General features: G+C 53.2%; 5 protein-coding genes across 13 annotated transcripts; 4 read left to right on the top strand and 1 right to left on the bottom strand.

Annotated features, from left to right (window-relative positions):
• Positions 1-7,385: 7,385 nt before the first annotated feature.
• SYT8 (synaptotagmin 8) lies at positions 7,386-13,734 on the bottom strand. Its single transcript, XM_032112736.1, has 9 exons — positions 13,547-13,734; positions 11,926-12,048; positions 11,404-11,561; positions 11,163-11,258; positions 10,762-10,929; positions 10,360-10,527; positions 10,047-10,164; positions 9,523-9,656; positions 7,386-9,434 (listed from the first exon to the last, which is right to left on the bottom strand). Exons 2-9 carry the CDS (start codon positions 12,029-12,031, stop codon positions 9,201-9,203), a joined length of 1,182 nt encoding a protein of 393 aa, XP_031968627.1. The 5' UTR covers positions 12,032-12,048; positions 13,547-13,734; the 3' UTR covers positions 7,386-9,200.
• Positions 12,760-23,379, top strand: LOC116445764 (cytosolic 5'-nucleotidase 1A-like). 3 transcript variants are annotated; one of them, XM_032112739.1, is made up of 9 exons: positions 12,760-12,846; positions 15,667-16,085; positions 17,413-17,471; positions 18,141-18,308; positions 18,679-18,808; positions 19,322-19,444; positions 20,524-20,702; positions 21,237-21,578; positions 23,113-23,379. In XM_032112739.1, the coding sequence occupies exons 3-8, from the start codon at positions 17,427-17,429 to the stop codon at positions 21,537-21,539; spliced, it is 948 nt and encodes a 315-aa protein (XP_031968630.1). In that variant the 5' UTR covers positions 12,760-12,846; positions 15,667-16,085; positions 17,413-17,426; the 3' UTR covers positions 21,540-21,578; positions 23,113-23,379. The 3 variants fall into 3 exon arrangements, with proteins under 3 accessions (XP_031968630.1, XP_031968628.1, XP_031968629.1); XM_032112737.1 differs by lacking the exon at positions 23,113-23,379 and having other exon boundaries at positions 21,237-21,993; XM_032112738.1 differs by lacking the exons at positions 15,667-16,085; positions 23,113-23,379 and having other exon boundaries at positions 21,237-21,993.
• Positions 23,380-31,663: 8,284 nt separating this feature from the next.
• On the top strand, positions 31,664-46,993 carry CTSD (cathepsin D). Its single transcript, XM_032111044.1, has 9 exons — positions 31,664-32,014; positions 32,457-32,613; positions 34,945-35,068; positions 36,697-36,815; positions 40,378-40,577; positions 41,724-41,846; positions 42,998-43,142; positions 44,088-44,186; positions 44,844-46,993. The coding sequence occupies exons 1-9, from the start codon at positions 31,953-31,955 to the stop codon at positions 45,003-45,005; spliced, it is 1,191 nt and encodes a 396-aa protein (XP_031966935.1). The 5' UTR covers positions 31,664-31,952; the 3' UTR covers positions 45,006-46,993.
• Positions 46,994-51,304: 4,311 nt separating this feature from the next.
• On the top strand, positions 51,305-62,705 carry IFITM10 (interferon induced transmembrane protein 10). Of its 2 annotated transcripts, none has more exons than XM_032111046.1 (3): positions 51,305-51,917; positions 52,953-53,367; positions 61,815-62,705. In XM_032111046.1, the coding sequence occupies exons 1-3, from the start codon at positions 51,808-51,810 to the stop codon at positions 61,962-61,964; spliced, it is 675 nt and encodes a 224-aa protein (XP_031966937.1). In that variant the 5' UTR covers positions 51,305-51,807; the 3' UTR covers positions 61,965-62,705. The 2 variants fall into 2 exon arrangements, with proteins under 2 accessions (XP_031966937.1, XP_031966938.1); XM_032111047.1 differs by having other exon boundaries at positions 51,917-51,985.
• Positions 62,706-71,678: 8,973 nt separating this feature from the next.
• DUSP8 (dual specificity phosphatase 8) lies at positions 71,679-118,092 on the top strand. 6 transcript variants are annotated; one of them, XM_032111241.1, is made up of 7 exons: positions 71,679-71,731; positions 85,951-86,356; positions 92,631-92,769; positions 109,216-109,382; positions 110,597-110,756; positions 110,934-111,057; positions 111,466-118,092. In XM_032111241.1, the coding sequence occupies exons 2-7, from the start codon at positions 86,126-86,128 to the stop codon at positions 112,568-112,570; spliced, it is 1,926 nt and encodes a 641-aa protein (XP_031967132.1). In that variant the 5' UTR covers positions 71,679-71,731; positions 85,951-86,125; the 3' UTR covers positions 112,571-118,092. The 6 variants fall into 6 exon arrangements, with proteins under 6 accessions (XP_031967132.1, XP_031967133.1, XP_031967135.1 ...); XM_032111242.1 differs by lacking the exon at positions 71,679-71,731 and adding an exon at positions 71,887-71,947; XM_032111244.1 differs by lacking the exon at positions 71,679-71,731 and adding an exon at positions 72,129-72,201.
• Positions 118,093-120,870: the final 2,778 nt, after the last annotated feature.

Below are 120,870 nucleotides of genomic sequence, written 5' to 3'. Positions count from 1 at the left end.
TCAAATATCCACTGCCGACAGCATATGCAAGAGCAATCCCATAATAAGCCGTCCAGCACTAGCTTTTTTAACCTCACTTATTTCCCTCACACAGGAAATATTTTCAGCTCTTCCCTGTGCGAAATATTTTAACACAACTCCGTTTTTTTGAAAAACAATCTGTGGAGCTGCTGCAGGCAGCCCCAAGCTTCAAATCCAGCCAGGGGCTGGGGAAAGGCAGCAGAGCATGGGGTAGCAGCCCCACGCTGACAGCAAGAAGGGTAATCCCCTCTGTGGGATGACCCAGACCCATATCTCCATGGATCTGAAGGAGAAGCAGGTGGAAACGTAGCTGGAAATATTCCCCAGCCCTGATCACAGCACATGTAGTGTGTGTGTGTAGGGGATCCCATGGAGACAGGGACCCAAACAGCTCCTGCTCTCCTCCCCCAGGCCAGGCGCTCCCTCCTCTTCCAGCTGGGATTTTTTAGGCTGATTCAGACATGGCCCTGACAATATTTTCCAGGCGACTCCCAGACATTATATAGATAGTGGCAAATCCCTTGCTGCAGGCTTCCTGTTTTACCACCCTCAGCACCACGCAAGTAGTGCTGCAGATGCTGCTGAAGGAAGAGCAAGTCCTTGGGATGGGAATGGTGTCTTGCAGGGGTTTGCCATGGTAGCACATGGAGGAGGGGAAACCATTAGTGTGGGCAAGGCTGGGTCCACTTGGGATTTGTCCCTTTGAAATGCTGCAGCTACACATTCTGGCCTCTGCTGGCCCATCAGTCCTCCAGAGAGCAGCTCAGTTCTTGGTGGAGGAATCAAAACTGGGGCAGTTCTCCATTCAAAATTCCCCACAGCCAGGGAGTTTCCTTCAGCAATGTGAGGTGAAGGTATTCTGAACCTCCTGGAGCCCAGCAAAAGAGATCTGCTCAGAATTCAAGGATATGGTTTTCACCTTGTGACAGGAAAGTGTTGGCCTGATATGTTGGAAAAAAGAAGTTCAAAGAAAGAAGTCCCATGAACAAAATACTGGCCAACAGAGGTGTTTGTAGGATATGGGAGGAGTGGATGGTGAGGTGTGGTAATAGGATGAGCAGGTCGAGCCTCCAAGTCTGCAGAAGGCTTTCCATGGAGCTGCCTTGCACAGGGGTTAAGCTGTAGGGCAACTCTCCCAGAAAAAGAAAGAGGCCCCAGACCTAAATGCCACAAGGAAGAAACCCAGTGAGCACAAGGAAGAACGGAAAAACAAATCCATGTCAAAGTTAGAAGCTATGGTTAACATTAAGAAAGACGGAAGTTTCCAAAGGAATTACGTAAATGTTTGAGTGATGAAGGAACAAATTTCTTGCAGAAAAGCTCAAGGAAGGCATAAGGAAGCTCCAGTACATTCTTCAGAGAGGTGTTTGGCTCTGTGAATATTAGGTGTAAGTGAGGGTATTCCACAGGAGCCAGAATGGAAGCACTGTTCATACTTGGATACTTTCCTATGGAGCATCTGACCTTGTTCCCTTCCCTCATTTCCTGCCACTTGGGCTAGAGGAATGCATCATGGGTGTGGGCCACCATTCCCAAAGCACTTCCACCATCCTGCGAGGTCAGACAGAGGGAAGACCTGTCACAGACAGGAGGTTCTGCACAATGTTTTAGAGACTCAGGTGTGGCTCTTTTGGACCAGGCTTTTCCACAGAATCACCACGTGTTGGAAGGATGAGGCTGATGAAGATGTCCCTCATGGCACTCTCCTACACCTTTACACCTTGCCTCCTCTTCAACATCCCACAAGTGTCAAGTGGACAGGCACTATGGAGTGACATGACACCAGATGACACTATGTCTTATTTCCAAGGATGACACTGTTAGCAAAACACAAGCCTTCTGCTCAGCAGCAATTGTAATCATGGTAAAAGTTCGGGCAATATCACTGGGGAAACCTGTGTCTGACTGCCCTTTGCTTTCCCAAAATCACATTGGACCAAAGCAAAGCACACGGCTCCCATGCTGCCCAGGACATACCTGCTCTCTCCAATGTATCCCCAAAAGAGCTCTCCATGCTCTTCTTCTGCTGACAGCAGCCTCTAGGAGCTCTCCAAAGGAAGGCCATCACTTTCACATCTTGTGCCAGTGCTGTCCTACACCCCACAGCAACAGTCTGCCATGAAATGGGGTTAAGGTTTTTGGGTTTTCCTATTCAGGGCTGCTGCCAACCAACACACCCACCCTGTCCATGTAGCTCCATGCTATCTTCCTTGGCAGGGAGTGCTTTGGGCACAGGATGTTCATGCCCTCAGGCTCCAAACCCACCAGCAGGTCCTGACAACACTCCTCAATGTTCAGCAGATACCTCACGAATGCATAAGCTGACAGCAACTTTGTGCTGTGTTTGACCATCAGCTACACAATGATGCAAGTAGAACCCCAGGAGAAGCCATCCCAGCAGTGGATGAGGACACAATTCCCTTTCTCCAGTGAGACCTCGATGCACTCATCAGTGTCCCAGAAGCAGGGCTGCCCCATTCCATGACAATCCCCATGGAGCCTTGAGGCGTGTGCGGAACCCTCCCCGTGGCAGATGTAGGGGATGACACTCAGGCTGCCATCACTGGGCAGGCAGCTCATGTCAGTGAAGATGTCACTGATGAAGCTGTCACTGATGAAGCTCTCAGTGCTGTTCATGCACAGCCCCTGCCCACTGCCAATGTTCCCCAGCAGGATGCAGTCAGTCATCTGAGTGATGACGGGGCCTGTGAAGGGGCAACACACAGGTTTCTGACCAGTGGGCTCCTCGGGATGTGGCTTTTTCTCCCAGTTCTCCCTGAGGGATTTCTTGGAGCTGGCGTGTGGTGCAGGGGACTGGAATAGGGCTCAGAGCCCCACAACAGCAGCAAAAGAGGGACAAGTGACTGGAGAGCTCAGCCTTAAAGGGGAGTGTGCTAGAGAAGGCAGGGGAGGAGCAGGGGTGGGACTGGATCTGTGGGCCTGCATCAGGGACCCCATGTTGTGGACTGCCCCTCTGCTCTCAGCCTCTTCCATCTGCCAAAGAGTATAAAGGACTGGTGAGACCGTGAAAACTCATCTCTCCAGCTGCACGAGCAAGGTGCTAAGAGTGACCAGGGTATCTTGCCACATTGCAGGACTATGGACACCACATCCCCACCCTTCTCTTCATGCATTTCACTTTTATACTCACCAGGTTTGGACAAGTGCCCATAGGAACAGAATAGCTTCCCATGGACACACATAAGTACTCACACATGGCTGCTTTCCATATAAACACTGGCCTTGAAGAGAAACAAGGCATTTTAATGATCCCTTCCACTCCAAAGGGGCACTCTTTGGTGTGGGCTTCTGGAAGAGTTTGCAACTCACTGAAAGCTGGAGCCTGGAGGAAGCGTGGCATTTCAAAATGAAGACACAAAGGGGTGAAGAGAGGCTTCAGGGAGAAGGCAAAAATCAGAAAACTCCTCTGGATGAAGCCCCTTCAGACCATGGTAGTACACAGGGGCTTCAGTCTCCAGTGATGGAGAGTCTGTGTTCATAAGCCAGGGTTAGGATCACTCAGTTCCCAGCTCAGCCCTGGGCACAAACCTCTCAGGAGCTTTTCTCACTTCTGCCCAGGGCCAGAAGCCTGGATTCTTCCACAGCGTGGCCCTTTCTCCACGACCCCAGGCTGAGCTGGCAGCCCGCTGGAAAGTGAACGCCTCTGACCAGCACTAGCCTGTGCCCAGGCCTTCAGCATTTAATGTGTCCAGGAGGTGATCCCTCTGGAATTTCCACCCAGCTTGCCCCTGGATAGTATTACCGAAGTGACCCAACACCTGATCACAATCCTTCATGTATATGCACATCCTCAAAGCCTGGTTAAGACCAGGGTATGACCCAGAACGTGTCTGGAGAACAAGCTGAGACCTCTGTGTGCTCAAATGAGTATGGTTGAAACATGTCTTTGCTCTCAAAAGGTCTTTCATGTTCTCTGTGCCAAGACAAAGCATCAGCAAGAACATGGTGTTAGTTTAAAAAAAAACCAAACTGATAAATCACAAAGCTCTTCTCTCCCCAAGATTAGCAATTGCTCTACAAACCAGTAGCCATGCAAGGAACGATTCGCCAGAATTTATCCAAGCACACTGGCTTTTTTAAAATGCTGTGTGACCCCAGACACCTCATTTTACAAAAAAAAGCTGTCAACTGCAAAGACCCTTTGCAGCCTCACCTACCTGCACACATTGAGAAAACCTTGGGAGAAGACAGCTGCAAGGAGATGGGCCTCTGGAGGTGCTTCTCAATCAGGTTTGGCAAGGGAGGGGATGAGTTCAGAGTAGGAGAGGGCTGCACCAGGAAAACTCAACACCCAACCCCACTGAGCATCTCTCAAGAACATCCCCAAAGCCAATTAATTCACAGGGTATCTGAGACATGAATTTTCTTTTATGAAGGCAGACCTGAGTTTAGCACATGTGCAAAAGCTGGGGGTGGTGTGGGATGAGTGCATCCAAAGCAGAGAAACCTTCAGCAAAGGCCTTTGCAGATATGAACACATCCTTTGTCACATCCAGGGTGAACACCAAAGCTAAGTGTTTTAACTGGACTGTCTTAAGTGACAACCTTCATGCCAAGGTTCAGGCTTCTATGTCTAAACTGCTCTGACTCATATGTAAAAGTTAAGATGAAAATGCTCTCTGTCCAGGGCAAAACCAGATGCCAGATGGGCTGGTTCACACGTGAGACAGCCACCTCCTTCACAGGCACGGGGCTCTTCACCAGCTCTTTCTTCCAAGGGGGCAATGCTTCTCATACTAAGTCAACAATGACTGATTCACAGCTCAAAGTGCCCATTTCCCACAGAGAGCTTTTTGGGCTCAGACAAGGACATCTGCAATGTCTGTGTTCACAAGCAGGGTCATGAAACACTTGTTTGCAAACCCACCATCTTTCCAGATACTGCTCACAGAACGTAAAATACAATGTGGGTTGGGTTTTTTGCAGGTCAAGGCCCCTTTTCTGCTCAGTTAAACACCTCTTCCTAACTGACTCTGTGCCTGCTTCTGCTCAATTTGAGTGGCAATAAGTGCCTGCAGGGGTTTCATCACCTCTCTGTGAAGTCAGAAAAGCTGGTTGAGAAATTCCCATCTTGTTGACATGCAACAAGTGATCACTGATGACATTCACCCAGAATGCCAAACTGCTTTGGGGAGCACTTTTTGCCCAGCAGCACGAAAGCTATGAAATCCTCAAGCTGCTTCTCCTTTGGCTCCATCCTGCCTAGACCTGAAATATGGAGAAATGGAAAGTCTGTTTTTTCCAGGTCTGCCCACAAAGTTCAAATTGGAACTTTGGGAAGCACCTCCGGGCACCCATTATTATTCCAGCTTCTCAGACTGGACTGTTTGGGGCTTTTACCCCACCCTTCCTGCCCATGGCAGGGCAAGGTGCATTGAGATGTAAAGTCCTCCAAAAAATATTTCTGTATCTAGAAGCAAAACAAGCCCAACCTGGGGCAGGAACAGTCCCAGATACAAGAGCCCCAGCAGCAGTCGGTGCATGGGAAAGGGGCTGGGAAAAGGGAGCAGGAAAAAGGGGGAGAAAAGGGTAGGAAAAAGGGGATAGAGAAAGGGAATTAGGGATTAGGATCCAGGAGCTGGAGCTTTTAAAAAATAAACCCATGCATGACAAAAGTACACATTTTGCTCATAAAATTGCAAGGCATAAAGATGCTAGCTAAGGAATATTTATAAAGCAGGCATGCTTGCTCCAAGTGAGAAGAGCTTAGATGCTCTTCAGCTCTCAAAAACTCTAAGACTAGCCAAAAAATCTGTGGCTGGAGGACCGCCAGCCCATACCCAGGCCGAACGATGACAGCCCGTAAGCATTTTTGTCTCACTGCAGACGACTGGTGACAAGCACATATGAGGCTCAGCCTTCTCCTTGTGCAGCTCTCCCATTTGATTTCCTTGAGTGCAGGGACAAATACCAAAAAAAATAACTGAATGAGGGAATAATTCACTTTGAGGGGGACTTCCGGAGGTCAGAAGTCTTGGATCTGGATGTAAATAATTGAAATTATAAATCTTAATAACAAACAAACACCTCAATTTTCAATGCTTCTTGTCTCTTTTAACAGACCTCTACTTGGCCCAAGCCCTGCTTTTTGCCTTGCCACTGGGCTGCAAAGCCGGTAATTAAATGCAGAGAGACAAACTCCCCATCCACCACCTGGGCACCTTGGATGGCTTTGGATACCTGCTTTTGCCCCCCTTAACCCACCAGCAAAACCCGCTTTGCCTCTGTGATGCAGGATCAGGCAAAGGCTGGCTCCTGCCTCCTGGAAAAAGCCACTTGGACACCTCCAGCATTGCCACATGGCTAGCAACTGGGCCTGCAGCTATGGGAACGGGCTCACACAGTGCTGCTGCCTTCTCTCCCTCTCGCACACGGGCTCCATCTCCAGAAGAAGAAGCCTTGGCTGGTGAGGCTCTAACGGAGGCCACAGACCAGATGACACAGAGACGCAGCTCAGAGCACGTACTGCCCTGCCCTCTAGATGCAGACACGGGAATCCAGCACAGACACAAGCTGAGGAGTTGGTTTTCCCCCTCCTTTACTTCTCGTTGCATCTTCCACCCTCCAAGTGCAGGAGGAGCATTGGTGAGGCAGAAGGTGCTCAGACATCTGGCTTTGATGGATGAGGGACAGCCACCCCCGCCAAGGCCACAGGGAGGTGAAAAGGAGATGGCTTGCACACAAGACAGGGCTGTCTGCCTTCCTGCAAACAGGCTCCCGAGCAGGCTGTGTTCATTTGGGGTGAAATAAGGCATGAAATGAAGCCCAGATCCACCAGCCCTGCTTCAAACAGCTGCCAGCAGATACTAAGAGGATCCTGCCAGAGGAAGAGAGTGCTCAAAGCCATGCTGTAAGCACACACGGCTTACTGAGAAGGAGAAATGATGACGGAGGGAAAAAAGCAGCCTTGGCGGTGCATTAAAAACTGGAGCTGGGTGGAGAACATCCCCACCTGCTCGCCTCTCCCTCCTGAACAAACAGCTCGGTTTGCTGAGTTTTACTGCACAAAGGCTCACTCCAGGTTGCCCAGAGCCAGTCCAGCCGGGTGCTCACTCCCACATCCCCTGGCCTTTCCCCTAAAAGCACCACGGGCTTCCCTCTCCAGCTCTGCTCACCCAGCACTGTGTGGGTGATCCAGGCACTGAGCAGGGCCAAACCTGGAGAGAGAAGGGGCAGGCGCTGGTATGGGGGGGTAACATTTCTCAGGGAGGGGCTGTCTCTGCACCTCCTTCAACTGCACCTGTTTTGGGAGTAATATGCACATACTTTTATGCCCAGCCCCATAAATTATGCAGTGAACCTCAAGGCTATGACTTCAAAAAAGGAAAAAGCACACACACACAGAAAATTAAGAAATGCCTGTTCCAAACACCTCCAACAGCCCTTCTCGATGCTGCATGGCCCTAAATCACCACAACAGCATCACCAAAACCCAACCTGGCAATAGATTTGGAACCCTAAACCCAATCCAGAGATGTTCCCTTCTGCACAGCCTGTTTTAGGCTGATTCTAAGGTTGAGACTGAAGGCTGAGGCTTTAAAACATCCCTTTACAAGTCTTTCTCAGGTGACTGATTTCCTCCTCCATCTCATTAGCGGCTGCCAGCAGATGCTGTTTCCCCAGCAGAAGCCACACTTCGCTTGTTACAGTCATCTCAAAACCACCCTGTCATTTCTCCCCTCCTCATGGCCACAACGAAGCCTGGAGAATATTTATCAAGAGGCAGACACAGCAGCAGCTTTTTACGGTTAAGCTCAGGTCATTAATCTCTATTGAGACTTTTCATAATCTTCCTCAGCTTCATGTTTGTTTAACTCTTGGATAGTCGCTCTGTGGAGCTCTGGGTAATCACAGATTAATTGCTTTTTAATATTAATAGCTTTCCATTAATGTGCCAGGCTCTCTCCCCTCCAGAGCCCAGGCAATAGCTATTAGCACTGTGCCTGCAGCTCTCTGTGGTGAAAAGGACTTTGTCTTTGGGGCCAAAATTCTACAGTATGAGCCGAGACCTTGCGTTCTGTGGCTGCTTTGTAGCAGAAGTATTTTAGAGCAGAAGCAATTCCCTCCTCCTCTAGCCCAATGCCAGGAGCTTCCTCCTGCAGATGGCTCAGAGAAGCTGTTCTGGAGCCACCCCAAACTGCAGCGTACTCAGGGGCATGTAGGGGCACCACTCCAATGCCCTCATCTTTCTAGGAGTGATCTTTACTTACGTAGCCCCACACCAAGGCCCCACAAAGCAGGGTGGGACAGGACACGTGGCCACAAAAACCTCCCAGATCAAACATGAAACCTGCTCAGAAGTGATGTGAGGGCTGCAAGCCAGCCTTTACCACGGTGGTGTGATCACAGTGTGAAAGCAAGAGCCTCAGCCCCTCTACCCTGGCAGGACCTCCACGTGCCAGAGGTGCAAAGCTTGCTGTGCCACTCCGGTAGGACCATGTGAGGTGAATGGAACTGACACTGTGCATCTTCATCTGTGTGGTCCATGGGCATGGTCACTGGTGAGTCCCAGAGCTTGAGTCATCTCAGTGTGCACAAATCATCATGGGCTGAGAACAGGCTAAGTGTGAAGCCACATTGCTTCCCATTTAGCCTCTAGCCAGGACACAGAGTACACTTTGCAGAGGCACTAAAGAGCTACTCCTGTGTCTCCCACACCTTCCTCATCCACCTGTATTCCTTTTGTCAAGCCTCTTACATGCTTCAATACCTTGGTCTTGTTTAAAAGCCTTCACAGGACACATAAAGCCTTTCCAAGAACACACTTCTTGCCAAGTTATTCACAACCAAAGAAACTTCCTACCCATGCCACCGGCACGTTAACCCTCTGCTTTATAAATACCAATGGACGCTGGTTTTGGATGAGCCTGAAGCTCTGTGTATTTGCCCCCCAGCCCACGAGCAGTTGGGATGAGCTGGCTCCTGCGCCCATGCCATTCCCTCTAGTACCCTCTCCTCCATGTCCAGCCTTGCCCTGTCCCAGATGTTACACAGGGCATGAGCTGCACCAGCAGCCAGATCATCTCTTGGCCAGAAGCAGTCCCGGTCCCCTCTCTGCTGACAATGAGCCGGGACCAACATGTCTAGAACTTGCGAGCAGAAGCCACTCACTCCTCCACAAGCCCACCATCCTGCTCTCTGGGTGGAGGAGACCCCCACTATCTGGAGTGCAGGGGCAGCTTGAGGTGGGACTTCAGTTCCAGGGCTTTGTCGACCACCTCTGGGGGCTGCAGGATGTGCCACTGGGCGAGGGGCCGGCGTGGGTTGGACAGCATGTCGGACCAGTGCCGCAGCTGGTTGCCCGTGGCTCGGCAGCCCAGGAAGAGTTTGCCAATGGGCTCATTCTTGGTCACTTTGTCATGATCCCAGACGGAGATGACCACATCCACATTCTAGGGGGGACATAAGAAAGAGGGTCAGTGGGAAGGGGGTTGTTGCATTCTGGACCTGCTCAGCCCTGGGCACTTCAGGGAAACCCACCTGGATCTGACTGAAAGGCACCTCAAAAACAAACACCTCATTGAAGTAGGGGCTTAAGGTGTTTTTCTTCACACTTGTCTTTTTTTTCTTCCATTTCTTCCTGTTCAGTATGAGATGCACCTTGACAAAAGGATCTGAAGAGAGAGAGGACACACCTGGCACAAATGACAGTTTTTGACTGAAGAACTCAGCCACAAAACAGCTTTCCTGAGCCATTCCCAAGGAGATCAGTGCACCCCACTTGTCACTCATGGTGAGACAGCCACCTCAGAGCTCACCTCCTCCTGCCAAGCTCCCTGTACGATCCAGCCATGACATCTCCTCCTGGGAGATACCTCCAGCACTGCCCAAAGCTGGAGTATCTGTGCTGAGGGAGGCTGGGAGTCAGCCAAGGGCTGGGTATGGTGGTGGCAGCAGGAAGCAGGTCTTAGCACCAAGAGCTTTCAAGGCTTTGCAGCTCTTGGTGCCACCACTGGGGCCTGGGCAGGAGTAGGAAAGTCTGAGCACAAGCAACCCCAACAGACCTGAGAGTCCATGAGAATCCATCCGCTTCAGTTGCTTGGCTTCCAGGATCAGCACCGTCAGCTTGCCAGTGCTGGGGACGTAGCGCAGTGAGAAGCAGATCTCACCCAGATGCTCCTCCTGAGATGGAGAGATGCCAGCAATTAGTACCAGGCAGGAGTCAGCTCACCTGAGGCTGGAGCACCAGGCTGGCCCCAGATTTCCTGAGCCTCCCCCACTCTCATGCTTGCCCCTAAGGGCTTGCTTCTTGGGGTGGTGGCAAGCCAAGCAATAGCACATCCCTCCCAGCAGAGCTTCACACCCACTAGGACCAACCTCCACTTTACTGGCCACCGCCAGGTCACTCCACTGCTCGATGACATGCTGCAGGTCGATGCTGGCCAGGGGCAGCCTGACCTCACCAATGATGTCATGCTTGGCAAAGCGGTTGAAGTCATAGATCTGCATCACCAGTGTGGATTCAGACACCTCAGCCTGGGGTACCTGCAGGGAAGGACCCAAAAGCCCAGACTCACTACTCAGTGGGAGCCCTGCCTCATGGGATGGAGTGGCAGATACAACAACAGGTACGTTGTACAAACTGTACATACTCTCTCACATTTTCCAATCCTGGTTGTACAGGCATCTCCCTGTCTGGAGAGGTTTTTGCTCAGGGAGCACTGTCTATGCAATACTCTTGATGGGAGCAAAAAAACATCATTGGCTATAGTTTTGTACCTGGAAAGTGAAGCTCTCATTGAAGATGGGGTTCAGAGTCTTGCGGTAAACCTTGGTCTCATATCTCTTTTTCACATCAGACGTTAGGTAGACGATCACATATGGATCAGATGTGCCTCCGCTGTCCATGGCCTTCAGCTCAACTGCCTGCTTCACACCAACTTTCAGCTGGAGAGGAGTGAGGCACAAGGTCACCGGGTGGAGGAGGATGGGCTCAGGCAGCTGGGGGCTCAGTGGGAAGTGAGTGCAACAGTGAGGAACGCCTTTACACCAAGCAGGCATGAGAGCTGGTGGGCTGCACGCAGGTGGGAGAGGGTATGCCCACCTCAGTGGGCAGCCAAGAGGGACCACACAAGAGCACAGCTGTTTCCCTGCTGTGCCATGGCCATGAGCATCCCCACCTCCTGTTTGCGGAAGTTGTACTCCAGGGAGTACTGCAGCTTTCCTCGCCACTTCTGCTCTACTCCCCGCTCCAGGTCCTCCATCTCAGGCTGGACCTGCGGCAGAGAGCAACACTACCCTCAGGATGCACTCAGCCATGTCCCTGCCATGCCGTGCTCCCACCAACCCTGGGGCTGGGCAGTGCAGCAGCAAACCTATCAGGGAGGAGGGAGGTGGGATTGAGGGGAAGGCAGGACGCACAAGGCTGGTTGTGGTGGAGTTGCTGACGGCACACAAGCCGATTCTCTCCTTCTTCTTGTGCTTCTTCTTGCTACAACAGCACTTGACAATGCAGATGAGGAAGAGAAGGAAGAGAACGGCCCCTGCTACAGCCACGGTGATGAGCGCCCATTTGGGTACTGGTGCGATGTTCAGGGAGCAGAGTTGGATAGAAGAGTTAAAACCAAGCAAATCATTTAGAGCACATTTAAACCCCTTCCTGGTGCTTCAGCATTAAGGAGTTGTACTTTCAAAATTGCTCCTAGAATTCTGGACAGACCCCATGCAGGGAGACTGAGGCTGAAGACCATTCCCCAAATAGGTAGCAAAGATACCCTCTGCTCCTGAAGCAGCATGGTACCACTCTGCAGTATTCCCACCCTGATGGAGCCCACTAGAAAATGGAATTTGAAGGGAGGGTGAAGTGAATACACAGCCTCAGAGTCCAGCAGCTCCATCAGATAATGCTGCCTGAGAGAGCAGGGCAAGAGACGCTGTACTCACATGGGATCCAGCTAAGCCAGCTGTCCAGGGAGCCCGGCCAAGCCGTGGTGGTGATGCTGGTGTGTGGGGAGGCCGTAGTCCTGCCTTTCCTGGCTGCCACTGCCATGGCTAATCTGGGGTGACCTGGGAACACAGGTAAAATTAACAGGGTGGAGATTTCCTTTAGGGTAGCATGTCTGCTGACCGTGGCCCCAGGCTTTAATGAGAGCAAACACAATTAAAATATAGAGCCCAGGGTAAGCGATTAGAGCTTGGCCACATTGACAATGAGATGTGAAATGGAGCGGGAGGGAGCCACTGGCAGGGAGGGCTCCACGCCAGCAGGCCCCTCCCATACAGCCTTCTCCTTCATATCCTTGCAAATCTGCTTACTGAAAGGGGAAAGACTGGCGTGGTCGAGGGTGTTTTGAACAGAGGAATCACCTGTCTGCAGGGGACAAAACCAAGAGCTGTTGTGTGCTGGCTCCTCCCTTGGCCAAGCAGCTTGAGCTGAAGAGTTTGCTCAGCTCCAGGAAACCCCCATCATCAGCTAAAACCCCTTTTTGGCTATTTTCCCTCTTGTCGCAGGGCTGAGGAACAGGAAGGTTTGCTCCTGGGCTTGCAGCAGGGCTGGTGCCCTCGTTGCCGGTGGCAGTGCTGCCTCAGGCTGGGGTCACAGCGGCTCGGAAACTTTCCGTGAGCCTGGCCTGAGCACATGGCAACGCTGACACAGCCTAAGGGAGGGCTTCAAATTTAAAGCAGGATGCTTTTACAGCATTGCTTTCCCCATGGCAAGGCTCTTATTCTAGCATGAACGCTTCCTCATAGCCAAATTCCTTTCGCGTCAGCCGGGGAGGTGTGCCCGGAGCCGTGCTGCGCGGTGAGCGGGTCTGCAGCCACCACGGCACGGCTGGCACCCAGCCCCGGTGCCCGGGCTGCCAGGTATGTGCCTTTGCTGCCCCAGCCTCCTGCTCCGCGTCCCAGGGGGTCCCTGCTCAAGCAGCCAACTCCGCCTCGCTCTGCCTGCGCTCTGCCCACGCTCTGCCCATCCCAAGGTGCTCCTTGCATGGGGATCTTCCCGGGGAGGAGGAAACCACGTCTGCACTTCCCCTGGCTGAGCCCGCGAAGCCAGCAAGAACCCTTTCTTTTTCCAGCAGTGTGCTTTGCTGCATGTGGGCATAGGGCTGGAGCCATCCCTGCGGCGGCATGGCTGGAACAATGCGGTGCAGGTTAAATGACTTATCCAGGGCCACCTGGGATGTCTGTGTCATTGGACACCTGAAGCTCAGGTATTTAAGAGGTGCCAGGCTGCAGCTTTGGAGTGAAGGGTGGACAGGACAGTACAGGCGAGCAGGCACCCATTCAACACAGAATTAAGGGTGTCAGTACCTTTTGCTTGTGTCACATTAGTTTAACACTGACCCTGGTTTAAAAAAACTCTTTATCCCAACCCTGAAGAATGAACCGAGCCACCGTTTTGGGAACGATGGGGACAGCCCTGCTGCGGTGCAGGACAGGAGGCATAGTCTCAGTGGGCAGTCTGCAGGGAGCATTGAGCATCCATGCTCCTGGAAAAGGGGCAGGGAGAACTCTGATTCTTGCTCCCACCCTGTGCTGACTGGATTCCCGAATCCCGACTTACCGACAAGTATCCTTCCCAGTGTCAGTCTCCCTTCCCTGCTGTGCAGGCTCCAGTCAAGCCACCACGTGTGGCAGGGGCATGTTGTGGGCTGAGATGGGACCCACCGGGCACGGAGCTGAGAGTGCAGACGGGATGGTGGCTGCACTGCACAGCCGAAACAGGAAAGTCTGCTTTGCCAGCCCAGGAACCGGGTGGCCCCAGCAGCTCCGCCGGCCCCACCTCGCTGCTGACCCAAGCGGTGCTCATGCAGGCGAAAAGCCAGCGGGGAACTCCCTGCTGGACCAGGAAGCAAAACTTGCCCTCCTACCTGCAAGAAGCTGGAGGGCATTGCTGCCCAGCTCCGTGCACTGGGAAATTCACTTCTCCAAGTTATCCCTGCAGCGATACTGGGCTGGACTGTGTGGCTGCAGGCACTTAGCACAAGGGAATGGACACTTGCAAGGGGATGGGTGCATGACTGCATCCATCACTGGCGAGCTCTGCACTTGGGGAGCCCAGCTCCTTGGCCCACAGGGCATGCACTGTGTGAGGGCCTGTGAAATGTGTGTGTGGATGAATGGGAATGCCCTGCTCCAACCCAGCAGGGAGGACAGACAGGACAAGACAATACTGCTTGAGTGGTTTCATCCTCCAGCACCAAGAAAAGCGCCAGGCACACAGCCAGGAGCAATTTCACAGGCTTCCACTGCATTAAATTTATGCTTGTAAACTTCTTCCCTTGCTGCCAGTTCAGCAAAGTCTGCCCCAAACCTGCCTTATCACCACGTAAATTTGGGGTGGTGTCAGAAGCAGGGAACAATGCTGCAAAACTGCCAGTGCCTAATGGCTGACGTAGTCATGGGAGGAGATGCTGTGGAAATCAGACCTGTCCCAGCTCTGGGCCACCAGTCCTTCCAGATTTTCACATGGCCACCAAGGCATTGCCACAGTGGGTGCCTAGCCATGGGAGAGGGGCTAGGGCTGCCCCTCAGCCACCCAAAACACAGCCCCACTCTCAAGGGCCTTGCACTCCTGCTACTCAGAGAAGCACCATCTCCAGGAGCAGGAGAGGCAGGAATGATGCTGCAGGAATGATGCTGCAGTAAACCTCCAAGGGAACTTTTTGCTCTAAACTGGAACTCCCAAAGGATGCATGGGAGAAACACATTATGGGGATGGGGGAATAGGGAATACTAAAATTCCAGGGAATTTTAATTCCAGAGAAAGGGTGTCTGCATATGCACACTAAAAGCTGAGCACATAAGTAGCCTTTTCAATGGGTGTTTGCTAGAGACAGCTAAAAGAGAAGAGATTTAGATCTTAGGAAGAAATTCTTTATTCAGAGGGTAATGACACACTGGAACAGGTTGCCCAGAGAAGTTGTGGCCCCATCCCTGGAAGAGCTGAAGGCCAGGTTGGATGGGGCCCTGAACAAGCTGATCTGGTGCATGGCATCCCTGCCCATGGTGGAAGGGGTTGGAACTAGATGATCTTTAAGGACCCTTCCAACTAAAACCATTCTATGATTCTATGATCTCAGTGAGACCAAGCTGCACAGGACTCTATGGGCCTCCCTTATTTTGGGAGGAGATGTGGTGATCCTGGTGACAGCCTGGTGTCATGTAGGGGGACAACTGCTTGGCCTTAGTGGAGGTGAGCTTGGTCTCCTCTGGCAAGAGCCAGGCTGGGCAGGCTGCAGCAGTGGACCACTTCCAGTAGTGGGGAAAGGGAAAAGCTGCAGGATGATGTTCTGTGTCAGCCCCCCTCCTGTCATCCTCTCCCCCTGTCATAGGTTAGACCAAACCACTACACCCCCCCACACCCCTGACGGTCGCACTCTTGGAGAGAAAAGGGGTGCTGAAATATGCCAAGACCATGAGCCCCACAGGGCTGAGTGCCACACAGCCTACCCAGAAAAGTAAAATCCTAACCCCAAAATCAACCTTGCTCAGGACAGCGTGTGAGAGATGGCTTTCAGAAAAGAAGGGGAAAGAGACCCAAAGCCATTACGGTAAAATTGCAAATGCGCTGCACCCAGCCACGCTCTGCACCTGCCTTTGCTCCCCGAATCCCTGCACATGCTGCGAGTCACTCTGGACCGGGTACCCTTATTTTTTCCGGTCAAAAATACAACCATTCAGGGGCTGGGAACTGAGAGGACGAGAGGCATGCTATAAACACTCCGGCTGCAGAAATAAGACATCGCGGGAGCGCTTGTGGACAGTGATCAGCCACTGAGCACAAGCTCCCAGGGAGCTCCGGATGCACGAACAGCGCCGAGTCCCCTCGCCAAGGTGACCGCGGCGGTGTCCCAAGCCAGGGCCAGGCGACCATAATCCTGTGTAATGCACGCTGGGAAATGCAGTCTGGCCCGGGCACGACGCCAACCAGCTGGCTGCCTACAAATCCCAGCACGCCGGGAAGCAGAGCTGCGCCCCATCCCGGCTCCTGCCTGCTTCCTGCAGCGCGGGCAGGGGGAAATATAAACAGCGGCGCCTTGGGCAGAGTTGGGATGCTGCCGCTGGACAGGCTGTGACGGGAAGCAGAGGCAGCGCTCGGGGTGAGTTTGGGCTTTTCTCTCCAGCAGAACCCTGTCTGTGGGCAGGGGGTAACATATGCTCCCTGCTAAGCAGCCGTAGGAAGAGCTGCGGGGACCGGCAGCACCCGGCTGGAATGTTTTCCTGCGGTCTCGCAGCGAGACGCGTGCCTGTGCAGATCCGTGTGTCTGTATGCGAACAGCACTGCGGGTTATTGGGCAGGGGGATGGGAGGGAGAACTCGGGCTTGGTTTGCAGCGCTCGGAAGAGCGAAGCAGAAATTAGAGGTGCATTCTCCGACCAGGAAGGGCTGCTCAGCTCCTTTGCCTCCTTGCATTTAATTTTGACTTTCAGAAAATACTTGGCTGAGATGCTGGCAGAAGAAAGCTTCTGTCCGCTCAGCTGGGCGGGTGTTTGCCACTCTCTGCCCTGCTCTCTGGGAGGAGACCCCTTCCCAGCATGGGCCATGGGGTGGAGGAAGCAGAGGGATGCTCAGCATCTCCTGGCTTTCCAGGCACCCCTGGCTGGGAGAGTAGCTCTGCTGCAGGACTTTCCACTCCTCGGGCAGTCGGGGAGTGCACATGCAAGCACTGAGCCCCCCATGGCAAGGCTGTGGCTCTCAGGGCTGGCCAAGTGTGCTGCCTACTGGCCCAGGCACCACTTTGCTGTCCCTGACAATAAACATTAATTAAATAAAACTGGGGCAAAAGACAGGTCTCTGTGGAGACCCTGACTTGTCCTTTACACTGCATGTTGGTTTTGAGCTCTGCTTGCACAGCCCCCCAGCACAGCAATCAGGTAGGGCTCACAGGGCTGTGGAGGGGCAGACCAGTGCCATCGCGGGGGTCTCACCCTGTATCCAAGCCCTCACCACACATCTCTACTTACTCTGGCCTTTTACAGCTGCAAATGAGCTGCTGATGCAGTGAACTCCTTCATTTGTAGATACAAATTCACCATTCAAGCAAATGTAGCAAAAAAGGCAACAAGGATGTGAACTAGAAACCTACCTCTAAGATCTAACCTATTTTGGCTTTTAAAGACAGCCTTAGTTTGCATGGAAAAGAGCTCCACAACAACTTTCAGCAGTTCCACACAGAGAAAAATACTCTGAGAAAAACAAAAGTAAAAATAAAGCAGTGATCTGTGTTTGAAAAGCCACTTTTCCATCACATTTAATTGGAACTATTAGAACAGTTTTTCTCGGAGCAAAGCTGCTGTCAGCAGAAATAGGTTCATTTGGGCTGCTGTACTTGGCGTGTAGGATGTTTCCTGTCTCCTTTCCACTCTTCTCCTCTCTAGATTGACTATATTATAATCTGTCAGTTTAATTTTATATTTTCTCTTAAAGGCTGAGATTTGAAGATGGCAAAGCCGGAAAGCACAGTCATAAACACCGATGTAAAACAGGTAAAAGGCTGTTCATTACAAAACACACATCCTGTATTTCCAAACCAGGTTTTGAAATGCCACTGCAGGAGAGAACACACCACAGCCCAGAACTGTGGTGGCCTGAATTGCTCATGCCTGGGTTTCAGCAGAAGTGGCCTGTTCCAGGGCTGCTGGGCACCTGGTCCCAGTGAGGTCCATGTGATTTCCCAGTTGCATGGACAGGGCAGGTACATTTGCTCACACTTAAATTTTGGAGCAGCCAGGGAGAAAGCAGCAGCTTCTCTACACACAGAGAGACTTTATCTGACTGTCCAGAACAGACACAAACGAAGGGTAAAACAACCAGTACGTCCAGAGAAACCCAGCAGTACCCAGCTCAGCACGAACAGATGATTGTGGCTGTGCTGTGCCCACAAACAACAAAATTATGAAGCAATCCCCTCTGTGTGGGCTGTCCTTGGAGCATGTGGCACTTATCAGACAGGTTAGGGTTTCACACTGCCAGCCCCATCCTTGGTGGCCTGAAAATGAAGACTGGGTGTGGTACCTCTGGCATCAGGAACTGTGACACGGGGTGATACCTCCAGCACCCAACCCCACCACTCTGGTTGGTGCCCCCTGCTCACCCCACCTCCATGAGCTCCTTCTCTAATGTCCCCTGACTCCTCTTTCCTCCCTGTCCTGCAGAAGGATCCCAGCACAGCACTGGTCATTGCTGTGACCACCAGAGCCATTTTCAATCTGGAGGAGGAGCACAAGCTCTACCTGGAGAAGGGCAAGGAGGAGTACACAAGGCACCAGCAGGCCAACCAGGACAAGCCCCTGCCACCAGGCACAGCGTTTGCCTTCATCCAGGTGAGTACCACACCTGGCTAGGGGCACATGCAGACACTCACAGCATGGGGTGAAAGTTCCGCTTTCCCAGCTCTAAGTCTCAACTTCAGTCACAGGGTGCAGTTAGGCCTTTCCTGATCTCTTGGCCTCATTGCAGGGCATCGAGACCTGTGCTCCTGACCAGACTATCTCCCCCCTGGTGAGGTATCCTGCTCTCTGCCCTCCTGATGATGGCTTTTGCAGGATGGTTGCTCTGTCTGTCTCTCCATAACATGCCAGCAGTGCCATAGCTGACAGATGCAGCACAAACCACTAACCTTAACTACAAAAGAGCTCCTGCAAAGCCACTACAGTCATGCCTCTTTAAAAGAGTCCCATCTTCTCCTCACAGGCAGTGCAGTATGTGAACAAGAAGATCCTGGAGAACAACCCAGCAGAGAGGGACCTCTTTGACATCCTGGTGCTCTCCAACAACAGCCCAGAGAGCGGCACGCGCATCATCAACAGCGCCAAGCACTATGGTAAGGGGGACCCATCCCTGGTGATGCCTGATTCCCCTGGGAGGCTGCAGAGCAGATCAGGCACCCCAGTGGATCATCAGTGGCAAGCAGAGAGCCAGGGGATACAAGGGGAAGGGGGGAAGGGGTTCTCCTGGAGCCCAGCTCCCTTCAGCCACGTCCTTCAGACCAGGAAGTCTGGCAGCATTTTGCAACGGCCCAGGCATCTTCAGGCAGCTACTGAAAATAAAAACAGTTCTTTGAAAAAAACACCCTAAATCCCAGAGTGCTGTCATGAGGAATGCTCATTTAAGGGAGGGATGGAGGGAATATTTAACTGCACTCTGCAGTTTTATAGGAGCAACAACAGATCAAGAAGATGCAGCAAGGACACAGGCAGGTTCCCCATACACCAGTGGAAAATGCATTGCTCTGAGCTCTTGCTCTCGCAAAGCGCACCAAGACCCCCGGAGGGTGTCAGGGGCTGTGAGGAGGATATTGCTCCATAAGACTTCACTCACATCCCTTGTCCTGAAGGCCTGGAGATCTCCAAGTTCTGCTTCGTCAGTGATGAGGACTCCACACAGTACCTGAAGTCCCACGGCGTCAAGCTGTTCCTCTCAGCTGACAGGACAGATGTCTGCAATGCCCTCCGGAGAGGTGAGTTCTCCCCTCCATCCCACGTCCCCAAACCCACCACACTTTTTCCAAGCAGCTCAGTACCAAGAGACAGCACCAGAACCTGTGATTTCACAGGGACAAGGGGTAAACGCCACATTGATTACTAGTACAATCCTGAACAGTTCAGTCTCCTCTTCTGTCCTTACCAGTAGCCTGCAAACACACCAGGGTTGCTCAGATGCCCTCACACGTCACTGAGTGCATTATGCATCATTCTGGACGTAGCTCTGCCATGGGCTGGTCATTCCCTGCCTGGCATTTAAGCATTTCTAACCAAAGATGCAATTCCATTCATCAATGAGAGTTTATCAGTGATTCCCAGGACTTTGTGATGATGCCACAGAGATTTGCTGTCTTGGTACATGCAGAGTTACTGTGTGTTCAGTGATAGATATAAGCACATGCCTGACCTCAGTTGGAGGGAGTGCAGTCTCCCCATCTTGTCTAATGGGGTTAATCACCTTCTTATTAATTTACTTGGGTATGAGCACATCAGCTGGCCACCGTCCTTCAAGGTCAGGAGCAAGCCATCTGCAGTCTGGACTTTCCTTCACTACACAGCACATTCCTGGAACCTCCTTGAGAGAATCATTGCCCTGACAAGTGTCTCCCATCTGGGAGCCTGGGTCCACATATGAGGGTGGGCAGGGAACAGCTTGTAGGAAGAGACTGTAATTAAGCCAATTACCGCAATCAATGGAGATGCCAGCCTATATTATTCACACCACAGAGTGCTAAATCTGGGCATTAAAGATTGAGGCTTGGCAGGGTGAGCAGGCACCAGGAGGAGGGCTGCTCATGCCTTGACAACCACCCACCATCTCTTACCACACCTCAGTATCTCCCCAGACCTCGGTTTCCAATCAGCAGCACTTTCTCAGGGGATGACAAAGCCGTGGAAAGGCTGGGCTGATTCCCCCAGAAAGCTCCCTGGCTTGGAGGCCCTGGCATGGCGATGTGGGACAGGGCCACAGCGGATGTGTAGGGAGCAGCTGGCCATGCATGAGCTGCCCCAGGGAGGGGTGTCCCTCCTGACCCCACCTTGCTCTGTCTCACAGGGGTCTCAGCAGCGCTCGTCTTCCAGCAGGAGGTGCAGGCCCCCAGCACTCCACTGCGCTTGGTGTTTGATGGGGATGCCGTGCTCTTCTCTGACGAGACGGACCAGATCTTCCAGGAGCAGGGGCTGGAGGGGGCACTGCAGTACGAGCGGGCGATGGAGGCCATCCCCATAGGAGATGTGAGCATGCCACCTTGCTTTCATGGGCACCCACAGGCTCTGCAATCTCTCCCGTTAGGGCTTTGCCATGAGCGGTCAAAAAAGCACAAATCCTTGCAGATTCCCTATGCATCCACTACTCAGTCCCTGGTGTGGGCCTGATTTGGAGTCTCACTGGAAATGGAACTGCTATCTCCTGTAAGTGACCATCAGCTCCTAAATATCTAGGATTGTAGTTACTCCCAACATCACCTTTTGTAGGCTGTGACCTCTTGCTGTCTAAGTTCCTGCAGGACTCAGACCCAGAGGCACTGCTTGCTGGGATATACCTTGCTGGTCACTTTGGGATTAGGATGAGCACCTTAAGGCTCACCTTCCTCCCAGGGACCCCAGTGCACAGCACCAGTCCCAGCACTGCCCAGTCCTGCAGCCCACAGGCATTGTGTGTTCTGCACAGCCCTGACAAACCATGGAAGAAGAACAAGTGGCTTGTACAGGCAGAGTAGGTGTTTCCTTATTTCCCACACACTCCCAACTGTCTTGCTGTGCTTCTAGGGTCCCCTGAAGGCTTTTGCCATGCACCTTGGGAAGATGCGTAAGAAGTTCGGCCAGGAAAAATCCCCCATCCGCACCTACCTGGTGACAGCCCGCAGCGGCCGGGACATGGGCATCCGGGCCATCAAGACACTTCGGGAATGGGGTCTGCCCATCGACGAGGCTTTCTTCATGGATGGGGCTCCCAAGGGCCCCATCCTCGCCCAGATCCAGCCTCACATTTTCTTTGATGATGGACTTCATAACATTCAAGGGGCTCAAAATGTGGGGGTACCCTCTGCCTGGGTCCCCTCCTGCTGTTGATGGGCTGCAGGCCGGCAGTCCTCCCTCCCAGCAGCACAGGTAAAACTTCTGGTGGAGAAAGAAAGACCTCCTAACATGCAGCAAGCAAATCTCAGGGAAAGGGGATGAGAGCATGGACTCCCATGCAAAGCTTGATGTGTATTTCTGCTCCTGATAAGAGGTCCTCTGCATCTTAGGATACAGCCAAAAGACAGCTGCTCTGGGACAGAAGGACACCTTTGCTGTGACACTGAGGACTACAGCTATGCCATGTAGGACCTGGGGACTTTCTCAAAGAAATAAGTGAAGCTAATGCCACCCACACAAGCTGAAGGAAGCAAGAAAAAAATGCTAGTTTTGGCTGTGCTCAGACAGTCTCCAAGATGGAGCAGCACAAGAAGGACATCAGCCTGTTGAGCCAAGTCCAGGGGAGGGCAACCAAGATGATTAAAGGGATGGAGCAACTCTCCTGTGAGGAGGGGCTGAGAGAATTGTCATTGTTCAGCCTGGACAAGAGAAGGGTTCAGGGTGACCTAACTGCAGCCTTCCAGGACCTGAAGGGAGCCTACAGGAAAGATGAAGAGGGACGGTTTACAAGAGCATGTAGTGACAGGACAAGGGAGAATGGCTTCCAACTGAATGAAGGCAGGTTTAGATCAGATATTTGGAAGAAATTCTTTACTGTGAGGGTGATGAGGCACTGGAATAGATTGCGCAGGGAAGCTGTGGATGCCCCATCCCTGGGAGTGTTAAATCAGGTTGGATGGAGCTCTGAGTAACCTGGTCTAATGAAAGGTGTCCCTGCTCACACCAGGGTGGCTGGAACTGGATGATCTTTAAGGTCTCTTCCAACCCAAACCATTTTATGATTCTATGATTTATTCCCAAGATCTCTGTCTAAAGGGAGCACTCAAGACCCTGCCTCACCAGACACACTCAGCCTGGTTTCCTGAGGAGACTGATGTGCTAGTGAGTGCTTCAGGTAGCTCCAGCCAAACTCAGAAGAGGGAGAAAGACTTCAAAACTGTAAAGGACCTACAAACCTTTTAGAAGGTTTGAAGAAAGCCAGCCCAAGCTATTCCTCCTCATAAAACAGATTATAGCACAAGACAGCTTTCTTTAGGCATGCACACTGCTCACAGAGTGCTTTTGGGAGACAGACCTGTAGCACACTCAGCTCCTGGAGCCGCAAGGCAGGGACAAGGCTACAACCCAGCACTGAGGTCCGTCCAGGAGATGGAACAGCTCTAATGTCCCACCAGGAGAGGGCACTGGAGATGGGCTGTCTGCAGCGCAAGCCATGGAGGGGCCGGGGCTGCAGACAGCACTGCAGGGGCTGGGGCAGGACTGGGTGCTGCGGCCAACCTTAAATGGATCTCCAGGCCCATGGGTGGAGGGCATGGGTGGGGGTCTCAGGAACAACTGCTCCTTGCACATGGGGTATGTGGGTGTGCTAGGTTCCCTGCCTGACATCACACCCCCCCCCCCGCCCCCCGTACAGGGATGCCTTTCCTTTGGCAGTTTGGACTCCGTTCCTAATTTTCCTGGGGACCAAGCAACTCGCAAGTTTCATTTGCAGGTTTTCTTTCCCCAGGGCTGGATGGGAGTTGCCACTAGAGGCCACTGTGCTGCCTGGGGACATGGCACCTCAAATCCCTGCCCACTGTCCAGAAACGCCTCATAAAAAAACTGGCCGCACAGGCGGCAGCAGGATTATGGACAAGGAGATAAAGATGATGCTGGCTTCATTTTTTAAATCTCAGTGTAATAAGAAAATAATTATTTTTAAAGGCTTCACAAGTGTTGCTCTCACCAAAGCTTTTTTCCCCACAATAAATAAATAACCGAGTATCCCAGTGTGCGTGCTTGTTCCTCATGCCTGTGTCTAGCAGTGTGGGAGGAAGGGTGGGATAACTCAGTGCTCCTTTACACACATTCATTTATTTATCAGGTGTTAGACATGTTCATCAAAATGGCTTAAATACACAAGAAATCTTCAGTGGGCTTTGGATTAGGCCCCTGAATGTCATCTTGTATCTGTGTCCCCAAGCTCACTCCTGCTACCTTGGGCATGGGGACTCTGCACATCTTGCCTCAGCAAGGGGAGCTGCTGGCCCTGCCATGCCACTGGCAGAGGTCCTGTCCCTGCCATCGTGGCAACCATGTGGGTCCAAACTCGAGGCTGCTAGGGCAGGACAGGGATGCCCATGTGCACAGATATGATAGGAATCCACCTCCAAGGAAGCAAAGCCTGGCAGGGTCTTGGCACCAGCAGTCTGGCCCCTGGCCCTTTTGCTCAGTACAGATGCTGAAATTAGATGTTTTGAGGTAGCAACATCAACAACATCAGCCACTCATCATTCACTAATAATGCTAAGCAGCCGTCAGCTGAACAAACATTAATTACAGGATGCTCCAAACATGCCCAGTAAGCAGGTGCAGACATTCATCCCACTTTCATGCAGGTCAGATACCACCGGGCTCAGCAGTATGATCCAAGTGCCCACCCACAGCCCTGCCCACCAGGCACAGCCCCCTGCTTCTGTGGCAACTGGTGCTGGGGACATGGACCCAGTGCTGGGGGTGACCATGCTCCTGGGTATCCACCACTCCAACCCATTTCATTTGCTGATGCCTGGACAGGGCCAGCAAGAGCTTGGTCACCGCCTTGGGCGAGAGGAAATCAGCTGAGTCAAGAGTGGTGGGGACAGGCCCATGTGAGCTGCTGCAGCGCGTGGGATGCTGAGGCAGGAGGAAAGCGCCACATGCCTTCCTCCAGCACTGTCAGCACAATGGGGGATGACAGGGCAAAACATGCCCAAAATGGGAAAAAAGGAAGGAAACTCCGAGCTTGTGGGGTTGCATCATATAGGGCCAAGTACAGCTGCTTGAGGCCATGGTTCAAGCTTGTAGCATCAAAACTGCCCTTATTGCCCTGCTCCAATGATGTGCCATCAAAAACCGCCCTTTTCTGTCCTGCTCCAAAGATGGAGCATCAAAAACACCCTCTGTCAAGGACTGCTGCAGCTTCATGCCCTGCTGCAAGGACAAACTTGCTGTTTCTGTCTTAGAGGCCTCTGTAATAAGTTCATTAATGCTTGGGATGCTCCTCAGGTTTTGGCTTTCTGAGGCATCTTAAGCTCCCTCCTTGAAGGGATTGCTGATGCGCCAGGCTCTCATGCTGCTGCTGCAGCCTGAAGAGGGTTTAGCTGTTGGGGCTGGTCATGGCATGGTTCTCTGACACCCGTTTCAGGTTTTGCTGGCCAGGGCAAGGCAGGAGCAGGCCACACTGCCATGTCACCACCACAGATAGGCTCCCTTTGAAGCCTGCTGAGTTTTGCACCTTTCCACTCCAGGAAAAGAAGTGCAAAGGGGTGCAAAGGGGGCTCTGAGGACCTGCACTTGATTCTGACCATTGCTTTCCAACAACCCCCCGTGACCCCAGCCAAAGCTGCCTGGTGTCTGGGTTCCCCTCTGAGACACCCTCCTGGTCCAGAGAAGGAGGTGGGTCCCTGCTCTGCTCAGCCACAGGCAGGCCAGCTCCCTCCTCTGCAGGGCCCAGTTCTGCTAGCAATGCCAAACAAGTAGCCCTTGTTTCGGGGTGGGGCGCGTGACCCCAGGGATCAGAGGCTGCAGCTGGTTGGCCCTGAGGAGTTGTGCGAGACCTTTGCCCAGGACCATGCCCTTAATCCCCAACTCACTGCACCAGTCAATTTAGGCTTGCAATGCTAAAAACAAAACAGCTCAGTGCTAAGCAAGAGAAAGGGTTTTATGAAATGGTGGTACTGCAGGGAGGGAAGATTGGCAGGTATTTATCTGCTAATAGAGATCTGCAGTGGCAGTGTCCGAGCTGTTCAGCTTCATTGACTCCTGGCTGCAGCGGGAGAGGATGCTGGAGGCTGCAGGACCTGGGCGCAGCTGCAGTGTCTGCCAAGGATGCTCCCACACCTCCCTAACCTACAAGCACCTTTGGTCACGAGCACTGAGCAAGGCATCTTTACATTTTTGACCATAACCCTAAGTCACCCTGGTGGCAGTGTACCTTGAGAAACACTCTGGAGTTCTCAGCCAGAGAAGCCGAGATGCCACGTCCCACGCTACAAAAAATTATTAACAGGCTGTTCTGCATGTAGAACGTCAGAGGGAGGGTGTGTGAAGCCACAGACTGTTTGCCAGTGTGCTTAAAACTGGTTTCAAGAGCTTAACCCCAGGCAGTCACACTGAAAATAGTGGCTGTGGTAGCAAGTGAAGATGGAGCTTAGCAGAAAGGTGACAATAAACTAGAATTCAGAGCCTTTGTGGAAATAGTGACACAGCAGAAACTGCCCTAGGAGGTCCAGGTTGACTCACCAAATCACCAGTGAGAGCTGGTTGCTCCCACTCCAAGAAAACACATTGCAACTTTTAAGCTGATCCTTGGGTTGCAATGGGGTGTTGACCCTCATCTTTCTGAGTCCATACTCCTCTCAGGATCAGAAGTCTCAATTGCTTCAGTGTTTTGTCACATGCAGGAGACATGATTGCATAAATGATGGTCCTCTTAGGGCAGTTTCTGCTGGAAACTAAAGGAAATAATTAAATGACATCTAGTGCTGGCAAAGAAAATTAAATGGATGGTGTGCTTGGATGTGGCTGGAGGCACTTCTCTGCATCATGATGGAAACCCCACCAGCATGCCAATACCCCCCCCATCTGAAGCCAGGCTCACGTGGGGGACAGCAGCAGGAATTGCCCAAGATGATGACAAGGTGAGTTGGGTCCCTGTATTCCCCATCACATCCTGGCGTGGGTGGGGATGAATCAATACCATCATTGCCACTTAGCACCCCATCCCATCAGCCGCAGGTCACGCTGCCTGCTGCCAGTGTCTGCCAGGATTGTTGTTGCCTGTCCCTGGCAATTTCAGCCTGCTGCAAAATAACTCAGGTGAGGCAAACAACACGAGATCCCTGCCCCGAGGAGCAGACAGGACCAGCAGCCAGGGAGGGGTAGGTGCCCTCCTCCCCAAGGTGGTTGCCAGGTGTGTCACCAGCCGTGGGGGAGGATGAGCCAGGGGATGATGAAGAACATCCAATGCCGAACAGGGTCAGGAGCGGGCAGGTGGTGTGGGGGCGGCAAGCATTTGGGCAGGGCCATGGAGTGCGTGGGACACAGGGACAGGAGATGTCGAGCTTGGCAGCAGCCCACTGAGGCAAGGTAGTGTGTAAGTAAACCCTAGTGAAGACACCAGAGCATCTTAAAGACCATAAGTATATTTGACTTACAAAAGCCTTTCTGTTTGGTTTTTTTTTTTTTTAATAGCTAGGGAAAAGATGGAAGAGCAAGATGTGATGGAGAAGTCCATTGGGGTGAAAACACTCCATGTTCAAAGGCTGCTGCAAATGGCCCTGATGAGGATGGAGCCATGCTCAGGTCTCCTGCGTGTTATGACATCCACTTGTGTCACGCAGCCACTAGTGAGCCACCCTCACCCGCCACCAGGATCACAGTTTGCAGCATAAAGGACACCAAGGGAAAAAATACCACCTAGCCTTGGCCTTTTGCAGCTCCACTTAGCATTTCCCCAAGGTCACTGCAGCCCATGATGTCAGGCAGAACATGTTTAAGACAGCTGCAGGCCAGCTCTGCCTCCAAACCAGCCTCACCCAGCCAGCATGAATGGACTGGGGATTCCCACCACCCATGATGCCGAGGACATCTTCCCCAGTGCCTACAGAGCTGGGACAGGATGGCCAGGGCCTGCATGAATCACTTTGTTGTGCTTAGTGCAACCCCCCCTCTGCTCCCAGGTTTCCCACCACCCAGAGCTGCTACTAAACTACCTTTTTGGCTTGTTTTTGTGGGTGTTACCCTGAAAAAGGGTGTAGTTTGGGATGTGCCGGTGCCACTGCAAAACACACCCTCACCTTGTAAATTGTACATCAGTTTAGGAAACGGTGTAGGGAGTGGGCGAGATCCTGGCACCATGCCGGGAAAAAGTTACCACTGCTTCACTTGGGATCTCAGGGAGGGTGAATCAGGCTCCACTAATGAGCTGCATCCAGCACCTTCACACCGGCACCAGCACCAGCGGAGGCAGGGTGTTTGAAACCAGACTTGCCCAGGCTTGTGCACCTGTAGTGTAGGCTCTGCTCAGCTCAGATGGAAGAATAATTTTCTCTTTTAGCAATGAGCTTCAAAATCAGAAATGCATTTTTTCTGAATTTTAAGATGTCCTCTAAAAATCCCACCCACAGCTGGGCAAAATAATAATTTGCATCTCTGAGCTGAAGCTTTCCTTGCCCTGTAGGTCATTGCAGTTCACGACACTGCTACCACTGTGATAAATAAATTTAGGAGAAAACGTTGAGGAAGGGGTGAAGGCAAACACACAGCCATGTGTAAGGACAAAGAGGCCACTGTAGCAACCCTGGCAGAGGGCTGCCAAACTGCAAATGGGAGACCTGCTAGAGCCCCCCTAAAAAAAGGCATTTGAAACTGAACATGAGCCAGTGTGCCCAGGTGGCCAAGGAGACCAATGTCATCCTGGCCTGTATCAAAAATAGTGTGGCCAGCAGGGCTTGGGCAGCGTTTGTCCCTCTGTACTGGGCACTGGTGAGGCCACACCTCAAGTGCTGTGTCCAGTTCTGGGCCCCTCTCTGCAAGAAAGTCATTGAGGTGCTGGAGAATGTCCAGAGAATGCAACAGAGCTGGGAAAGGGTCTGGAGCACAAGTCCTATGAGGAGCAGCTGAAGGAAATGGGGGTGTTTAGCCTGGACAAAAGGAGGCTCAGGGGAGACCTCATCGCTCTCTACAACTGTGTAAAACGGGACTGTAGTGAGGTGGGGGCTTCTTTTCCCAGGTAACAGATGACAGGATGAGAGAAAATGGCCTCAAGTTGTGCCAGGCAAGCTCTGGACTGGATATTGGAAACATTTATTCCCTGCAAAGCTGATCAGGCATTGGAACAGACTGCACAGGAAAAGGGTGGAATCGCCATCGCTGAAGGCATTTAAAAGTCATGCAAATGTGGCACTTAGGGACATGGCTTAGTGGGGGACTTGGCAGTGTTAATGGTTGGACTCATGATCTTACAGGTCTTTTCCAACCTAAAGGATTCTATGTTTATAAACTAAGATGCATCAGATCCCTGCTTGTGTGGCAAAAGGGCAGGTGGGACACCCTGGTGTCACTTGCAGAGGAGACCCCAATCTCCCAGAGCTGGAGCTGGGGTGCTCTTCCCAACTGTAGCTAGTGAAGCTGAGTCATTTGACCCCACCTTGGGAATCCTCTCAAGCAGGCACCGAGGTTGCGAAAGCATTGCCAGGCCCCAGGGGCATGTCACCCCACACCCACAGCTGCGGCTGCAGGGGACAATGCTCTGGTTCACCCCTTTGAGCCACGGGGGATGCAGGGGGCTAGGGAGACAGACCAGCAAGAAAAGGGGTTCATCCACTGTGACAAAAACAGGAGTGAGGAGGGATAGGTCCTCCAGTGTGTCTCACATGTTCTCTAGATGCCTCAGCCACAGCACTCCCTGTTTGCTCCACAAACAAGGAAAAATGTGTAAAAAACCCTGAGCCCAGGCTCGTGCCACTCTATCTTTTTAAGATAATATGGTGCAACTCTCATGGTCCAAGCCTATAAATACCCAGACATGCTCCCAGCTCCTGGTTAAACATACCCACTGTACCTCTCAAGGCTTTAACATCAGGGCAAACATTCCACAGAGGTGCTAAGGGAGCCTGAATGCAGAAATCCTGGCTCCTTGCTGGAGCCACTGGCCCCCCAGCATGCAGGCACTGGCATGTCAGCTCTAAAACCACTGGTGCCAAGGGATAGAGACGGATTAAAAACTCTTGGGATAAGACCCCCAGTCCCTTCCCATCCTGCAGGCACCCAGGAGAGGACCAGCATTGTAACATTCCCTGACACAGCCCCATTCTTCCTTTTTCCCAATAAACCATTGGGAACATGGGACATGTAAGTCATTTAGAACAGCCTTCTAAAAGCAGCAACCTTCTTGCACTGGTATGAGAGCAGTCTCAGATGAGGACACAAGCCTTGCTGCCATGAAGCTCAAGCAAAGGCTCATTCATAACAGCAAAGCTTGTTTGCCTTTAATCCCTTGGAATCAAAAAAACCCAGACACAGCCTGGGTCCAGAGTTCTTTACTCTGCTGAAGCACTTTGGTGTGCACTGTGTGATGGTACGTGACTAGCATGGCATGCTGTCCTCACCAGCCTATCCCTGCACACTGGAGCCCACTCCATAGCCACGGAATTCTGGCAGAGACTGGCCAGACTGGAAATGCTCAAGGAGGAGCTGCCTTAGGTGCCCCAGCCTGGGGCCCAAGGTGCAGGTTGCCTAGCCAGCTACAGTTTCCCAGCCACTTCAAAGAGAAGGGAGGAGGGCTGGTGTTTCACTTGCTCTGCCACAGGCTCCAGGAAAGCCTATAAGGGATGTAGTGGAGGCCTGGGCCTGGCGTCAGGACTGTCCTTTCTGTCTGCAAAGCACATTTGCAAAGGGGTTTAGAGCCCTTGGGGAGGGTGGGTTTGCTTGGATGGGGCCATGGTCAGGTTGGTTTATGTCTGACCCACTCCTGCCTGTGGACACCCAGGGGGACGAGAGGAGGAGACCCGCAAGATGGAGCCTGCAACAGCAGCAGCAGCAGCAGCGATGCTTCTGGGGTCAGGCTACCGGTGCTGGGGACCTGCTATGCCTTGGGCCCTTGCCCGAATGAGCCACGCAGGGTTTTTGCTGAGTCACACCAGTGCCTCAGGGCCAGGAGGGCAACGAGTTTTGCTGACTCATGGTCAGTGGCATTCAGCTTGACCACACACCCGCAGGGGCAGGAGGGAAGCAGATGCCGGCCAAAATAACGGGACCCACCAGATTCAACCAATGCCTCCGGCCATCGCTCCAGGAAACCTCATCCCAGTGGCAGCCAGGTCCCACAGGGAGGCAGCAGGTTTCCTGAAGCCCACCGGCTTGGCTGAGGCTTGGCAATTTGGAGAGCTCATGGGACAAGATACAGCCCAGGGCAGAAATGCCCCCTAAAAATACTCGGCATGGATCACAACTGGGGGGATGGCATGCATGGACACAGGGCAGCAGGATCATATGTGAGGCCATGGGAGGAGAGAAGAGGCTTAGGGACACAGTGTGGGAAGGTGATGGCGCAAGTGAGGTGCCAGTGACATGACCCAGCAATTTTCCAGAAGTTGCATGAACATGAATGTGACAGGAGAGGGACAGGAATCCCACTGCAAAGCTATGCAAAGTCCCCCACTCCAGCAGTGCCCAGCTCATCCCACAGGTTGCTGCTTTCCCATCCCTGTAACTGGGCACAAGCAGGAACAGATAACGAGCTCTCCCTAGCCCTCAGGACTTGGAAGGGAAAATGTCTGTAAATCCAATTTAATCTTTATTGTTCTTCCAGCAGGTCTCGTGGCTTTGTAAGAGCTTGGCTGGGGCAAACTGGGCAGAGATTAGCTGTGGCCGCTCCCTCCTGAGTTGGTGGGGTGATACCTCTGAGCCCTGTTATTTCACCCCGGTGGTGGCAAAGAGCCCACCCCAGTAGTCCTCGATGCTCAGTCTGCATTTTGAGGGGCAGAACACGGGGCATGCTGGTGGCCGGTGCCCCCCCGGGCTCTGCCCTGCACCAGCATCGTTCTCGATGGCTGCAGGTGGCCTAGTACCACCTCAGTGCATTTTGAAGGGTGGCAGATGTGGTTTGGCATCCCCCGCCCCCACCGCACCTCCCAAAAGAGCAGTGGCCTAGCATATGCCCATCTTCCCCAGAAACGCCCAGCTCGGAGGGATGAGTCCCCCAAACTGGAGGTGTCCTGGGGCCAGGGAGAAACACAGGGCTGGGGAGCTGCCACGGCCCCCCTGGGCGGGGGTGCACAATGAAACCCCCGTGGTGACAGAGGGTGGGCGGCCGAGGTCCGTGAGCAGCCGAGCCCTGCGAGGAACTCGGGGTCGGCTGCCTGGGGCTGTGCGTGTGTCCCCCCTCTTCCCCCCCACTCCACTCCCCTGGGAGGAAAAAAAAGCCAGAAAACCCGGAAAGAGCAAAAAAAACCATCCAGCAGAAGGAAGTTAAAGGCAGTCCAGAAGAAGCACGCACGGCCGGGCAGGCATCTCGTGACGGATTTCACAGTGTTTATTCCCCTTTCCCGAGGGCTGAGTCACGGCCCGAGGCGCCGGGGGTCAGCCCGGGGGGGCCGTGAGGCGGCGCCCCCGGCCCGGCGCCCGCTCCCCGCCCCGGCCCGCCCTCACGTGACGCCGCCGGTTGCAATTTTAGACCGTCAGCTGACTCCAGAAATCCGTGGAGAGGGGCCGCTCTGCCTACAAAAACAGGGACGGAAAGCGGGAGCTGCGTCGCGGCCTGTCGGCTTCGGGACCTCCAGCCTCTGACCCCTCGCCGCCGCCGCCACCAGTGCCATCGCCGCCATGGGGCCCCGCGGCCTCCTCCTGCTGCTCGCCCTGGCCGGGTCCTGCGCCGCCCTCGTCAGGTGAGACGAGGGGGTTCCTCAGGGGCTGCTGAGCCCCCCGGGTTGGGGGAGACGTGGGACATGCACCCCCGGTGCTGCTGCAGCGGTGGCCTCTGAGCTCCTCTCACAGCCCTCCATACGGGGCGGCTCCCCCTCCATCAAAGCAAGGAGGGGGCTCCCCTACCGCCCCCCCATCCTGCCCATTAAGGGGCCTCACCCCAGCTTCCCTTACATCTGATGACCTCTAGCAGCCCCCCGGCCTTTCCCCCTATCCTCCGGCTTTGGGAAAAACACTGAACGCAGCACGGCGAGGGGGATCTAGCGTAGGGTACTGGCAGGAGCCCAAACCTCACCCACCTCGTATTGGCGCGTCCCCTGTTTTGAGCCCTGCTGCCCCCCTTCCCTAGGGATCCCTCCCCTACATATCCCCTCTAACAGGTGTGTGTTTGCCGTCCCCACACAGGATCCCCCTGACCAAGTTCCCCTCCATGCGGCGGATCCTGAGTGAGGCGGGCAGTGAGATCCCAGATATGAACTCCATCACCCAGGCGATCAAGTTCAAGCTGGGCTTTGCCGAGGAGGGTGGGCCCACTCCGGAGATTTTGAAGAACTACATGGATGTGAGTAACAATCCCCCCTTCAAACCACCCCCCCCACTGCAGCGGACCCCAGCACAGTGTTGGGCAAGTGGCTGTCACTTGTGGGGGTACCCATCCCAGGGGGTGGTGAGACATGCCAGCCTGCCACCAACCAGGAAGGCAAAGGAGGGAGAGATGTTGATCCTGTAGGACAGATTCGTGCACCCCCATGGCCTAGTGAGTGCATGCCAAAAGGTGCTTCCCATCATTACTAAACTAAAAATACTAATTCTAGTAATTATAACAACAACAACAACCAACCCGCTGCTACCCAAGCAGGAGCTTTTCAGTTTGTGACCTATTTCCTTTCCCCTTTGTCACTAATTAACAATCATAAATAGGGGCCTTATTATAGCTATATTATAATAATCTATATTATTATAATCTATAATAGGGGCCTCACTTACAACTCTTCCTAGCATCTTCTGGCCATTTGGACTCTACTTTTCGCAAGACAGGGGCATAAAAATCATGCTCCACTCCTTGAGGTGTTGGGTCATAAATGAGTGAGCACAGGATAGGGGAAGAAAGCTCAGACTGGGTACTAGCTTACAATGGGACTGGGAATGCAGGACTCTTCCTCTCTCTATCCTTTGTCTTCTGCGCTGCCTTGGAAAAAGCCACCCCATACCTCCACTTTCTTCTCAGCAACTTAGGGAGCAAAGGAACCTGTGTGGTGGCGGAAACAGAAGCCAGATAAAGGACATGAAGTTTGCCCTTGCCCTGCTGCCAGACATGTGTGGAGTTTGCTATTTCAGGGTTCTTCACTGGGCAGTGTCGGATGTGAGCGTTAGCTGGCAGAACGAAGCTGGGCCCGGATATTTCGGCATTAATTCAGGATATATTCCCCCTGCTGTCCTTCCCCAGGGCCTCTTGTCACCCAACCAGCACCGTCCTCTCCTGGGAAGGGCCACCGGTGTTTCAGTTGGCAGTGTTGAAAGCCAGGGCAAGCAGTTGTGTCACGGTGTTGTCTCTTGCAACCACAGCTCAGACTGCTGCTCAGGGCAGCACTGTTTTCCCTTGTCACAGGGCCACCAACCCAACCTGTGGTGGCAGATAAGGGACCACTGCGTCCCTCCCGGCCTGGCTGAAAATGCTTTTGCTGCCAAAGGAATTCTTGGGACAAGCCCTATTAGCCTGCCTCGTATGCTTCCTACCAGCCCTTGGGACCCTTCATGGGTCTATGTATGTGACAAATGGAACCCCTGTACTGGGGGTTAATTTTCAAGCCCCAGCAATAATTACAGAACGACTGGAAGCAAGTGCTGCCTCCCCATTATGGCTAATTGCAATGGATTGTTAATTACTCAGCGAGCAAGCCTTGCAAACTAAGCGCACAGGAGGTGAACAGCTTTGATAATCCTGTTTTCTTCCCTGCTCCCCACCCCCCCGCTTAATTAAGAACACAGGGGGTTTGGAAAGGCTACTGGCTGACATCCCTTGCTAGCAGCCTTCTCTCCAGGACCCTGAACCAGCTGCTCACCAGGCAGGACACAGCTCCCTGCCTGTTTGGGAGGACTGGGGAAAAATGAGTCCATGCAGCACCTGCCTAGCATTCTCCATTCATCCTCTTCTCTGTGGAGAGAGGGATACTTTGCCAACAACTCAGCCATTCAGGTTTCTTCCAGTCCCAGCAGAAATATAGTCTCAGAGCAGAGGGGTATCCATCTGTGCTATAGGGATTTCTCCCAGTCTTTCACCCTGCAGGCCTAAATCCACCTCTGGTGGTGCTGCTGATGCTCTTTACTCTCACCACTCCCCCAGTCTTCCAGCTCTCTGAGCATTTGTTTATTCCTCCCCACTGCCAGAGCTCACCAGCAAGCACCAAAACCCCCAGCAGCTGTACCTCCACCTGCAGTGGGCAGTGCTGCTGCTCACTGCAACCCACAGTTTCTCTGCGAAACCACGAGCAAAGCAGCTTCCCAGCCAGTTTCAGCTTTTCAATAACGCAGTTGTTTTGCTTGGCCTCCTTCCATCGTTTCTTCTCATCCTTGTAGAGAACTGCATGTTAGCCTGCAGACCTTCCCCTTTCTCTTCCCTGTCTCCCTGCCCCAAATGTCCTCCCCCGCACACACCCATCCCACTTGTCCTCGATTTATCCTTTTCACACCCGCTGTAATGAGTTGTGAACACTGAAGGGGAACCTCCCTTCCAGAGGACAAAGGCTGGGAACCTATCGGTGCCAAAAACAAGAGGAGGGCAATGTCTAGATAAGAAGCTGATCCTCTATTCACCTTTAAGAGATTTTTTGATCTTTAATCCCTGCTTTTGGCCAGCTGCCTCTGCTCATGGCTTCCTTCTTCTCCTTTGCAGGCCCAGTATTATGGTCCTATCGGCATTGGGACACCCCCCCAGAATTTCACTGTGATCTTTGACACTGGCTCCTCCAACCTCTGGGTGCCATCCGTGCACTGTTCCATGTTGGACATCGCCTGCAGTAAGTGTCATGGGTGCCAGACACCACTCAACAGCTTCTCCTTCCCTGCAAAATGCAGAGCCTTGCATTGCAAGAGGAGAAACTGAGGCAGCAGCATGAAAGGACTTGCCAGAGGCTGATGGGCTTTTTAGGGTCAGAGCTAGAAATACAATCCCAGCTTCCTGCACCCATCTTTAATTAGTCCTTTCCTAGATTTTTTCTTTTCCAAGTCACTCCCATACAGGGCCAAATCTTTTCCAACAGCTTCAGCCCTACAGCAGGGGAGCAGCATCATCAGTTGTGGTTTTTTTCCCCAATAGATTATAGACCCCAATTATAGACCAATGCTGCTGTTACCCCATTGCGCAAGGCTGACTTTTTTTAAGTCAGCCTCTTGCCAGATCTGATACAAACTGTCCTAGTTTCTGGTTTATTGCTGCACAGAGCATGTGTGTGCATGTTTATGGAGTTATAGTTAACGAGAGCCAGGTAGGCATAATGAAATGAGAATGTCTTAGGGACTACAATTTTTTTTTTATTCTGTGGCGTTCCTATGCAATAAACCTCCACAGCTGAAGATGTCAAACCTGGCTGTGGCAAAATGCTATTTAAAAGCCACTGGTTGTGCTGCTTAAGCAAAGTGAAGAAACCTGTGGAGTCAACAAATGCAACCATGAAAGGCATTCCACAGTGCTTGTTGGGAGTAGAGTGGAAGTTTGGACTTCTTGTAGACAGACCTTCTTTTTGCATATGTGAAATGAGATTTAGGACACCAGCAGGGTGGTGAGGTCCAGACCTGGTATGCCTAGGGGGTTCCTGTTTGTAGCAGGGAGCTGGTTTCTCAAGGCAGTGCCTTGAGAGGTGCTGGGACCAAAGGGCTCATTTTATGAATATGCAAAGAGCTTAACCTCCTGCCAGACTGGAATCCAAACTGGAACCCAGACAGCCTAGCTGGGAAACTCCTTGTGTAGTGCTGTTGCTTTGTGTAGGGCTCGGCTGGTTCATCCTCAGCTGCTGTCTGCACCACTCAGCAACCAGCCATGGGATTGCACTGGCCAGCTCATGACTTGGGAGGAGTCTGTGAAGGAGGAATCTGCCTGGCCATAAAACCAGGGGTAGCCTACAGCGCCAACCCATCCAAGGGGAAAAGCAGCTTAGACTAGGGGAAAGCCATTCTCCTCTGCAAATAAAGGAATACTTTGAATTCTTTCTGTACTAAAAACGATGTATGAAAAATTTCCAGCTACTCCTAGTAAAAGAAACAGATAAGTCTATGAGGTGAAAACGTTCATGCCCAGAGCAGCCTATATTTAAAGCCACCCTGGTTCTCCATGGCCTGGGGAGGAATACATTTTGCTCTGCTGACTAGCACACCACACCAGCCATATAACCTCTAGGCTTTTAATACCCAGTGGCCAAATCGGATTTAACAGCCTGAATTGGATCTGCCCACCTGATTCCCCAGACACTGGAAGTGCTTTGTTAAGCAGTCTAGGCTTGGCAAGCACTGGATTCAGGCCCACCTTCACATCATTGAGCATCCCTTTGTCCAGATAAGCTGGCTGGTGTGGGGTTAGGTATTGGGGAACCGTAGGTATAAAGGAGTGCTAATGTTGTGTGTCCCTTTGTGTCCCCCTTCCCGGCTGCAGTTCTGCACCACAAGTATGACTCCTCTAAATCCAGCAGCTATGTGAAGAACGGCACCAAGTTTGCCATCCGCTATGGGACAGGGAGCCTTTCTGGGTTCCTGAGCCGAGACACAGTCACGGTGAGTTACAGCTGCCCCTGCCCCGTGCTGCCCCAGACTGCTTTCAGTAGAGTGCTCGGAGCTGTTAGATTTCAATGGGTCTCCTTTCTTGAGTGTCCTGCTCGGACAGAACATCCTTCAGTGCTGTGTTTCCAAGTCCTTTGAAATTACATGGTGATGATGACTCTTAAGGTAACAATAACCATGGCAGGCTGAGAAGGGAGAAGGTATTCATCTGCAGGTCAGCAGGCTGGGAGTGGGGACTGGTCATATGGTGCCCTTGTAAACATGGTCTCTGGCCATCCCTCCCACCCTTTTCCTGGTGACCCCAAAAACTTACCAGCCCAAGCACATGCCAACACCACTCACAGACTGCTGGTGGTGCCCAGCTTGTTTTTGGCCAATATCCACACACTAGTGGATGCCCACATGGGCAGCTGCCCAAACACAGACCCATCCTGGTCTCGCGTCAAGAACTCGTGCTTATGCTTGTAAAGGCTGGGTAACACCGTGGGGGGAGGTTCCCCAGCAGTGTTCAGGGTGCAGCATGAGTTAGCTGGGTGGTGGTTGCTTCACAGTTTGCTTTTCAGCAAGCAAAGGCTGAGCTTTCTGTCCTGTGAAGGACGAGTGCCTTTCATGACTTCCTCCCAGGTACAGATGCTTGGGAGAGTTTGCCAGCTGCCAAACGTCAGGGGTGCATGTGCTCTCAGATTACTCGCTCTCCTGGCAGGGATAAGAGCATATGTTTGCTTTGCAGGGGGGAAGAAACAAAGCAAAAGTTTTGAATAAGCACATAAATCTGGAGATTTGGAGGTTTCTGTTTAGGTTCAGCTGAAGAGTATTGGCTTACCAATTTCATCAGAATCAAAAATATCCAAGAAAAGCTTAAAAGTGTATGACTCTTGCAAGATGCACTCTTTAGCCCATCCTTACAGCATGAAGATTTCAGGCTAGCCTGGAAGCATCAGCTATTGCCTCTATGCTGCATCCAAAGATGGCAAACAGCAAACTTCATTGTCCTTGGGAAGTGTGGGCTTAATGCAAGGGCTGAAATGAGTCAGAAAGAAAATTGCAGTTTTTTCTCTTTTTTTGGTTTGTAATTGTCACCATAGTGCCTGTTTGCTAATTAGCTCTTCACTTCCCGGCAGCTCAGAGGAAGGATTTTGTGCCTCGGTTTGTTTGGGAAGTGGGGATGGCTTTTGGCAGACAGCACAGCTTGTAGCATTTGGTTTCTGTCCGCACAGAAGCAAGAGAAAACTCTTGCATGGAGCTGAGCAGTGTCCCTCTTGTAGTAGGCAGGAGCAGGCGTGACTCTGAGGGTCGGGGAACTTCAGAGGACATGTTGTTCATCAGAGGATGTGTCCTGGACACCAGGACACATCCTCTGATGCACAACATGTCATGGCAAGCTCCCAGTCAGGTGTAGTCTTTAAAGACATTGAAATAACCTTCAGGGCAACCCTCTTGGTTCCAGCCATTCTGGTGGGTGGAAGCAGGCACAGCAACCTCTGGCAGCACTGACATCTGACCAAAAGATGCTTGTTGGCAGGTAGTCCTGAGTCCCTCAGCCCTGAATGTTTTTTCGAGAGGGTGATGAGCTCATGTCAAACATGCTCTCTCGTTCTGTGGAGGAGCGATGCCCTGTAGCACCGCACTCCGCAGTGCTGCTTGCTCTCCAAAGAGCGGGTTCAGCCAGCCCTCTGCTGCTCAGGCATCTCATCCCTTTATCACAGCCCAACCTTCGGATGTCCTTCAAGGACAGCAGAGGAAACTTAGCTGGCCGTGGGGCACAAAGTCTCTCCCATGACTGCAGTGCAGATACACTGCACAGGAGATGACTTTCCTTGCCTCTCCCTTGTGCCTCTGTACCCCAAGCCCTGATGGCAAGCTGTGCTACAGAGGCCCTCACCTCTTGGCCTGCCTTTGCCTTCCAGTGCTTAACTCCTGGCTGAGGCCACTAACAAGGTAGCTAGGCGAGCTGCGGAGCGCCGACACCCATCTGCAAAGTGCTGGAGGGTGGCCACCACACGGCCATCCACTGGTCATGATTTTTGGTTGCTCAGTGTCTGGACACGAGCCAGCCAAGGGACAGAGACAAAGGATCTGTCACCTGGCAGGAGCACTCTGCTAAAGATGGTCTTGGGTTTCAGCCCTGCTGAGGACCAAGTGCAGGCAGGGTCTGCTGAAAATCCATGACTGGGCAGAAATCTGCCTCCCCCTTGGGATGTGCAAGCAGAGCAATATTCAAACAAACCTGACACTCAGTGTTATCAGTCCACTGCATTTTACTTTTCTTTAAGTAGCAGCTTCATTGAACTTTCTGGGCTGCTGAGGACCAGTGGTGCTGAGGGGTGGCTTTTGTAAACCTGGAGTGTACAACTGGGGCAGGCGCTGGCGAGCGGATGCATTGCCATGTGCTCCTTCCCCCCACATCCTGTCCTGTGGCTTTTAGCTTTCGCAAGGCTCGATCGCCCTTTCCTAGTGCAATCCTCCAATACCATTAAAGGCAGCACTGCTGTCCCAGCCTTGCACTGTCTAACCCTAGGGGGATATTAGTAATTTGCAGGGATCGTTATCTGCCATCAGGTAGGAGAGGCCAGCTTGTCAGTCCAGCCTGGCTCACTACAGGGCTGCTAGCTGCAGGCTGAGAGGCTGAAATTGTCCTAGCATGGATGCTAAAATTGCCTGTGGTCAGTCAGAAGCTCACAAGCCCTCTGAACTGCTAGAGCCAGAAGCTAGCAGGTGCATCCTGCTCCCCATCAGCAGAGCTATCCTCCTTTATCTGATCATTTTCTTTCTGGGGATCTGCTCTCCCAAGGCGTTTCAGCTTTCTAGTGGGGAATGCCAATCCTTCTCATGGCTGGCAAGGGAGGTGACCTTTGAATTCTCAGTACTCTGCTTGCTATTTTTGTGCTTCAGGCTCAACCTCGCTTTCTTGGCTGGGTCTGCTCCCCTTTCACGGGAGGTCTCTGCAGGCTGGTGGCTCTTCCGAGAGATTCAGCAATATCCCAGGGATGTTTCTTATCTAGGGGAGATCACAGGGGTTTGTGGGCAGAGGTGAGAGGGATTTGTGCTCCCAACTGAGGATGGTGCAGCACCCAAGGAGGTAGGATACACAGATGACTTAGAAGATGTCCAGAGTGGGGAAGGGGATTAAAGGCACAGTGCAAGAGCTTTTCAGACTAGGAGGAAACGGTGAAGTAGGTTATAGGGGAGGAGATGTAGGAAGGACAAATGGATATGGGTCCTCTGTGCAAAGAGGAGAGGCTGCAGAACAGCAAGGACACTGCAAAAGGCTTGAAGGATTCTCCGGCCCTTAGAAGTATGCTGGACTTTGCAGGGACTCAGGAGGTTCCACTGAGCCAGAGTTGCCAGTCTCAAACACTCCCCTGACAAGAGCGGCAACAGGGTATCTGGTTTCTGCAGCTGCCTACAAATGCAATAGTGAAAGCAGGCAGGAGTGTGGCAGCACACTGAGGGACGTGCTACAGCCTGTGTTCGATGAGGTTCTGTTACCACCCAGGTCCCCTGAGCCAGTTTTCCTTACAATCTGCTTTTCCCTTCCCTCCCTATCTCCCCACAGCTTGGTGATTTGAAAATCCCGGATCAGACCTTTGGGGAGGCCACAAAGCAGCCAGGCATGACATTCATCGCTGCCAAGTTTGATGGCATCCTGGGCCTGGCATATCCAAGGATCTCTGTGGAGCAAGTTGAGCCTTTCTTCGATAACATCATGAAACAGCGGCTGGTCAGCAAAAATGTATTCTCTTTCTACCTAAACAGGTAGTGTTGGGTTTGGTGGCACACGTCTGGTTGTGAGGGCAAGCCCAGTGGGCTTTTCTCTGTTTCCCAGTAGCACCTCTTGTCATCTGCTGTTTTACACTCTGGACAGCACTTCCCAGTTGGGGAAGTCTCAGCAAGTTCTGCCTTGCAGGAGCAGCCAGGCCAAAATCTCTTAAGTTTGTTGCTCTGAAGTAAGGAGAAGGGAAGTAGAAATGCAGCTCTTTTACTGATAAAAAGCTGGGTGGATCTGTGACCAGATTTCTTAACTGATGAATAGACAGAGGATGTTTCTAGAGGAAAGAGGAGTAAAAATAAATAGGGCTGTGATCATGAGATTGCTGCTAGTGCAGTCCCCTTTAGAGAGGTAAACAGCCCCAGTCTGCTGCCAAAATCCATAAGCCATGTGGTCACTACCGTGTTGCCTCCCAGGCAAGGGTGCCCCCCATCAGTCATCGCTAATGAGGAGTCTAATGCTCTCTCACCACCCTGGGAAATCCTCCTCTGCAGCTGCCAGCACCTTCCCACCCACTGCTGCTCCCCACAGGACACCCCATCACTTTTCTGGCACTGCAGCAGCCACTCTGAACTACTTCAGCCCAAAAAGTAGCATGCTAAGAGTAGGGAGGGCAGAGAGGGCTGCTGCTGGCCATTCAAGCACCAGCCCTCCCCCATCACCATATTTCTTCCCATCTGCTCAGCAGTGAGCTCTTACCTGATGGTAACCTTGAGGATTCACTCCAAGGCTGCTGGTTGGCAGAGTTGAGTGCAGATAACCTAACCCTGCATCAGCTGTGTCCAGCCCTGCACAGACACTTTTTACAGGCTCATTTAGGAAGTCCTTGTGTCGGTGCTCAGTTCCCCTTTGCCATCCCCCTTCTCTGCCACAAGTTTCTTCAGGTTTTTTGAGAAAGTACCAGGTGGAAAGCTGCAGGATGCTTTGGCTGGGGCCATTTCCCCATCCCAGCCTATCTCACAGTATCTGCCCTTCTAGTGACATAACATAGCACAACGTAAGTCTGTTTCCAATACTGTTAATGCTATGCTTCACCCCCCAAGCACCCCAGCAAGTATTTTGGGGGCACTTGAAGCAGGTTGTTCTTGCCCTGCCCTTGATGTTCGTTCACAGGTTTGGGTATTGTTTTTCAGAGACCCCTCTGGTGTCCCTGGTGGTGAGCTGCTCCTGGGAGGGACCGACCCCAAGTACTACAAGGACGAACTGACCTGGTATAATGTCACACGCAAAGCCTACTGGCAGATCCACATGGACGCGTAAGTTCCCCATCCACCTGACTGCATGCGTGCGGTCACATGTGCAGACAGCGTATGCCTGAGGCTGGGCTGAGACCCTCCTCGGAAAGGAATCATCTCTACAACACATCCACACCAAAAATAGCAGATTAAAATCCCACCCTAGCGCTGGGTTGTTTGTTGCTGGAAGGAGACGAAAGGCAGAAGCCATAGGGAGATATCCTGCAAAATCCTTTCCTCTTGTTTATGGCTTGACCCTTGAAAATGCCTACTGCATCCTTGCGAAGCGGGGGAAAAATGCCAGTGTGTCCTCCTTGCAGGCAGGGCGAGCCCCACAGATTAAATCCCAGCTTTGCTCAGTTCTCAGCAAGGTCTGAGCTGCATGACTCTCCTGCACACAGCTCCAGAGGAGCAGGATGAGGCCTCAGGAAGCCAGCCCTTGACTGAAGGGCACGGCACAGCAATCAGCACACATTGTTGGAGGCAGAGGGGAGGAGAGCAGGCTGAGCTGACGGCCGCCAGCCCCGCGGTCTATTCTGAGCTTTCCCACGTGATGGGAACTTAAAAGTGGCCTGTGATCAGAGTGTGTCCTTTTCCTGGGAATTGCATCCCTCCCCAGCGCAGCGTTTTAGTTCTCATTTTCCCCCAGTCCTGCAGCATCGGCAGAGTATGGCAGACCCTTGGCTAGAAGGCTTTGTCTGTCTGCACTGCTGTGAAATGTGATGCAGGTGAGGAAGCCAAGCAGCCCCTGGCTTGCCTTTTCTCTGTACAGGAGCCCTTCCCTTGCCCATGGCTGTCTCACCACCCCTTTAACCCTTCCTTCTTCTGCAGTAGCACAGGCCATACAAGTCCATAATTCATTGCCCTTCCCTCTCTCCTATGTCCATTGGCTGCGGCGCTAGCTCTGTGTGCAGGTAGCAGGCAGGGTACGCAGGCAGCATGCAGGCTCTCTGCAGAAATGCAGTTACACTTTAAGGCACCTGCTCAGTCATGAGCAGATGAGAGGGAGCCAGGGCGGCTGTGCACTGACTTCGTGCTGCATCAGTGTTTCTGAGCATCTGTCCTTTCTGGGTGTCTGTCACAGCCCTCCCTTGCCTGCCTGCGTACTGCTTCCTGCAGCCTTCACTGGGAGGCCTCTAAGGGTTGTCTAATGTCTGAGCATCTCTCCCCAGGGTGGATGTTGCCAACGGGGCGAGCGTGTGTCAGGGGGGCTGCGAGGCCATCGTGGACACGGGAACCTCACTCATCACAGGCCCCACCAAAGAGGTGAAGAAGATACAGGAAGCCATTGGTGCAAAACCACTCATAAAAGGCGAGGTGAGGCCGGGCTGGAAATGTGGGAGTCTGTGCCCATCACAGTATCAATGCTTACACCCTACTTTGTACCCAGATGCTTGTTGAGACCTACTCTTCTGCTCCCTCTGATCTTTGTTCCCACCCTGTGCTCCTGGAAAAGCCACTGGCACAGCAGGGACCCCTTCATCTTCTGACCCTGGGTAGCATTCACCACTCTGCTCATGCTTGGTAGAAAGCCCAGGTCCCATTTTGGGAAGCTTTGAGTCACCTCTGCCACCCATCTCTGGGAGGTGGAAGAGAAGGGATCTGAGTTGCAGCTGAGGCCAAGGATTCACATTAATGTGAGTCCAGAGACACTTTGATAAAAGTTTATTTCATGCAAATGGCAACCCTTTCCTGCCAAGTTTTCAACCATCAAAGCTAATCTCACAAGGCTCTCTCTTCTCCCTAAAATTGTGGAAGAATATGGATTATAAAGACCCTGTAGAAAAAAATGCCCTGCTCTGAAAGCCCTCCCAGATCAGAGCCATGAGCACTTGTAGGGCTCTGCAGTGTCAGAGCCCCCCAGCTGCAGCAACAGTTGGCTTAGACCTGCCAGCATCCCCAAGACTTGCCACTGTTCACACAACTGGCTTTGTTCATTACACGGTGAATCCCTGTGTACTGAGCCCCAGCTGCCTCTCCTTTGGTAAAAACCGCCAGCCATGCCACATCAGCTGTGGCATCCTGGGACTCAGCAGAGCCAGAAGCTGAATCCAACATCTTTGGCTCCATGCCTATCCATAAAGCCCTTCTTGCCCCTCAGCTTGGAGCCCTAGGCAGGCAGCAGCCTACCCCAGCTCAAGCTTCTCTTGCACCCTGAGATGAGCTGGTTTTGGGGAAAACCACAGCAAAGATGTGATTGTGCTCAAGGAAGACTGAGAGTGTGGGAGGTCCAATCTAAAGCCTTTACTGTTGCAATTTCAGTACATGATCCCCTGTGAAAAAGTGCCAGCACTGCCTAACGTCACAATGACACTAGGAGGGAAGGCCTTCCAGCTCACAGGAGAGCAGTATGTCCTCAAGGTATGTCCAGCCAGATTTTTCCAGCCTTACGCTTCTTCCCCAAGGCCTGGCTTTTGCTTCCACTGCTCCAAAACACAAGAGCAGCCGAAGCAATGCTGGAGCTGGTGCTTGGGAAGAAGTCTGAAGGGTTGGGGTGTCAGGGTGGTGGGCACTTCAGGTGGATCCAGGTAACCTCATTGAAGTCTCACAGGAGTGAGACCTTCTACATAATGCTTGTGAGGGATAGCAGAATGGTTGAGGAAGGGGAGGCAAGCTGTTGCATCACTTTCTACAAACATTTAGCTCTTTCCTGCTGCATTGTGGTGCCTTGAGACCAGCCTTATTATAGCAGAGACCACCAGCCTGTCATTTAAGCCATCAGAATCAGCTTGCAGGGACCATCTTGTGCAGACCTTCACCAATGGCTTTAATCCAGAGCTGTGTGGACTGGGAGGTTTATGGTCATGTGCAGCTTTGCTTGATGCTTTAGTGCTTAAGGGAGGGGGAGCTGGGTTTGGAGCCATAGAAGCAGTGAGTTGGGAGTCACCTTTGCAATTTGTGGATCTCAGTCTGGGAGAGGCTGAAGCAAAGGCAGCCTTGCAGGTGTTCTTGCCAAGCCTGCAAGGTTGAGGGAAGGGAACGACCTGCTTAGATTGAAGCTCTCACTCTTCTTTCTAGGTTGTTTCAGGATCAGAGACAGTATGCCTAAGTGGCTTTTCAGGCCTGGACATCCCACCCCCCGGGGGCCCTCTCTGGATCCTGGGAGATGTCTTTATTGGACCCTACTACAGCGTCTTTGACCGTGATAACAACCGTGTTGGCTTTGCCCCAAGTGTCTAAACACCTGACCCCCACTGCCTCTGCCACACACGCACTTACACACACGGGAGCCATAGACAAAGGTTACCAGTATTAGAAACCCAGTGAGTGGAAAGGAGAAAAAAAAAAAAAAAAAGGAAAAAGAAATGGAACTAGATTTAAAATTACATGGAAAATAGTCATTAGTGCCCTGCTAGCTACTTTTTCCACTCTGTTGAGTGGTGCTGGGAGGTCTCTAGCTGACAACTCCAGCTGGAGTAGTCCCTTGCTTTACTGCTAGTTCTTCCAGTAGTTCTTTTTCAGAATGATTCTCAGAGCTGAACAAGGTCCTCTCACATCTCCCAGCACTGATGTCCTTCCTGGGGGGGGGGGGGGGGGGGGGGGGGGCAGCTCAAGCCAGCCCCTGGCACGTCTGTTCCTGCAGAGAGGCTGTGCTACTGCTCTTGGGTTTGGATTTCTGTGTTGGGAGAGAGGGACAAGGGAAGGCTGTCTTGCACATTAGTTCTTACTGCTTTTTCACTCATGAAGTGGGGGAGTGGATGGCAGGGAAGAATCTGTCTTTTTGACCCCTACTTGGCAGGTAAGGCAGTGACCAGTAGGTCATTTCTCAAGGAGTTTGTCATGGTTTGGTCCTAGGAGAGCATGTCCTGGGCTGGAGCAATGGGGAAGCACAGTAGTGTGCCCAGGGGATGAGTTTCAGAGCCTGAGGGCTCTGGTGGTTTGTTTTGTTTAGTGATGGCACTAGTGAGAGAGCTGGGAGGCATGACATCCACGTGCCTGACATAACGGGACAAGGGTTTGTAGGGGGGCTCTAGCCAGTGGGACTTTTCAGTCAGTATGAATATTAAGGGGGTCAAGATAGGTTATAATAGAGGTTACTTGAATTCAGGGCCATGAAGGTGCAGCCTGCTGCTGAGCAAAGTCATGTGGCACAAGTTCTCTCGAGTTTAGTGACCTTCTCCCAGGTTCCCCAAACAGCAAATCTTCCCAGCTTCATCCACAGCCAGTCAGTTGAGAATAATGTTTCCTAAAGCAACTAAGTGATCTACAAGCTGAAATCATACTGATAAAATCCATGTTTGTCAGCCTCATAAGACCTTTTGGAAACATGATTCACAGCATTTTGAGCTGCCCAAAACTCAAGAGACAATTGGCAGAGCCAGCAAACCTCCTGGGCAGGAGGATGGCATGGCAGCTGCTGGATTTGCATTCACTTTCCCTGCTGCCCTGTCCCAAAATCCAGCTGCCTTTAACACCCTCTGTACCTGCTTTCCACTTTACTAACGCTGGTGAGTTCTGTTCGTGTCCAGCTGTGTTGCAGACAGAGTGAGGCACAGTCCTGCTTCGGAGAGGTTGTAGCTGATTTAGCTGTGCACACAGATCCTCCCAGAGAGCCGGGATCTGTGCATGCGGAGCCTTGGTGTCTTGCTGGGCTGGCACTGGTAGGCAAACACTGGTGGAGCTGGGTGGATGATAAAATGAGTTTTAAGCAGTGCTGGAAAGCCAAAGAGAGCCTGCCAAGAATCCCAGCCCCTGTGCTGGGAGTAAGACTCTCTTCACTTTCCCAGTGTGCTGGATCAGGTCCTGAAGTTACGGGAGTGGCAGCAGATAAGGAGCAAAGCTGAGAGTGGCGAAAGGATAAGATAAGCAGCAGCCATGACCCCAGACCAGGCTAAACAGATGGCAAAATCCTGGCTACCCAAAATTCACTGATAATCCTGCCAGCAGTAGCAATGGGGCCAAGAAATTTTCTGAGAAAGGTCTTTGGGCAGTGAGTGAATAAGACAGTTTTGCCCCATGAAATAAATTTGGCATTGTAACCATGCTTCACCTTGGAGGGGTGTGGCATGGACAGGGGGACAGGCATAGGCACACATGACACACATGCATCGTCCCCTACAGCCCCAGATGTGACAAATGCTGCTCCCAAAGCTTGCTTCTGCCTGCTCATAATCTTCACCTAGAACTCTGCATCTGGACACCAAAGGACATCTGTTGTAGACTGGCCAGAGAACAGTAGCATGTTACCAAAAAAAAAAGTAATCTTCATTAGCTACTCCAAAATCAGCAAATATTCAGCACCTCTCCAGAGATCTTCAGTTTCACACCAGTTAAGTGCTCAGAGCTCCTGCAAGTTCTGCTGCATCGCTTCCCAGCCGCAGGATTTCTTCAGCAGGGCGTCACAGAGTCAGCCTCTTGGGTACCTGCTGAAACAGACCTGATGTGAGGGGGAAGCTTGACACGGACCTGGCAGTGGGTTTTGAATAGCATCAGATTTAAGAGGGATGTGCAGCACAGCCCCAGACAGAGCCCTTGGGCCATGGCTGTGCTGGGCGTCCGCTGCCTCCCGCCGCGTGCGTGGTCCCTGCACAGTAACTCCAGGTGGGCTGATGTGTGTCAGCAGGCAGGAGGCGGCTGCCTGGGGAAAGAGCACAGCCCAGAGTGATGCCCTGAGCAACACGCTTTAGGATAAGCTGGAGGACCAGTTCACTGCAGTCTTCCCTGAATGGGTCTCCTCCCCTTGTTCTTTTATTTGCATTTTTAAACCCATGTCTAATCATGTGACTGGTTCTTTAAAATTATTTTGCTGTCAGAATTAATTGTCTCTTCATATAAAATTGAAAAGAAAATACAGTATTTTCCCCTTTAATTCTGAGAGTGGTCTTTCTTTTTGCAGTTTGAGATACCAAACTCTTTGTCAGCATCCAGAGACTGTCTCCCTGATCTATTGTCTCTGGACAACTGGTTGCCCACTTGTGTGGATTCGTGTGTTTCAGAAGGGCTCCTCCCCTTCTCTCTGATAAGGAAACATGCTAGGAGCCTGTTGGATTTGTCTTTTGCAATGGATTAAAACGCAAGGTGACATGACAGTGCCATCTGCCTGACCCAGCACCACTGGGGCAGCGAGCACTCCCAGCATCCCTGCTAGCCTACAGCCTTCTCCTGGGACCACACCTCCCCAGTGGAGTATTGCCAAGGGTAGTCCATTAACAGGGAACTCAGGCTGTCCCCTGGTCCTCTGGACCAGTTAGAACAAGCTCCTGTTTAAGGTTAGAACAAGTTCCTGCTTAGGCTTTGGAGTGGTCCTGAAGCAGCCAAGTGGAACTTCAGCTTCTAAGTTTGGCCTAAAATCCACTAAGGTGTGATGTCTGGGGAAGTCCCGGAGCCCAGTGATGAACATGGTGTGAGGTTTTTTCAGTAATGTAGGAAAAATCCGTCCCTCTTGCTTAGCTGTGTAATTTTTAGTCCTAGCACTGCTGTATGAGAGCTGGAGACTCTGAAGCAGAATGAAGGCCCCATGTGCCAGGTGGAAGATAAGAGCTAATCCCTACTTTGAAAAAAGCATCATCTACATAAGCAAGATGGATGCAGCCAAGTCCCATCCCATCTTCTGAGCGCAGATCTAAGCACAGAGAGAGCTTAGCTGATTTCCCTACTGGCATGTCCTGAGTTTCTGTTCCCCCCAGATGCCTAAATTCCCCAATCAGCTGTTCTCCTATGTTAAAGAGATGGATTTAACCCAAAAGGGCTGGCTGGATCCTGAAAACCAATCATGCAGCCCACTGTTCCTCAATAGCCCAAGGGGAGAAAAGTCATTTGCTGCCAAATACTTATTGACAGGAATATGAGGGCCCTGTTTCTGCTGGGGGGATTCTGCCTAAGTCTTCAGTCATGCCTTGTGTACTGAATGTTACATCCCAGTGGGAACAATCACAGGCTTGATCTTGGCCAAGAGCTAGAGAAGCCAAGAGCCAGAATTGCCCACCCCTTCTTTTCCAGCAGGGAGCAAAGCACGCCCGTGCCCCAGGAGTAGCCTGAATGCAGCCCCACACTATCTTGCCCAGAAAGTCCTCAGGTTTACTTCAGCCTCCCTGTTTACTGCACCATCTCTGCAGAACTCCATGCACATGACAATTTGGGATCTCACTCTTCATTAAATGTCTCCATTGATGCAAAGAACATAAAATTTTTCATCACATCCCCTTAAGTAGTAGGGTGCTTGGCTCTGACCCCCAGGGCTGTCTTCATGGGCCTGATCCTTCTCCAAGTAATTCTGCTTAGGGCTTTACCAAAAGCCCGTTAACACAAGGACCTGCCCAAGGAGAGGGAGGATGAGACCCCTCGTTTATGGAAATGACTTGCTCATCTGGTTGGCTCAGCAATTTGTTCATTTGGGAAACTATTTTTACTCACCATGAATGACTAAGCACATCGTTTTGGGGGCTGATGGCTTTTCCTTTTTCCGCTCTTTCTTGGATTTATTTATTTTTAGGTTTCTTTGGGAGGGAAGAGAAGCGGAATGCAGAATGAAAGCTCAGAGAACAGAAGACAGAGATCAAGAGAGAGTGGGAAGATTGGATTTACCCCTCTGAGTCTCAGGCTGCCTTACTGCTTATGGAACTTAGCAACCTACTGAGGAATTTTATAGGGGTAATAGGAAAGGAGCATTCAGGAGGCTGTGGACTTTTTCCTTCAGAAATAAAAAAAAATCAGGGTCAGGTTCTGCTAGTGGTTTTCTGAAGAGCTTGAGTAGGATTTGAGACGGAAGATTTTCTCACAGGTCTTACAGCGCTTGATTATGCTACAGCCCACATGTCTCTAACGTGATTACGGGAGATTGGCTTTGGGGCAGGAAACATCCTTCTGTTCTGTTTGTCCCGTGCTTACCACAAGGGGAAGCCAGCCTTGATGCCAAAGTAATGCCGGTGATTATTCATACTCACCCCACCTTTTATTTGAAAGGAAAGTAGTCCTAGACCGTATGGTTGAGGGCGTGCATGCATGACCTTTGAAGATCCCCAGAAAGTTGGAGGAGAGTTAAAATAATGCAGAATATTGAGGGGTTTTATTCCTTGCATCATTTTTATGTCAGTTCCCTGGGGGAAGGGTCACATGAATGGTTTTTGAACCAGTGATGCTGCATGTATGCCACTGTGGTCTACATAATAAACCTCTCACCACTCACACTTAATGTCGAGGAAGATGATGAATCACTCCCCCAAAGACCAAAAAGTGCTCCACAAACTGTAGGGATGACCTAGTACCTGGAGAAGAGGAAAAGCAGCCATTCAACCTCCCTGACCTTTCAGTCCTTTTCATACCAGGGAACATGACTGTCTCTGTTGATCTCACATTCCCCTACACCACTCTGCTGCCTCCTCTTGCCTTCTTGAAACCCCCTCTGACCTTTTTTCTCTGCTCACCCTCTATCCCTGCCTTAAGAAGAGGAGCAGCCCTACCCACACAACTTTCCCCAGACAAACGAACAGCAGGCTCATCAGTAGCTCCAGTCTGCATCGATGGGGTTTCATTGTTCCTCCTGAGCCTGCAGGGAGGATACTCTGCACAGTTGAGTTTGTCCAAGCCCTCCAGAAAAGCTGACGACAGCTGGCCATGGCTCTGCCTCTCCTGCAAACCTCTTAATCCCACAGGAGTATCAGTCTCACCCTAGCACTGCCTCTGTTTCTTAGCAGCTTCTTGGAGAGAGACCTGGGTCTCATCACAGGCTGTAGCACTAATAAAACCTCCTTTACTTTGGCAGGACCCAACGCCACTCCAGCAGCAATAAATCCTGAACCAGAAGGCAATTTGTCCTTTTTTAGCCAATGCAGGCACCTGCAGAAGGATTAAACTGGTCTCATGGAAACTGTACCCCCTCCAGCCTCAGAGACCTGTGGATGTGCAAGAAGTTCCCCCACATCACACCAGCCCAGGGGGATGAACACGGCATGGGTGCCCCTACACTGGAGCCAAACCTGCCTGTGAAGAGCTGAGTGAATTACATCCTTATTTCTTAGCTCAGCACTTTGCGGGTAGGCTTAAGGCATTTCCAGAGGATTTCCCTTCTCTTGCAGTTTCTGCTCACACAAACTTTTGTTTTACCCACCGTATTTCCACTGCCCTGGGGATTTCTCTGCTACCCTTCCCCAGCGCCACAGCTGAACTGCCTGCTGCAACAAGGCCACCTGCGCCAGGCTATGTCACTGCGGGGGGACATGGAGTGTCCTTCTGTCCTCACCCTCCCTGTGCCACAGCTGCATCCTCCTGAATGACCTGCAGGCTGTCCCTGCACGGCACCAGCTGCTCTCCATCATCACGTCCCTGGGGGGACGCTACTGCAGCACCCTAGGACTGGGATTCCATGCAGCTTCCAGAGTGTTAACAATGGGAGGCAGCAAGCACATCCCTGATCCTGTGCTAAGCCTGGGCACGGCCAAATCCTCCCGGGCTTGACCAGCCTTCGTGACACCCTCACCCCCCTCCCCCAAAGCAGCCACATGCCGTGAATCCTGCTGCCGGAGTGCTCCCACCCCTGCCTGCACTGGGATTTGCTCCGTGCCAGCAGGATCTGTTACCTCATACACAGGATTTATCCCCTTTCCATTCATCCCCTCAAGATCAGAACCCGTTTTTCCCCACAGCACTGCATCACCACCACCTCCCCTTGTTAATTCCGGTTCCCCAGGCACTCCTGACACACTTGTTTTAGTTTTTCACCCAGGTCCATAGGAGTGAACCCGCAAACAAGGCTGCAGCGAGTCCCCGCTGCAAAGGTCTCTGTGGGTGATAATGGGGAGAACAGGGCCGAGCATCCCCTTCTGATGCTCGGGGAAGCCGCTGGGTCGGGGCCCAGGAGATGCCCTTCTCCAGCGGGGCGCTACCAGGATGCTCCAAGCAGGAGGTGACGTCCCAGTGGGGGGGACACGAGGAGAAAGGCTGAGACACGGAGGAGCTCTCCTGCGTGAAGCATGTTCGGGGGGAGAGAGGGGGCTGCAGGCTGACCTTCCCATCCCCTAACTCCGTCCCTGCCCACCCCTAGTCCATGGGTGCCCCCCTCCCCGCCCTCCCCTCCTCCTTCAACTCCAGCGCCGAGGAAGCCGAGCCGGAGGCAGTGCTGAGCCGGATATGCAGCGACTCCCCGCATCCCTCCTTGTGAGTATCCCTCGCTTCTCCTGATGCCTTCGGAGGAGACCGATGGACAGACGGACGGGCAGCCAGAGATGGACTAGTCTCTCCTATTTGCAAAGCTAGGGTGGAGGGGAACTTCTTCCAATATCCCCTTTCCCATCATCTGTCTTCATCCTCTCTTCCCCTCCTCCTCTTCCTCCTCCTCTCCAGCCACGATATCCTAAAAAAAGAAAAAAAAAAAAAAAAAAAAAGAGGGCGGGGGAGGGGGGTATGGGAAACCTGCTGGCAGGTGGAAGGGACCGGGAAATGGAATCACATCTGGAATCCCGCAGAGACTAGGACTCAGGAAAAGAAAAATCCCCCCCCAAATACCCACTCCACTAAGGAAGGAGGGAGGGAGGGAGGGCGGAGGGGCGGGCTGCTCTGCCGCACCGGGAGACCCGCTCCGTCCGCAGCCGAGCCACCGGCTCCCATCCCGGCATGGGACAGAAAGGAGAAGGCCCCGACAGACCGACAGACAGAGGCGGGCGGGCAGGGCTGCGGGGGGCTGCAGCGCGGCCGGCTGGCAACTCCCTCGCAGCCCCCCGGCGCCTCCCAAGTGTTTCTTTCTGCTTTTATTTGTCTCCTTTTAAAAAAAAAAAAAAATATTATTTCCCCCGTGGTGAGTGGAACGCGGGTCACGCAGGCCAGCGGGCAGCGGCGGGGGGAGGCCGTGGCAGAGGGGGAGGGATGCTGCCCGCCCTGCCCGCGCCTCTGCCCCCGCCGCGGGGCCGGGGCCGGCGGCAGCTCCGCGCCGAGGCGGCGGCGTCGTGGTCCCCGGGTGTAGCGGTGCTCCCTCCTCCCCCTCCTGCCTGCCCTACTCTCCTCCCTCTCTCCTCTGCCCACTCCCTCACTCCTCTCCCCGCTCTCTCCTCTGTCTCCCGGTCCCTCTCTTTCTCTCCTGCCTTCCCCCCACGTCTCCCCTTGTCTGCTCCTTGCCCCCTTTCTCTTCTCCCCCTGCCCCCAGCCTTTCCATCCCCTCACCCCCATTTTTCACGGGGGGGCTTTTCGCTTTGCCAGGGCAGAGCGCGGTGACGCCGCGGCAGCCACCACGGAGAGGACACAGGACCCCCCCTTGGGCCCGCCATGCCCCTTTGAGGGGGTGGCCTGGACCCCGAGACCCCCTCAAGGCCCCCCGCAGGGCTGCTTCGCCTGCATCGCCAAGCCCCCAGCTCTCCGGCAAGCTTCGCCCGTCCTGTCTCCTTCTTCTGCCGTTTATCTCATGGAGAGCAAGAGCTGCAAAGGGGACAGTCTGCGGCCAGCGGTCCCGTGCAAGCACTCGGTGGAGAAGAAGACGATGACCAACCCCACCACTGTCATCGAAATCTATCCTGACACCACCGAGGTGAACGACTACTATCTCTGGTCTATCTTCAACTTTGTATACCTCAACTTCTGCTGCCTCGGCTTCATCGCCTTGGCCTATTCACTGAAAGTGAGTACTGAGCACGAGGCACGGGGTAAGGGGCGACCGGGCAGGGGGGAAGCGTTTGGGGATTGTGCCTGATGTGAAACACATCTTTGCCACCCAAATGAGAGGTTGCAGACAATGGGGATGGGGACGGGAAGAGCTGAGGAGCCTGGGATGTTACTTCAGGTGGGGAAGAGGTGCTCTCACTTGCTCCAGGTACCCTCAGAGGCTCCTCTGTACCGTGGCGGCAGGGTGACAAGCAGGCAACACAGGGCTGGCTTGGCTCGTGCTGCACCTGCAGGCACGCCGGCACTAGGTCCCTTATTCAGGATCCTGGCTGGTAGAGATCATCAGGAGAGGACCCAGCAGCACTGGATGGTCAGGCAGGAACAGTAAGAAGCAGCCAGCCAGGATCAGCCATCAGCTGGCAAGTTGCAGGGGGTAAGAAGCTTACAAAGTGCAGGGCAATCCTGCCTGTTTCTTTCTTGCCCTCTCGCTAATTAAAACACCAGAGCTCGTGGCCAGCTTCCCCCACCCCAAGCCCTATAAATCCCAAAACAAGTCCTGGAGACCTGCCAGCATCATGGGAATGGTGAGGAGGTGGAAGAGAGTGTGGGGGGCTTCCCACAGTGTCGGGGCTGGAGGGATAGAGAGCTGTGTTGTTGGAGAGAGTGATGGCGTGGAGCACAGCCCATGATGGGAATGGGACCAGGTTATTATTCCTGATAGCTGCAGGGGAGAGCAGCCCGGCAGGGATGGTGCTTGGCAAACAGGCAGCCCCTTGGCAGCTGCCAGGAGAGAGGGGCCTGGGCTGCCCTCCCCTTCCCTGCCTGCCAGATGCAAAACTAACTGAATGGATGTGCAGAGAGCCTGGGGCGGCTGGGTGGCCCGGAGAGGAGCTGGCTGATTTGTTTTGGCAGGCAGCATTTAGAGGAAGGCCAGGGTGCAGACGGACTTCGTCACAGAAGCAGATCAATTAAACCCATACAGCTCCTGTGAGCTGGACTGTGAGCACCCAGCACCACAAGAAGGCTGCTTCCAACGCTGTCAGGGTCTCCATCAGAAAGGCTCAGGGACAAGTCTGTGGCCCTGTGTCCTGGGCTCACCCAGCACTGGCCCTGTGGTGCCTGCCTCAGTTTCTCGTTCCCCAAGATGGGAGGCGAGCTCTCATCCATTGCCTGTGCAGGAGGCTCTGCTGCTGCCTGAGTGAGGCACTTAATAACTTAAATCATCCTGGGGCAAAGCATCACCATGAGTAAAGGGCAAATCCAGTCAGCAGCAGCCTTACATGAGTGGGGGGAGCAAGTCCCTTAGCACCCCCCACACCTTGATCCAGCAAGGGAAGAAAAAACTGGCTTCCTCCTTATTTTTAAGCCTTTCCTGTCTGTATTTGCCTTTAACGATTGACGTCTTTCCTGTGGAAGAGACTACCATGACTGTCTGGGTACATGTGGTCCCTTGCTGCTGCAGCAGTGGGGGGAGGACAGCCTGAGGACAGGGCTGACCCATCCCCAGGCGACAGGATAGAGTAGTGTCTGCTACCTGCAAAGTTTTTAGAGGCTGAACCCTTCACTATCCTTGACATGGGGTGGAAGGAAGGGCAAAGCCCAGAAGTAACCCAGGGCCTTGCACCACAATAGAGGCGTAGGCTCGGCATCTGTCTGCAAAGATCTAGAGGACACAAACTCAAGCATGAAAAGAAGAGGCAGTAGTGAGGGAAGGCAAATGGGCAAATTTGCTCCAAATCGGAGAAAGGAGAATAGAAGATGGCTGTCAAAAACAAGCCTTGGCTTTCAGGCTGAGAAGGCGGTAGCTGATGGGATGTAACCGCGGTACCCAAACAGAGGTAGCACTGAGCGGGTAGAAATAACTCTGCTCTGGTTTTGGAGCTCCCCAGTGGCTGTGACTCTGTGGCAAGGGGAAAATAGAAACAAAATGTCCCTCAGAGGCAGAGGACAAAGCTAGCAAGTGGCTGAAGGGATGCGGAGTGCTGTCATGAGCTGTTGTTGGGGTGGGTGGTGAGAGGCAATGCAGATGCTGGGGCAATAGCAGGTCTGTCCTGGGGAAGACTGGGATGTTCAGAAAGGCAGCTGTGTTCCTTACCCACATTACTGCAGGGATCTTCCCAACACCCCAGCCAGGCTGGGTGTTATGGTTATTTCTCCAGAAGCATGTTTTCTTCTCTTTTACCATCAATAATGTTTTTCCCAGAAGTTCAGAGAAAACAGGAGCAAGAAATGCCCTAAGGACAGATACCCCTTTAAACAGACTTCTCTTGTTTCTCTGCAATTAAATGTAAAGACATTTGAGCAGTAGGCACTTAAGTCTGGCCTTTCTAGCATGTCTGTGCTCTGAAGGGACTGACTAAGGTTCTATGTACATGGGAGAGGAGTGAAGCTGCACCTTCCCCTCCCTGAGCCTCTTCTGGGACCCCTCACAGCAGAGCCCTCAGCCACACAGGTTTCCTCAAGGGCCATCAGTGCACTGATGCCGTTAAGTTAAGCTGGGTTACAGCTTTTACACTTCCTTTGAATAACTGAAACATCCAGCAACTTCAAGAATTATAATTTTCATTATCAGAAATAGCATTTTCAATTCCCTGTCATAAAGGTCACTTGCATCTGACAGATTCATACTGTTAATAAAGCAGTATCTCCTTTGTGTCCCAAGTCCATGAGATGTGTCAGTATATATCTTAGCACACCCTAGCATTTTCTCTGGTTTCAGCAGCATAATGCCCACACTGGAAGACAGATATACCCTTGGTGCACTTGAATATTACTGTAAAGCTGTCTCCTTCCTCATGCCCTATTTTATTGGTTTCAGTCACATCTGGGAAAACAGGCATGTCTGCCTGGCCTTTTGCATGCTAGCTACAGCCTTCTAGATTTCTTTCTGCAGGGAAATGCTATTTCATGGTGACAACCATTTACTAAAAAATGCCAAAATCCCCCACCCCAGCACCAAAGAATTTGTGAAGAAAGAAACACATGAAGTCAGGTGAGGGCAGAAACTGACATACAAGGCAGGTTCTGTGTGTGACAGATGTCACAGCCAAGCACTCTGAGCAGGACCATGCCAGCACGCCTCATCTTTATTTACCTCCATAGCAGGCCAGATCCTCAGCAAACACAGCTTGCTGGGCTGCAATGGGGTCACACAACTCATGTATCCCTCCAGGGGTCTTTTCTAACATCTCAGGCTTCTCAAGGTCAGTCTCCCGGAGTGCAAGCAAGGCATTCGCATCTAATTGTGTGTGCTGGATGCTGGGGGAGAAGAGATCAACAGCAGGAACAGAGAAGTTAGAAAACCTGAAGTAACCCTAACCCCAGCCCAGCACAGATAAAAGTATCACTCCAACAGCAACACTTTGGATTCAGTTGGTTTTGATCAGAAGCAAATGTTGTGGTCTGATATTCAGCAGCTCCCTCCCTTCCCCTTTCCCAGCTCCAGGTGGTAATGAATGATGCATCAGTGCCTGGTGGCAGGAGATCTCACTTCAGTCGTTCAGAGGTTCGTCTCTGGAGACTGTCGGGGTGAGCCAAGTCCTTCTGTGTACCCATTGTGCCATGAGGCAGTAGATCAGAGGAGCTGGGATCTCAGATGAGCCGCAGTACGGATGCCTCGCTGTGGCTCTATAGACATGAAGATGCCAAGGAGCCTTGCTGGCTTTTTAAGCCTCACCAGCAGCCCACAGCATTGCTTGCAGAGTTTTCTTGCCCCTTGAGGTCATGGAAGTATGCCAAGTTCTCTTGCCCACTCTCTGCCCAGCCCTTAGCACACAGCTGTGGGCACGACTGCCTTCCCCTCTTGCCACTTGTTGATCTTCCTTGTTTTGAGTTGAAGCGGACCAGAACAAATCCACAGCTATTTATTAACCCTGAGAAGCTGCCACACCCGAGCTCTCAGGCAGGCTCTCACCCTGCTTTTCAGAAGGAGCAATGGTTTATGGAGGTGGGTGAAATGCAGGGGTGACAGTCCCGTGACGCCAGTGCCGGTGTGGTGGAGGCACGTGGGCTGGAGAGCTCTTGAGCAATCCACAGAGCAAATAAATCCAAGGATCGCCTCCAGAGCTCCTTCTGTGCAGGGACATGGAGCTCTGCATAGAAATGGGTTTACTGACAACCAGCTGTGGACTTCCAGCCTTGCCTTAAAAACAGCCTCATTAGACTCGTTATCAACAAACCATTCGTCTCTTTCTGCAAGCTGAGGCAGCACTTTTTACTAGAGCAGCAAGTTTGATGCTCCCAAAAATGAGAGGGGCTGATCCTCAGGGCAGAGAGAGGGGAGGTGACTGCTGGGGAAGGCAGTGGGGTGGTAGGAGCCAAGGGGAGCACGTGGAGAGGAAGCAGAAAAAAACCAAGGAAACAAAGGACAGGGATGAGAGGGAGGAGCGAAAGAACCCTTGGGCACTGGCACGCTGGAGGCAGAGGACAGTGAGATGGAGATACTGGAAGACAAGGTGAGCAGCAGGGAGGTGACAGGCAAGTAGGGATGGTTGGATAGAAAGGCCATACCTTTCCTTTTGCTGATGGGAAAGGAGAGGAGAAAGGTTTCCATGTTAGAGAACAAAAGCTGGCTGTGTTTCATGTAAGGACAGGCATGGAAGAAGAAAGAAATTGTGTAAGTTGCCAGCCTGGATCAGAGGTGAGCTCTGCCTTGTCCAGGAGGGAAACTCCAAGGTGGCCACCACGCAGTGCTTGGAGGTGCCCAGGGAAACCCCAGTCAGCAGATGTAGTTATCCTCACACCCATCATCTCAGTGCAAAGCAGGGCCAAAAATCCCCATCTAGTGTTAGGCAAGGTAAGAAGGGTCAAAGTGATGAGAAGAGCCTGTGACTAAGAAAACACCACACCTGGGTCTGGGATGGGGGTTCAGCCTTGTGACCTTGAGGACCTGTCCCTCACCATGATTAATCTCTCTGGCCATGGAAGGAATCAGCTTCCAGGGCTCCCAGAAGCTCGTGCACCAGCTGCCAGCACATTATGATGACAGTGGCCACAGGAGCATGAAGATAGGAAAAGCTGAAGCTGGGCTATAAGGAAGACACCAGCGTCTCCTTAAGGACAAAGCAGGGAAGGAGCTGAAACACTTCCCTGCTCTCCAGGAGAGCTCCTCCACAGCCTGGCTCAGTTGCCACAGCAGGACATTAAAGGGAGACATTTGGAAGCATCTGGGGGTGCAAGGCCATGCAGGAGGAGGCGAGGCTGCCCTGGAGAGATGTGGGAGGCTGGAGCTGTGAGTGGTTTGTAAGGAGAAACTCCTTTTCATTGCACTTTTGTGCCACAGGGGCCCTTGCATTTGTCTGGCACTTAGAGGCTCCATTTCAATATAAACGATTATGGGCAATCAGGGATGATTTTCATGAGGCTGACCACTGAAGCCACAGGGGTTGGCAGGAGTGTGTGGGTGGAAGCAGCTGGAGGTGCAGGGAGAGGAGGCAGCTGGATGTCCTTTGGTAGGAGTCAAAGGCAGCCATCGCACCATTGTTTGGACCCAAACAACAGGAAAGAGAAGAGATGGAAGGAACAAAAAAAAAGGAACTGTGAGGGAATGGTGTCACTGGGGAGAGGGCAGCCCCAGGCACCCCTCACCACAGATGCAGCACGACAGGAGCAAGGCCAAAGGGAGAGCCATGGGAAAGTCAAGGAGAGGCGCTGCTGAAGTGTGTCGTGGGAAAGGGCTAAAGCACTGGTCACGAGTGTGAGTTGGTGTCAGATGGGAGATGCTACTGGGAGAGGCTGCTAGGAGCACTGGAGAAGGCTGAGCATGGAAATTAGGGTTGTAGAGCACCCCAGGGACAGGAGGAACAGGAGGTGAGGAGCAGGAGGGAGCTCCTGGGGCCAAGAGGAACTGGCCTCACAAAGGTAAAGCGGCTTGGCTGTGGGAGGGTTGCAGAGCTCGGTGTGCTGGCTGTGCAGGTCTGCTGGAGAAACCTCTGTCTGCCTGGCAAACACTGGCAGCAAACGCCAGCTTGCTTATGGCAAAGAGCACTGAGTTGCAGTGGAGGAAGGGGCAAAAGGCATTTGCTCCATGTAGGTTTTGCCTGAAGCAGCCCCACCGCTGGGAAGAGGGAAGTGTGTAAGAGCTTCAAAGAGTCTGCTGGGAGCAGCAATCGGGATTTCTGGCCTGAATCCAGCCCCTCTGGGGCTTCTCACCAGTGCGTGAGGAGGTGCCAAATGCCTGGTGCTGCTGAGCCCAGGGGTTTTGGGAGGATGTTAAAACTTACTGAATAATTTCAAATGTGAGTCATGCCAGACATTCAGCTGACACAGAAAGGCATGTGGGCTCCCGTGCTGCTGGCTTGCTGCCTTCCCAGAGATCATCTCCTCTGCTGAGAGCTCCAGCCAACCGTGCCCCAAAGACACATGCAGTTTGTGACTGTCCCTTCTTCTCAATCCCAGAAGGATGGTGAGCTAAGCACTCCACAGCAGAGCAATGGGTAGATGGCCCCAGCTCCAGCTGCAAGCTCCCACGAGTAGGGCACATCAAGAGGCTGAGACCTGGCACCGTTTGATTTAATACAAGTATGAAAAAAAGGCTCATTCTTGCCTATGTGCCTGCCAGCACCAGATCCTGTGGGCCTCATGCCAACAGCAGCTTCCCTACCCACAGTTCAGAAGATCAGGGGTTGCTTGTGCAGAGAGGTCCTCATTGGTGTGATGGAGAAGAGCAGTGCTGCTTGAGGGTCTGAGATGCAGTTTTGGATGCCCCATGAACCAGCATGACTCAGTGGGAATGAGGGGTTCAGCAACCCTTCCCCATGTCCAGCAAGTTGCAGAAGGCTTTCAGGACAGTCCCGTGGGTAAGTGCTGCAGGAGGAGGAGAGAAAAGTCCGTAAGATGTGGTCTGAATCCGTCGCAGAGTCTTTTTGGAAAGCTCCTGATCGATAAAAGCCTTTTAATATTCCTCGGTCTGACTCTGGTGCAGGTTTTTGCAGCTTGCCACCAGCATCCGGTGTCTGGCCGGCAGTGCCCGGCGGGGCTCTCACTGCTGGCAGCAGGGCAGGCAAAGGACTCGCAGCCCTGCTCCCCACAGCCCCCACCCAAGAGCAGGCAGTGGGGCAGGCCCTGCCACACCCTGAGCACCCCGCTTGGATACAGGAAATGGATGAGAGTCAAGTGTCCTGGTGCTTTGGTCCCACATCCTTGTGGCTCCAGCTGCCCGAGTCTGCTGAGTGCTGGCTGAAGGGGCAGCCTGGGGACAGGGACATATCCCTGCTAGGAAGCAATGGAGTCTGACCCCTCCTCTGCTGGGATCAAACTGCAGAGCTGCTGCTGGTGGACAGTGCCATCAGCTGCCTGGCTGTGCCATCGCTGCCTGCCTGGCTGTGCTGTCACTGCCCGGCTGTGCCATTCACTGCCTCATTGTGCCATCTCTGCCTGCTTGCAGCATCCTTGCCTGGCTGTACCATCTGCTGCCTTGCAATGCCATCGTTGCCTTACAGTGCCATGTGCTGCCTGGCTATGCCTTCTGCTGCCTGGCAGTGCCATCCACTGCCTGGTAATGCCACATGGTGCCTGGTAGTGCCATTGCTGCCTGGCAGTGTCATCTGCTGCCTTGCAGTGCCATCTGCTGCCTGGTAATGCTGTCGCTAGTACGTCGGTAATGCCTGCTAGTGGCATTGCTGCCTGGCAGTGCCATGCACTGCCTGGCAGCCCGGAGGAGGTAGGGACAGGCCAGTGACATGGATGTGCACAATCATCGCCCACTGCAGAGCTGTCCCAAGGAAAGCCCATAAAAGTCCCAGCCTGCAGCATAATGAAGGGAGCAGACCGTGCTGTCAGAATAGAAAACTGCCTGTGGCAGGGATGCTACACAATCCGCATAAGACCTGCAAAAGGAAAGGAACTCATTAACCCAGGACTACTTAATATGCTGGAGGCTCGTGCGCAGCCCGGGAGCTGCAGTAGCGTGCCATGCCAGGTTTCACCCACTCAGCCCCTCAGTGCAGGCGGAGGCACGGGGATGCACACCGAAACTGCAGCCAGCCTTCTCCCTTTTGGGCTGGCTGAGCCTGCAGGGCCTGCAGGGCCAGGGGGCCGTGACACGGTGGGAAGTGTGCTTTAGTGCCCATGTGCCTGGGGTGCACAATGGCATCGCAGTTCCTTTGTGCACCCTCAGGCTCCAAATGGCACTGCCCCACTCCGGGGACCATGGGGCCCTGGTTTGCCTGGTTGGTAACAACAATGGGTCACTCTTTCAGGTCTTCTCTGCTTCCAGGAATTTCCAGCCCACAGGTATTACAGTGCTTGGTTTCACAAGCTCAACCCATAGCAGAGATGGGGTGCAAACCTCACCTCAAGGTGTTTTATGGCACCTGACGTGCTCAAATACAAAGAGGCCCAGCCCAGCCCTCATCTGCTGTACAGGTAACCACATACAGCTGCACTGGGTTTTGTAGCTGCTGCTTGAGACAAGTTATGTCTTTCATATGTGTTGCAATTACTTTATTTATCTTTTTGTCTCAGGTCCGGGATAAGAAACTCCTCAATGACTTAAATGGAGCAGTTGAAGATGCCAAGACAGCCCGGCTTTTTAACATCACCAGCTCAGCCCTTGCCACCTTCTGTATCATCCTTATCTTCATCTTCTTGCGATACCCTCTCACTGACTACTGAGTGAGGCCAACAGCAGCTGCTGCCGCCAAAATGCCTCTACGCCAGAAGTGTCTGCAGTTTCTTGTAGCAAGGACACACAAAACAAACCAACCACTACACCCTGATTGCCAAAAAAAAAAAAGTTGATTAAATACATAAATAAAAGTTAAATTAGTTTATCAGCCCAGCTGAGCATACCCTTCTTGCCCTGAAATGGTATGTGAAGAGCTGAAGGAAAGGGTCTCACTCTTACACATGTACAGGAAGAAAAATAGACCAAGAAATATTTATTTTATTTATTTTATGGCCAACAAGCTGTGTGAAAAGAGCGTGCAAAGCCCAGAGCTACGCACACTTGGTGGCAGGCAGCTGAGCTCTGGGGAGCAGGGGAGTCCTGTGGAGCTGGAGACACATACAGTGATGGATGGGGATCATGGCAGGGCTGGCTCACAACATATCAGGTGTGTTCAGACCGCCCCACCACCCCCAGCTTGTGGGGGGTTTCTTTTCCTTTTCTTCTCTTGAATTTCATCTACTGGTTCAGACAACTTCCAACCCCTGGAGAGCTGAAGGTGTTAGGAAGTTCATGCTGGGGAGCTCCAAAGCCTCCAGAGAAGCCCCAAAGTGTTAAAGGGCAGGTTTCTCCTTGGGATCTCCCAGCAGTGCTGAGAAGGAAGGCACATTCTGGAGAACTCGCCTAAGCCACCTAAGTGGAGTGCTACTGTATTTCTGTAAACAGTCAATAAAAAGATACCTCTGATACGTGATGCTGCCGGGCTAATTCCTTCCTTAGCAGGGCTGAGCTCCTGGTCTCTATGGGCTGGCAAGAGAAAATGCTAATGTCACCAGCAACTGCTTGGGAGAGATTTAAAGCAGGAGTGAGGGATGCTGCTGCAGGTCAGGGCCGCATGCAGCTGTGAAGGAGAGTGCAGACCCAGATTTAAGAGCAGAGACCTTGGTGACTTCCTTGATGGAAGATCTATGGCAAGCAGGCAAAGGCAGCCGAGCGGGCAGGGCCCCCCTCCCCTGCTAGGACCAACGTTGAAGAGAGAAATAAATCGCTGCAGTCTGAACTTGCTGCTACTGCAGCACTTCCCAGGGTCATTACGAAGAGCCAGATTTCGGAGACGACGTGCATTTGCCACTGAAATAGGCAGGAGCTCAGAGCCCTGCCCGATAGCTGCCTGCGGCTGCCTGTTGTGCTGCAAATCAACACACCCTGACTTGAAAACACCCATAAATTAATGGCAAGACCAGAACTAAAATACAGCCTATCAGCCCCTCTGACCCTTCATCTCCTCTCATGTGCCACAGCTGCCTCATCTTTTTCCAGCTGTAAGATGACCTCATGCCAAGGGGCACCAATCACTGCAGACCAGCCATGGAGCCAGGAGAAGGCACCAGGATCCACCTTTGCACCCACCCTGAAAGCAAAGGTGAAGCAAGAGATGGGGAATGCAGACAGGCTGTCATGGGACACTTCATCATCTGCTGAGTGCATGGTTAAATCAGCAGGCTATGCTCAGTGAGGGATGTGCCATAGTGAGATGTGGAGACTGATCATGAAGATGCTTTCCTGAAAGCATCATGAGACGTCACCTCCTTCCTGCTCAGGTCTCCACACCTTCATCCCGTCCTGGGTTTCATTTATAGAGGGAGCTATGGGCAGGAAGACCTGCAGTCCTCCCTGCTCCTCACTCACTGGATGCATTTCCATACCAGACCAGATCAGGGATCTGTTTTGCAGCGAAGTTTCAGTTGGCAGTGCAATGTATGGTGCCCTGAAAGTATCTCAGCCATGAACTGCTCTGTGATCACTCATCCAGAGGTCTATACTCTTCCCAGCCTCTCTTGGTTGCTTCTTGCTCCCTTCCCTGAAGCAAGACCGGAGTGGTCATGGCCATCCTAACATATGTAAGGGCTACAGCCAGTCCTCATCCCAGGCTGAGGAAGGAGGTGGCCTGTCATGATGGCAATGCCCCCAAAGAGGGTAGAGCCAAAATGACTCACATTGCAGCCACCCTGAACTGGCGCCTGGTAATTGGAGCAAATTATATCCTGCTGGGACAGTGCTACCCTAGGCAAGACCCAGACCAACCATCCCCAGGTCCTCCATGGTTAGGAGAGGCACAGAGATGAGGCTGTATCCCCTTTTCCCGCCCCTTGTACCTGCACCAAGCTCACGTTGGCTGTGTCCAAGGTCTTGGCTTGGTATCCTTCCCCATCAAACCTCTCAAGCTTTGCAGACCGAACACAAGTGGAGCTGGATGGGCTCGGGGGATATCTCAGACAGGGTTACCATGTGTGCAGTTCCAGGGGTTCCAGGCTGCAGGCATAGATACCTGAGGGACCAATGGCATCTCTTGCAATAATGAGTGCATTCCTATGAACTGGGACTCCTGTGAGCCATGTTGCAAGTGCTTTTGCACTGAGACACCACCCCCAGCTCCAGTAAATCTTGCAGGAACAATGCCACCGTCCCCATCTCCTGTGCTAGGCAGGAGAGAGCCACCCTGCTTGGCATGCAGGCATGGGGCTGCTCAGATAAAGGCAGAGCTGACACAAAACTGGAAGTGACCCAAAGCCAGCCTTTTCTACACTTAACAAGTGTGACAAATGAGTTATCATCATCCCTTCCCCTGACGGACCATCTTATCTGCAGGAAAATGGATGCTGGTTTAATAAACCAGGGGGAATATTGAACTGACTCGGCAGCATCTTTTGCATGTATAACCCATCAGGGATGGAGAGGGAGGGCTATTATTAGTAGCCATCATATTTATTGTTTGTTACCCACGCTGTAGGAGGTGAAGTCGCTGTGCTGCAGCAGGCTGGAGGTGCACCCAGACCTGCCACAGACAAGAACAGGGTAGCAAGAGGATGCAGAAACCCTGTGCCTGAAGGATGGAACGACGGACCCCAGCATATGATCAGCTCCACCACAGCCCTTGCCTCAACTCCACCTGCAGCTCTGGGCTGTCGGGCAGCAAAGCTCCTGTGCTCTCCCCTCGTCTCTCTGTGTCTCCCCTTCATTTTAATGGAGTTCCTCCAAGACCACAGGAGGAAAGCACCCCCAAAATGCAGGAAAAAATGGGAACCCGTAGATTTCCAAGCTTGTTTAGGAGAAAAAAAAAAAAAATCATTTATTCATGCATGGGTCTTCCAAGTGCAGCAGCATCAAGGTATTCAGCATCCATTTTTCATCTTGTCAGTGTCAGGGAACCCCAGCTTGAGACAGCAAAACTACATCCCCATATACTGTCAGGCAAGTACATCCCAGATTGCACCAACTGTGGTGTTAAGGGAAAGAAAGAACTTTTTTCATTTTGAGGGAACAAAGGAAAGAAAAGCAGCAGCCAAATCCGACAGGTCCTCTAATTACTTTTTTTTTTTTTTTTTTTAATTTTGCAAGAAAATTCTGGAAGTTCAGGTTTTGCCAAGGCTGACACCCGCCGCGGCAGAAGGCAGGCTTTCAAGAGTTGCTTCTCTGCCTTTTCACTTCTGCCACTCACAACGTCGCGCCGCGCTCTCCAAATCGCACTTTTTTTTGGCTGCGAAGCCGCAGCCTCTGTTGCACTCCGCGGCGGGAAGGAAAACTGTGAGGAGGGGGTGGAAGAGAGGAACAGCCGAACGCAGCTTGAGAAGCATCTTTTGAGATGGGGAAGAACTGACGGTCACGTTGCCATTTAAAGATTTAATTGTATTCCTTCGGGAAACTGGGCCTGACAGCTTGATGAGGATTGCTTTTTCCTTTTTGTTTAGCTCGTGGGGAGCGACTGTTCCCTGTTAGGCGACATTGTGCAATTGTGCCTAAAACACCTGTGCTGTTTTTGTGCCCCTGGTAGCTGAAAGGCGTTTGGGGTGAGCCTGGGGAAAGGCCACCGAGGCTGCTGAGGGACACCCTCGTCCGGGGAGGCGATGCTGCGGGACGGCGCTCGTCCAGCCCCGCGATGAAATGGCTGCGGGGGGACCCTGAAGGCAGCGCCAGCACACAGGAGGAGGTCACGGCGGCAGAGAGCGGGGTGTCCGAGCCGAGCTGGAGCTGCCAGGCTGCGGGAGGCAGGCAGAGGGCCCTCTCTCACCGCTCCACCGCAGCCGGCAGCGCACCGCCCATCTCCGCGGCCTCTGGGCGGGCCGGGAGCTCCGGGCGCTTTGCCCCTAGCAAGGGGCGCACGTCCGTCCACGCTTCTCCGGGACTCGCGGCCCCAAGCCCCAGCACCGGGGAGCTGCGAGCCCCTGCAAGCGCTGGCCTGTGCAAGAAGCAGTCGTGAGGTGAGGGTGGCTCCTAAAACCAGCCAGGAGCGGGTCCCCAGACCTCTGTGCCAGCCGGGACATGTGTGTCAGGCGAGGGCCCGAGCACCGGTAGACATTTACCTTCCACGCTGGCAGGGAAAGGTGGCTGGGAGCCAGGCAGTGCGTGTGAGCCAACCCTGCTGTGCTTACGCCAAGTCTCAGTGCCCACCCGAGCCTCTGCCCCCGCTGCCACGCACGGCTCGGGGATGGCAGCTCTGCACAAATGCCACCAAGCCAGTTTGCAGACAGCCGCACATCGAGTCCTAGCTGGGGTGAACTGGTTTGGGTTTGGCTGGTAAACATGACCCCGCAATTCTCCTTTATCTATGGGCTGTAATACATGTGAGATGAAACTCATTCAGGTAAAGACCTCCCAGCCCAGTGTCACATCTGCTGGTTCCCCTTCCTGGGATGAGCTGCCAGATGTGCAGGCAGAGCATGGTGAGTCAGACCTGGAGCAGCCCTCAGCCTGGATACCCAAATTAACAGTCGAGAGAGATGCAAATGGCAACCTCTGTTCTGCTGTGGGGTGTGTAACCCTCCAACAAAAGCCGGCTATGCTGTAGCATCACAGCCCTGCTTCCCAGGCACTCCATGGCCAGGAGGCAGAGTCACGCTGGCAGCAAGTAGCAACTCTCACCTCCCTTCCCAGCCATGTGCTGATGTCCTAGGTGACGTTACCAAAGCCCTTTCATCTCTGTTTTCCCCTCCAACACTGTCTCATGGGTTGATGGCTTCTCAGAGGAGGAGCTGCAGCCTTGCTTAGAGCCACCACGGTCTGGGACATTGGCACTGTGGGTGTCCTGTGACGAGTACAATTGCAGCAGTGCCCAGATATGGTCGGCAAACACAGGGGAAGAGCAGGGCACTGACGGAGCTGCCTCTTCCCTCCTCTCCATCCCCTCATCCGTGTGCAGGTTGGACAGTGAAGAGTGCCTGGCTCTGCAGGCAGACCACGGCGGTGCGCAGCCCTGCCGGGGGGAGGAGGGAGAGGCACAGATGGCAGCAGATGCTCTCATCACTGAAAATGATTGAAGCAAAACAAAAAAACCCCTAGCAACTGGTGAGCAGCCTAACAAAAACCAGCACAAGGGTACAGAGAAAGGGTCTGGACCTGACAGACCCTTGCATGGAGCCTAGCTCTGTGCTGCCTTCTGGCCCAGAGTAATGCTTTTCCCATCTCCAGTTCACATACAGGGAAGAAAGACCATGCCTTGTCCCAGAGCACTGGGCAGTGATTATTTTTTAAGACTTGTATATACTAAAATGAAACAATCTGGTTTCTCTCCCATTCCCCTGTCCCTATCCTCTCTCTTGTCCCTTTCCCTCTGCCTTCAGAGGAGTGAATATGACCCCAGAGGGTTTCCAGGCACATCTAAGCCCCTCGTCTACCCTCACTACCCATGGCAAGCCTTAGTGTGGGCCAACATGGCACTCCATTTCAGCACTGGGGGCGAAGGAGCAGGAATGCTTCATGCACCTGTAGCTTGGCTCCATGTAGCTTGGCTGCTGCTTCCAGCCGTGGCTCCTCCATCACTATAGCTTCATGCCAGTGCAAAGGTCCTGCTCCTCCACCCCTCCCATCCCCTGACTTTGACCCATGGTGCCAGCACTCAGCAGCCATGCCCCGCGTTTGGCACATCTCCATGCTCCTGCCCAGCTTTCCTCCAGTACATCCTGGCCGGAGGGAATCACAGGGAATTTATTCAGTATACTATGGTTTACTTTTCCTTTTCCCCTTTGGCAGGAGCGCCTCATGGCACAGTCAGAGCTACAGAATGAATGCTTCTGCAGCATGTGCTGAGCTGAATGGCACAGCACGCAGCCCTCCAGCCTGCTCCTTCTGCGGTTAATTGCACAGTAGCTGCTCCTGTGACGTGCATGCACAGCTCTGCCACGCTGCACACAGGCCGGTACTCCTATCGGGAAAATGGAGACAGATCCAGGGCAGCCCCCGTGTAAGAAACACACCTGCCTGGTGATGCTGCAAGTGCCTTTTGCCTGCTCAAGCATGTCAGCTCTCCTCACTGAGTGACACCATTTTGGGCTTTCAGGAAGAAGGTGGTGTGCACAGGGATTTGTGCTGGGCTCCATCCCAGCAGTGAGGTGGGAGAGCTGGGGAGCACATGGGCAGCTGCCAAAGAGGGGAGCGATGCCCTTCTTAAAGCTGATGCAGAGTTCATCCCAGTCAATACATTTCATTACAGAACAGGGCGATATGAAGCCTGACAAGCCCCTTTCTCCAGCATCATGTTGTGCTCCGCTCCAGAACATCACAGCAAGGGTGACAGGCACACACGTGGTGGAACCAACCAAGCCTGGAAGAAGCAGAGCCATGTCAGGCCAAGGGTTGACTCTGGCCTCAGCTGTGAGCACAGTTTTGAGGTGCCAATACCCCCTGCAGTGGGAACACAGTGTCCTGTGCTACAGCCAGCCCTGCTGATTGAGGGCGATGGGATGCTGGCTCAGCCAGTGGTGCAAGGAACTGCATCTAAATAACCAGGAGAGGTTAAAAAATGTATTTTTTGGCCATTTAAAGAAATTGCGGGTTGACAAAAGTCTCTCCTTTTTGATGGGTAAGAAAGTTGGTTTGGCAGCAATTCCTTTTTCCTAGTTTTAGTTTCCTTTATGATCAGGTTCCAATTTTAATCCCTGCAGGATGCATGCAGGAGGCTCTGCTGCACTCTTCTGCACTTGGCCTGCCATGGCAATTAGGGAAGCTGGAAAACGTTTTAGCAAGAACTATTACGTGTACAAGCGCAACTTGCATTTGAAACATATAGCTGGGATGCAATCCATCTTGGGATGTGCCTGAAATCTGTGAAAGAGGAAAAACCAGAGTGGGGTGAATTATTTTTTAAGTGCTTTAGCTGAAACAAGGCACTTTCCTTTAGCCATAAGCAACTTGCTGTGTAATTTTTGCTCAGCTCGTGATGGTTGTGATGGAGAGGGGGGTGTGATGGCCCTGGGGCTGAGACAATAGATTCACATCTGGTAGATGGAGCTTAGAGACGAGGCTGCTTTGTTCTGCCTGCCTGACCATTACAGCATTGCCCTGGCTCTCCCAGCTTGATTTCCCCTGGGGAAAATAGGGGTAATAGGGATGACCCGAGCTGCCCAGAGCTGACCAGGTGTGCTCACAGCACTGCCCTCGCTCAGGCTGGCTGCCCACTTCCATGTAGCTGCAGGTCCACACCCAAATGCCAGAATATCAGGTTGAGCAGGATTGGGATCTGAATAGGGTTAGCTCCCAGCTTTGGGAGGCAGGTGAGGTTTTGCAAGCCTCCATCACCGCCTGGTCCCGGCCCCTGTGATCCCGGGAGCAGTTCACCAGCAGTGAATCATTTGTTTTGGTTTCTCCCCACCAGGCGCTTGGCTGCAGCCCCTGCACAGAAGCAGTGGGCATGGGAGAGATGCAGGGTTCGTGGGCCAGAGCCTCTCCTGCGGCTGCGAGAACCCGTGTCCCAGTGGTCCCCAGCCCCGCTGGAGCAGCTCCTCCTGTTTGCTGCCAACAGGGATTTTGTGTGGGTCAAACCTCCTGTGTCCTCATCATCCAGGGAGGCAGCCAGGGGCGTCCATGGATTAGCTGAGGAGAGATTGCCAGGGATGAAGGCTCAAGAGGGAGCTCAGCTTGGTCTCTTGCTGGAATGAACAGTCCAAGGTAGTCCCTCAGGACACTCCATCCTCTGCCTCACCTTATTACCTCCCCATCCCTTGCCCTGCTGCAAGCTCGATATCCTTCTCCCATCTGCTTCCCACTCTCCTCTTTGTGCCACGCCACTGGACAGACAGGGAGCAATATTCCCAACAGCTGATCTGGGATGCTCATCTGTGATGTCCCAGGTCCATTATTGGAAACATTGATTTTAACTGGAGCTTGGGAAAAAACTGTTTAAATCCTCTTCCTTCAGCAGGCTTTGCGAGCTCGTGGCTCTCTGCCTAGATAACAGCTTTTATGAGGAAGCTTTGGGATTTTCAGACTCATTCCTTTCCCCCTCTTTTTTCCTATTTTACCCCTGAAAAGGCGTGTTGGGTAGGGGAGGAAACAGTCTGAAGCTGAGGCAAGAGAAGTCTTTCTGAGGTTTTCCCCATTTGGGTGCTTTGTATGGCCACAAGGAGGAGCTGGGCAGGAAAACCAGCAGGAAAGGCTTCGTTCCAGCCATGCCGGTCATGCTGCTGCTCCAGTTCCCACCAGCACCAAGTGTTCCCATACCGCTAAAGAAGCGAGTGCCCGTGCTACCCCAGCATCTCGCCACTGATTATGATAACTGGGCCGAAACCCATGAGTTTAGGTTGAATATCCCTGTTTTTGTAAAAGTTTCCCTGCTGACAGCTTTGGGTGAGCTGATTTTCTGCGGTAGGAGGAGGGCATGAACTCAGCATTGCTTATGCAATGGGGAGAGTGAGACTTTTTAGCATCCCAGGGTTTTATACCTCTGGTGCTTTATGAGAAATGACATTTCTGGGAAAGATTTTGCCGCCAGTTACTGTGGGAGCTTGACGTTCTTCTTGAGCAAGCTGCCGGCCGCGGGCCTGGAGACATGAGAGTTAATTTTAAAACATCCGGCATCCGTATCGGCAGGGAGGAAGGTTCCCTTCATTTCCTAAGCACCAGCAAAACCTAAGCTTCTAAATCCTAATCCCTCTCTAAGCTGGAGCTGCCAGGCCAGGGCCAAGGGCAGAGAAAAACCCCTGCCGTGTAACAGGCCAGTTGCCCAGTTCTTTGGTGGACCCGCAGCAGGATGGGAGTGAGCCCACTCCATCCATCCAGGAGCCCACCTGTGGGTCAGGCTCCTCCTGAGCTCCCAGCTTTTTGGTCAAACGTTGCCATGCCACCCTCCGAGACCGTGCTGCCCCTATGCCTCTCCTTCTCCTCAGAGACAAGGAGTCCGTGGGGCGCCCCGCAGGTCCCCGCTGCTCCAGGCTCAGCAGGCAGGGCGCTGACAGGAGGCAGGGGTGGCCCCAGCTGCGGGAGAGCTCCCGGCTCAACCTTGCAACGCCAGGCAGCCCGGGAACCATCCATGACCCAAAAACACACGGCAGCGCGTTTTCTGCCAGGAGCAGCGCGGCTCCGAAGGTGTCCTCAGGAGGCTCACCCCAGGAAGGGCCTGGCGGCTCGGGCCGCTCTCCCCGCGGGCACCCGGGCCCGGCAGCTGCGCCCGCTCCCTCCGCGCCGCTCCGCGCCCGCGGGGCTGACGTCACCCTGCCCTGCGCCGCCCGCGCTGATTGGCTGCGGGTGACGTCAACGCTGTCTATTTTTTTTCCCCCCTTTTTTTTTTTTTCCCTTTCCCCCCTCACCCCCCCGCCCGCTCCCGAGGCATGACCTCATCGCCGGCGCATTCCCGGCGGCGCGCGGAGCGGCGCGGAGCAGCGCGGAGCAGCGCGGAGCGGGCCCCCCCCCGCCCGCCGCGGCATGCGGGCCCTGCGGCGCCGGCAGCGGCCGCGCCAGCGGACAGCCCGCGGAGCGGGGCGGCCGCCCGCGCCCGCCGCGCCGGGTCAGTGCGCGTCCCCCCGCGTCCCCCCGCGTCCCCCCGCGTCCGCGCCGTGTCCGCGCGGGACGGGGCCGTGCGCCCCCGGGGAGGCGGGGAGGGGGGTGCGGGGGGCGGTGCGGGGCGCCCGCGTGTGGGGAGCGGAGCCGGCATCGCGCCCTGAGGCGGCGGACAGCGCGGCAGCATGTGCCGGTGTATGTGCGTGTCTGTGTGTGCGCCTAGGTACAGCGCTGCGCGGGTGTCATGGGGGCTGGAAGGACTCTGGTGCGAGGGACAATAATGTGTGTGAAGTGCTGGGGCTGGGGAGGGAGCAGCCCCACGGCGGGGATTGGGGAAAGAAAGGGGGAGGGGGGGGGGGGGGCTGGCGCTCCGCGGCCGCGCATGTCGGGGATGCTGCGCTTGTTTTCGGGGCGGGGGGGTGGTGGAAATCCCACCCTGCCTTCGCCGTGTGCGGTTGCCGAGCGGCCGTGGTGCAGGTGAGGAGGGGGCTTGGGAAGCTCCGGGGAATACCCGCTGTCCTGCCGGGCCGGGGGTGGCGGGTGGAGGGGTTTTCTGGCGGGACTGAGGGCTGGTGTTTGAGGAACCGGTGTTAACAGAGCTGTGGTTTTTCTGATGATGAAAGAGGTTGGAGTGTCGCCCTGTGTCCTTGGCGTTTAAACGAAGCCGGCATGTGTTCAGCAGCGGGGGTTTTCATGCAACACTTCACTGCTGCGGCTCCAAAGGCGCTGCTCGCGATTAATGAGTTAAGCTGCTCGTTTAAAATAATCCTCTCCACCTCCTCTAATGTGCCTGGACCGATTGATCACCCCCCACGCACCCTCAATCATTATACAGTGATAAATGTTGCTTTCTGTGCTGAGCGTTGCTTGTTTTTAAAGATTCCTGGTTATTTCCCTTATTGATAAATAAGTTCCTTCTCCTTCCTGCTCCCCCCTCCCTTTTCTCCTCCCCCAGAATTAAATTCCTGAGCAACAGCAAAAGCTGATGTCAGTGCTTCAGCTTGCATTGGGGGAGCTCTGTGCACAGGTCAGTAATTTGCGGTTTCGTTAGAAGGAAGAATGCGGTGCAGTGCTGTTCTGATAGGGATATTTGGATTTTTCTGGGCATGGATGCGTTTATCCCTCGTATTGCGGTAGTTATCGGCGGCTCCCTGGTGGGAGCTGGGTGCTGCATAAGCATATGTAGGAGAGACCATCCCTGTCCCAAGCAGCTGGCGATGACGAATGCATTGGGAATGGTTGCCAGAAGTTCCATCTCCCTCTGATTTGGGGTAATAAGGCAGACCCCTCTCCTGCAGGAAAGGGTCGGGATATCCAAGCAGCCCGAACAGGTAGCGCTGAGGATTGTGCCTGGCAGTGCAGGGGCCATGATAACCTTGAGAGCAGCTTGCCTGTGGAGCGGTGTTTGACGTTGGCGTGCATTGTCTCATCCTCCTGCGCTGAGGCAAAGGCTTGGGCTCGGCTGTGGAGAGCTTTGTTTTCGGAAGGACTCGATGCATGGGAATTGGTGCTTTTGGGTTTGGCCTTGCCTCTGTGTGCCTCTGCTTGCACTGTCGGAGGGCGGCCGTACCAGGAGGACTCTTTCTGCAGTAGAGGTTTGTTGGGGTTCGGGTCTGCATGGGGGTTTCTGCACTTGCTTTGATTTTGGTTGTAACAGCTCCCAAAACAAAATAAGCTTTGGCACCAAGAAAATCCTCCTGGCCATAGTGTATTTGGGATTTTAAAACACCCTCAAGGACTTTGCAGGTGTCTTGTCCCCAGTTTTGCCTGGCACAGCCACAGTGGCAGAGCCTGGATGTGTAGGATTGTCCAAATGGCTGGGACAAGAGTGGACGGGTGAGAGTGTGAGCAGCACTGGGATGCCCAGATGCCTCTTTGCAGTGGCAGTAGGCAGAAATTCCTGCCCTTTTGGCCCATTGACAACGCAATTGAGAGGCTCAAACCTGAGGCTGGAGGGTTTCCAAGCTGAGATGACAGCAGCTCACACCAGAAGTCTTCTAACACAACAGATTGTCCTCCCGTGGTTTTCACTTGTCCCTGCTTAGACATAAGGTAAGGAAAACCTGAATCTACCATTGTTTAAAATCTAGCCTCAGCTAAGCTTGGGAGAGCTGAGCAAAGTGGCCAGAGTCCTTAGGAGCATTCACTGGGGACTCTGCCTGGAGATTATTCTTGCAAATACTGCACCGTGTTTGTCTGCAGAGTGTGTTTTTGCTGGGTGCTAGGCACCTCGCTGAGAAAGCCACGCAGCCTCTGCAGAGTTCATATTCACCTAAAATTAAATGTAACATCACTTTTACTATGAAAACACCCCTGAGGGCTGGGTAGGACTAAGCAGTAGTGTCTGTCCCATGCTTCCAAATTGGATCTTAAGAGGTGGGAGAAAACTCACTTCTCTCCTGTGCAACCCTGTCCTTCCCCAGGAAATCTCCAAAGGCTGGAAAACCGTTGTGGCTCTGGATTTCTGAAGTGACTTCTCTTGGCATGAATATGAGTGAGTCCCCATTCCATCCCTACCCCTTGCCTCTGCACCAGCTGCTATAATCTACATGAGGGATAGGGATTTTTCCTCTTTGGATTTGCTTCCTTGCCTTTGAACAAGGCTGTTCTTTGGGATAAGAGGTTAATTTCTCTGGTGCGCAGCTTGGCTCCCAAAGCCCTGGGCACAGTCAGGTGCAGAGCACGTTCACACTATCACGAGTGGAAGGAAGAAAAGGAGGTGCTCCAGCATTTGGCAGCCCTGATTTGTGGCGCAGGCTCATAGGATGCTGCCATCGTACTGAAACAGTGCCAGCAAACTGAACCTGGTAGAGAAGGAGGCGATGAAGAGAAGGAGCTTGTGGGTGCTGACCCCTCTCTCCCAGGACCTCTCTCTCCCTGGACAGCCAAGATGCTGCACTGGAAGAGTCTGTAGATCTTTTTGCCCTCTGACACGTGTTTAATGGCAGTGTTAAGGGGGAGATGGTTGCAGAAATTCCCAGGTGCTCATGGTCTCTGGGTCTCACTGCACTCTTTTCCTTGCTGCTATGCAGAGAAACTCCTGCAGCCAGACTGGCAATGCAGTCATCCTGAGGAAAGCTTTGACACTCCTTTGCATCCCCATGCCCTCTGGGTTTTAAAACCTGTTTTTCAAGCTTTACATTTCTTCTCTGAAGAGACACCTGTCCCGCCTGATGCCAGTGGGAAGGAGGCACCTGACGTAATTATGGCAGGCTCGGGGAAGGGAGGTGAGTGGCCTGGGAGCATTCATCAGATAAGAAGCTAAACAAGCTCTCTGCTCAAGATTTTCTCAGGCTTACTCAGGAGTCCTGGGTGTACTTCTGTGTGCAGGATTATAACACAGCCAGGGGAGTGTGAGGGAGGGTATAAACTGACCGTGCCAAGATGCTGTGTGCTACTGGTGTCAGGGGCTGCTGTCAAAGTCAGGCAGAGCTTGTGGTGTGCTTAGCTGTAGTGCAGGTTCCTGCAGGAAGAGTGGGTGGTGTAGTGCACCCCAGCAATGGCTTTGCCTGCTCATCTGATGGAGGGGGAGGCCATGACATGTCTCATCCCCGTGGGACAGCTGTTTTGCCAGAAGTGGGCCAGCAGCTGAGACCATGGTGGAACATACCAAGCTCTGGTCATGGTCTGTGCCTTGGCCACCCTGTCTCCTCTTTATCATGAGTTCATGGAGAGGAAAAAATCCTTTTTTTCTTCCAAGAGATGTTTTTTAGACTTTCCATTCCAAACCTTTGGGTCCATGCTGTCCAAGAGGCTCATTTGGTTCTCAACCATCTTCACTCTCCAAGGAGAGTAAGAGTAAAGGGTGGGCCACTCTGGGGGGCTGTGCACCACACAGAACCCTGCTCAAACTATGCTGCAGACTGCCATGGCTCCTGTAGCATGGCTGGCTCAATTTCTCTGCTATTGGGTTCTTCGTCTAAGGTTTTCTAGACCCAGTTGGACAAGATTATCTAGGTTGGTGTGCAGGAGGCTTCTTCTTTTGCTTTGCCCAGGGCTTCTAAGGGGTTGGTTTTGCTGCTTTGGATCTTCAGTTTCCCAAAGTGACAGGTATTGTTTGCATGGTGTCTTGGAAGGATCAGCATTTCAGAAGATAGGTGAAGTGCTAGCCCAGGCTGGGTTCAGAGGAGAACCTGGAGGTGCTCACTGGAAGCTGGTCCAGTACAGAGTCTCCTGTTGTAAACAAGGAGCAATAACAGGACAGAAATGTGGGGACTGTGTGCATTAAGCTGAAGCTTACTTAAGAGTCTCTCAGGAACCTATCTGGGACTGGAAATCCTTCTTTGATTCCCTCTTTTCTTCATGCTCCTCTTACGCCTTTTTCCATGTTGTTTATTGTGTGTGGAAAGCACTCCTGGTTCCCCGATGTGTGCATGTATGCCTTGCCTGCCTTCACTGTATTTTCTTTAAATAAAGCCTTCTCTTGGGGCAGAGACCTTGTGTTCTTCAGGAATTTCTCCAGAGTCCTTCAAGGTCCTCTAGCAGTTTGCAGAAGAGGCTCTCTGTGTAGGGTTTCTGCATGCTGAGTTATGGGGAGCATTATTTCTGAGTCCACTGGTGACTGGGAACAAGTCATTTGGCAACCAGAATGGCAAGACAACCTGTTCTGGTGTTGATGCTCATTCTCCTTTAAGGGAGAGAGGGGTTGGACCAGCTGAACTGCTGAGGTCCCTTTAAACCTAAATTGTTGCATGACTAGTCCATAAATACCCACCGTCCTGCTTCTCCCAGGCTTTTGTAGGATACCTGTTATTAGGCAGTGCTGGTGAGGGGACATGAATGAGGTGGACCACTGCTTTGATCCTGTATGAAGATTCCAGTGACAGCATGACCCTGGCATTCTCTCCTCTACCACGTCCTCCAGCCCTGCTAATGATGCAGTGCGTCTTTCCAGGCTGTCTCTGTCAGCCCACATTCCTCATCCGGCACGGAGGTGCGCAGTGTGCCCGCATCCTGGCTTTTCAGCTCGCCTCTTTTCGGCTTTTTAATAGGGGATTTAGTTCTCCGAGGAGCTCTGCTGTCTACAGCTAGCACATGCTAATTCAGCTGATGCAGCAGAAGCTTGGGGAGAAATTTCAGTCTGTTAGGGCACTGCAGGTTTTTTGCATCGAGCAAGTCAAGCCCTCTCCAAACGCTAAACCTGTGCCTGCATAAATCACATGTCTCCCATTGAAATCCAGACCCTCCAGACAAAGAGGGTCCATCCGTCTCTGGGGTGTGCTGCTGAAAAGAAGCAACCAAGAAGTATCTACAACATCTGATTGTTTTTGCGTTGCCTCTAACAACCCTTATTTCCAAGCTTGCGATGGCAGCCTGGTCCTCCTTGAGCCGTGGCTTGAGTGGAGTTATTCATGCCATCTTCATCTGCCTTGGCCGGCAGCCCTGCGTGGGGAGCGGACGGGCGCAGCCAGAGCCTCGCTTGGCACTTGAGGCTGTTGAGGGCTGGTGCAGAGAGGGTGCCAGCACTGCTGACTGGAGCTAGCCCATGAAAAGCCATGTTAACCACGTTGCTGCTGTCAGGGACCTCGTAGAGGTGTCCCCAGCAGCTGTGCTGGCTCAGCAGGGCTGACAGCCAAGCAAGCCTGGAGCTGTCCTTAACACCTTACCTGCTGCTCACTTCAGGTTCAGCTCTTCTGGTGGAAAGTCAGAAGGATGCAGCAGGGCAGGAAGGTGACCCAGGGGGATGAGCCTCCAGCCAAAACTGAGCCAGGGCCCTCTGAATTGCTCTGTGGAGTGGTGAAGAGACAAAATGCCTCCCACACATCAAGGGAAGTTGACTGCTGCAAAAAAACCCGAATGCAAATCTCTGACTGGGCAGAATCTCCCCAGACACATCCTTTTGTAAAGCACTCTCATTGTACCATTAAAAATAGATCGGTGCGTTCTCCGCTTGCTTGCTGAATGCTGATGCCTGTTAATTCTGTGTCATCCTCGCAATCCCTTCTGCTTTGAGCTCGGCTGCCTCTTTGTCTGGCACCTGAGCAAGGTTCATTCAGCAGTACCTGCTGCAAAGATAAGAGTGAGCTCTGTTGGAGTCCAGCAGGACAGGTGGGAAGGTGAGGGTAACTAAACTGGTCTTAGCTGGGGGTCAGCTAGCCCAAAAGGGGCAAGGTTTGGTGTGATTACCCCAGCTTTCACTTGCAGGGTCAGAAGCAGGGCTTCTGTGTGAGAATGAGACCTGCTGGCGTGGAGATGAGTTGGAGGATGCTTAAGCTCTGGGTGGATATCATGATATATCTCTGGGGTTTTTTTTTGAAACTGGGGTTAAAGTACACATATGTCATGTTTAACATCTGCCTGGAGTTGGTGAGGGCAATATTGCCGCCTGTTTCCTCAAGCAAATGAGTCCATGTAGTTTGCCACTCACAATAGCAGTGATAGAATGGATTCAGAGAGAAGACCCATGTTACAAAGTGCTGCAATACCCAGCTCTCAGTCAGGAGGCCAGGCTGCAGGATTTCATATATGAGGAGCTGTGGCATCTGACCAGCAAGCCTTGGCTTGACAGGGTGGTAAGGATGGAGGAAGACATGCAAACCACTTTGCTTGACCCCTGTGTCACCTCAGATTAAGAACAAAACCAGCTGGTAATGAATCATGGCCCCCAAGGGAAAAGGAGAAGAGTGGGGCAGGAGCATCAGCTTGGGCTTTCCCTGTCTTGTGTGTTTTTTCTAGATAAAGGTAATCCTCCGAAACTCGGAGCTGGTGCCTCCTCGTTGGGGCTGTGGTAGGAAGTAGAACCTGATCTGACACGTGCTAATTCATCCCAAACCCGTGAGCAATTTGGCTATTGTGTGCATATAGGAAGTTCGGCAGGTCTTGAACCGAGTCAGAAAAGTCTTGTAAAATGTGTTTGCTGCCCTGGGGAATGTCCCATCCCATGGAATATCAGCATAGCCCCTTGCCATCTGCATTAAATTCTGGAGCTCTTAGGGAGATTCAGTTTTGTGGGAATAGGGTAGCATAACTGTGGACATTGGCTTCTGCTGGCTGGAAACCTGTGCTGGGATCTGCACCTCAGTTTGCTCTGGTACTCATCAGAAACTGCAGACAACCTGGCTGAAGGCAACAACATCATTATTCTTCATTGAGTCGGGGGTTCTATTTGTCATTTGAATATGGGGGCCTAATGACACTGCACTGGGCAGTAGCCACTGTCATTAGTCACTGCACTGTGCAGTGACTGCCCCTGTGTGTGCTGAGTGCTCACTTTGGCCTCACCTGCAACTGTCCCCGGCACTCTGCTGAGATGGACAAGTTCCTGTCACTGGGGATTGTGCTTAAGAAGTGAAATGCTATATTTATCTGCAGCTTTGAAGAACCGCAGCTTAATCCTGTGCTTTCTTTCACTTGGTGTGTAGGTGTTGTGGGAAAATAGGACCCAGGTCCTGGAGACCCTTTCTCCAGGAGACTGCAAATGCACCCAGCAGGTATTTATGGTGTTTGTTTTCCTAGGATGAGAGAGCCAGACCAGCCCTGCAGAAGTATCTGACTGCATACCTTTCTGGGCTGCCTGTCTGCTCTTGTTGTAAAAAGGCAAAGAAGCACCTTGTGCCCAGGATAAACCTGCTGGGCTCGTGGGGTCATGCAGCAAATGGTGGGGATACCAGGCAGTGGGCAACAAGGGCTCTTGAAGATCAACAGGACTAGGTTTCCCTTCTCCAGCATGACATGTCCTCTGTGATGTGTGCCAAGCTGCTCAAAGCAGAAGGTGCTTTTAGCTCTGGGGTGAGAGTGCGGCCAGCTCTTGGCTTGGCAGGGTGAGAATGGAAATGGGATAGCTTTGGTATTAGAAAACTGCATGCTTGGGAGCAATATCCTCGACATGGGCAAAGGCAGTGATTAAATGGCTGGCTGGTCATGGATAACCTTTGGTCTTGGCTTTTGTAGGCTTTAAAATGAAAGCTTGTGTTTATACTAAAGGGGAAAACCATATAAATCATGTTAAAAGGACAAGTCTAAGAGGAAGAGATACTGCCTTTGTCTTCTAGACTCCAGCTAAATTCCTTTCCCTGCTGTCCCCATTGGCTTTTCCTGACTGGATCTCCAGATTGACCACCATGACTGCAGTCAGAAATTTTTCTGGGAGTGGCCAGTTTATAAATCGTTAACTGCACTTTTTTGGTGGAAACAGGCTAGGAGGCAATTGCATTTGCAGTCATAACCCATCCAAAGCTGCTGGCACAGTATCAGGTGTTGGGAGAGGATGAGGGTCCCCTTTGCTTGGCTTAACTGCAACCAAGAGAGCCAGTCTGCCTTGTGGGGTGAGGGTGCATGGGAAAGACTCTCTTGTAGCTGGGTACAACTTGTCCCCTTTCCTTTTGTCCCTGAGCTGTCCCATGCCACCAGCCACGTACCCAAGGCTGAGCACCCCCATGCCAGTGCTGCCACGTGGCTCCACGCCACGTCCCTTGTCCGGTGTGAATGCGCCATCTGGCACTTTGCTGAAGGACATCCTGGCCCTTCAGCCACGTCCTCTGGTGGAAAACACCTTCTGGATCACAGGATGCAGGTGCAGAGGGCAATGGGAGATGTGGGGAGGCAAGTGGGTGCTGTTTGGTTGCGTGCAGCTCCTTGCAGGGCTCTCTGGCATGCTGCTTCCAGCCTACATTAATTGAAAGGAGGCTGCGGCATAGAAAGGAGGAGAAAAAAAAAATTAAAGAAATCATGAGATCAGCAAGCTTGAAACCCTGGCAAAAGTGCAGTGGCTGCCTCCGGGTGATGTCCTGTGGGAAAAAGGGAATGCTGCCCTTTCCCTCCTTCCTGAAGTGCTCCATCTGTGGAGGGGCATGCGCAGGAGCTCTTGTCCTAGGAGGAATGTGCCTGGGGTGTGCAGGGAGCCAAGATGAGGTTGTAAGATCAGTGTGGATGAGGCTGTGGGGGAGTCCTCTGTCTGCCATGTGGGTGTCAGGGGTTAGAACAGGGCAGTGGATCTCAGCTTGGCTTAACTGACACCCGGAAAGTCGTTGCCATCTCCCCTACATCTTCATACTGCTGGGGCTTGGGAGATGTCATTCCTCCCCATCTTTGAGATTCACTAGGGAAAGGTGGACAAGTAGATTTTATGTCTGAGTTTGTGGATGTGGTTAGTGGTGTTTCCCAGCCTCCTTTTAAGGAGCAAAGGAAAAAAAAGAAACCACTCCATTTTTCCATCATCAAGCAGAGAAATCTTTTGTGCTGCCTCTTAAAGGGACCTCGAGTAACTGCTGAGAAATCATCATCAGTTACATCACCTCCAAAACGGCTGCTGCAGGCACCTGACAGCTTTGTCCCACTGTTACTCTGGGGAATCATTATGCTCCAAATTCCTCGTCCTTGGAGAAAGCCTGCACGGCTCGCTGGGAGGGAGGAGCCGCTGCGCAGTTTATGATGCCGTGAGTGGCAGAACGGGATCAGGAAGATGGGCTGAGGTTTCCAGCAGATGGGAGCACAGAGCAGGGGACACATCCTGGAGTTTCCTAACCTCATCCCATTGGTGAAGCTGGGTTCGTCAACCCGTGCAGGACCTGAGCATCTTTCTGGGAATGAGCTGAAGGCACTGCAGCAGCATTGCCTCGGGCAGGAGAGCTGCCGTTGCCTGGCAGCTGCGGGTTTCCAGGGAAACCAGAGGTGCTAACTTGTTAATGAGCCCCGCATCCCTGATTGCTGCTGCAAAATAATAATAATTAGTAATGGTCCTATGATTTAGGAATCCCTCAAACAGCATGAGCCAGCCATGGGGAGTTTGCTAAGTGCTGAAGCACTTGAAAGAAATGAGGGGATGAGGAAGGAAAAAGGGCGTGGGGCTTGGAAAAACTGCTGCGTTTTGCATCTTAGGAAGTGTCTGGGGACCTGGGGTCTGGTGGGCTTCTGCCAGCATCCCAGCAGTAAGCCTGGGGCTGGTGGCAGGGCTGACCTGGATGGATGGAGGAGCCCTGGCCAGGCAACATTTCAGTGTGGGGCTCACAAGGCACAGATATTTCCCCCAGCCCCCAGGGCTGCAAGGGGGAAAGCCAAATCACTTAGGCTAGTGCCACTGAGTCCCTGGTGGAGACAGCAGTTCTTCAGGAATGGCTGGGGACAAATAAACAAATGTTTCTCTGTGGTGCTCTTATCCCTCGGTAAACTCAAGGTGGAGATGCCACCAGAAGAGTGTGCTCCGGGGATGAGCATCACAGGGAGCGTGCTGTAGCTCCAGTCTCACTGGTGTGACAAAAATGTGTTCCTGCAGCAAGGCTGGTCTGCCTGTGGCAGTGGGGGAGCAGCCCCTCGACGGGGCTGCCTATGGGACGGTAGAGCTCTCCAGGACACAACACTAGCTTGGTGCAAGGACTGGACATGCTGGTTAGTGAGGTTTGGAGTTGCTGTAGAAACCTGCTGTCCTTCCAGCTGATGTCTCCAGTAAAAGAGAAACCAGATCTGCGCCCTTCTCATATCACATCTCTCAGCTGGGGGCCTTGTGCAAGACGAGCAATTGAGGGAGCTGGCTTCCATCTGGGTGATCTGCGTTGGGCCAGCACAGGCATGAGTTCCTGTGGTCTCTCATGCCACATGGATAGACTCAGGTTGAGGTGCGTTCTGGGTTTTCTTGCTCTCTTGCCTGGCCTGCCCAGAGGAAGGTCACAGCCAGGCTGAGCACTTGCCCTTAGCCTGGCTTGCTGTGTGCATCCCTGCCATGCTTGTGACTCCTGTGGCCAGCTCCCCTCACCTACACACGTTCATGGCGGTGACACCGGGGACAGAGTCCCACTGAGTGGGCAGTTGCCCAGCCCTGTGCTAGTCTCTGACCATCTCTCCATCCCTTGGCTGCAGTGTGGCCTCTCCTGCTGGCTGTCCCCATTCAGCTAAGCCATGTGCCCATCTCCTCATTACAGGCACTCCAGGGAGAGGTGGGATTAAAGGATTATGATAATGTTCTTCAGGAACACTCAAGAAGATTAAGATGGCTTTAATAAACTGGTAAGAGAGGAACACAGCTATGTTTCTGAAACCCTAATTTAGGTTCCAGGTTAACCTTTTCCCCTGGTCTCTTCTCACCATGGTGAGAAGATCTCTTACTTTAGCAGTGCTCCATGGCTAAGCCTCTTCCTTCAGTTTTCCTTCTGACCCATCTGAGCAGAAGCAGAAAGACATCCTCCCTCCTTCTCTGGTCTTCCCAGCTACGGGACATTACAGCTTGTTCTTCTCTGAGACCATCTCACACACAGCCTGCGAGGTACTGTGAAGGTCTCATAGCCTCTGCTGGTACCTGGGGATTAACTCACCACCCCTCAGTCTGGCTTCAAAATGTCCTGTGGTTGCTGTCAGAGAAGTTGCTTGTCTGCCTTTGACCTGGCAGAACATACACAGAGAAGTCCCTGTGTCTTGGTTCTAATGCCAAGGTTACAGCTCCCCGTGGCCACACTGGGCTGGCCAACTCCATCCCCTGTAAAGGAAAGAGGGGTAGGACGGACTTACCTTGCCCTGCCTTCCCCCACATCTTTTGGGTGGACCTGGGAGTGGGACCTGTTTGATGTGTCACATGTGTCTACAGAGGTTTATCTGGTGTTCTGCAGCAGGGGGGTTATTAGCTGACCTGGGAAACCTTGTCTGTCTTCTCCAATCTCCTCCACCCAAGGTTCCGGTCATCTGCCGAACTTTATGAAAGCCTCTTGTGCCTGGGTTTCTCTTAGAGTGACAAGGTGATCAGGATCTGTTACCTTTCCTAGACCCCTCTGTGTCTGAGACCCCCAAAGTTTACCCCTTATCCGCTATCTGGAGATTGGATACCATGTTGTATCCGGAGGAACTGTGCAGTGCTGGATCACTCTTTCCTCCCGCTCCACTCATCCCTCTGCCACAGTATTATCGTAGGGTTTTTTGTCTGTCAGCTCTTTCTACTCCCTTTTTATTTCTTGGATGTAATTGGAAGAGCCAAGAAGCATTCACAGCCTGGTGTCCTGATGGGGAAGGGAGGCAGAAAGTGGTTTGGGGAGTGGGGTGTGAAAGGAAGACGAAGGGGAAAAGCTGGCTAATTTGCATCCTTTCTGAGTGCCCTGGCTCTATAGCCAAGGGACAGCAGGGGGGCTTCTGGCAAGGCGGTAGCAACGTAATGAGGTGTGTCATATCCCAGCAGGAGCCAGCCTCGCTCCCCCTCAGACCCCCTAATTAGAACTGTTTCAATTTTTAAGCCCCCCTGAGGAGAGCTGGGGGGAGCGGGGTTCCTGCAGCGGGGGGACCGCCCGACACCCGCCGAGGGGGCTGCTGTAATTGGAGTTGCTGTGAGGAGCCGCGGAGCGCTCCGTGGGGCCGGGCACAGCGATGCCAGAGTGCCACGGGGCTGCCAAAATGCTTGGTGCCAGGAGGGGCCGTCGCTATCGCAGCTTTTGGAGGATTTTTCCCTCCTGTAATTTGTATTAACACATTGGCAGAGGCAGCAGGGGTGTCATACAAGGGCAGAAATGTACTGCACATCCTAATGCAGCCTCCTATTGGGAGCTTGGATCCTGAGGCTGAAGCCTGGGACATCTACTCCTGCTTTGGGAGGCAGGTCTGGTAGCCCAGGGAAGTTTGGGCTGTTAGTGCTGGAGTCACGGGCCAGAGCAAATGCTGTAAGCCCGATCCTCACATTCTGTGGCTTTCCATTCTTCCCCTACAAGCTGGCAGTGCCCTCCAGATTTGGTGGCTGGTAACTGAGGTCCCTCTCGTGTCACCCAGTAGCGTTTCTGACTCATCTTTTTTGTATCTTGAGCTACCAGGTGCCTCCAGGTGAGAGCTTATGGGCACTGCTGGCTTACTCGGATCAGGGTGACTCGTAAGCCTCCTCTAGTCCGTGGACCAAATCCTGATCCTGCAGAAGTCAATGAAAATCTTTACGCTGGCCTTTTCAGGCACGTTATTCATAGTCCTCCTAATTCAGATGCATTAAAGCTTCCATGAAGCAGCTTGTGGGTTCTCTCTAAAACACCGTCTGGCAGGAACAAGAGGAGCCTGGTAGTAGCCGGGGCTTATTTTCTGAATGACTTCAGTGGCATTAAAACCTAATGCCATTAAAACATGCTTGCAGTGACGTGTTCCATTAAAACTTAAGAGGGCACCCTGAGCTGAATGCTCCCTGGCCTGCCTAGTGCTCTTTCAGCATGGGCTGGACATGGAGGAATCTTATTCTTCACCTCAGAGAGCACCAGGCTCGACCCCCTCAGCTCTTAAGATGGAAACACGGGGTATTTGTATACCGGGTACTCCTGTATATGAACCCCCTTTCTAAGTCTGTGCAAGTTAGATGCTGAAAAGCAGAAGGCTCTCCAGGGCCATCTCAGTCCAAGTACAGCTTCCCAGCACCTCTGCCTTGATGCTTGGCCTGTTTCTTGAAGACAGGAGTAAAGGTCAGCTTGACTTCTTGTCTTCCAAGAGAGGTCATCTTCTCTCGACTTGCCAGGAGGCAAGCTGGCAAAGATACCCGTGAGCAGGCTCTGATAAACAGGCAGGTGAAATCCAGTGTGAAGTGATGAACATGAATGAGCAAACCTGATTTGGTGGTGTGTCTGATGGGCCCTGAACTAGCTTTTACCATGCAGCAGCAGAACCTTAGAGCTGAGCTAAGCTGCTTCTGTGAAACCATTAGCTCTGGGCTTGGCAGAGGTCAGAAAAAGCACATTGAGTGCGAGGAACTGTTGGGCTGGGAACAGGGAAAGGAGGTGATATCTTGCCCCATGCAGGTCCCTGGTGTGCCTGCCTCTCAAACATGGCACATTGGGTCTGGCCAGCACAGCAAAAGGTGTCTTTGTAACTGGCGGCTATGTAGATGCTTTGACCTGAAAAGCTCTTTAAATATAGGTCTAAGTGTGGTAAAGACTGTGGAGAAGATTAGAGAACAGGCATATGTGGTCTTTTCTGGTGCACATAGTACGGGTCACCCAGAGGAGCCATCAGTAGCAGATTTGGAGCAAACCAGGGGAAGGACTTCTTCAGTGTAACTGGCAAGCCATTCTACTCCCTGCCACTGGCCACTGTGCCTGTCAAATTAAAAGCTGACATGGCTTCAAAAAAGCAATTAGACAAATTCACGGAAGAAAGTTCCACTAAGGGCTATTAAATACAAGGAGAAAACGTCTGGCTTGGCCAGCTCTGGAGCCGCACATGCTGGCAGGCTGGGAGAACGCACCTCAAAAGTGTGGCTTGTTGCACTCTTCTGAAGGTTCTTCTGAAGACATCCAGGTGTCATCCTGTCCAGCTGATGGGTTGTTGTCTCCTTTCTTCTCTTTCCAGGTTCAGCACAATGAGTTGGCATTCTGGGTGTTAGCAGCCTGAGGAGAATAGGACGGGTGCTGCCCTGCTCACCCCTCACCCCTCGCTCATTCCCCTTGGGGAGACGGGTGCTGGCGTCCCTGTCCTGCCCTTCCACCCCTTGCTCCCCACTCGCCATAGAGGGGACTGGCCCGTTATGGCTGGGGACAGGCTCCCACGCAAGGTGATGGACCCCAAGAAGCTGGCCAGCCTCCTGAGGAACGGAGCGGAGGGCACCCTGGTCATCGACAGCCGCTCCTTTGTGGAGTACAACTCCTGGCATGTCCTCAGCTCCGTCAACATCTGCTGCTCCAAGCTCGTCAAGAGAAGACTCCAGCAGGACAAGGTCTCCATCACGGAGCTCATCCAGCCTGCCTCCAAGATGAAGGTAAGGGATCTGACCCTTACCTTTCCTGGTGGGTGCTCACACCCTCTTCTCTTGTGGGATGCAGACTGGCCTAAGGGATAGGAATACATGCATCCTTCCCCTCTATCCCTTAACCCCAGTATCTGACAGCATCTCTTTGGCACCCTTTGGAGAGACAGAGTGTGAGCTCATTTGGCCACAGGGCTGTCCTCGGGGACCTGTTCTTTGCCCCCACTCCACTGATGTGGCTCCCTGCTGCAGCAGCCCTCCCCAAGCAAGTCTAACAGGTATATCAGCCTTAGGACTTGTCTTACTCCAGCAAACAACCCACCAAAGCCTTCCTGGAGCTGTAAGCTTAATCCCCTGCTAAAAACTCTTCCCCTCCCCTCTGTCATCTCTAACTCCATTCAGGGACATGTAATCCTCCTCCCCTGTGACGCCAGAAGCTCTTATCCGGTGTCATGGCATATTATCTCTCCCAGGCTCCTCTCTCTATCGCTCCTGGTTAAATAATAGAGGTGGCTCTGAGCCACGGAGCTGGGCTGGAGCCCCGGCCGGAGCAGTGCCGGCTGGCCCTGCGGAGCTGTGGGCTGGGTCCTGCCGTCCACGGAGGTGCTGCCGGACGGCTGCGCCGGAGGATCCCGCAGTGGCCGCGGGACGAGCCCGAGGATGGTTCACCATCCGAAGGGTGGTTTGCCATCACAGCCTGCCCTCCTGCCGGTTCGCTCCCACCGTTCCCCCACTCCCGCCTTGTAATTTTATGGCAAAGCGAGGGTAATTCAGGCGATTAATCAAATGCTGGGCCCAGCTGGAGCCATCTGCGTCGTGTCCCCCCCCCCCCCCCCCGCCACCCCGAGAAGCCACCGCTGTCCGCATTGGCTGCCGGTGACATCACCCCGCGGGATCAAGGGGACTGGCAGTGCGGGGGGGCCGGCCTCGCGCCAATCTGCTTCGGTGATGCTCTGGGCTGGGCGATTTGGAGGGGATTGCAGAGACTGATTCCTGAACGGCTTTAGCTGCTCTTAAACCCCCTGGAGAATAAAGCAGAATAATCAGTTTTTCGCAAGCTCCGAGGAGAGCGGAGCGGCCGCCCTCCTCCCGGCGAGGGTCACCTCTGCAGTGGCCGCTGTCACGTGGAGCGGCAGCAGCAGCAGAACAAGCGATGCGCAAGGGGGAGGAAGAAGAGGAGGATGATAGGGAAGGGGGAAGCATGGAAGAGTTAACATCAGCTGATGCCATCCGCCTGCAAACCTGCAGCTCGCCAGCTGCAACGGAGCAGTGGGCTCCCAAAGGGGCCGGCTGGTCCTTCCTGACATTCCCTGCTCTGTCCCCGTAGAACGAGCATAGAAGGATCATTTTCTCCCGGCTCCTGGATCATTGCATAATGGTCCACGTACTGGCTGGGGATGTGGTTATAACCAGGGATGCTAGGAGAAGAGAACAGAGGCGTTGCCATCGTCTTTAATTCCTTTTTCCTTTTCTTTTTGATATGGCTGAAATCCCTCCTGGCACATCCATGGGCAGGAGGCTGCATGTCCCCACTGCCGCTGCTCTGCACAGCCCCTGCCATGCCCACCGCTTGCTGGCTCCCCCAACACATGCAGCCCAGGAATTAATTAAGCTTTAGGACACCCTTGGGATGTTAAGCCACTTGTCCTAGATAGCTGGGCTGGGGGGATCATTGCCATATTCTCATCTGGCATAAAGCAGGGGTGGTGGCTGTGGCTCAGGGTGTCCAGGCCTTTCTGTGCGTGCACTTGTGTGTTTGTATTTTGGGGTGATGAACTCTCTTATCACCCTTTCTCCCTCTCCCTGCCTCGCGTTTCAGTCACTCGTGTCATGATTGTATTTTGGGGCTCCCAGAAATTAATATGATCTGCTGCCTCGGGGTGTACAGATCCTCAGAAGGGGATGCTGAAATCTGCTTTAGACCTCTGATACCCTGTGTAATTTCCCTGCCTCCTCTGCCTCCTCTGGTCAACACCCCCCAGCCCTGCTCTGCCCCTGGCTCCCCGCACTGGGGCTGGGGGGCGGGGGGCACGGCTGGCGTGGGGAGCAGATGGCAGGAAGGGTGACATCAGTAGCGCGATTGTCCGGCCCCATTATTCCTCCTGACGGGCCTCCCGCCCTCCTCCTGTTTCCTGGTCCCGGCCGGCCGGGGCTGCCGAGACAAAGGCGGCTGGCAGCGACGAGGGGCTGTCCGGGCAGCCAAAGGGCAGCCCCGAGCCCTCGCCTCCTCCCACTCCTCCTCGCCTCCAGCAAAGAGAGCTGAACCTGCTCATCCCACCCCGGCGATTCTAAGGGTGGTGTTCGCCTTTTGGGGAAGGAGACGGGGGCTGATACAGGGCAAAGCGTTTGGGCAAACCCCACCTGGCCGCCAACTCCGCTCCTCCTGCTTGCGTGCTGGCGGGGGGAGTGGGTGAATTTGTATCATTTTCTTTTCCCAGTGCTTACTCTCCTCTTTTCCACGTTGCTGATAAGGAAGGGTACCATTAATAATGCTTCTGTGGGCTGCAGTTTGGAGTGATGCTGTGGGATTAACAGCAGCTCCTGGCTTTTTTTGGTGCAAGGAGAGTAAAGGACCATTTGGGAGGAAAGAAGAAATGGAGACATGTAAAATCCCTTTCTTTTTTCCAATGAATTATGCCTATGATCCTACAATTGCGGCAGCTATAGCTGGCATAGACACTGCTCCCCAAGCCCTGATGTGGACCGTCTTCCCATGGTGCCCAATCTGGGAAAAACTGCAGCAACAATTCCACTTGCAGTCATTTCCCTCCACACAAAAATGGTACCAACATAACTGCTCTGGCTGGTTTTGAACCCTTCTCCCAGTGCTGACAATAATAAATTCTCACAATAAAAAATTCCGATAACAACTGGAATAATTCATCTCCTCAGTGCAGTTTGGAGAGCAGAGGTTGTGGGAAATTCCTGCTTGGGTTTTTCACTAGCATTTCTTTAGGGAAGTGTTGAAAATTTTACTTCTTCGAGATCCCTCTGGAAAGTCCACCTCTCAACCACTTCTCGTTTCCTGAAATGGAGCAATCTCCAGAGCAACTGTAGCCATGCTTTGAGGCAAGACAAGGGTCTCTTCAGGCGCTGGGAATATTTATTTATTTGCATTAGGAGCTTGGCTCTGCAAGCAGCTGTTTTGCTTGAGGGAAAGCCGGGGCTTATTTTTGAGCCATGTGCCTGGCTGCTCTTTATGTTGATGGAAGCCCTGTTATTTCAGTGGGGTGATTCACTGTGTTTTGAAACAATACGTGACTGAGATGTCAGTAGTAATTGGGATAATAATAATAGCTCTCTCTTATCTTAGCCTGGATCACCTGTAGAGCATCATTATCCCTGCTTGGCAGCTGGAGAGAGATGGAGCTGGGACCTAGGCTGTGTTGAACCACGCAGTGCTGGGGGCTAATGTCCTTATGGGAGTTACTTCCAGCCAGAGCTGGGGACAGTGATGGGGAGCACAAGGCTTGGCACAAAGGCAATGAATGAATGGTCTCAGCTGGGGTTTGGTTGGAGCTGTTGGCCAGGTGGTCCTTGCTCCAGGCTGGTCATACCCCTCCGGCCAAGATTTTAGCAGGGAGGAGGTTTGTTCTTGGGGAGTTGCTCTGGGGCACCTCCAGCACTGGAGTGGGCCAGCAGCTTTTCGAAGGCATGCATGGGTTTGCAAGCCCCACTCAACATCTCCTTGAAGGCAAAAGACTTGCTGCATCTTGGCCTTGCTGTCTCATGCTAGATGGATGTGGGGACCCTGTCTGGAGAGTGATGCCTAGGGTTACTTCAGCAGTCTTGGGGTAACAGCAACCCCCGTGGAAGTGTTGCTTCTCAGAAGGATACCTCTGTTGTCAGCTCTGTCCCTGTCCTATGCCAGAAGCAGGAATCTAGTATGGAGCATCTCTTCAGCTTTACCCTCCTCCTCTGCCCCAGTTAGCTTTTAGCCTTCCTGTGTTTAAGGCCAGAGATGGGGCATTTCAGGAGGGTATGAGATTAATGGGAGACCCATGTGCTTGATTAAACATCTCTGTCTTATTTCCCTTTGTGGTGAGGAGCTGGGATGCCAGTGCAGGCTCCTTGTGTGCTCCATGAGGGCTCCTCAGGACCCTCCTGCAGCTATCCTCACCCCAGCAAGCTGGGTATTTATTTTTTGCAGCCAGGCCATGAGAGGCCAGCACTTGTTTGGCATTTACATTGAGTGAAACCTTCTAACTTTAATAAGATGTAAACCGTGTTGCACATCTCTGCCGTCGCTCAGCAACCCTGCAGTAATGGCCCAAACAAAGCCTTCCCGTGCGGAGGGAACACTAAATCCTATTCTGGGATAACTCTGCTCAGCCAGAGCCAGTATCTCTCCTGCAACCTCCTCAGCCTGGACTGTGCAGATGGGATGAGCCCCTGCCCCACTGCAGAGTGGTCCCTGCCTCATTGTGCTTTTGGGGGAGATGTTTTTGCTGGCATGGGGCTTCAGGGTGAGAACTGTGTCTTTGGGATGTGCTAGGGAGCCTTGAAGGGCTAGGCAGCTGCTGAGGACTGGTAGATTCCCGGTTCTGAACTGGCTTGTCAGCCACCGTGTTTCCCTCCAGCTGTGCTTGGATGACCTCCCACAGAAGTCCTGCTTCAGGATTGGCTGAGGAAAAGATGCTGGGGTAGATCCTCATCTGGCTTATCCCAGGTGGCTTCAGTCATTTTTCAGTGTCTTATTTTAGAATTCCCATGTCCTTTTCTCTTCCCTCTTGTCCTGCCCTTTCATCCCTCCTGTCATCCTGCTGAGCTGTAGGGGTGCCAGCTGGGTCCTTTGAGCCCCCCCTTCCTCGTGCAGAGCTGCGCGTGGTGCCCCGACGGGGATTTCTGTTGGTGCGGGGCTGTCCTTCCGCTGCAGCGCAGAGATGTGATGAGCTCAGCTGAATCAGTGCTCCCTGCAGTTTTATTTGGATGGTGCTCACGTTGCTGAGTAGGGAAGCACCTGCAGCAGGGTGTGAAAGCAGCATTAATAGCGACAGCAGCCCTGAGAGAATCTGCTCTGGTGGTGAGATAGGGCTTGGCAGTGAGACAGCAAAACGAGGCGGGTGTCCATGAGTGGTACCTTGTTCAAGTGGTCTCCAAAAGACATTTTGGAGAGGGCTTGGTAGGGGGTGGCCAATGGGCAGCTCCAGCACTAGCTGGAGAAGAGAGCAGCTTGCACACATTCCCCCCTTCCCTGCTTGCTGCTGCCTCCCCCTCCTCCCATGATGTGATGGATGTGCCTTACCCCGCCGGCTGGGAGGGCAGGCACTCTCAGGGCAGGCATATGCCACACACCCAGCTCTTCAGCAGGTGAGCTGAGCTGTGCCTCTGTGCGCATTTTTATCTTCTTTTAAAAGGTGCATGGACCTTCAGGTAGGTGTGGGAATGTCTGGCTGTGCTTTGAGTGCCCTCATTGCAATCCAGTCGTCATCTGGACACTGGGGCTGGACTCCTGCCTGCAGACATTTGCCTGCCTGCAGATTATCCCACCATCTCACCTGCCCCGGAGGCTCTGGGGGTGGGCAGCTGGGTGCTGTTTGGGGTATGTAAAATCATGTGAGAGCAGCCCAGGAGCTCCTTTCCCTCTCCCCGGTTTATCCCTGCAGTGTGCAGGCCCCAGCACACATTACAAAAGGAAGAAAGAGCATCACCTTGAACATCCACCAAGCAAAAGAAGAGACTTCCCCTCTCCTTCAGCCCTTAGGGGTGATCTGCAGGTTTAGGGTGAGGCATAGTGCCTATAGAGGTGTTACTGTGTTAGGTATGGTGTCTCCAGGCTGAGCCCTGAAGAGCTCCAGCCACAGCACAAGGGCTGTGCTGGGAGCACCCCTGCCTGCAGAACCACTCCCAAATCCCTGTGTCCCTGTCTCTGTGATACCAGCCAGGCTGAGGAGGAGTATCTGAGTGCAAAAGTTGTCTGGGGAGGAGGTGGTGAAAGAAGTCATGGCAATTTCTGGGATGCAGTTAAGTAACAGCAAGCTGAGGGTGGGCAATAGGGAGGAGTGACCCTACTTTGGGTAGGATGCTCAAAAGTACTCATAGTCAGTGGGGCTGCTCCAGTGGGCACCTCTACTGACACATTTGCTTGTAGCCATGGAGCAGAGTCCCAGCCTGGCTGGACCCTCCATTTGGTGGTCAAAACCAGCTTGTGGAAATGGTGTGGAGCTGGAATTTCCTGCTTGTGTGACCACTAAATTCAGCTTTGCTTCCCATGGTGGTGTGGACAGCAGCATCCTCAGTGCTCAGCCCATTTCTCTGATGCCCGTTTTTTGCCGCTCCCCTGCAGGTGGAGGCGGAGGACCACCAGGACGTGGTGGTCTACGACCAGAGCACGAGGGACGTGACCGGCTTGGCTGCTGACAGCTTCCTCTCCATCCTTCTGGGCAAGTTGGACAGCTGTTTCCACAGCGTCTCCATCCTCACAGGTAGGAGCCCTGGGTTACCACTTCATCTGACGCTCATGCCTTTAGCCTGGACGGAGCTGTGGCCATCCCTGTCCATGTGCACCTTGTTTCCTGGCTGCCAGTGGCTGTGGTGGAGGAGGGCAGCCCTGCATGCAGGCTGAGGAGGCTCAGCCCACGCTGGCATCACTGGGTCATCCCCGTGCCTTCGTTCCTTGCACTGTCCGTCTCCCTGCCGCTGCACCCACCAGCCAGGGTGAATGAAAGAGGGGGGTACAGGGGGGTTGTGGTGGCATGGATCTAGCCATCCAAAAGCTGCCCTTTGTTCTCCCATCCCTGCCTTGCTTCATCCCTGGTGAATGTGCCAAGGACCAGACCTGGTTCAGTCACTCTGCTCCCTCTTGCTGCTGTTAAAGGGAGGGCAGGAGAAGAAATCCACGGATGTACTGGAAAGAAGAAGGATGGCAGAGGCAGAGGGTCATCACTGAGTGAGTCAGGGTCTGCTGGAGATGATGCTCTCCGGGCACAAATGTGCAGGCAGAAGGAGGCACGTGCTGCCCTAATTACAGCCCTTCTGCAGTGAGCCAGGCAGCTGATGAATGGAAAGCTCCGACCCAGCAGAGAGGAGAAGAGAGGCAGCGAACTGCCTAAGGGAGAGCTGAAGCTGCCTTTGCTTTCCCTTGGCTGGGACAGCCGGGCATCTGCCCTGATGGCTGTCTGCCTCTGAGCTTTCTGCCCATGGAGGAGTGGGCAGGCACTGCCCCATGCAGCCCCTCAGCCCCGCTGAGCTCAGCCACGCTCCTGAACAGTGCTGAAAGCACAGAGATGGGAATCACCTCTGACCCTCAAGCCTGTCCTCATCCTGTGGCAGCTGGATACTGTTTTGGGGCTGAGGCGGAGGGTACCAACCTCTGTGCCCTGGGGCACCAGAGGGGTGGAGGGAACTGCCACACCCGCAGAGTGATGCTCCCTGGGAAGGGGTAATTGTGAGGGGGAAGGTAGCACGGGCAAGTGGCATTCAGGGAGCCGTGCCCTGCCCCTGCAAGGCAGGGGTAAGTGCTGTTGAATTAGAGCAGCTGCATTGTGATGGGGAGAGCAGAGAGAAACAGTGGGATTAAAGCCCCCCCACTTCAAGCAACAAAATCAAGCAGGGACTACATGAAATCACATTAAAACTAATTATTGTGGCCTGGGTTGCTGAGGGCAGTTCTGGAGGATGCCTCCCTGAGCTTGCTGTGGCAGCCCCTGGCCTGCCTCAGTAGCTGTGCTTGCAGTTCCAAGGTCACCGTGGCATAAACAAGGGCACAGCTTGACCGTATGGTGCAGGAGAAGGAAAAGGTGGATTCGGTTGCATCTGGGAAGGAACCTGCTTAGTCATGAGGATGGGTCAGGAAATAGCCTTGGCGGTGTGACCCTGGCACCCCCTAACCCACTGCCACTTTCCCAGGGCTGGGTGAGGAGCAGGGCTGTGTGCTGGCTGCAAATGGCCCCCCTGCCCTGAGTCCTCCTGGAGCCAGGACAGGGCTGGGTGAGGTGGCCCTAAAAACCCTAGAGCCTTTTCCTGCCTTAAGGCAAGCAGAGGCCTGGGGGAGCCTCATGCCAGTGCTCCCCAGCTGCATGGACACCCCCTCAGCCATCAACACTACCACCACCAAACCCCCTGCCACCAAACCTGCTGTCCCCTACTTGAGCACACACCTCCTCCATTTCCATCTCCCTGGGCTGCAGGAGCCCAGAGCCCCAGGCAGGAGTGCTAGGCACCAAGCAAAGCTCAAGCCTCCCAGATTAAAAGCGCAGCAGGACTTCAGCCTGATGTGGAACGCGGGCCACCAGCAGGTGGAAAAAACGAGCCGAAATGTAGAACACTGGGTCATGGCGGCGGTGTTTCACATGGAAATCATGACTGGAATGGCTGTGCAGAGCATCCAGGGGAGGCTGGGCATGCTCGCTGACAGGCACAGCTTCCTCCTGCCTGCAGTGCGGGCAGCAACGGGCTGGTGTAAAGACAGCTCTGGAGTGCTTGGGGGGTCTGGGGAAGGATGTGTGAGTGGGCCTGATTCTGAACCCTTGCCCTTTTGGGTTTAACCCCTCGGTCTGTCCACTCCAGCGTCAAGCACCCTGTCCTGCCCCAACCCATCTGGTGTCTCAGAAAGAATGCTTGGGTCCTCCTTGGAGGTGCCTTGTGACCCCAGTGGGTTGGCAAGGGCTGCTGAAATCTCAGCTTGTCCCTCAGTGGATGCCATTACCCCAGGGAACCTGTTCTGATGGTCCCCAGTTCATTGTGGCAGCCCTATACAGCCCCTGTGTGCTGCCCAGTTCTCTCAGCCCCAGGCAGATGCTGGGGTTCATGCCTCCGTGTCCTCATTTCGTGCAAACGCCAGGCTTGGCTGTTCTTGCTCTCCTCCAGGCCAGCAACCTTCTGACCCTTGAAGCAGCTGATGGAGGCTGATGGGTGAGGACAGGGGAGCTGGGGGTGGCAGGACTGGTGCCAGGGACTCCTCAAGGGTTAACATCCCAGAAGCAGCGATTCCAGTGGCTGGCAAGGAAGAATCTGAGTCAATTATTCCCAGTCTTGGAAATCATCGGCTTCTCTTCTTCTTTCTTTTTTTTTTTTTTTATTGTGTAAGTATAAATAGTGCTGCTTGCTGCCCTCCATCCGTGGGAGCAGAAAGACTGTTGATTTATATGGTTTTCCTGACATCACATGAAGTGGTGGAAAACTGAATGGAGCCAACATTTTTCCTGCATTACGTAATGCCCCCTCCCTTCCAGCCCAGCTCTGCTATTCCTGCAGGAGCCTGACTGTTCTTTAACCTTTGTTTACTTCAGCACAAACCCTTGCTTTTTTGCCTTTTTTTTTTTTCTGTTTTGCCTTTTTTTTTTTTTTTAACTTTGCTATATTCCCCCCCCCCCCCCCCCCCCATTCTTCCCCTTTGCAATCACCCGCTTGGTTTTTATTAAGAGGCATTATCTGCTTATGAAGCAGCAGCAGCAGCAGTCTGGCTCCATTGCTCCCTGACGGCTCCGGTGTGCCAGCTCTGGTATTGGAGCCTGTCCAGAGCCGTGTGTGGTGCAGAGCTGGTGGGTGCTGAGCTTCACCAGCTCCTCTCCATTTGTCCAGCTGCAGCAGACAGTGTGGAGATTTTCTTTTACTCCTGTTCAGTGGCTAAGAGTGACAGCTGAGGGCTTGGGATCCTTGGTCCAGATGATGCTGTCACCCATCCTGTCCCTGCTTCTGGTCCTTAGGCTGAGCACCAGGCTTCTCTCTCCCATGCTTGAATCCATGTGCCAGCTGGAGATAAAACCAGGATGGCAGTGTGGCCAGCAGTGGTGGCCCCACAGCCTGGGCTGGGGGGCTTGGGACCCCCCTTGCATGACAGAGACTCTTTTTGCTGTGGTTCCGTGTGCTGGGGGAGCTTTACCGCTGCAATATCATGCTCCGACCTGAAACAGGCCCCTCAATTGCTTTCTGAACTCGAGTCATGAGCTTTTCATCTGGCTCGGGAGCGCATGTGAGATCATCTTCAGCGCCCCCCTTCCCCCGCTTTTGTACCAATTCTTCAAGGAATGTTTAAATTTTCCAGTCCTGTTCTTTCTAAATTTGGAGCGTCTGTTTACTCCCAGGATTCGGAAAGAATGTAACAATATCATCAGCGACAAATCCCTCCCAGCCCTTCACTCACCATCCTCCTCACTGAGCAGCCTGGCCGTGACCCAGGTCCTCTCCAGCCCAGCGGTGCCATGGCCATCCAGCACGGCTGCAGAGAGTTGTGATTGCATGGCTGCAGTGATCTGGGTGAGGGCTGAGATTTGGGGGATTTTGGGGGAATCTACCAAAGACAGGTGACTTCGCCACAGGCAGAAAGAAGCAGCAAAAAAGGAAAGGGGATTTCCATGCAGGAGCTGACTTGGGCTGCCCAGGCATGAGTGGGTTCAGCACTGAAGGCACTGGCTGGAATTATTTTAGATACAAGGACTCAGAGACAGATGATTTTAATTAAAAAAAAAGAAAAGAAAAAACACTTTTTTTTTTTTCTGTATAGGGACAGTCCTAAAAAGAGGTTAAACATCAGGGCAATGGAACATGACTTTGCTCATCCTTGGCTGAAAATTCCGTAATGCTTTCTTGTGTCTTGTTGGTGAGAAGCCACACGCCAGTTGCACATCTCCCTTGCTGCATGCTCCTCTTGAAACATACTGGGCTGGGGCTGTTCTGGAGAAAAAGAGAATGAAAAAGCCAAGCTAGGCAGGTGTGAAAGCAGGGCAGAGGCAGGGCAGAGCAGAGGGGGCTTGCCTGGAGTCTGAGTCTCAGAGGCTGGAGTGACAGCATGTACATCCAAAGCTTATCATGGCATACGCTGAAGATAAAAGCTTAGCAGGATCCAGAACCACAACTGAGGTGTCTTTACGAACCAAATGTAAGAAAAAAAAATAAAACCTCAGAAAGAAAATACCCCAAATACCCACACTTTGGTCACAGAATCACAGAATATTCTGAGTTGGAAGGGACCCAGAAGGATCATCAAGTCCAACTCTTAAGCGAATGACGCATACAGGGATCAAACCCTCAAACCCACAGTGTTGGGTGTCATTAGCACAGTGCTCTAACCAGGTGAGCGAATCTCAGGGCTCATCAGTCACAAGCTGTCTGATGGGAGTGGGGAGGCAAGACTTGACTGCAGCTGGCGATTTGATGGTCACGTTCCTCATCACCTGCTCTGCACAGCATCACGATTTCACCTGTTGAGTTTGGGGTGTGAGTGTGTCTGCTGGGGACATAGCATGTGCAGAATGCGCTAGCTGGTGGGTTTTGTCCCCTGACTCCAGCAGAGCCTCTGCTCAGTACATGGGCCTGAAAGTACCCTTGTAGGTGAAGCATTAAGGCTATTTCAGGTACCCTCAGGCTGTAATGTCTAAAAGCACTTGGGGACTTACTGGCATTAATCCATCAGATGTACCTACAAGATTTTCCTTTAAGTCTGTCTCTGAACCTCCTGCAAGCACCTCTATCCACCTGTGGCCATCTCCATCCCATAGCATACTGTGATGAACCAAAAGAAGCAGATGCTTGGCTGGCAGTAGTGTGGGTATAAATAAGGAGGGTATGGGAGTGGGATGAGACAGGAAAAAGAGCTCCTGCAGGACTCTCAATTTCTTGCTTCTCCCAGATTTGGGAGTTTTGAAGAACCAATGAATGGGGATTCAGGTTGTTCTTCATCTAAAATTGCCCACATGATGATCAGGAATGGAAGAAGGGTAAGAAGGACTGTGCAGGAGGTTACATCAAGCTTCAGGCTGTAGGTCATGAGGTGCAGGGGGATTACCTGTGGTGATGGACTGGAGGTAGGACACTGATACCGGCCTAGAGGGAAAGGCATTTTTTAAAAAATCAAATGGGAAGACCAAGGTTGGTGATTTTTACAATCCTGGAGTTTTAAGTAACTCCTAACCTCCCTCCCTCTCATGCAAAACATCCCTGGAGGAGTTGCTTCCTTTCCTACAGCAAAGCCATCTGGGACCACTTTAGCCAGGGCAGGACTGTGTTTTCTTGCCCTCTAGCCCCACTTCAGTGGGTTCTGGCATCCAGCTTCTGACACCCAGCCTGGTGGGTGCCCTGGGGAGTGCTCCCAGTCTCCTCAGTCCAAGGCATGGGGGCGGAGTAAGGTGCCCCCTTCTCACCCTGAACCACAACCAGGAGATGCCTGGGAGGCTTTCAGCCCCGGCGGGACCAGTGGCTGCATCCCTGGGAGGGGTTAAGCCAGGTCATGTATGTGCAAGGCTGATTGTATTCCAGACCTATGCTCTAAACCTCTCTGTTTAGCAACGCTGTCGTCAGACAACTTGTTTTCCCGATTCTATAATTACCCTGAGGAGCTTCCCTTCCCCCTCTGGCCGTGTTTTTAACCATTGGACCCAGAAAAGGCAAGCAAAAGGGTCAAAGGCAGAGTGGGACAGAGGAGAAGGGGCTTAGGGAAGAGCGGTCCTCTGGTTGCCATGACTTAGAAAACTGCTATGTAATTTCATTTCTCATTTCTGGAAGGGCAGCGGGAGGAAGGCAACTTCCCCAGTAAGAGATCCTGATGGGCAGGAGCCACTGCCCAGTTACAGCTTCCTTCCTTTTGAGAAATCTGCCTTCCCTCATCCACCTCCCCCTTTCCCTGGGCCTGTGCTGCATGCTTGCAAAAGGTCGTCACTAGCAATTTTTACCAGGTCCCAGTGCTGGGTGGAGAGAGGAACCTCTGGCCCTGCCCAGCTGGGCTTGTGCCAGGCTATAGGCACTGTCCTGACAGGGTATGTAGGTGCTGAACAGGGACTCATCCTGCTCCCTGCTCTTGCATGAGAATTACATGAGTCTCTCCAACCCATTACAGTGGATGTTTTTCCAGTGAGTGCTGTGGCAATGAGAGCGAAGTGAGGCTGGTGAGGCTGGGCATCTCTCCCTGGGTGATGCACCCCTGTCTGCTAAACAGGGGCTGGAGGCAGGATGGGTGACAGCCTGGCCAGGAGGAGCACCTGGGGGGAAGGGCCGAGGGGCAGTAGCTAATACATGGAATATATTTCTGCACTATGGACATTGCCTTTTATCTCTCTACTTGCCAGCTGCCCCCTGCCCCAGGTGCCAACTCCTGTACTGGTTCTGGCAAAAGGGTGAAGAAAATGGAGAGAGAGCAGAGATGAGGATGCTGCCTGGGGAATGGTGGCTGCAGGTGGCATCTCCTTGTGGCTGGACTTCACACTGCTGGAGGAGGGGGGTTGCTGGCTATCTCTGCTCGCTTGTCTTTTGCTGAGGATCAGAGGGGTGTGGGACACTGGTAAGCCTCCTGCATTGAGGTCTACTTGGTGTCATGCCCAGCTTCCCACCTGGTGCTCCGAGTAGCCCTGAACTGAAATCTCAGTCCAAACACATCCTGAAGGACCCTGACATTACCAGAATAACTTGTGCCCAGGGCTCTTGGAAGCCTGAGGGAGGTGGACAGCCAGAGGTCAGTGAGGAAAGGTGAGTTTTGTTTGTGCATCTCTGGGTCAGGGGCAGGTTGAGTATTGCACCCCCTAATTCACCACATGCTTCCTTGGCCACTGCCCCTGCATAACCTAGTGACCCCGGTAGAGCGATTAGGTCCACCCCAGTAGACCCCCAGGCACAGCCACCAGAGCTGGTCACAGCTGGATCACTGACCAGCATGGGTAGAGCACTGCTGGCACAGTGGCAGTGGCACATGGAGGGATCTCTACCCTGGCAGGCATTGGCACTGGCCACCAGCATCATGCGCCCTCACTTTTAGTGACGGTGGTGGCAAATGTGGGGGACCACAGATCCCCCCGGGGACCTGCTGTGGTAGTCACTTCCTGAGCATAGCTTGTGGGGGAAGGCTGCTTCTCTCTCTTCCAGCCTAGTTGGAGCATGCTTTGAATTTTATCCAACCTCTGACCCACATCTGATAATAATCAAACCATATTTGTTACAACAACAAGGCTCGTTAGGAGCCTGGCTCCACTCAGGGTGGGGGGGAGGAGACAGCACTTAGTTAATGCCAATGACCTCATCTCATGTGATGTCATTCAAAGGAAAAACACTGAAGTCACTCACATATGGCTCAGCCTGGGGTTTTTCAGCCCATAAAGGTTCAGATTTTCAAAGGCACAATACATGCCCCCCCCCTTCTCTCCCCCGCTTACTATAATCCTGAATGATTTTCTGGAGGCCTGGGCTCAGACCAATAAACTCGTAAGGAGCTGTGTGGAGATGTATTAAGGAGTCCTGCGGGTGGGAAGCGGGGAACAAGTAATTTTCTCCCCCAGAACAAATGCAAAGAAGAAAATACATCACTCCCCACCTGCTTCAGAAGCCACCAGAGATGGATAGACCCCCAGTGAGACTAGGAAAGGCCATTCCTACATGTCCCCTCTTGCTGGAGTTTTGCACATGAGAAGGCTTTGGCAGAGGGTACATCTCCTCCAGACTATGGTCCTGCTTTGCTGGGACAAGGCAGATAACTCCATCTGACATGGCCACGCACAGGTGTGAGCAGCCCAGTGCCAGCAGCCCCTTTTCCTGCCAGCTGTTGGGACCCATTCATCTCCAGCTGTTTGGGACCACTCCAGGATGAGCATCCTCCTGGGTGATGCTTTCAGTGGAGACATTAAGGGACAAGATGAACTGGTCATTAGGGACCTGTCCCGTTCCCAGCTCTGCCTTGCAGCAAAGAGCCCCGGAGAAGTTATTTAATCTTTTGTGGCTCGGTTTCCCTCTTGGGAAGCTGAGATCATGGCATTGCCCTTCCTGGTGCAGGGGTTCAGAGTTAAACAGTGCCCAGGGGATGCAGGTTGGTCCTGCCAGGAGCAGCTGTTGGGGAGGGGGTGCAGCCGTGGGGTGCCTTCACCGTACGAGGAGCAGCAGGGAGCCGGGATTGGAGGGTGGTGCTGCATCCCCCCTTCGTTGTGGGGGTTTGATCGCACACCGCCCTGGCAGGTGCTAAAATGAGGTGTGGGCATGAGCTTCCTCCCACCACGTTCCCGTCCCCATATTAGCTGCGCGGGGCCAAAGCCGGCGTGGTGCAGCGATCCATCTCCCGCCGCGGCCGCTCGCTGCGGGGGGCTTTGAGCAGGAGAGAAAATCGCGGTTGCGCCTTTAAGCAGGGAGCGGAGCATATGTCAGCCCGGCGTTGTGCTGCGTGTCTGTGTGCTGAGTAAGGAATGCGGCCGCATGCCTGACCCGTTAGCTATGAGCGCGGTACGGGCGCGCAGCGAGCGCGGCGGCGGATGGGGCGGCTGCTCCCGGGCTGAGCTCACTCGGGCTGCAGCGGGAGGCGAAGAGGGGGGCGGCCGGGGAAAGGGGGCTACGCCGAGCCCCCCTACCCCGCTCGGCTTTTTTTTAATGCTTTTTATTTTTTCAGCCTGAAGGCTGGAGCCGGGGGGAGGCTGGCGTTGCTCTGCCGCAGGGGCGCTTTTTGGGTTTTTTTAGTATTTTGTTTGCCCGCCAGCTGTTGTTTGGCGACGGTGAGAGGTGCCCCCGCGAGCCGCAGCCCAGCTGCCTGGATGCCCGTGGATGTAATGATTGCTCCCTCCGAGGACCAGTTCTGGACAGACATGCGCGAGGGGCAGATGAAGCTGAAAATAAGGGTGCGGAGGATGAAGGAGAGCAGGGACAAGAGAGGTTTGTCAGCCGGCCCGGCGCCTTTCCTTCCGATGGGGACGGAGCGGGAAGAGGGGGCTGCGCCGCCGGAGCCCTGCTTTGCCCGGGCGCCGGAGATCGCCTTTGCCGAGTGGCCGGCGGGGAGCGGAGCGCGGTGCTGGCGATACAAAGAGCGCAGGCAGCTGGCGAGCGGGGAGATGGAAGCGAGCGGGGAGCGTGCGGAGGGGAGCGGAGCGGAGCGATGGCCGGTCCCCAGCCAGGGGCGATGTGCGCGGCGCTGGCGGAGGCGGCCGGGCTGGGACAGGAGCTGCACGGAGAGGGCAGCTCCTTCCGGCAGGTGAGCGGCTGCCTGCAGCGGGCAGAGGCATCTGCAGCGGCCCCGGCGCCAGGCAGCCTTCCCACCCGGTGCGGGGTAAGGTGAGACTGTCTGGCCGCGGGGACCGCTCCGGGCTCCCCCGAACCCTTCGCTGTCCAGGCAGGCTTGGCGAGGGCGCGGACGGAGCGGAGGAGGGAAGAAGGAAAGCTGCGGGAGCCGCGGCAGGACCTGCCGCCAGCATCTCTGCGTCCTCGGGCGAGGACGGCGGGGGGGCACCGGGCAGAGGAGGCAAGGACGGGCGAGGACGGCGGGGAGAACAAGGAGCCATGGGCTCAGAGCGCTGCGCTGCTGCCTGACGGAGCCATTTCGCTTCACCAGCGCTGCCCTGCCTGCCTATCTTGGGTGGTTTCTTTCAGAAAGGGCTTTTGCAGTGTTTCCACCCCAAGGTGTCAAGGCGAAGGGCACGCAGAGGAAGGGGATATTAACTGGAGCAGTTTAAGAATATGCCGAGCCTGGGATGACCTAGATTACCGAAGGGTTGAATCAAGCAACTTCCCCTCCATCATCACTTAAAATGGGAGGCTGCTAAAAGTGCTTGACAGGTTTTTGTGGCATGAAGCACATAACCCAGTGATGGTGTCATTAGTAATAAGTCACTCCTGGAAATGACACATTTTTCTTTACTTAGAACAAGTAAGGCTGGTCCAAAGCAGGCACAGTCACCAGAGGAAAATCAAGCCCAACAGCTCAAGGAGTGTGTCCGTGGTTGTGTGGGCGGAGGGCTTCCTTTCTGCTGTTTTTCCTCTTTTTTAAGGATGTTTTCCGTTTCTTTGGGAGAACGGGAGCAGGGTCTGAGACCAGCCTGCAAGGCATGGGGGGCTGCTGCAGGTTGGGAGGCAGCAGGGCACTGTAGCAGCAGATGGACAGAGGCTGTTTGGGGTGACCATTGGGGAAACAGGGAATGCACGTGAATCCATAATAGGGCTGATTCATCGGCTTTCTCATCCCCATTGCCTGGAAAAAAAAAAAAACAAAACTGAGCCAGCAGTGGGGTGATGAAATTTTGTGCCAAATGAGGGGATGGTGAAACCTGGGCAGGGGAGTGGGGGAGTGGAAAAAGAGACCAGTTGAAAACTGGGCATCTCTCTCCAATGCACTGAGATGGGGGGACATAAAAAAGCATCATCCAGGAGAGGGCAAGCTGGGCAGGCTGCGGAGCACCAGGGTTTCACCAGGCTTGTGGGAAGGATGCACAAGCAAATGGGCTGTGTCCACATCAGGCATTGCTGGGAGGGATGGGCAAAATGAAAGGGGACTACAGTACCCGGGGAAACAGTGAGAATGGAGGCAGGGGGGAAATTCAGACACGTCTCAGGCAGTGGGAAATGCTGACAAAGCCCCGGAGCTCCCTGGAGCACAGTGAGTAAGGGTGGCTGTAAGTAGTGTTTCATCATGCTGCCCAGCTTAGCTGCCGGCACCAACAGGCTCCCACCCAGCACGAGTCAGGGAGATGGCGTTTTGCAAAGAGGGATTTTCCCAGCAGCTCTGGGGGTTGATGTGCAGCTTGCCAGGCCCCTCCATTTTCTGTCCTTCAGTTCAACCTGCGGCAGAGAAGCTCAGCCGAGCACTCAGACTCATTGTCATAAGAAGGCTGAGCATGATGCAGGCAGGCGAGGGCTGGGGTTTTGCAGTCTCCTCAGCTCTTGTCATCTCCTGCTGTACCTCAGTTCAGCAAGGTGCTTTAACACTTGGGGATGGATGTGTCAGAGTGCTGGGAGCAGCATGTCCCCCAAGGGGCTGGGCTGATGAAGAGGGGGTATCCAGGCACCATGCTGGCCACCAAGACAACGCAGCAGTGAGGGAGCCGTGCCGGCGTGGCGGCTGCTCCAGCAGCAAGCCGAGGCGCGTGCTCGCTTGCATGCCCCGCTGCTCCTTGCCACGTGCCGCCCTGGCAGCAGCTCTCAGCCACCACAGGCATTTTAATGAGAGCTGGGCAGAGCCTGGCCTCTCTCAGCCCCCTCAGCTGCCAGGAGCTTTAGCGGGGCAGAGGGTCTCCAGCACGAGCACAGGCACAAAACCCACTGGTGGGGCTGCGGGCTGCCGCAAAACCTCTGGCAGCTGCATGGGGAGCCGGTCTCTGAACAGCTCTGACTGCTGCTCTCTAACTCTCATTATTGCAGCAATGAGGGTGAGCTGTAAAACACATCTTTAATACCCCTGTAGGTCTCCTGCTAGCTTCCCGTGTGAGAGCTGGGGGTGAGGAGTGGGGTGTGGCAGCTGCTGGCCCAGAGAGGATTTCCACCTCTGGGTGTGCTTGTTCCCCTCCTCTTTGCTGCCACAAACTGATGGCGCAGCACAGTGACATGTCACCTTTTCCCTGTTTCTTGATGGGAACCTTTGAGCCTGCGATGCACAGGGAAGGCTGCTGAACAGGACATGCTGCTCAGTGTGTCTCTAGGGGAACTTTTATGAGACTCACAGGGCTGGGGATGTTCAAGAGCCATGTGGCTCTCTTGAGGAGCAGTTTTGGAGTGAGGCAGGTGCCCTGGGCAGCCCTTTCACAGCTTCTTGCAGTCAGCAGGGCACAGCATCAAGGCCAGAGCTATTGGGTTATTCCATAGGACTCTGAAGGAGGTGGTGAGTCCATGGGGCTATAGATGAATGGGCAGAGTGAAGCCATCAGAGCAAGGTGTGAGAGGGTTTTCAAGCCCCATCTCCACTTTACACTTCCAGCCTAAAAGGTGGCCTCGGTTCAGGGAGGGACACAGGGAACAGCAGGGAGCTGGGATATCCATGCTTCATGTGTCCCACACCTTCTTTATATCCTCTGCAGTGTCTTCGTTAAGATCTCATGCAGCTTAATGGATTGTAAATCCCTAAAGCTGGGGCTTACCACCAGAAGGAAAATAATGCCACACCACATCCCTGTCCCTAGCCAGGAGTTTGTCACCTCCTGTGTCACCTTCTCTGCACCACCACTGCTGCCCAGCTTTGGAAGAGAAGGGCACAGTGCCACTTGCTGATGATAGATTTTGCCTGAGATGTTGTCAGTGACCCAGCTATGACTAGGATGTCCCCAGAGACCACCTGAAGGTGACAGCCAGGGCAGTGGAGGGCTCCCCCGCTGTGCCAGGGTCCCAGCTCAGCAGTCCAACATCTCTGTCCTTGCACCTTGTAATCTCCTTGGCCCTGTCTGTCTTTTTGTTCATTTTGGTTACAGCCATTTCAGGGCCGTAGGCAGACACTGGTGCAGGGACTGGCAAAGGGCCTCCTCACTGTGCAGTTTGCTGCTCGAGGGGAGGAGTCACACAGCTCCCAACAGTTGCAGCAGTGCGGGTACCACAGGAGCCTGTTCAAAGATGCTGCTGGCATCATCCCCCTGGCCTGATGGACAGGCTCGGAGAGGATTCCCAGGCTGTTTGCCTTCCCTCTGCAGCATCTGTTCTCACAATAAATCCAGTTTCACTGGGGAGGTTGTCACAGATGTTCAGCTGGAAAATGTGCAGAGGGGAGTGCCTGGCAAAGATGGGGATAGGGGAGAAGTTGTGGTGTTTTCCCCTCTCTTCTCAGAAGGGCCATACAGAGCAGGGCTGGGGGCTGGCCCAGAGGGGTCTCTGCAGGGCACAGCAGGAGGTGGAAGGGTGGTCAGCACCCTGTGAGTGAAACCTGGGATGGGGGAGATGCAAGGTCTCTGTTGTTGCACTCTTCTGGCGCTAAATTGCAGCAACACTCTGTGCCTCAGTGTGATTTTCACTTCTGGGAGGGTGATTTTCACTTCCTAGGCCTCCCAGAACCTGCCCGATGCTGGTTCTTGGCTCCTCCTTCCTCCATTTTCAGCAGGAACAGTGAAAGCATCCCCACTTTTGTTCTGGTTCCCTTCCCTTCCAGTTCCCACTTCTCCTCCTGGGCACCATCTCTGCCTCAGGTAATTGCAGTAGGCAGGAAGACACTGTTTTTTCCAGAGAATGGTTTGGAGAGCCCTCCATGCTGGAGCCACGAGCAGCTCACTGGGCTGTGCCACACAAGGACCAGCTCCTCCCCAGCAAGCCCTCACCAGGGGAGGGGAGCATCCAGAAGAAACCAGAGATCCCCAGACACCCGCTCCATGACAGAAACAAATCCTTCCTGAGCTTAATTCCACAGCTGCCAAGAGAAATGGTGCTCCTGGCACCAGCATTGCAAATAAAAGAGGAAAGGCTAGAACTGGTGCTACCCTGGCTCCTCACCTCATTGGGCTCTGCTGCTCTCTCCCAGCAAAATCTGGGATCCATGGCCTGGGGCATAGAGGGGAGGAAAGCCCAGGTATCAGTTGGAGCCCAGCCAGGGACATTCACTGCCTTTGGGATTGTTTTGAAGAGCTGCTTTGCTTTCTAAAAATGAAAGGCATGCTGGAGCAGCCGCTACAGGGTGGGGTGAGCGTCGGTTCCATGTTGGGATGGTGTCGGGTACCCGGCCCCATCTCTAGGGTTTTCCCCAAGGCCAGGCTGCCCTCAGCAGCTGCAAGTATGGGGGAAATGAGGACAGGTGGGCTGGGAGCATGCCTGGGCTCCTGGACACAGGGTTCAGGCTTTGCATAGGACAAGTGAGGTGAGCAATGGGCATCATTTCAGGTGCCACCATCCTCCAGTTGTGGCAGCCTGCCCAGGTAGGCACTGCAGCTTAGGGTGCTGCTGCCCCTCTACAAACATCCCTGCCTGCTTCACAACCCCCTCAGCTCCTGCCTGGACTTCCCCAGGCAGGGCTGGCAGAGGATCTGCTGCCAGCTGAGTGTGGTGGAGGCAGACAATGGGGAGAGAGCAGCATGCCCTGACCTGCTTGAACTATGAGATCACCTTAAAGAGTCATACAAACCCATCCACTGCCCTGGGCAGCTCCTGATGGATGTGAGTGAGTGCAAGAGGCTGGGCACCTACAGACCAGAGCAGGCACTGATCCCTGGGGTTGCATTTGTGTGCACCCTGCTCTCCAAAAATGTGTCACGTTCCTTCAGAAAAATTCCCATGTTGTTTCACAGAAGCCCAGGGGTCAGATCTGTGCCCCGCTCAAACTCAAGTGCTGCAGGCTTCTCTAGAGGCAACTGAAGGGAGCACTTCTCAGAGGGTTGCTGCCCCAGCATCCCCCAAGCATCAGCACGGGGTAAAGCAGGGAGGTTGCATGTGTTCATGCAGAGCTCTGGCTAGTGATGGGCAGTCCTTGGCAATGGGGACACAGTAGAGGGATGAGCAGTAACCAGAGCTATGCTGCACCTGTGCTGGGCCTCCTGCTTTTGCTCTGATTTAATGTCCCACTTGAGAGGTGATGTCATTTCGGAGGGAGCCAGAGAAAAGGAAGTGCTGGAAAAGATAAGGTGCTTTAACTCTACTCCTTCCGTCTTGACTGGGTTTTGAAGCTGGGAGCTGTGTTAGCTGCCACACAGGAAAATACAAGACAGGGGAGGAAAGAGGTTTGTTGAAGGACACCTTCCCCTTGGGTCAGTGGGAGCTGACACCAGGAGGTGCTGAGATGGAGTGTTATGGAGGACCTTGGATGTTCCCAGGTGGTGTGAGCATGATTTTGTGCACTGCTCTGGCTTCTCCATCACCTTCATCTCACAGACATGTCAGGTGGGTTGTCTGCAGCACCAGTCATGCCTCTCCAGAGTGTAGGTGCCACACCAGCAGCCAGAAAGGTGCTCCAGGACGATCAGCAGAAATGTTGCCAAAGTGCTGGAGAAAGTAAATTGAGAATATGCCAAGGCTGGCCTGCTTCTGAAGGGGAGAGAGACTAGCTTGTTAAAAGGTCTTGTTCAGCTGTGGAGATGAGCCAGGGTTTCTCATGATGCTCAGTCCAGAGACTTGGGCTTTCAAAAGGCTCTCCTGGGAGCGTCCTGGTCCCTTTGACAGTCAAAGGCAGTTAAGCCTCCAAGTCCTTTCTGTCCTTTGGGTGATGTCAAGCTGCATCTGCTCATTCACATGGCTGGGAAAACCTCAAGGGAGACTTGAGGCAGATATGACTCAAGCTCCTCTCCATTGCATGAAGCTGCCACCCAGATGTCCTCAGCTGGAGGGGAGTGAAGTTAGGCCACTGCTAGCCAGACCTGGCTCTATCCTGGAGTACGGGATCAGCGAGTGAGAGCAAATCAGGATCACCAGTGGTCTTATGCAACTGTGCAGGACATGCAACAGCACCAGGGGTTTTCCAGCTCCCCTTGCTGCCCACTGTGCAAGCAGGGCAAGGCTTGCAGCCCTGCTCAAGCTTTCAGGACTGGCTTCAGGCTTTTGACCATGCCAGTCACTGTGACAATAGCTCTGGCTGTCACATGCCAGCTACTGCAACTTCAGCTGGGGGTTTTCTTTCAATATTGGGCTTCAAGATGCTCAATCTGAGTGTGACTGCCCAGCAACTTGGTGCAGTAAACTGGATGCTGCTTGCTGTCACATTCAGTAGGATCAGAGCATGAAAAAGAGCAGTGGCCTGCAGGTACCATTATGCCACCATGGTGTGGCAGAAATCATGGGCTTGGCAGGGCTGGGCAGAGGGGGCATCTCTCAGAAACCACAATGTGTAAGTGTAGCCAATGCAGCAAGGTTTGGGCTGACCTCCCAGACCCCAGGAGCTTTGCATCTCAGTGGGCTTGCTTGTCGTCATCTTGCCCTGATGGATTTTGCTATTAAAAGGTGACCCTGTCCTCAGAATAGTAGGGAGCCAAGAAAAGGACTGTCTTCCTGTTATTTGTCTGAATGAAGCTGAGAAGAGCCAACTTCATTGGAGATGGTGTGGGATGTCTCACATGTGCATTAATATCCAGCTGCGATGGGAAAAATCAGAGCTGGGTCTCCATTCCTTTCTCCATGTGTGTGTCATGGACATCACAGTGTATCTGCACTGGTTAGTGGTGGCTGGTGGCTTGTTGCTTCTCGAGTCTCTGTTCTCAGTGCTGCAGGGTTATCACCACTTTGTCCCCAGCCTGGTCCTCGCGGTGCCAGGTACTGATGATCTCGGCCTTGCTGCTACGAGCTCAATGTCCCCATTTTCTCCACAGGAGGCTTTGCCACCTTCTCATCCTGCTTCCCAGGGCTCTGTGAGGGGAAGCCAGCTGCCATCCTGCCAATGAGCATCTCCCAGCCGTGCTTGCCTGTGGCCAACGTCGGCCCCACACGCATCCTGCCACATCTCTACCTGGGCTCCCAGAAGGATGTCCTGAACAAGGTACAGCCCTGTCGTGGGGATACGTCTGCCCTGTCCCATTGGGGATCCCAGTCATGCAGAGGGGTGAAAGTATTAAGGACTCCTTCCCAGCGGGAAGACCACACAGTTCCCTCGTAAAGGTGCCAGAAAGGCTGTGCTGTGGTGTCACACCAGGGAAGGAATTTTGTTTAAAGGAAAAGTAATGATGAGAAGAAAGACCGAGAGAAAGAAAGAGAGGAAGAAAGAGAGAAAGGAAGAAAGACAGAAAGAAAGAAAGACAGAAAGAAAGAAAGAGAAAGGAAAGAAGGAAGGAAGGAATTGCAGTTAAAGTGCTGCCAGGCATCTGCCTACTGCAGTCATGAGGGAGCCAGCCAGGCGTCCTCATCCAGGGCAGGCAAGGAGGGAGAGGGACCATGACACCAGAGGGGAGTTGGAGACAGAAAGGAGGGAGAGAGAAATTATGTACAGGGAGTAGAAGGAAATGAAAGAGAAAAATGACAGGAATGTGAGGCTGGGAGCTGGGCTGGCTCCATCAAGCCTGCTGGAAGGGCAGGAACCGGCCACTGGAGAGCCAGGGCCAAAATTCTGGGGCTAAAATCCTGAGGAGCCAATGCCAGGCAGAGAAATTGATGGTTTCCTTCCCTCCCCACCTCCTTGGAGGGTTTTGTTCATCTTTCGGAACTGTTTTCTGCCATCCCGACAATGTGGCCACATGCTTGGAGAAGAGAAGCATTGCCCACGCATGGCCTCTGCACTTGACCTCACTCTGTTCCCTATGGATAGAGCATCTTCTGGCCACATTGGTTAACATAGGGTGCTACCAGTGACTCACTCCACTCTGTTGGTGAGATGTCTCCTTTCTCCTTCAGCTGATACTTTCACAGCTTTCAGACAGAGTTTTGCTAATTTTCTTTCTTGTGTTGTCCTATTCTTCTCATACTGGGGTTCTTGGGTTTTCCCCTCTGGAACCCCTTTCCAGTTATCTTTGGCCTTGATTACTTTACTTGGACCAAAATAAATATCTGCTGAGGTTCAAACCTGTGTCATTTAAGTTAATACAACCTTTCAGCTGGTCTCTGCTGTATTATCATCACCTAGGCCAAGGCAGCACTAGGAGACCCACAGGAGAAAATGCTAGGATGGGAAAAGGCGGGGAGTGTGCATGGCAAGACAGGTCTTCAGTACGTGGTGCTGTCTGAACTCAGCTGATTGTTTGATGGCTTCTTTCCCACCAGGACTTGATGACACAGAATGGGATAAGCTATGTCCTAAACGCCAGCAACTCCTGTCCCAAGCCAGACTTCATCTGTGATAGTCACTTCATGCGCATTCCTGTCAATGACAACTACTGTGAGAAGCTGCTTCCCTGGCTGGACAAGTCCATTGAATTCATCGGTGAGCTTTTCTTACAATGGTTGCAAAGCCTCCAGTTCTCAGCCTTCACAACCTGAACTCTTCTTCTGTCCTCCCTGGTCTTGTCCTCTCACACAATGGCACTGAGGTCTGGGGAGGGAGGCTAGAGCCATTTTGCTCACCATCACTGTTCTCTTTATTTCCTCTGCCATGCTCCAGACAAAGCTAAGGTGTCCAGCTGCCAGGTGATTGTGCACTGCTTGGCTGGGATCTCCCGGTCAGCCACCATTGCCATCGCCTACATCATGAAGACCATGGGTATGTCATCAGACGATGCTTACAGGTGAGTTTTCCCCTGAGGGTGGGGGGGTTATGCCAGTACGCTTCACTCCAGGGAAGGAAAGCAGGCTGAGCCCAGAAGGAGAGGGTCAGGGCTCCTTGAAGCTCTGTCTTGCCTTGACTGGGTCCCAGTAAAACCAAACTAAACCAAACCAAACCAAACCAAACCAAACCTCCACTCATAAAGTGCATGCAATGAGGAATGGTTGGGAGTAATAAAAGGGAGTGAGGAGGCAATCCCAGCTCTAATCCTGTGGCATCCTGAGGCCCCCTGGTTCCCCAAGACCCTTTTCTTTGGAGGGTCTGGTCAGAAGGTTCTCGATGATGCCTCTTCTCCCCTAAAGAGGCTGAGAGAGTAGGGTGGCCCACCGAAGGACCAAGCACCAACGGGGCTGTCTGTGCCTCTTGGCAGGTTCGTTAAGGACCGTCGCCCATCCATCTCGCCCAACTTCAACTTCCTGGGCCAGCTCCTGGAGTACGAGAGGAGCCTGAAGCTCCTCAAGGCCCTGAAGTCAAAGGGTGACCGGGGCGAGGGGGATACGCAGCAGGACCCAGCAGAGGTGGCTGAGGGCAGCCGGCATCCCCTAACACCTACCTCAGAGAAGGCCGAGGATGTGCCGAGGAGCACCGGCTCGGTGTCCCCCACCAGTGACCCCGAGCGGCAGGGCGGGACCCCGAAGGTCCTGTCTCCCACCACCCTGCAGCAGGGCCTCAATGGCTTGCACCTCTCCTCCGAGCGCATCCAGGACACCAACCGCCTGAAACGCTCCTTCTCCCTGGACATCAAGTCTGCCTACTCCCCCGGCCTGCGGCAGGACCCCCCTGGGCCCCCTGGACCCGGGGAAGCCCCCAAACTCTGCAAGCTGGACAGCCCCTCGGGCTCGGGCAGCCTCAGCCCCTTCTCCCCGGGGGCGGACAGCCCCGACCGGCCCGCGGGGCCCGAGCTCCTGCTGGAGGCCAAGGTGAGGCAGCGGCGGAAGCACCGGCACCCGGCGGGCTCGCCGGCCCACGGGCTCAGCCTCAACGTTGGCGGGACCTGCGGCACACGTAAGAGCCCCGGCGCCGAGGACGGGCTGCCCCCGCGGCTCAGCCAGCCGCCCACGGCGCCCGGCGCCACCACCGCCACCGCTGCCTGGAGCGGGGTGCACCTGGAGTCCCCCAGCACTCCGTCGGGCGAGGCTGGCTGGTACTTCGGCAAGGACTCTGGCAGCAGCAGCGGCGGCGGCGGCAGCGGCGGGGCCCTGTTTCCCAGCGCCGGCCCGTACCCCCCGCCGTTCGGCTGCGGCGCGGTGGCGGCTGGATGCGAGATCAGACTGAGGGACAAGGCGCGGGCCGAGCCGCGGGACGGGCGGCACAGCTGGCATGAGGAGGCCGGCGCCGAGAAGCAGTTCAAGCGGAGGAGCTGCCAGATGGAATTCGAGGAGACCATGTCCGAGGGCAGGGCTCGGGAAGAGCTGGGCAAAATCAGCAAACAGTCCAGCTTTTCGGGCAGCATGGAGATCATCGAGGTGTCCTGACACTCACCCGGGGTGCCTGGAGACCTGGGACGGGGCTGGGGCGGGGGGATATTTAAGCTGGGGGGAGCGGGAAGGGGGGCGGTGGGGTCGGGGGTTGTATTTATACTTGCGCGTGCATTTTCGGGAGCGCAAGCGCTGAAACCGAAGCGAAGGTGGATTAGTCTTTCCAGAGTCGGGAAACACAGTGGCGGATGCTTAGTGTCCCTCCTGCACTCGCCCTGGTCCTTCCCGCCCATCCCCAGGGCACCCCAGCCCTCGGAGACCCGAACTCAAAATTTGCGCCTAAAACTCAAGTGGGAAGAGGCAGGGGTTGCAATTTTGGCTGTGGTGATGGGGCACAGCACCTGGAGGGGGGACCACAGATGCCCCTTCCCTGCACCCTGGTGCACTAAGCATGCTCCCCTGTGTTTCTCTGGCTAAATATCCTAAAAATGCTGCACTGGAGCAGCCCTATACATATATAAATATATATTATATATAATATAAAGAAAAAAAAAACCCGAAAACACACACACAAAAGAAAAGGTTAATGGTTTTACTGCAATTTTTATTGAGACGTAAATAATATTTCAATTTTTTTGTTTTGTTTTTAATTTATTGAAGCTGTTCATTCTGGCAATGATTTGCAGACAATGTGGGGCGGTACTTTCAGCTCTATTTTTACTGTGTATGGTATTTAAATCTGAAATACGAGTTTCTAAGCAATATCTGAGGCCTGTGGCTCCTTCTATAGTTACTGTCCACAAAACAGATTTCCCCCTTCTCTCTGGGCATACCAACAAGGGGACAGGAGACTCTTCTGGGCACTTTTTCTAGAAATGAACAAGTAAACGAGCAAACTATAAAACCTTCTTATGACACAAACTGAGCCAGAAAACTCTTCTGGAAGCTGCTGCCTCTTCTTCCCACCTTGGTCTCTGTTTGTTTCTCCTCATCTCCATCCCAGCCATTACCACCATCCCAGCCATCATCCCATCTTAGGCATTGGCCCCATCCTGGCTGTCACCCAATTCCAGCCGTATCCCCTCCACTCCCCTCCTTTCGGCTGCCCATCCTTGCTGGAGAGGGAAAGGTGGGAGTCGCCTGAAGTGGATGGAAGGCTGCAGGATGTCACCTCCAGCTGCATGGGGAAGGTGTCGGAAGCTGCCACAGCAGAGGGAGGGATGGGAGGCTGGTGGTAGTTGGGATTTCTTGTTGGGAGGTGTCTTGCCTGCCTGTCCCAGCCCCTCAGCTCCCCCTCACCTCAGCTACCTTGCTTGGGAAGTACGGGCACCACTTTCCCTTTGGGAGCGGCTTCCCACATGCTTTGTTTTACATTTGAGAAATTCGGGGAGCGTGTTTGCAGGTGCTGGGACTCCCCTGGTCCTCTTGCCCTCCAGGCCAGCTCCCCTCCATCCAGCGAATGATAAGCTGTCCAGACATGAAGCTCTGCAAGCACATGGAGGGGCACAACTGACTTACTTTCAGAGATGGTTGGCTGCTTCCTCCCATCTGGTGGGAAGCCAAGCTCTTGCCCCCAAACCCCAATGTCAGGATTGCTGAGAAGCTGCTTTCTGAAGCTGGAGGCACTGAGCTGCCTCCACTGCAAAGCACATCTCTCCCTGCAGCTGTCTTTGCTTTCTCCCTTGTCTCGCACTAGTTTGCAAAGCTAATACCTCAGGGGTCTGTGTTCGTGCATGTCTTTGTCCTGTGTCATCCTTGGAGTGTTGTTTTTTTTCTTTTCTGGGTCCACATGGTTTCTTTCCCTTTCCCTTGTTCCTCCTCTTGCCATTCGTTTCTATCTTTAAATCAAACTACCCGTGACAAAACCAAATGATCTCAGGTTTAAAACTGAACATAAAGCAGAGGCGTGAGGAGCTGCAATCACACAAGGAGGGGCTGCTCGCTTCAGCTCATTGCTTCCTCAACCACCTCTGTGTTCGCAGTTGAGGCAAGTCTCCCTGGAGACTCCTTGCTCTCTTCGGGCTTTAGTTTTTCTGGTTTTCCATGGAGCTATTTGGTGAGATGCTGGGGACCCCCACATGCTCCTGACTGGTTCCCCGAGGTGTGGCAGGGAGGGATGGGGGTGGTTGGAGAGCCAGGGACCCCCTGCTCCTCTCCCCATATCACTTTTGATGAGAGTGAGGGATCTCATAGTCAGTCCTCAAAAGCCTACCACCCCCCATCACTTCCTCCAGCAACCACCTCAAACCTGCTCAGTGTTGCCAACCTGAACATGCTCTCTTTTCATCATGAAGCAGTGATGATGCTATTTTCTAAGCTCCCTTTCTAGACTCCAAAAGGCATTTAGGTCCATCCTGTAAGCCAGGCAGCCATTTCAGGAGCTCCACTTGCAGCAGGTTATCCTAAGTAGGCATCAATGTCAAGTCCAAGGAGGGAGAAGAAAAAGGCTTCATCCTCCCTCTGGTACCTCCTCACTGGGCGGAATGTTAGTGTCACCTGCCTCCTGTCCAAGGAGTGCTTCTAGTCCTCCTTCCCCTTCTGCTGCCTCCAGGGTTGGTTCCAGCATGGACTTACTGAGCTCAGGTCAGGCAAGTTGCTGGCAGGAGCTGGTTAGGTGTAGCTTTGAGCAATGGAGAGAGGCTTAAATTACTTCCCAAGGGATGTAATAGAAAGGACAACAGGTGGGCACAACCAGGTGGGGAGATGAGACAAGCACTAGCAAGCTCCCATCTAATTCCTCCTGTTAAGTGACACAGTGTGTTGCAAGGAGAAAAAAGCAGATGGAGCAAGTCAGGAAGGAGAGGGTGCATGTTGTAAATGAGACTCTGAATGTCTGCAAAGAGGCAGATACGTGGTTTGCTGTTTGTCATCTCCACTCTGCCATCGCCTGGATGGTCCTGAGACATGTTTGAGGTTTTACACACTATGGACTCCTCTCTCCTCTGAAACCACAGCAAAGATAAGTATATTTTAAGGTTAGTAGATTATAGACATTCATGACCCACCTCTGTAGCCTTATTTTGATGTCTTTTACATTCATCCCTCTTGTTTACATTGGGCATGTGCATCAGAAACCCTCATATATACAGTATTTTAAGTCGATATCCAGAAAATAAGTCTTGATGGAGCAGCCCTGCCCAAGTGTCTCCTGCCCATCCTGACCCAAAGCCAGCAGGGTCACCAAGTGGCTTGCAATTGACTTAATTTTTTTTTTTAAATCAAACTGTCTGATAAACCACTTTGTCCATGAGTCAGAGAGCTGTGAGTTGTCATGAGGACAGATGTGCCAGGTGGTAGTCCTCCACATCATCTGTCAGCCAAGTCTTTTTATGGGCTCTCAGCTTTGGGATGACCCATCCCAAAGCCTCACTGGAGCCAAAAATCACCTTTCCATGCTGATCTGATGAGAGCACATTCATTTGTAGGGATCTACAGAGGCGGGAGTGTGAGCAGAGGAGAGGAAAGGTCTCTTCTAGCAAAGGAAGGAACCAACAAAGCTGCTGAATGTCCAATGGCAGTGGCAATGCCTGAGCTTTTCACCACATGAAGGACTGAGCAAACCACAGCTCTCCTTCAGACTAGGAAGGACATTTTGCTCCTTTCCCTCCAGTCTCTGCCTGTCCTCCAGGCTGAACCTCCCAGCCACCTCCTTCCTGGCTGAGCAAAGCTGGCAGGAGGGCAGCGATCAGGTTGGCAACACTGAGCCAGAGGCTTGGGTCAGAGCAGGCTCGTCCCTGGCCTCAGCAGCAGCGTCCCCAGCCCCTGCTGCTTTCCCAGCCCTTCTCTTTGTCTGCTTGTTTCTTTGGATGTCCATCCCTGTTACATCTGCCCCTTAGGAGACAATGCCCTTCAGAAACCCCTCCTGCTGTCCCCTCTCCCCTTCCATTCTTAATACTAATGATAATAAGCTATCAGTGTTGTCATTGCAATCTATGAATGATAGATTTGAGTATTTATGATTATTATTATGATTATTATGGTTATGATTCTGTACTTTTTTGCTTCTTACTCTTTGTATGTTGCTCTTTGTTTCTCTGTTGTGAATAAAAGCAAGGCCCCATCTCACCTTCTCTCTGCTCCCCGCAGCCCGGCTGTGGCTGACTTGGCACAGCTCCTGGCTGCCCCAAGCCTCAGGAGGCAAACCCTTGTCAGAGGAGCTGGAGGGAGGTGCTTCCTAAGGATATAAAGGCACCCAAACCCGGGGCAGATCCATTCTCTTAACTCTTCCCTTCCCTTCCTGCAACTCCTCTCCCCCATACAGGTTCTTGCTCATTTTTGCAAGAGGCAGGAACCCACTGGCACCAACAACAGAGGGTTAAATGGCAAAAGCTTAAAGCTTTAAGAAGCATTGGCTAGGCATCCAGTTCGTGGAATCAGCTCCCTCCAGGTCGTGGTCCTCTCACCTTCTTCAGCTGGCTGCACCTGCAGGCTCCATCTTCACCCACAGGGGCTTCTTGCTCTGGCATCCCAGCTCCTTTGAAAAGCTGCCCTGCTCAGTTGAGCCCAGGGCACTGGCTGCTGCTTTGGCCACATGCCCTGGGCTTCCTGGGCTTGAGTGTCCTCCTCGTGCTGGTAGTTCCCCTGCCCAGGGACAGCACAGCCTGGGGAGGGCACATGGCCAGTGCCAGCGCAAGCCCGGTGGCAGAGCCACAGGAAGACATGTGAGTAGCCTCTGGTACCTGGAGGGATTTCGAAAGGGGCTGGGAATAGCTCCCAACATGGGATTTGATATGGTCTTTATCAAACACTGATAAATCGTGATGTCATGAGCAGACAGAGGCAGGTGCTGGTTTTTTGCACCCATTGCCTGTGTTCCTTGTACAACCTGGAGGTTTTCAGGTGACTGTAAGGTGTAGGAGGAGACATTAGGGGAAGGGAAGAGGAACCCCATCTGCACCATGGTACGAAACACTCCCTGTACTGCGTCAGCCCCATGAAGAGTCATTTTAATTTGCGGGGTTTAACACTGCCCTTCTCCAAGTGGCCCAGGCACAGTTTCTTGTCTCTGTCATGACTTTGCTTTGTCATGGGTTGGGGTCCTTCTCATCATGCTGTGCTGAACACATTTCCAAGGTTGCTCTGAGACCACACTGGAGAGGAGAGAGCTCAGGTCTCACCCCTCTCTTGGGGGACCCTGGTAGATCTCTGTTGGGGTCCTGGTCCAGCATCACCCTTCCTACCTCACCTGCCTTTGGAGCAGCCGCGGACAGGGAGGGAGCAGGCAGGTTCCAGCCATGCCGGGACCGAGCCTCTTCTCCCTTCCTCATCCCTGCAGGATCAGACCCTTCCTCAGCAAGCACAACACAGAGAGGGGGTCTGTACCCACCCTGGTGTACCTGGGGACTCCCAAGCATGGAAGAGAGGGTCTGGCCACCAGCCCCACCACACTCCCTTCCTCGCTGTCCAGCTTTGGCCAGCGCCGGTGTCGGACCCGGGGAGACATCCTGCCCCTGCCTCGTCTTTATTTATTTATTACCAGAGGCTGTAAACAGCAGTGCTTTTCTACCCTCTACTTTCTTTTCCTTTCTTTTGTATCTTGGAACAATGTGTTGTAATAAATACCCGAATAGGTGTTTTAACAGCTGGTGTCAGCCTTGGTTTTTGAGGGTCAGACCTTCTCAGGATGGGGCTCTTTGGGAGTTTGGGGAGGGCAATGGACCTTTGGCTGCAGTGATGGGGCCTAGAGCTGGTAGAGAGCTGGATATGGAACCAGACCTGGACACAGACAGACCTGGATGCACAGCCACACCCGTGTCTATAGGGCCCAGCAGCTGAAAGCTGCAGCTGCACTAATTCAAAGCAGAAATAAGGCTCATGGCTGAGAGAGTAGTGGCATAAAAATTAATTGGGGCATTCATGGGCTCTCAGACTGCAAACCACCACTCTAGGGGCTCTGAAGCTGTAGTCAGGTGCCTAAGCATCCCAGTTGTAATGGAAAGGACTGTCCCAGCCCTGCTCCAGGTGGAGATACACACGTGTAGGGAATGGTACAGACCGCCAAGCTAAAGAGCACAAAGACATGGAGTTTTTGCATTGAAATATACTATCGTTTTTATTATTATTACTATTATTATCATTATTGTTATTATTTTGCTTCCCAGCTATGCTCTGCTCCCACCTTGCTCCTGACATAATAGCAGCATGTAGCCACAGGCTTGCTGGGCACTACAGCTAAACCCTATGAACATTCCCTGCTCACCCATGGCCAGCTGAGCCATGCTGTGCTCAGGGGGCAGCTGGTGGGTGCCAAGCAGCAGCCCCATTTTGGCTGGACTTGCTCAAGTGGAAGCTGGTGGAGGCATTTCCCTGCTCCCCCCCCTGCAGCAGGTTTTCTTTGGAGGGAGGAGAAGGTGTGAGCAGGCTCCCTGCAGTTCTGGCTCCAGAAAGCCTCAGCACTTATTGATGTATACACAGAAGGGACATCCATCCTCACAGCTGCTTTCCTCAAGCTGGGCTAAATCCCCTGGTCTTTTATAAATCCATTCCCCTTATCCAGCTGCAATTGCTGGGTGTTTTGTAAAGCTTCTCAAAACTACTGCCATCACCTGCTGCTGGGGTAGAAGCTCAGTGTGAAGTTTTGGCCTCCTGTGCATCTGACACCGCTAGCAGCTCCAGAGAGGCTCTTTGCATGTCCTCCTCTCTCAACCACTTGTTGCTGTGCGTGACATGGGAAGGGACAATTATTTAATAGAGAAACATGAACACGGCTCCCATCTCCCTCCCAGTTTACCTGCCTCTGGCTTAGTTTTTCCAAACTCACTGCCCAAGGGAAGATGCTGCAGCAGAGTCCCCAGGGGTGACGTCTTGTGTCACTACTTCCACGGCACAATTAAATCCCCTTGTGTTTCAGGGAGAAATTCCCTCTGGGCCAGGGGACTGGCAGCAGCACCCAGGTGAGAGGCAACCCAGGTGAAGCTGCTCTTAGCTGGGGCTGGGGCTACAAGTATGTGGAGGGTCTCTTCCCTGGCAGAGGCACCCATGGGTGTGCAGCCAGCAGAGCTTCCTCCCCCTGCCCTGGTGCTGCCTCTCCTCTTGTTCCTCATGGTTTGCACGGCAGAAACCATTACTGCAACAAGAAACCCAGGAACGTCCTTTTTCCAGTTCTCTGGCTTTTATTGACTCAGAATGGCTGCCAAGCCTATAAATAAATGTTCCTTGAGCTAAATATAGCAGCCACTGAAATTGGCTGCTGGCTATTTATTTAGCTTGTGGCCTCTTTGAAAGCTTGCCAGTCCATACTGCCTTTACCTTCATGCCTTCATGCGGCCACCCACCATGAGGGCATGGCTGAGTCAGCGCGGGGAGAAGGGGTCACAAAAAGTCAGCCCCAGCTCTGCAGGGCTGGAGAGCCAGGGTGACAGGGTCTGGCAGCTGGAGGAGCTTCAGCACCCTGTACCCCTGCCCAGATTGCTGGGGGTCCCCAGGAGGGACATTTGCTGGAGCAGTCAGGCAGGGGCTGAACCAGTCACAAGCCAGTTTTCTCTCCTGTGAGGTCTTTTTCCAGCACCAGAGCCCTGGAAAAGAGAATCTATCTATCTATCTATCATCTCCCCCAGGCTTTCCAGCATTAGGTGGTGTGCATTGCTTTTCCACACTTTGTGGGAGCATAAATACTCCTGGTGCTCAGAGCTGCTGTGTGTTAGGATACTTAGGACACCCAGGGGCATGAACTGACCCCCAGTCTTGCACCCCTACTTGAGCCAGGACTCTCAATCCCATCAGCTGTACTGTGGGTCTGACCTGGTCTCTGGCCTCAGCTGCTGGGTGGTCTTCAGGCAGTGCTGCAACCATGTCCCCTCCCAGATCTTCCCCTGTCCCCTCCCACACTTCACTGTGTGTCTGGGAGCAGCCTGGGAGATGCTATTTGCCATTTCCTGGTGAGATGAGCTCTTACCAGGGCACCATGCTCAGAGATGCTCCATGGGACGCATGTTTCCCCAGAGCCCTGTTGGTTGTGCATTGATGCAAGAAGGGATGGGCTTCATGTCTCCAAGACTGATGGAAAGCAAGGCCAGTACTGCTTTGTGCTGCAGACACTCTTCTACACCCTGAGCCTAACAGGAATAGGATGCTGCTTACCTTGGACTATGAGGAATTCATTGCAGCTCCATGTCAGCAAAGGGAAAAACCCCATCACTCCCTGGAAAGCCACATTCACTCTTGGAGCAATCCAAGAACATTAATAATGTTTAGCACTTACAGACGGTCTTGCTAAACATGAGCTAATCCTTACAACACCCATGGGAAGGAGAAAAGTAATTATTGTTATTGGGCTTAATTTTTCCTTTTCCATGTACCCCTGCAGATGGGGATCAACTCTACTTAGTCCAGAGAGCTCTGGAAATCAGAGGAGAATC

Source organism: Corvus moneduloides, chromosome 6, assembly GCF_009650955.1.
Source record: "Corvus moneduloides isolate bCorMon1 chromosome 6, bCorMon1.pri, whole genome shotgun sequence".
In the NCBI taxonomy this organism is placed as follows: Eukaryota; Metazoa; Chordata; class Aves; order Passeriformes; family Corvidae; genus Corvus; species Corvus moneduloides.
This window is presented reverse-complemented; position numbering and strand designations above follow the sequence as displayed.

What these genes read in the sequence shown, in the direction of transcription:
- SYT8 (XM_032112736.1), bottom strand. Translation starts at nt 12,031, where the DNA reads ATGGCAGTGGCAGCCAGGAAAGGCAGGACTACGGCCTCCCCACACACC. An exon ending in ACAACTTCCGCAAACAGGAG is followed by an intron (nt 10,930 to 11,162) that starts GTGGGGATGCTC and finishes ACTCCTCTCCAG; the next exon opens with CTGAAAGTTGGTGTGAAGCA. An exon ending in CGGTGGCCAGTAAAGTGGAG is followed by an intron (nt 10,165 to 10,359) that starts GTTGGTCCTAGT and finishes TCTCCATCTCAG; the next exon opens with GAGGAGCATCTGGGTGAGAT.
- LOC116445764 (XM_032112739.1), top strand. Translation starts at nt 17,427, where the DNA reads ATGGCAAAGCCGGAAAGCACAGTCATAAACACCGATGTAAAACAG. An exon ending in CAACAGCGCCAAGCACTATG is followed by an intron (nt 18,809 to 19,321) that starts GTAAGGGGGACC and finishes CTTGTCCTGAAG; the next exon opens with GCCTGGAGATCTCCAAGTTC. An exon ending in AGGCCATCCCCATAGGAGAT is followed by an intron (nt 20,703 to 21,236) that starts GTGAGCATGCCA and finishes CTGTGCTTCTAG; the next exon opens with GGTCCCCTGAAGGCTTTTGC.
- CTSD (XM_032111044.1), top strand. Translation starts at nt 31,953, where the DNA reads ATGGGGCCCCGCGGCCTCCTCCTGCTGCTCGCCCTGGCCGGGTCCTGC. An exon ending in TCCTGCGCCGCCCTCGTCAG is followed by an intron (nt 32,015 to 32,456) that starts GTGAGACGAGGG and finishes GTCCCCACACAG; the next exon opens with GATCCCCCTGACCAAGTTCC. An exon ending in AACCACTCATAAAAGGCGAG is followed by an intron (nt 43,143 to 44,087) that starts GTGAGGCCGGGC and finishes TTGCAATTTCAG; the next exon opens with TACATGATCCCCTGTGAAAA.
- IFITM10 (XM_032111046.1), top strand. Translation starts at nt 51,808, where the DNA reads ATGGGTGCCCCCCTCCCCGCCCTCCCCTCCTCCTTCAACTCCAGCGCC. An exon ending in GACTCCCCGCATCCCTCCTT is followed by an intron (nt 51,918 to 52,952) that starts GTGAGTATCCCT and finishes TCGCTTTGCCAG; the next exon opens with GGCAGAGCGCGGTGACGCCG. An exon ending in CCTTGGCCTATTCACTGAAA is followed by an intron (nt 53,368 to 61,814) that starts GTGAGTACTGAG and finishes TTTTTGTCTCAG; the next exon opens with GTCCGGGATAAGAAACTCCT.
- DUSP8 (XM_032111241.1), top strand. Translation starts at nt 86,126, where the DNA reads ATGGCTGGGGACAGGCTCCCACGCAAGGTGATGGACCCCAAGAAGCTG. An exon ending in AGCCTGCCTCCAAGATGAAG is followed by an intron (nt 86,357 to 92,630) that starts GTAAGGGATCTG and finishes GCTCCCCTGCAG; the next exon opens with GTGGAGGCGGAGGACCACCA. An exon ending in CAAGTCCATTGAATTCATCG is followed by an intron (nt 110,757 to 110,933) that starts GTGAGCTTTTCT and finishes GCCATGCTCCAG; the next exon opens with ACAAAGCTAAGGTGTCCAGC.